The sequence below is a fragment of the Spermophilus citellus genome, assembly GCF_964194105.1.
Source record: "Spermophilus citellus genome assembly, chromosome: 1".
Lineage (NCBI taxonomy): Eukaryota > Metazoa > Chordata > Mammalia > Rodentia > Sciuridae > Spermophilus > Spermophilus citellus.
The window spans coordinates 42,470,574-42,584,850 of NC_138182.1; the positions used below are offsets into that span (position 1 = coordinate 42,470,574).

General features: G+C 44.4%; 1 protein-coding gene across 1 annotated transcript; it reads left to right on the plus strand.

Moving 5' to 3' along the window:
• Positions 1–286: 286 nt before the first annotated feature.
• Positions 287–65,962, plus strand: SIAH3 (siah E3 ubiquitin protein ligase family member 3; the record flags this gene model as incomplete). The annotated part of the gene is made up of 2 exons (XM_081288090.1): positions 287–529; positions 65,294–65,962. Exons 1-2 carry the CDS (start codon positions 395–397, stop codon positions 65,960–65,962), a joined length of 804 nt encoding a protein of 267 aa, XP_081144216.1. The 5' UTR covers positions 287–394.
• Positions 65,963–114,277: the final 48,315 nt, after the last annotated feature.

Here is a 114,277-nt window from a genome sequence, read left to right on the forward strand (position 1 = left end):
AATAAATGGAGACACATTAAGCAATCAATTTTGTCAGCCTATCTCCCCAGCATTATGTATGGTTGGCTGTAATCACAAGATAAATGCAATGTGCTGATCTATGGTAATGTTCAATAATACATTCTCCGCCAGGCTCAATTCATCAGGGAGTTTCGGTAGGGGAGGCATTTGTTATTGGCTGTCTCTGCACCTCAAGGATAACATTTCTGTCCTTTTGATTGGCTGCCCCACTGCTGCAAGATTCTAACCGTCTTATTTTGATGATGAATATGAAGGCACGCTAAGCCGGGCTGGAGCGGAGTGTCTCAGAGGCTGCGCTCCCTTCCAGAGCCCAAGGACTCACAGCTCCCTCCTCTGCCTTCCTGTGCCAACACCCCCCCCCCCAAAAGTTGTGATGCTTTTCTTTACCCAGTGCTTTGGGGCTGTGTTAGATCTCATTCACCTCCGGTTTCAGCACTACAAAGCCAAACGGGTTTTCTCCGCTGCTGGGCAACTTGTCTGCGTTGTCAATCCCACGCACAACCTAAAGGTGAGTCGCTGTCTCCCAGCATTGTGCATGCATTCTGCTCGGGGACTCGTCCCTCCTCTTGGCGGCCCCGAGCCTCCCGCGGGCCCGGAGCCCCTTCCAAATACCGGTTCTCGGGTGCTGGGACCCTGTGGTCCTCGGAGGTGATTGCCTGGGCTCATTCTCGCTCTCTAGCTGGCTGGGTGCTCTTGCTGACGGTGTGCTGTTTCCCTAAAACACTGGAACGATGGTCTGGTATCTTCCCCACGCTGGCAACAGGAGCAGGATGGCGGGGGAGGGGGGGCGTGGATGAAGGTGGTGGAGAGAGTGTGTGTGTTGAGCAGGGCGTGGGTGGGTGGGGGTGTACCCACCACTCTTTCAAATGTTTGTGGGCAAGTGCTCAGAAGATAGGATTTGAAAAGTTACCATGTCGCTGTCTGTCCCATGAGCTGGGAAAGACAGTTAAGTACAGGGATTTTGGAAGCCCCTACTGGCTAGGGGGCTACAGATCCAGCAAAAAGAACCTACAGGACTGAGCAGCTCCGAGACAGGGAATTGGCGAGGGGGCTCCTTCTGCAAAGTATTGGCCCTTGTCCTTGGGCTTGGTGTGTTCCTGAGAGCACCTTTCTCCTGAGTACAGGAGGAGGGGGAGGAGGGCTTTGCTTCAGTTGTGTAATAATGAAACTAGCTTGGAGCCTCTGCTGCCTCAAGCTCTGCTGGCAGCTGGGTGCTGAGCTGCTGGTGGCTGCCTGGCTACTCCTCTGACGTCCTTGCCTCTGCATTTGTGCCTTCTGTCAAGGCCCTTTAAGAGAGAGTCAAAACATGGGCTCTAGAAGGATCACTACACATCACAGCCAGGGCTGAGGGGAAAATGAATCAAGAGCCACTGGCCAGGGGTGATGGAGAGGAGGGGCAGAAAATGGGGTGAGGCATGGTGGGAGGACTCAGGGGAACTCCCCACATGAGAAACTCTGAGCCACTTTGGCTCTGTCCTGAAGTAAAAGGTGGGACTCTTTCTTTGAGAGTTGCTTTTGGGTGCTCCCCACTGTACTGGAGGATTGAGGGCAGGGGGAGGGGCCAGTCTGTAGCAGGAATGCGGACAGTGTCCACCAGGACAGATCTGTCCTTCTGACCACTGCTGCTGGGTAGAGTGTTGGATGTTGCCTATCACTTTATGAACTCTCACCTGGCAGCTGTCCTTAGCTGCCACCCTACAAGCCTGTGCTGATCATCCCTCCAAACCCCATTCCTGGAAGTCCCTAGGAAGGACAGCTGCCTGGAGAGCCTGAGGCCACATGCCAAGGCCAGCCCCAAGTGCAGGAGCCATGGACTGCACTGGAACCAGCACACTTGACCCGACCTAGGAACCGACTTCCTGGGACCTTAGCTGTGACTAATACCATCTCACTCAACGTTTCCCGCTCTCTCTCCCTCTCTCCCTCTCTCCCTCTCTCCCTCTGGGTCTGGCTCATGTGCGCTCCCTCGCTCTCTCTCCTCTCATTCCTTTCTTCCTTTATAGCTTAGTTTTATAAATGAGAACTCTCTACCAGTCATCCCTGACAAAGCAAGTGTATAGCATGCATATTAAAATATAATTCTGAATTCCATATTATGGTCGCTTTTGAGACCACATTCGAACTCCCATTATTTTGTCACTTTACATTAGTTAGTTCCCTGTGGCAAGAAATTTTGTTTACTCCTGTTTTGCATTTTAATACCTTTAAAAATTGTTTACGAGACTTAGCATTTCTGAGGTTTGAATTTATATGGTTCATTGACCTAGCTGATGATGGAGGAGAGAGGGGTGCGGAGGTCTTGGTGTGGGGTGAGGGGAAGCCATCTGTGGATATTTTGGGGTGATATCTGCTTGGATATTGACACTTATTCTTGCTGCAAAACCCAGGGGTTCAGAGTCAGGACTGGAAACCTTGAGTTAGCTCTGACCAACTGTGTGACCTTGAATGACTGAACCTCTCTGAGACTCCCCTTCGTCACCTTCAACAGGAGCATAAGAATAATTGTCCTGGCTCCTCCACAGCATTGTGAAGCTGCCAAGAGATATGAGGGGCAAATGTGCTTTGTAATACTCTCCTCTAAAAAATAAAAGTATGTTTTTGCATACAATTTGTAGGAACTTCAAAAGTTGTCACCTGGAGCCTTCAGGCAACTTGGAAATCCTATAAGCAGGAACATAAAAATAGGTGACATATGCTTTGAGGGGCTATTTTGCACGGCTCACTTTTTCACATACACTCTCATTTGATTTTTCATTTCCCATTTTAAAAAATCCACTTAGGGAGTTTGCTTATAAAAGAATCACCACTGGTTGAGGGGGGGGGGGAAGCATGTGGAGTGTAAGAATGCTGTCAGGCATGGGGCACAGCATAGAGTTCAGAGGAGTCTCCATAAGCACCCCATGCTCATCCAGGGTCTGGGTGGCCCAGCATTTAAGTTTACCTACTCCTCACACCTGAGGCCTAACAGTCATTTGCAGAGTTTCTAAAGGAACAACCCTCTAGAAGTATTACCGCTCCACTGCTTAGATTAAAAAGTGCACAAAGGCTGAATAAAAGGTTCTCTTTGTAAACGTTAATTTCCATAAATAGACCACAGGAGTATGCCTTCAATGTAATAAGCTGTGGTCTACATAAATAAATATCCCTCTTTCTTAAAGGGGGAGAGAGAGAGAGAGGGAGAGAGAGAGAGAGAGAGAGAGAGAGAGAGAGAGAGAGAGAACAAACTGTGGCAATATAACCCAGAATAGCTATTGATCTGTGGTGCTTCCCCACACTTTGTATGACAGGCTGGAACATGAAATTGTGACCAAGGACAGAGAGTCTGCAACCTTGTTTTCAATGTTGTATGTAGCTACAAAGAAGGCTGGGAAGCCTGCGTTTTTCTTTGTAGAAGTACTTTTACACTATCTTTTTCTGGGTTTTCCTGGGAATTCTCACAACATCCAAGAACCTGAGGCAAATGCTGGGTTATAATCCAAATTCACTTACTGAGAAGAGCAACTCGTGTATTTACTGTGCTTTTATAGGTCACCTTCATTCTCAATCTTATTATGGTGATTACTCAGTAACCTGGGATTCCTTCAAGCCTCATGCCTCTTCTTTTAAGTGGAAGGCAGAGTCTTCTTGGGGCCTGCAGATACCATGGTTAGAGACATTACACCACTAAGCCTACCCTAATTAAAAGGGTCCTTTGGAGTAAGTGGCATTGTGCTAGAGAGATTTCATCTCAAAGAGAATGCCAGGAAATACAGCAAATAAGATTGTGTCCCTGTGTCTGTCTCTGTCTGTAGGGATGACTTCTTGCAAAGATAAGGGTTTCAAATGATACCCCCACTTTTCCAGGAGCCAGCTTTCTTGGCTCGCTGCCCTCTGCTTCCCAGGTCACAGAGTTATTGCAATGCGGCGAGAAAGCTGCAGGCGGCGCTCTTGAGGCTGCCGCGCCTGAGTCTGATTCAGCATTCCTTCCTTCCGCGCGTCCTTTGCTTGTTTCCGACCCAAGAAGCCTTTCTCCCCTGGCTCCTCTTCCATTGGCACTGGCTGCCCTGCGCAGCACTGCCTTCTGCCCCGCCTGCAGACGGTACCCTTTGAGGGTGGGCGGGATGGCCAGTTCCTGCAGCCAGGTTTCTCCCAGGGAAGGGTCTGCAGCCGCAGCCAGAGCCCTTCTGCGGTCTGTCTTCAGCACTCCGCCAGCGGACAGTGACTGAGAAGAGATGTCTGTGCGACTTCCTCCTTTTAACCACAGGCTTTGAAAACAAGTTCCTGAAAAAAAGAAATGCTTTCTGCAAAAATACCCAAAATGCAAAATGCTTTCTGGCAAACTTCCAAAAGGCCCTCTCTGATACCTCCACGCAGTGCCCTCCTCTGCGTCCTGACCTGGGAACATAAGTCTTCCCACCTCCCTGGGAGGGAAGGCTATTCTTGCCTCCAGCCAGCCAGATCCCTGCTGCTCTTGTCTGTGGTAACCCATTAACCTTGGGCTTACAGACAGAAACACGGAATGGGACAAAGATGGGTTTAAGTGCCTGGCAGATTTGAGACCTATAACTGGGGCATTTCAGTACCATTCCTGTAGTATCCCTGTGCCTTTCATTCTAAGACCAGCCTATGGGGGAAAATGTATTCTGAGTGGTGGGGCAGGGGAGGGAAGAGGAGGTGATCCTCCAAGGAGAGAAACAGGAGAGATGTGAGATGTATGGCAAAGCCAAACATCACCTCTGTTTATTGGGGTAATCTTTGGAAATCCCTGGCTGCCCTAGGGCTTTGCTAACTGCCTGACACAGCACAGCAGGGAGCAGCAGGGATGTGAGCTGAAGACCTGAGCAAAACCTGAGCTTTGTTTTTAGAGATTTAGAAATGGCCTTTGGAGCGTGCAGTGTGAATACCTACTGTAAAGCAGCTAAGGGTTTCTGACAGGATTGTTTAAGAGCTGGGATGTGGGTTACCCAGTTCTTATTTATTCACACAGCTACCTCTGAGGGCTCTGTTCCCAGTCCTCTGACCAATTTTCCCATCTTTTTTCTCTGCCTAGACTGGAGCCACCTCCTGCTCATTAGCACTTGACAGGGGTTGGGGAAAGGTAAGCCAGGGAGTGGGTCAAGGCTGGTGGTCTGCACTCTCTGAGCTTTATCCTAGAGGCTCTCTGCAGCCTCTTCCAGCCCCTTGGTATTGTATGACACTCGACTCGATGGGCACGGAGCAGTCGAGCAGCTTTTCTGGTTAATGGTGATTGCAAATGAGGCTCCCGAGTCACATAACAGGAGGCCCAGAGCCCTGAGCAGTAATTTGGTTAGCTGTGTGCTAGTGATTGAGTTGCAGGGAAGGCTGAAGCAGGTGACTTGCAGAGGGGAGCAGATTACCTCTGTACTGCGTTTATCCACCAGCCCCCAAGCAAATTTTGTGGTATCCCTTAACCATGGTCCCTCCATCTATAGAGACTATTAGGGAAAATTAGAAAACTGAGACTGAGCTCTTTCTTTGAAATCCACAGAGAGGTCAGAGTTATTTGAATGGCATCCCTGGGATAAGACAGAATATTTTTTGAGGAATTAACAATATGGAGAAAGGGCACAGGGGCGCACACCTATAATCTCGGTGACTCGGGAGCTGAGGCAGGAGGGTCATAAGTATAAGGCCAGCCTCAGCAACTTAGTGAGGCCCTAAGCAACTTAGGGAGACCCTGTCTCAATAAATAAATAGGGCTGGGGTGTGGTTCAGTGGTTAAGCACCCCTGGGTTCAATCCTGGTATAAAAGAAATTATAAGGGAAAAATGTAACTCTAGGTAAAGGTATTTTACCCTTAAAAAGTCAGCTTCACTCCATCAGCTCTGCTCCCCAAGGGATCAGTGAACCTGTTTAGATGTGAAATGACTCAGAAGAGGGGTCAACCTGGAGAATGGAGACCCATCCTCCCATGGGGTCTGTGGCTCAGGAAATGTGGGTGGAATGTCAAAGTTAGGAGATTAAACCTTATTTTAAAATCAAGGACACTACTTAGCTGGTTTCCTGTGGCTGCAGTAACAAATTGCTACAAACTGGGCAGCTTAAAAACACAATAAAGCACAGAAATGCATTGTCTGTCTCACAGTCCTGGAGACCAGGCACTGGCAGGGCCAGGCTCCCTCAGAACTTGCTAGGGCAGAATCCCTGAACGCTCCATGCACCCCTTGGCTTGTGGCTACATCTCTCCTATCTCTGCTTCCACACGCCTCCTTCTCTGCTCTGTGTTGTCTCCTCTGTGTGTTTATCTTTTGAGGACACAGGTGACTGCACTTTGGGCTTGCCTGGATAACACCGGTTGAGCTTCCCCTCTCATTATCCTCAGTTTATTCACACCTTTGACAATATGATAGTCACTCTTTTGGTGTATGAGATAATATTCACAGGTTCGGGGCATTAGGATGTGGACATATCTTTGAAGACTACCATTTGACCTCCTGCACGACTTTTGCAAAGTCTGCCTATTTAGGGACAGAAGTTAGGTCTCCTTTTGCCAGATCTGTATCACTAAACTGCTTCAAGCTGCCTTCAAGTTACCCAAGCTAAATGTCCCAGGTACATACTATAGGGGCAGAAACTTGCCCTTATTGTACCTTATCACTTCACTTGGGGCCAGCAACCTGGCCTCATGGGCTACACCACACACCCTACCATCCCCCTTCACCAAACCCATATTTCTTAGCAAATCACAGCCTCTACATCCTCCTGCTCCTTTATTCCTCCATCCTTCTTCAAATTTTCTGTCTTTCTTTATTTCAAATTCCTTTGGGGGGGGGCAGTGAGGGTGGGGATCAGTACTGAGGATTGAATCCAAGGCCTTGTGCATGCTAGGCAAGTGCTCTATCACTGAGCTATATCCCCAGCTCTTTTAAAATTTTATTGGGGACAGGGTCTCATTTAGTTGCTCAGGCTGGCCTTGAACTTGTGATCCTCCTGCCTCGGCCTCCTGAGTAGCTGGAATTATAGGCGTGTGTCACCGCACCTTTCTTCTTTTTCAAATTCTTTTACAAATAGTATAATTCATACACATGCATACATACCATATTTGAAAAATAAGATGCCAATAAGGTACACAGTAAAAGGGTAGAGCTTTCTATTTTATCCTTGGTGCCTATGTTATAAGTCCACAAGATCAATATGGGGAGAAGGAGTGAATTTGAGGGGGGGAGATCATGAACACTGGGCAAGTGAGTTCAAATCCCAAATGTGTGCCACTTGCTGACACCTGGCCTTGAACTTAGCCTCTTAGAGGCTCCAGGTCCTCATCTATAAAGAAGAGAAAACAATGTTCCCCTTCTCTGTTGGCTATGAGAACCGAAGGAGCTCACATCCGGCAAATGCCCACTGTGGAGGAGAGTCCCAGCAGCAGCTTCTGTCAACATGCTTATTAGAGTAACAGTGGCTCCCCACACCCCCAACCTGGCAGTCGCCCTTGGCCTTCCCTCTCTCTCTGCCAGGCAGTACTCACGATTTCTTTCTAGTATTTATTTGCAAATTGCCTTTAGCCTTGAAGGGAATTTTAATAAAATAATTTCTTGCCATACACAGATTTAATGTTTAGCTTCAAAGTGCTGAGCCCTATTGGGTTCTGAGTCTAGAAGTCCAGCGGGAGAGGAGCTGGGTCTTGGCAGGACATATGTGCCCACCATGGGACAGGGATTGAGTGAGCGGGGTGCCCTGTCATTCACAGAGCCAGGAGCCGTGCAGTGCAGATAAATCTCCTTCTCCACCCATCCTGAAAATTTGCCCCTTATGACTTATTCATGGCTTCTTTCCATTAGCAGCAGCTGGGGGAAGCACACGGGTAGGCGGCTCTGGGAGGGGCATCTGACTCCACCCCCCAAACATGCACACTCACATGCACACTCACACTCTCGCACACACAAATGATGGCCACCCTGAGATGTCCACGTGGGTGGACCCTGAGTGTCCTCTGAATAGCAGTGATATTCAGGTCACAGGTGCTGATCCCAGTCGGTGGGATCAGTGTAATAGAAGGAAAAATGGAGATGAACAGGATCCTCCCCCCACCCACCTGTGACTGATCACTCCAGGCTGGGGAGAGAGGAGGGGGGACAGAGTAGTGCCGAGAAAGAATGAGTAATGTTTCAGCTAAGTATGGGTTTGGGAGTCAGACAGATCCGGGTTTAAACCGAATCCTGCTTTTCTTTTCTTTTTTATTTATATGTGACAGTAGAATGTATTTTGACATATCATATATACATGGAGTATAACTTCCCATTCTTGCGGTTGTACATGATGTGGAGTTACACTGGTCATGTATTCATATATGAACATAGGAAAGGTATGTCCGATTCATTCTACTATCTTTCCTATGTTCAGCCCCCCTTTTGTTCCCCTTTGGCTAACCCCACCATGTTATTTTTATTTTTAAATTTTATCTAATAATATCTTTTAAATAATACATATTAAATTTTATCTAATAATATCTTTCAAACTCTTTATTTTTAATTGACACAGCAAATGTACAAATATACAGGGTACAATATGATAATTCAACACAAGTACATAATCAAATCAGGGTAATCCGAATTTCCACGTCATTGAGCATTTATCATTCCTATGTGTCCAGAACCTTTGACATCTTTGACCTCCTTGAGTCTTGCTTCCTCACCTGTAAAAGGGTTGGTGTAGAGAATAAATAATATGATACTCAACGTGCTCAGGACCTGTCACATTATAATTACTCCATCAACAGTAGCATTGCTATTTTTTTATTTTTTTATTAGCTACACATGACATTACAATGATCTTGGCAATTCATTCATTTGAATCAATTGGGGTATAATTTCTCATTTTTCTGATTGTACAGATTACAGAGTCACATTGGTCATATAGTCACCTATATACATACAGCAATCGTAATGTTGAATCTACGTCCTCAGACATATTACCTGGTGCACAGGGTGTGACTCAGTTTGCCTAACTTGAATGGGTGAGCAAACTTCTACAACTGGATGTTGGGAACGACTGGGCAGGGACAGAGGTAGAAGGTCCCACCTGTTGAGGGACCAAGTTTCAAACTATTGTGTGTTCAAGCAAAGAAAACCAGGATAATATTCTATGCAAGGTTTGAGTCTCACAAATGAGGCTCAAAGGGATAAGGAGACATGTCCAAGGTCACAGCTGGATGGGCTGCAGTGGGGCCAGACCAACCCCTCATGCTCTGCGTTCAGCCACTGCTCTGCCTCTACCACTACCCCATGGGAGTAGTGACCATGAGGTCACTGCCTCTGTGATGTGTCCCCACAGCTGTGCTGGACATCTTCCCAGAGGCCCTCATTCTCAGGACATGGCTAAGGTATGAACCTGCTGGGCAGCTGTGGGGCAATAAATCGGCAAATATTCCTTGTGTCTCTAGTGCTGGGTTATAATCAGGGCTAGGGGCAAGACTCCATGGGATATCACCAGAGCCACACAGCTATAACCCCCAGACATAGCCTGATGGATCAAGTTCTACCAGCAAAGGTTACATTTTCATCTTGACCATGGGCCCAGTATGAAAGGACCATCAGAAAACAGGTCAGAAAGCAGCCTAGTGTTTTCAACCAAAGAACAGGGTCTTTGTGGCTAATTTAGAATTGTGGTCTAACTGGAAATGTCAGTTGTATTTGCACAACACTGTATCTCTTAATAATTTCTTAGACCTTTAATGTATTTTTAATCATGAATCCACAACGAGGCGGGAGCTGTGTGCTGCAGGGCTGCCTGCAGCTGCCTGTGGTTGGACTCCACAAGGAGAGAATGGCCTGAGAAAGGAGGGGATGGCCTGGCAGGAGAGCAGGGCCCTCTGCAGAAGAGCTCTGCAAACCACAGCTGAGGAGGGAAGATGGGGATAGGTTGGCCTCAGAGATGGAACCAAAGTCAGATCAATAAGTGCAGATTTTACAAGAGACTGGTGAGCAAGCCCGGCCACCTCTGGCTTTGTAGCCAGACTTCGTGGCGACCTCAGATCTGACTCACAGAACTTGGCCAAGATGTGCCGAGAAATCTAAGGTTAGTAGCCACTCAGAACCTCTTCTGCCAGTTAGGATTATATTGTGGTTTTAACCTAGGCTGAGCCGGGACACATCCTCAACCCTTCAGATGATAGTTTTCTACTATCTCAGTTATGCACAGGATAATAACAATAACGACAATAGCAATCAGAAATAGCTGCCGTATATTGAAAGTGTGCTACATCCAGGAACTCTGTTAAATCCTTATGCATCTGCCACTGGGAAATAGTATTTTGTAAATTCATATCCTGTGCTTTTAAGAGTTAACTTTTCACAATAAACAACGGGGCCAACTTACTGGATCCTAGGACTAATATTGAATATACTATTTTTCATTTTAAAAACTTAGCAGGGACCTCATCTCACTCATCCTCATGTATAAATTCAGGCACAGACGCTCCAGCTCTTGGTGGTGATCCTGGGCAGTGTTCTCTGTGTTTCTGTAGACTGCCCCATGGAATTGAGCCCCTGTGGCCTGTAGTAGTGACTTTGTGCTCTTCTTCTGCTTGCTGGAATCACCTTCCAAATAAACTATACAAACTATCACATCCACGGCCTTATCTCAGGCTCTGCTTTAACTCAGATTAAGACTCTGTGTGTGTGTGTATGTGTGTGTGTGTGTGTGTGTGTGTGTTACTGCATAACATTTATTGAGCACTTACTAAATGCCAAGCACTTCAATAAGTGATTTGCTTGAATTTCTTTTTATTAAGAAAAGCCTCAAGATAATGCCCCAAGAGTATGCCAAATCACACAAGAGGAAGCTGAGGCCCAGGCACCGAGAGACAAAGTGACTTGACCAAGGCCCCATCCCATGCATGAAAAAGTCTAGTGGATGCTTTCAACCTCTGTGTTATTTCCTTCTCTCTCTTTCCTGATTTCAGAACAGATTGTCTCGAAGCTTCTGCAAACAGCACAGTATTCCAAATTCAAGCTCTCTAGAAATGATGATTTGCTTAAATACCTTTAGGGACATCTTTGCCACAGCTTTACCTAAATGCCCAACTCAAAATTATCCTGTAGAAAAGGAAGTTTATGCTCCAGGACCTTTTTTTTTTTTTTAAAATGGGTTACCTGGTTTGACAGGTGGACAGACTGACCCCTGATCCGGGAGGTGTGGTTGCCTTGTCAACATCTGACTTGCTGTTCAGTGACATGGGAGCTAGGGACACATTAGAAATGCACATGCTCTCTAAGCATTGGGAAACATTACCAAGATAACATTTCTCTTTTCTCTGAGAAAGAAAGAGATCTTTTTATGCAAAAAGAAAAAGGCCCTTTAAGAGAACATGGCTCTTCCCATGCAGCACCTGTTCTGTAAGAACCACAGGCCTTTGAAACATCCTTTCTCATTAGCAACCCCATTCTATTACTGAATCTTTTTTTTCCCTGAAATCAAAGAAGAACGAAATTTTAATGACCAGCTCTTACCTAATTTATCTCAGCTTTTACCTTGGTTTCTGGTGAGGCCTTCCCCTAATATTCTACAAACATTTTTTCTTTGCAAAAGTGCCAGGAGAAGAACTGAGCTAAGAGGCGCCAGGGTGGGAGTGGGGATGCCATCCCAGGGACAAGGAGTGAGGCTGGCAGGCTGCTGCAGGGCCCGTGCTGGGGGAAGGATGGTCAGTGCTCCTGCTCCCGTTAGTGGCTGGAGGAAATGCTCAGGCAAGAGCCAAGCAGGGGAATCACCAGAAGATCAGCAGGACACATAGAAGCTACCAAGGACTGCAGAAGGTTCACAGGTGACACAGAAGAGGGAAGAATGACCAGGACACCTGAGGAAGGCGGCTGAGACCTGAGTGATATGCCTTCACTCCCCTGCGGGTCCCCCAGGGTGCCTGTTGATGACAGTACCACCCTTCAGGGTGGTGGCATAGGGGCGAGAGGGCTGGCGCTGGCACCGTGAGGGCCAGACTGTCCCCCACCCGTGTCTTGCACAAGAACTCCTTGTAGGCAGACGGGCTACTGAGCACATCAAGAAGTTGTCTCCCTGAAGCCAAAGTGATACATCTGTTTATGGTAATTAAATAAATGCCAGTTGGACCCCTCTCAGCATGCTTACTGAAGGAAGAGCCAGAAACACCGGGCTCTCCAAGAATCCGAGAGGGATTGGAAACAGAGAGGCGAGCTCCCAGGCACTTCCGCCCACTCTTGAAAGTACTTGGCCAAGGAAGTCTACTTTGGATCCCCAGGCAAAGACGTATTTGTGTCCTGGCTTAGTCTCCTGTGTCAAGTCACTCAGCCTCAGCCTCTCCATCTGCCAGACCAGAGGGTGACACTTGCTCTCAGCCTCCCTCTAAGGTGACCTTGATGTGCAGAGATGGGTATTCACAATTAGATTTATTTACATGCAGCTTTTCAAAACAAGCCTCTTTTCAAAATAAGCTTGAGATGGTCAGGAGTGATGGCTCACACCTATAATCCCAGTGACTCAGGAGGCTGAGGCAGGAGGATCACATGATGGAGGTCAGCCTTAGCAATTTATCCAGACTAAAAAGTCCCAGAGTCATAGCTCAGTGGTACAGCGACTCTGGGTTCAAATCCCCACAGCCACGAAAAGAGAAAAATAAGGAGGAGGAGGAGGAGGAGGAGGAGGAGGTTTGAAGAAATTTGTGACGAGGTGAATGAATCGGGAACAAAAGGGAAGTAAGGTAATTGCACAAGCTTAGCCCATTCATGGTGGATGAAAGAAATTTAGTAGAAAAGTGAAAGCCCAAGACTGTATTCTTTTTTTATTATTTTTATTTTTTTATTGGTTGTTCAAAACATTACATAACTCATGACATATCATCTTTCATACATTTGATTCAAGTGGGTTATGAATTCCCATTTTTTACCCCAAATACAAGTTGCAGAATCACATCAGTTACACATTCACATTTTTCCATAATGCCATATTAGTGACTGTTGTATTCTGCTACCTTTCCTATCCCCTACTATCCCCCCTCCCCTTCCCTCCCATCTTCCCTCTCTATCCTATCAGCTGTTGTTCAATTCTCTCCCTTGTTTTTTTCCCCTTTCCCCTCACCATCTCTTATATGTAATTATGTGTAATAATGAGGGTCTCCTTCCATTTCTTTACAGTTTCCCTTCTCTCTCCCTTTCCCTCCCACCACTCGTCTCTGTATAATGTTAGTCTTTTCCTCATGCTCTTCCTCCTTCTAAACACTTCCATTTACTAGAAAGAGCATGGACCTTAGACACAGATGTGACCTCAGATTTAGTTCTAATATGCAAAACAGTATGACCCTTGGCAAGTTTTTTAACCACCTTGAGCTTCATTTTTCTTGTCTATAACAAAATATATAACATGAAGTGAATGAAGGATTAATGAGATAAATATATATGAAAGCACCTAGGCCACCGGCTAGCACATGATAGTGCTTTCATAAATGTTCATTCATCCCTCCATCCTCCCATCCCTTCTTCTTTCTTCCCTTCATTCTTATTTCATGTGGATTAAGGTAATCTCCAGGAAAACGTCTCACAATATTTGACTAGTGAGGTCAGGAAGAATCTCTGGAGGATTAGGGTGTAGCTCAGACACTTCAAAAAGAACCTCTAGAAGGAGAACATTTGAAATTATGAAAGGAAGGAAACCTTGCACTGTAAGCAAGGGACAAATTTTCATTATAGGTGTGACTCAGTGAACCAATCCAAAGCCACCAGATGAGTCTCTTAAATTCTGAGTCTCATTTTTGTCATCTGAGTGTAGAATTAATATGATGGGTCCCCTTGTATGTCCCCAGATCTCCCAAAGACATCTGGGAGTACAAAAGAGAATTCTGGGAAAATTTCCCCCCAACACAAGAACCTGGGAAGACCAGGAACCGACCAGGGGGACACAAGTTCAGGAGATGTGGGATTCACACTGGACTTTCCAGAGGATGTTAGAACCTGCTGTTCCCCACACCCAGAGCAGGCACCAGGCCAGCAGATATCTGCACATTTACCACTCACCAATTACAAAATAAGGACGATGAATCCAATTCTTTTTATTCTCTGAGATGATGTGGGTATGTCCAGGCAGATGGAATGTGGTATTTGCAAAGTGACCACCGTAAGAGTTCTAGGCAACTAGGGACTTCCAAGGCAGTATCCAGCAGCAGGACATGGGGCCATAGCCTCCAGAGTAGAGATCAGGACCAGATTTTTCCAGACTCAGCCATGCCCTCTCCTCCTCCATGTGCCTGTCTTGATAACCTCTGGTCCCAGGGAAAATCAAATGCCTCCCTTCCGACTCACGGATCCCTGGATTGCTAAACGTAGCGCTCAGACTCTGCTGGTTCATTAGTTTATGTGTGCATCTGTGTCCATCTCAGGTGGAGACTTCCTCAAGGGCCCTGTATTCCCAGGCCTAGCATAAATTAATGACCTGCACATAGTAGGTGCTTGCTAAATGATAATTAATAAATGGAGGCTTAGGACTTCATGAACAAGACAGGCAAATGGGCGCCCTGAGCAGGAAGCTCAGGAGCAGGAGCCTGTGCCCCAGGTGTGTTCTAAGGCAGGAATGTGGGGAGGGCCTCCAGGTGCAAGGCCAGAGCCAGGTGAGCAGTGAGACTTAGTCCTAAGCCCAGATCCCTCCTGCCTGAGCATAGAGTTGGGCCTCTGCACTCGGACAGGGTGTGAGGTTGTGGATGGATAAACAATACAGTCAGTGCAGTGTGATCACAAGGGCTGGACTTTGGAGACACATTACCTGGGATCCCTGTGTGGGTTTGGACTTACAACAGAGCTTTTCTGGGTATGTGTAAGATGGCCATAACAATAGTACCCACCCACTAGCATCGCACCAAGGATTGAATGAGTTCATGTAATAAAGTGCTTAGAACAGTGCTTGGCCAAGAGTCAGCTCTGTATGGGTTTATTATTAGTTATTATTGCTGTTATTATCTTGCCAGATGTGAGGAGGGTCTTCAGTTGCCGTGCTTGGTCCATGGTTTCTAAGGGTGATTCAGTAAAAGGAGAGAAAAAAAATCCAGGGCGTCTGGCTCCCATCTGCTGAATTATAGTTGTTTTGACCTCAGGTCAAATGATCTGAAGACTGGTTCTCTCTCTCTACTGGTTCTCTGAAGCTCACTTTTTAATAGCCGGGGGAAGAGGCCCTGTCACTATGGTGCCAAAGGTGGTCTGCAGGTTCTCTAATAAATGAGGGGCATTTGGGGCTTTGTGGGTGGGGGGATCAGTTTTTCTCTTTCTGCCCTTCTAATCTTTCTTGTGGGATCTCAGATCCCATGAGGACGAGAGAACATTAAAAGGATCCTTCAAGGGCTGGGGATGTGGCTCAAGTGGTAGCGCGCTCGCCTGGCATGCGTGCGGCCCGGGTTCGATCCTCAGCACCACATACCAACAAAGATGTTGTGTCCCCCAAGAACTAAAAAATAAATATTAAAAATTCTCTCTCTCTCTCTCTCTCTCTCTCTCCTCTCTCACTCTCTCTTTAAAAAAAAAAAAGGATCCTTCAATTGTGAAAGCAAAGTTCTTTTTTCACTTAGTTTTAAACACACTCACTTATAAAGTACAAACTATGTGCCAGACACACTGTTCTAATTATGCATATTGCCTCATTTAATCGTCAAAATAACCCTGTGGAGTAGAGCTATTATTACCACATCATAAATGAGGAAACTAGGTACAGAGAGGGAAAGCAATATGTCCAAGGCCACAGAGCAGCGAGTGATGGGGCCAGAATCATGAAATCAGGAGCCTGCCTGTGTCTTCTACCCTGCCATCCTTCAGAAGGCCTACATTTGGGTAAATGCATGAGGAGGTGAGTGAGCCTCATGTAACCCAGGGTGGGTTGGGCTGCTGACTGTTTCCTGAGTGCCCTGCTTGAAGCCTCCTGCCTCTCTTGCTGGAAGGAAGGGTAATCTCCAGGGATAATTCCGAGTCTCCCATTTTTGGACCTGAGCTCACTAAAAGCTGTCCAATAACCCGAGAATCCTCTGATACATGCTCCCTTTGGTTTTGGTCTCAAAATATGCTAAATCCTGATTTTCAGTGGGATTTGAGGCCCAGGAGATTTTTCTCTCTCTCCTCCCAGCAAGCAGAGGAAGCCCAGGAGCAGGCTACTTGATTATGGGGCCTTCACAATTGAATGGCCTTTTCTTTCCCCTGATAGAGATAGATGCTGATAACTCAATGATGACGAAAACACTGTAAAGTGTCAAGCGCAGCATGTTTAGTTACAAAAGCTAGGAATAATTGCTTCAGCCTTGCTGCTAAGAAAACCAGTCGTTGAGTCCAGGATAATTCTAGTAAGAAATTGGCATTCTGGGATTAATTGTTTAGAATGTAATGACTGCTACAACCCAAACTAATGAGAACAGAAGGCTGTTTCCAATTTGAATTTCCAGGCTGACTGATCCAGAATGGAAGGGTAGCTATTGCTGGTTTGTTGTTGTTGTTGTCTGTTTGTTTGTTTTGTTTTTGACCTCAGCATTGGTTGGACAAAAAAATAAGAAAGCATTTTGCAACAGCAGCTTCTGAGACCACTAGGTAAAAGTTTGTGCAAAGACCTCAGGAACATTCTTGATTGATTGCTAAAAATCAGGCTGAGCTCTTCCCAAGGCTCTGAGCGGCTTGGGGCCAACAAGACTGCAGGGAGTCACCTTGCTAGGGAAGGAGCTGGCGACTCTGAGCATCAGTCAGATCCATCCCTGAACTTACATCTCTGACCTTCAGTAGGTTACCACTTGCTGGATCTGTTCCCTCCTATAAAAGTGGGGTGCCTTGCCGGCCTCCATGGCTCATCCTGAGGATCAAATGAGGAAGTATCTGACAAAGTGCTCAGCAGTCTTCATCTCACAACGTGGTAGAGGGGAACATTTGGAGAAATTCCCCCCTTTCTGGTTCTTAGCCTTGATTATTCTAAAAAGGACTCCTCATTTCTTCCCCCCCCCCCGCCCACCCCCTCTTTTTCCTTTCTTGTAACTTTTTGCAAAGCTATGAGAGCCATGTGAAATAACTGTCATGGCAAACAGTAGTAGCTCAGTACCTAAAAGGACTCAGGGTGGTTTGCTGAGTCCAGATGTACAATAGCCTGAGAACCCTTCAAGGGACTTGACCTGTTCCAAAGGAGCTAGGGAAGTGGGCCTGAAGCTCTGCCCTTGCCAGGTCTTCAGAGAGCTGAAAGTGCTCTGGATTGTGAACCATGGAGGAGACGTGGAAGAATAAAGATGGAATAGCTCACTAGTTTACTGAGCACCTGCTATGAACATATATTTATATGTTGGGCTCCTACCATGGGGTGGTGATGCTATAATGGAGAGACATTAGAGTCCTTGGAAGATACCCACGGTATCAGCATTCTCATGGGAAAGTCCTAAATTCTTCTCTGTTTTCCTAATTCTTAACCTCCCATCTCCATCTCTATTTTCTAGCTGTTCATTGGTAATTAGATTCCCCTGAATTTTTTCAACCAAACAGAAGACACACTCATTAAAGTCCCACCAAGACTTGAGGATTCTTCTGACATATACATCTCAATCTCTACATATCTGTATCTCTCTATATAGATAGAGATATAGATGTACATATGCTACATCCCCAACTCTCTCTCTTTCTCTGTGTATAATATGTGCATGTATGGCATACACAAAAATCCATAAGAGATATTTTGTATATCTCATATATACATAACTATATACATGAAATTTATTAGCAAGTATGAGAGAAAAACCACCTCTTAGTTTTCTTTGAGGAAAAATGATTATAGAAAGGGAAACAAGCAAGACTGTTTTATCTCAAATGAATTGCTGGGGATAATGTCAGAAGTGGAGTGAGCACTGGTCATGAGAACGTTCCAGAATGTAGCAAGTTCCTGACGCTGTGATCTGGCTGGCAGCTGCTGGGACTCGTGTGTGTTAAAATTCACCGAGCTGCACACTCGAGATTCATGCACTTCACGCACAGGCAGTTTTGGTGTCAGTCAGCTTGGGCTTGCCAGCTACCTGCCCTTGAGCAAGTTACTGATCCTTGGAAACCTCAATTTACTCCATTGCAAAGCAAGTGAGACCAACACATCCACCTTGCGGCTCTGCGGCGGCGCTGAAGGAGTTAGCATCCATCATTGGGAGTTCCACATTAACTACTATCAAATTAGCTCTGTAAGCCATTGCTTATTAAAATGCTTTGAAGTGGACAAGGGGGGGATATTTCTTTTTGTGCACTTTTTCTAAATATTAAAAAATGAGTTAGTTCTGTCCAAAACTCTCCTCCCTTCTAACCACTCTATCAATACCACTCATTTCACAGACTGATTCCTTTTAAGCCACACTTGAGGATAGATGCTGCCTCTTCTGCCTGGTAAACAGGTTTCAGTTCCCCCTCAGACATCACAATGCAACCAGAATTCAGTCCTCAAGGAGGCTAGAGTTGCTACTGAAAGTGGCCCACTGAAAAAGACTTTTGTAGCCAGATGCCGTGGTGCAAACCTGTAATCCCAGTGCTTCAAGAGGCTGAGGTAGGAGGATCACAAGTTCAAGGTCAGCCTAGGCAGTTTAGCAAGACCCTCTTTCAAAATAAAACATTAAAAGGATCTAGGGTTATAGCTCAGGGATAGGGTGCCCCCCTGTTCAAAACCCAGTACCCCAAATAAAAAAGAAAAGTCTTTGTTGCTCCCATCATGGACCTTGCCTTCTGCCCTGAAAAGGGGTGAATCCTGGCTGCATTTGATTCCTTATGGTAATGTTCTGGCTCTAATCTAATTCCATATGGAGGCTGAGATGAGAGGAAATTTTGACTGCTCTTCTATTGGTAAATAGGAATAGCAATTTTTGAACTTCAGAATCCTGAATATACCATTTTTATCATACTGCTGTTAAATTATGCTATTCCCCGATGGAATCTTCAGAAGGAGAAGTGGGCTTTGATGCAGATTCTCAGGAACCATTACGGGCATCACAAGGGGAAGATGAGCACAACTCTCAAAGAGCTTGACTGCCACTATTTTAGACCAGGCCTAAGGGCCATGGACTTTGGCTATGAAGACGGACTCCTAACCTCACACAGTATTAGTCCATCATGGACAGACAGACACTCCAGGGGAGAGGAGCAGGAGAAGGAAGCTGTTCAGAGCAGGCCAGGTGCAGTGGGGAATGCCATGCCTCTATCTCATTTAGTCCTCCCCTGAAGAGCAAAGGAATTAGTTATTCTTATTTTACAGATGAGTAAACTGAGGTTTAGAGAAGCTAAGACATGGCCCAAAGTCACAAAACCTGTAAGTGGGAACTGCACTGACTACATACTTTTTGGAGTGCAGTACAAAAGAAAAACATGGGGCCGCTAGTTAAAAATTAACAATTTCACAGTGACAGTAGCACATTACATCAAGAGGAGGGTCCTTGTCAGCTCAGGGACCCATGGGACCACACAGGTCGGATGTCTATAAAGCCACATCAAGTGCAGACAGTACCAAGAGCTGTGGAAATAGAGGGAGGGAAGGACTCCCTCTGGTTGGAAATACTGATAAAATGAAAGCTTTATATAGAAGTAGCAGTAAATTAGGAGGAAAACGTCACTCGTTTTCCTATAGTCTGATCACAAGGCCACCCTGGTAACTGTTTTTACTGACATAATCAGGGCAAGCTGTACCCAGGAGCTTAGAAGTCTCCTGAGCCAATGGGATTAATGAGTCTGTCCTGAGAGTGAGCCACCTAGACTGATGCTGGGAAGAAATCCAGTTCTGGGTTTATTCTCTGCCATCTAGAACTTTTCCAATCCCTCTGAGGACTGTAACTAACTTGCCCAGAATCGACATGTCTGTATAATTTCATATCCATTAAGAATAAGATCACCTGTAAATAACAACATCAAGCAATGGTGGCTTGAACAAATAAAGGTATATTTTTCTTGCAAAACAGGCTAGGAGTAAATGCTTTTTACCATTATTAGCTCAGGTGCTCAAAACGTCAGTATGGGTCCCTCTGAGATTCTCTTGCTCTTTCCCTCAAATTATTACCATATGGTTACAATATACTTGCTGCAGCTCTAACCCTTGTGACTGCACTCAAGACAAATACAAGGGGAAAGGATGATATAGTTCCCTTTAATGAAGAAACAAAAGCTTTCTCAGAATTCCCTCCTCCAAAACATAGCCTCTCAGTTCACACACAGAACTAGGTCACATGGCCACCAGAACTGCCAAGATCTTCTGAGAGAACAAAGAACAGTGATTGGCTCAAACATGGGAGTGGCCACTAAATTGCCATCAACCAAACTGAAGCATTGTTAACCACAAATAAAGGGAGGACAATTTACGCTGTTGGTTACTCTGTAGACTACTCTAGTTCTTGTATTCATCCCCATGGATCCCAAGGTCGTGGCTTGTCTGGGTTCAATTTGAGGACATCTGTTACCCAAGAATTGTAGGAAGCTGGCATCCTCTGCATCACGCGGCCTGCTGGCCCCATGTCACTTTTCCTCTTCCTTCTAGGGTATTTATAACTCAAAGAGTTTAGGTCTCTCTAAATATGCCTTATCTTTCCTTCAGTTCCATAAACTCCTAAAGAGCAAATTTGTATTCAATTTGAAAAAAATATATATTTAACAATGTCCATTGTGCTAGGAGTTGTGATTATGTGACTGCCCATTAAACATGGTAAAAGCAGCAACATGGAGGAGGGGCAAGCTGGGAAGATCAAGGAGCACTTGCAGAGAAGGCTACTTATTCATCCATCCCATCCATCCTTCCATCCATCCACCCCCCCATCCATCCATCCATCTACCATCTACCTATCATCTATCCATTCATCCATCCAAATAGTTATTTAGTACCTAATGTGTGCCCAGCACTGTCCTGGGCTTTGGGGATGTATTTGTGAAAGACAGAAACAGGTTCCTGATCTCATAGCATTTATTGTCCAGTCCAAGAAGGAACTGAAATAAATAAATAAATAAATATATTTAAATGTTTTACAAAGAATGAAAACAAGCAAGGTTCTACAGACTGGCTCCTCCAGGAAACCCTTCTCTAGAACAGTGACACATTAGCTTGAATCGGAATGAAAAGAATTATCCCTGGAAGAACCTAGCTGAGGCCCAGTGGGAAACACCTTCTAGGCACAGTCTAAGGAGAAACTAAGAAACAAAGACATGGGGTGAGTGTTGGCGTCAGGGGAGGAAGACAGAGTCCTCTAGGTGCTGGGGGACCTGGGTGGAGTCTACCAAGGTCTGGAGAAAAGCTGGATCTTGGAGGATGCAGCCAGGAAACACAGGAGCAGGGAGTAGAGTTGTCCACGGGACAGGGCAGGGCCAGACACAAAGATCTTTGAGAAGGGACCTTGCCTTGGACGCTCCTCAACTCCCTGGTGGGGAAGTGAGCAGGGAGAAGAGCTCCCTGGCAGCCAGGACATCTTGGCGGGAAGGTGGCGGGAGACCTGTTAGAGGTTGCAACAACATCCAGAAAAGAAAGTACTTGGGCCCACACCATAGAGAAAGTGGGACACACGGCTGAGTGAAAGAGACATGGGAAGCAGAAGTGTAATTGAATTGTCATCTCTGGGTGCTTCCTTCCTGGGACCCGACCTATGACAGGTGTGCACTGATGCTCCGAAGCTCAGAAAAGCAGCAGAGGACAGAGTTGCAGCAGAGAAAGTACTGCCTCCTAAGTCACCTCTTACTTAGAGATGTCCCCTAAAAGACACTGACTTGTTCATTTTTCCTACCTTTAGCAGGGGAGGGAGATGGGAGAGGTGGGTCCCTGGAGGATGATTGTACAGAGAAGCAGAAGGGTCAGCTCAAATGGGCCCCAGGCTGGACTGGGAGCTGTGCTCCTGGATGGGCTGAAATTGATTTCCCTCCCCTCTATGGAGAGGAGTGCGGGGTGAAGCTGTGGCGTCGTGGTCGCCAACGCATCTGCCCATAGTTCCCTGCCTTGTCTCTATAATCCACATTCCCATTTATTAACATGATGCTCCCAGAGTTGAGATAATGATTTAAAAGCTCTAATTTTGTTACATTCTGAAGCCTGACTGCCATCAAGGCTGATTGTAATGAGATTTGGGAAGGAGCCTGGCTCTTAGCTGGGGTCAATTCATCTTTGGGAGAAAGTGCTACCATCAAAATGCCCAGGAATTATTAGCACTTAGAGGAAAGCTGCAGAGACCTATTAATGCAAGATGTCTAGGGAGTCCTGAAGTGTGAGGTGCAATTATATTTCTTATTTATTTCCCCCAGCTTCATATTTAAGGGTGAAGAAAAGATGGGTAGGTAAGACCTCGTGAAGATCAATAAATATTTATTAAGCACCTATAATACTGTCACACTGCCTTCCCTCTGCATAATGTGTCACTTCACGAGCATGGACGCGTGAGCACATCACGTTGGTCCCTGTCGCTTCTTAGCACAGCCCTGGAGATAGTAGAGGACAAACATTTTGTTTTGTTTTTATTTTTTGATAAATGAGGGCTCTGAGGCTCAAAGAGATTAAGTTCTTTTCTCTAATAAGTGGTAAAGCTGGATTTTAACCTGGATTTTTTTTTTTTCAACTCTGGTGCATCATTTTTCTAAGGATATTCTTTATGTGCCAGCCTGATTGAGTCTGGGGCTTCAAACACACATGGTCTCTTTCCAACAGTGTTTTTCAATCTGTGTGAATAATAGACTCATGTAGGAAGCTTTAAACAAAGACAAAATGCTGAAGTCTGGATCCCACCCTCTTGAGGTTCTGCTTTAATTAGATGAGATCGGGTTCAGATGCTTTGAGCTCATAGAATCTAGGAGAGGGAAAAATTTCATGACAGGTCATGGAGTGGAATGTATCCTACTCCACTTTGGTCATTCTTTGCTCTTATTTTTGGTATCAATAAAACAATGCTTTATTGATAGCCACAGCAGATAGGTCCCCTGCCTGCAACAGGGCCTCATCACAGTAAGTCTTTCCAACAGCCCTTTGATGCAGGGAACATGGTCGACACTTATAGAAAGAACCTCATATGGCACAGAGGGACAAAGGGCTTGGAACAAACAGGAACTGACTTCAAACCAAGTTTGGCCAGTTACTACTCTTGTGATTTTGAAACTTAAGTTCACTTAAACCTCTAAATCTAAATTGTATGTAAAATGGGATGTAAAAATTCCCCCTAAGTTATTAGCATTGTGAAGACCAAAGAGCTGAAACACATAGTTGAGCTTTGTAGAACTTACTCTAGAGATTATTATGATTATTTATTTTTTTTTGGTACCAAGAATTGATCCCAGTGGTGCTTAAACACTGAGCCACATCCTCAGTCTAGTTTTGATTTTGAGACAGGGTCTTGATAAGTTGCTTAGGGCCTCCCTAAAGTTGCTCAGTTTGGCCTTGAACTTGTGATCTTCCTGCCTCAGCCTCCGGAGCCACTGGGATTACAGGGTGCACCACTGCACCTAGCTACTATGGAGAGTATTAAAAATGTGATTTCAATGGTACTACGGAGGTGAGAGCTGGTAGGTAATTTGCCCAAGGTCACAGTCACAGCTCAGGCCTTTGATCCACACCCTCATGATTGCACTGGATTGAATCATTGGATTCATACTTTCACAAAAGCATTTAATGCTGGCTCTAAAGAGGAAGGAAAGGCTTCCCGATGTCATGGGACAGCAAAAGTCCAGACCAAAATGCTTCCAGTGCTTGGGGAATCACAGACTAGATGGAGCTCTCAAGGGCTGAGAGTTTATGTTCGGGTACCTGGAGAATTTTCAAGCTGGAAGGCATATCCATTGTAGATTTCACGAAAGAAAAAGAAATTGGAAAAAAAAAAACTCCAGAAGTGGAATGTGACTTAAGGTTTTAAAGTAGTAGCTATAAAAAGACCTGCCTGGGGAAATAGGGCAGACTCGCCTTGCCTATAGCAGTTCCAAGGATCAGCAGAAATCGTGGACAAGTGCTCTAAACACGAAGTGGCAGTTGTTGGCACCAGCTGCATATTAGAATCGCCTGGGGACTTCTCACAGGGCTTCGGCTACAGGGGCTCTGATCCACACTCTGGGGTGTGCCAGGCAGTGGCTTTGGTAAAAGCTCCCCAGGCAGTTGAATTGAGCAACCAGAGTTAAGAGGCCACAACGGTGCAGCAACATGTAAATATTAGTTGTAATAATTTACTGTGCAAATCGACCCAGGACTATCGTGGAATGGGTATCCTCCTTCTACTGAGGTATAAATAAGAGCCAGTAGCTTTAATCTCTAGCAGAAGGGACGGGTTTAACTGAAGGAGGAGCATTGTGTCTGGCAGGGGATTAAGAGTCCCTAAATTGGTGGTGCACGCTTGTAATCCCAGCAGCTCAGGAGGCTGAGGCAGGAGGATTGCAAGTTCAAAGCCAGCCCCAGCAAAAGTGAGGCGCTAAGCAACTCAGTGAGACAGTCTCTAAATAACATACCTAAAGTAGGGCTGGGGATGTGGCTCAGTGGTCGAGTGTCCCCAAGTTCAATCCCCAGTACCAAAAAAATATTTTAAAAAAATTTTTTTAAAAAATAGAAGAGTCCCTGAGTGTTTGTTTCTCTGTAGAGTGACCCAAGGAGAATCGACCTCTGTGGATATCTTGGTGGCCTCTGGACTTCATTTGCTCTTTAATAAAGGAAATAAAGAGAGCCTCATGGAGATATATCTAAGGCAGGGGCTGCAGGTTATGGGGGTTGGAGGAGGGGTACGAGAACACAGCAACTTTAAAATCTGCTTCAGAATGAGGATGAGGCTCTGACTGTGTACCCAGTTTCCATGCAGTAAACAGCTGTCATCTATACTGAGGATATTCACTGTTGGAAAAGGAACATCCCTGCCCTCCACATGTATGTATGTACATTTTCAAAATTAAAAAATTAGAAATATAAACAATTAAAATCACCAAACATCCTACTGCCCAGAGGTGATCATTATTAATATCATTTTTTTTTGCTTTTTCCCTGCTCTGTATGTTTATTTGATAATGAAAACTGTAGCTCACTTATTCAGAGTATTGATCACTCTTGAGTAATAATTTGGAGCTGAGATGAAATCAGAAAAGATTCAAATTCAAATGCAGTTTATTTAGCTGCAAAATAAGTACTCTTAGCTCAGTCTGTTTTCAAATGGTAATATGCTGCCTACTATACTTGGAAATGAATGATAACTGGGGAGATATGTTCACCTCTAAGAAAATTATATCAGAGCTGAATAACAAGTCCCCAAATCACATACCAGAAAGACTGCAATTTTTCTGCTCATTATTCCTGAATTATGGAAGCAGGATATTATGCAGGTCACAGTTGAGACCTGGTGTCTTTAGAAAAGTGTCAAATCTCAGCAACTGGTCAGATCTCAGGGTTAGTGCTGGGGAGCTGGGACCCATAACATAACTCCAGAAGCCTAGTTTCTGGGTACACATGTCACTTGCAGCAGGGGACATGTGACATAAGAGCAAAGGCATGTAGTCCCAGCTAGGAACACACAGATGTGAGCAGTCCCCGTGCTGGCCGCAGATGACCCTCATAAATCATGCCCAGCTGGTATCCAGTCCCTCATTTGTGCTCCACAAAAGGTGGTTCTGAAAGATAAGAACCAGAAATCAATTCAGCATGAGAAAAAGAACCTCCAGATAGTTCTGAGTGAACACCCATTCTCGTTTCTCCCTGCCTCATTGCTGGGCAACAAACCATCTCTTCACTGCTTTTTTGTCCCACGCTCATTGATTATCAACTCAATAATTGAGAACAGTTATTAGTATTTTCCTGGGGGGATGCACATCTATGTGATGATAATAATTAAGAGGAGCACAGAATCATTTTCATAATATTTGCTCATAATTAGTACCTTTTTGTAGTTAATGAGGACAATGGTTAAAATTCTTCCTGGTGATTTTCCACCTTGAAGTCTGATTCTTGTTATGGCACCAACATTTTTTTAACTGTGTCAGGTGTTGTACTAGGTCCTGGGCCAATATGGTCCAGGCCTTTAAGAAACTGATGATTTCGTTGTGGAGACAAAGTTTCAGATAAATATAACATACTCTAATGCAGCTGTTAGTACAGCCATGTGTTCCTTAATAAGATACAGAGCTATGTTCTGAGAGATGCATTGCTAGGTGATTTCATTATGTGACCATCACAGCATGTGTTCACGCAGACCTAGACGGAACAGGTAAGTCACTCAGTGTGGTCTCCTGATGCATGAAGAGACTTGGTAAACAAGAAATATGAGACTGCTGCCAGCAGAATACAGCATACAATTTACAGTAAACTTTTTTTTTAATCAATAAACATTAACTTTATATGATAAAAATTATCTAGATTCATTATTCAGCACAATGACTATAATATATTTAATCTGAGTTTTCTTCATAGACTATTTCAGATTCTCTGTACTTGTTGAATCATATATCTTTCACCAAATTTTAGAATTTTTGAGTCATTATTTCTTCCTATAGGTTTTCTGGCCTGTTCTCTCTCCTATCTTTCCAAAACTCCAATTTCTTTCTCCATTACTATGAGTATCTAACACTTTTTATATTTTAGATTTTTCCCCTGTTATTTAGATGGAACACCTTTTAGATATTCAACTTATCTTTAGCTTAACTTTTACCTTATCATAATCATGCAGCTATTTAACCCATTAATTTTAAAATTTCAAATGTTACATTTTTAATTCTAAAATTTTCACTTGAAACTTTGTCATAGTTTCTTGGCTACTTTCCAACATTTTTTGAAAAGCATATTTTCATATGTCATCATAGTTTTAAAGCTGCTTTAAAGTCTTTGCCTCAGAAATAACCATCCTAGAGTTTGTTTCTATTCAGTAAACTTGTTTTTATAAGTAGAAGGAGTGTACTTTAACAATAATAAAAAATATAGGATGATAAGTACATAAACCATTAACACTGTCATCTATGATCATTGTTGGGTATTTTTTGCCGTACATAGTTATATGTGCTGTATTTTCCTGTTACCATAGCTACTGCATCACTAGGTGATAGCAAGTTTTCAGCTCCGGTATAACCCTGGGGGACCACTGTCCTGCCAACGTGTATGTGATGGGCCTTTGATTTAAATGCTACATGGGCAAGAGGTACCTATACTAGTGGCCCTAGGGCTGATGTGTATCAAAATGCTACAGATTGGGCTGGGGTTGTGGCTCAGAGGTAAAACGCTTGCCTAACATGTGTGAGGCACTGAATTAGATTCTCAGCACCCCATAAAAGTAAATATATTAAATAAAGGTCCATCAACAACTAAAACACAATTTTTTAAAAATACTACAAATTAAGACACTAAACAGAAATGTATTAGGGTTCTGGAGGCTGGTGGTCTGTAATCAAGTTGACGGCAGGGTTAGTTCCCTTTAAGGGCTGTGAGGGAAAGTCTGTGCATGCCGCTCTCCCAGCTTCTGGTGGCCTCAGAGTTCTCAGCTGATAGATGGCATTCTCCCTCTGTCCTCACATCACCTTCCTATGCATGTGTGTCTGTCCCTGTGTCTGAATTTTCCTATTCTGTAGGGACACCGGTCCTATTGGATCTAGGCCCACCCAGTTGTCTTCAGGTACAATGGATCATTGGCAAGGACCCTGTCTCCAAGTAGGGTTACAACTAGGGGGTTAGGACCTGAACATCTTTGGGGGGATATAATCCACCCCATAATGGCATGGATCATATGTACAAAGTGCAGAGGGGAAAACAGAGAGCTTGGTAAGAAAGTCTGGGGAGGAGGGGAGGAGAGAACGTTACCTGCAGAGGACCAGTGGAGGGATCAGCCTCCTAGACAAGGGGAAAGGCCGGGACTCAACAGAAACGGCCCAGCTGCCGCCTGGCTCCCTGCTATTCCAGTCCATTCTATGGGATCAATATCAGAGTATCTCAGACTGGGTAAGTGATAAAGCAAAGAGGTTTGGGCTCATAAGTCCAAGGACTTCTTCCTGGCAGAATTCCAGGGTGACGCAGGGTATCACATGATAGAGACAAGGAGTCTGAGACCCAGCCAAACTACCTTTTATAGCAGATCCTTTCTCTAAATAACCCATTAAAAAAAGGCTATCAATCTACTAATCTCATGAATTGGTCAATTCATTCAGAGAGCTGAGTGAGCTCCAATCACCACCTCTTCATATTTCACAAGGGGATTGTGTTTCAATGTGAGTTTTGGAGAGGACACACCATATTCGAACTGCAGCACCTGGTAAGGCTAACTAAGTTCCCTGGTAAAACCTGGAGCTCTGAGAGCCCCAGAACCTGAAGCAAAAGGGAGAGGGAAGCCCCAGGTAACCCAGAGACACCTGCAGAAGCAGTTCAGGGCAGACAGGGGATGGGTGTGGGAGCTTGGTGAAGGGGAGTGGGGTGGTGGGAAGGGGGCTAGCACTCTGGAGTTGCTGTCACTGCCACTCATTCCGTTCCAGTCGTCTCACACTTCAGTTATAGATCAAGCTAAGAAACACAAAATACACTCCCTTCTACCTTTTATAAGCACAGCCTTGTGACAACCTGGAAGACCAAGTTCAAATCACAATTCCTAGATTCTGAGTTGCTCCTCAGCAGATGTGGTTGTGTAAGGACAGCAAGCCCCTTGCCCATAGCCCACCCTTCTCAGCCAACTCCTGGCTCCATGCCACACCCTGAGAGACTCCCCAACATGGGGGTGAGCATCCCAGACCACACTTCAAAGCTTCCTGCATCCCCTCAATATAGCCTCTTGACTTCTCCTGGCTCAGGGGCGGCACAGTGGGGTATAACCCATCCTCAAGAGGTGCTATGGTTGAACGTGTCTTTCCAAATTCAAGTGTTGAAACTTAATGACCAATGGGATGGGATTAAGAGGCAAGACCTTTAAGAAGGAAATATGTGGTAAATGTCCCTCCTTTAGTGAAGGCCTTTATAAAAGAGGTTTCACCCAATGACGTGTGGCTTGCTTGCCCTTCTGTGGTGTGAGGATGTACCATGCCCACCCCTCTGAGGGGTGCAGCCATCTCAGAAGCAATGAGCAGCCCTCACCAGACAACTGAACCTGCAGGCACCATTATCTTGGACTTCTCAGCCTCTCGTGTTGAGATAAAATACATTTCTGATCTTTATAGATTACTCAGTCTATGATATCATGAATACGGCAGCACAAACAAGCTAACACAGGAGGGTAGAGGCCCTGCCAGCTCCGGAAGTGGGTTTGGGGCTTTGGGAGCAAGGACTAGGTCTGTGCAGCAAGATCTAGAAGGTCACAGTGGGCCGTGCCCCTGAGGTGGACACAGTAAAGGCAGGCCAGAGCAGGTCCTCTGACGTGTAGGGTCTGTGACAACAGAGCAGCTGAAAAACTATTTCCATACCACATTGCTTGGTCACCCAGTTAATATGTTTCTCCTAAATCCCAGCTTTTTCTAATTCCTTTGTCTACTCCTCCAAAGTCTGACTTCCTCTTTGCAATAGATCTCTATATTTTTAAATGTGGAGTTACTGGTTTCCCGCAGAGGCCCTTGATGATCTTCTGAGTACTCCAGTGACCCCCGCTCTGCCTGCAGGCCATCTACCCCGTCAGACCATCCACCCAGTCAGGCCCAACGGTGTGCAGCTCCCAGGCACACTGTGGCCTCCCGCGTCTGTGAACTGGTGCACACGGTTCTTTTTTTCATACTCGAATGTTCTTCCCATCTTGTATTTGCTGGAAGTGAAGCCCAGCAGCAAACACGACCCAACAGAACCATCCAAGCAATGGCCTATGGGAGGTTTACTGGGCTGCCATGTTAAAACAACCTGGTGCAAGCAGTCCCCGGAGAGTATGATGACCACAGAGGGCCCCTGGGGCTCATGGTCCTTTGACTTTCTACACTGGCCTTTCTAGCACAGGGATTCCTTGCTCCGTGTCTTTGAGTCAAATGCTGACCTGACAATGCAAATCAGCAGGTCCATGATGCAGCAGGAGGAAGGAGGAAGGGCAAAGGCTAAAGGGCATGTGGCCTGAGGCTGCTGCCCATTGAAGAGCTTTCTAGAAATTTCATCCAGTGACTTCCACTACCTCTCCATGGCCACCCCCTCTGAATGGAAGGCAGGGCCATGTAGTGTCTAGCCCCGCTCAGATCCCCAACCGACTCAGGCTGTCTTCTGGAGAAAGTGGGGAAAATGGATGCAGAGTGGTCACTGGCAGTGTCTGCTGTGTTGAATATTAACTTCTGTCACATTCTCCATCAGGGTTGGCATGAGGTCACTTCCTCCAAGAAGCCCTCCATGCCTTGCCCAGGCTCAGTCATGTGCCCTTCAATTGCTCAGCACCTTCCTCATGGCTCTGGTTCAGCCTTTAGCCAGAACCTTGTAGAGGTGGTGTTTCTTGCCCATCTCTCCATTAGAGTATGAGCAGCTGGGGGACAAGGACTGTGTTTCATGAGCTCACATGTCCCTAGCACCCTAGTACATGTCCAGGAAGCAAGATTGAAGCAATGAGGCCATAGGCCAAGGAATGCTGGCAGCCCCCAGCAGCTGGGAAAGGCAAGGAATGGAGTGTCCCCTAGAACCTCCAGAGGGAGTGCAGTCTGCCAGCACCTTGATTTTGGCCCAATGATACTGAAACCAGATTTCTGGCCTCCAGAAATGTGAGTATACATTTCTGTTGTTTTAAGCCATCAACCTTGTAAAAATTTGTTATAGTACCATAGGAAACAAATGCACTTAATTATCTCTTTAAGTCATTATCTAACCTAACTACATGCAAAAACATAGCAAATGCATAAGTTTGCGTGTCTTAATTTGGGTTCGCCCAGAAGTAGACCCTGAGATGAGGACATGAACGCAAATAGGTTACTTGGCAAGAGATTTCAGGAAATGTTGGTAGGGAAATGGAAACCTGAGACAGAGACACAAAGGAAGCCACATAAGGTACATGCACAAGAGGGTACCACTGTGGGCAACTGGGATGAAGACACCTGAGACCCATGGGAAAGGATGTCAGGCATGCTTCAGAGTTGTCTCACCCCTGGGCATCCGGGGATTTCCCTAATTTCTGCCATCATTTGTCAGTACCTGTTCCTGGAGAGAGTTGTGGGAATTTGCTGAAGGAAAACATTGGAGTGTTGGGGGATGGAGTGACCAGGGATGCAGGTAGGAACCTGCAGCCTCCACTGAACACACCATCTCCTCACACACAGCAAACTGGAGCCCCTGGGTGAGTGGATGGGTGCCCAGCTCCAACAGACTCAGATTCTATTCTCACTTCTAAAATGGGAGTAATGATGATATCCACTTCGTAGGACTATCGGGAGGAGCAAAAACACATACATAAATATAAACTTGTCACACATGTATACAATTGTCCATCAGTATCCCCCAAGAATTGGTTCCAAGACCCTCCTACAGATACCGAAATACCCGTAAGCCCAAGTCTCTTACATAAAATGATTTGTACTTGCATATAATCTCTATATATTCTCTCATATACTTTAAATCATCTCTAGATTATGTAAAATACCTAATTCAATGTAAATGCTATGGAAATAGTCACAATATTGCATTGTGAGAGAATGACAAGAATTAATATGTGTTTAGCATGGACAATTTTTTTTTCAGTATTTTTGACTTATGATTGAATGTGGAAGCCACAGATATGGAGGGCCAACTACATATGTGTGCATGTGCAAATGTGCACTTACAAGGATCTAGATGCTATTGTAAATGCTTTTGATAAATTAACTCACTTAATCCTTACCATAATACTGAAAGGCCACTATTTTACTCATGAGGAAATTAAGTAGATAGTAGATAGTAAGTAGTAGCAATGGGATTTCGGTGGCCTCGTTTGGATTCCTAGTCATTGCATAGGATTGCCCCTTTCCAATTAAATGACGTTGCCAGATCCAACAGAATAATTATCTGATTGGTAATAAGCACTCAGCATATTGTTGTCGCTGTCACCACTGTAACTGCTGCTACCTGAAGGCACATGCATTACAGTAGTACTCTCCTCCACAGCTGTTGCACTCTGAGCGTCACACTGGCCCGGCTGTCCCCGGGAAGGTGAGAAGCAGTTAAATGCTGCCTGTGTGAAGAGAAGCCCTCGCTGAACATCCCTGATGTCAGGGTGGGTGGAGCTCCGTGACATTCTACCTAGAGGAAGCATAATTATAGGCTGCGGCCTGCGAGGGCTGCTGTCGAGAGGGTTATGCTGACATTTACATTCGGATGAATGCCCTTCCTCAAGGGCTTTAAAACTCAGCTGTTCTAATTTATAACAGGATTTTTAAAAATAGATGCACATTATTTTCAGTCTACATGTTAGCCGAAATACACAGTGGGTTGTACGCACCTTTTCTTCTTTGGTTGGGATTTACCGTATTTCACCCAATAAATCATCCATCATTGTCTTGATTTCAGTCCAATCCTTCTCTGTGGTCTTTGTGAAGAGAGGAGAGGATCCCTAGAACAGGGTGACAGAGTGGCATGGGACAGAAACCCCAGTTAGACTGCTGCTGTGAATTTAGCTTGTCTGGTCTCCATCAAGGTGCAGGAGAGCCATGAAGTAGAGAAGGGCCTGACCTAGCTGTCCTGGTTTCAGTCCTGCCTCCAACTACCTGTGTGAGCCAGGGCATGGCAGCTAAGCGTCCCTGTGACTCAGTTCCCTCACCTCTAGAATGGACTGATGATGCCTGCTTCACTCATGGCTTTGCTGTGAGAATAAATGAGATTGTGCCTGAATGTGGGGCGTGGCTCCTGGCAAATACTTCATAAATGATATCTGCTGTCATTCTTATTAAATGGAACCCCCACCACTGCCATGTCACCTGAAGCTCTGTCAACTGTGTGACCAAAGAAGACACCAATCCCAGAAAACTGATGGACTTGTGTGCATTCTGGAGTCTCATTATGAGGCTGAGGCAAGAATCCAGTTCAGGTTTTTTATTTGTCTGTTTATTTGTTTGTTTGTTTTGTTTTCCCACAAAGCCTTCTTGGATCATAGTGTGAACACTTGTCGTCATCAGGAAAAGCCAAACAGTGTGGCCTTTCCCAGGGGTGAGATGGAGTCATTTCAACCTGGAGTGCTTAGCCTTGTGCAGAGTTCTCCAGAGAACAGTCTGTGGGCAGGTGCAATCAACTGCCCCTCTGCAGTTGAAGGCCGTGGTTCCAGAACCTCTGTGGATACTAAACTCTGAAGATGCCCAAGTCCCTCACTTAAAATGGCATAGTATTTGCATAGAAATGACACACATCTTCCCTGTACTTTAAATCATCTCCTAATTACTTACATATGACATGATGTTAATACTTAGTTGATATACTGTGGTATTGAGGGAATTAACGACAAGAAAATGTCTCTTTGTGTTCAATACAGTCACCGATGTTGTTGTCCTGTAGTAACTACAGTTCCAGCCTATGGCTGGCTGGAGCCATGGATATGAAACTCATAGATATGGAGGACTGACTGGACATACGTACACATGTATACACACACACGGTTATGGTCTGAATGCTGGTGTCCCCATAGATTCATATGTTGAGACCCAATTCACAGTGTGACAGTATTAAGATGTGGGTCTGGTGGAAAGTGATTAAGACAGGGGTGTTCTGCCCTCATGAATGGGATTCATGTTCTTAGGGATGGAAGGAAGTTGCCTGGCCCTAGTCTACTGATGTCTTGATCATGGAATTGCCAGACTACAGAATTATGAGAAAAGATGTCTGTGATTTATAAATTTCTTCATCTAAGATATTTTGTTATAGCAGCAGGAAGGAACTAAGACCCACACACATATACACATACATACTGTAAATATATATGAGGGAGAAGATTGATTGACTGATGTTAAGAATTAGCTCATGCAATTATGAAGGCTGGTCAGTTCAAATCTGTAAGGGGGCAGGGAGGGAGGGACACTGCAGACCCTGGAAAGAATTATTGCCACAGTTTGACTCTGAAGACAAGCTGGAGGAGGAATTCCCATTTCCTTGATGGACTTCAATCTGTCTTTCTTCTCTTGAGGCCCTCAACTGGACCTCACCTTGTAAAGGGTAATCTACTTCCATCAAAGCCTACTGATTTAAATGCTTATCTCATCTAAGAATTATGTTCACAGCATCATTTAGATCAGTCTTTGAACAAATATCTGGTATGGTAGCCTAGCCAAGTTGACACATAAAATTCTCTATCAATCACTTCGAGGAAGTTGAAATGCCCCTCCCCAGAAAGAACCCACAATGATCAATTTTTTCATTTCGGCTGGATCTTTGGAGACAAACTTGTGAATCCCCCAGCATCCAAGGAGGCTCCGAGCAGTGTGGGGTTGTGGGAAGGGACTGAGAATCTGGTTAGAGAGATGAAGCCTATACAGGTGGCGTCACCTTTTTGCAGGGGTTATCACTACTCTTTCAAGCCTGCTCCCCTTCCTTATCTTTGCTAATCCTCCCAGAAGCCTTCATGATGCCCCGAGATGATGTTGGTTTTTCTGTTAAATGTCCCCTGGCACCAGTGCCTGTCCCTTGATCTGGCACTTCTACATAATTGCCAGTTTACCTATCAATGAAGTGAACTGTAGCTCCTTGGGGACTGTGCTCCCAAAACGCTTCTTGAACAGATGCACGAGGGTCATGGGGCACATGTCCGCATTTCTTCAAAATTCAGACATTGAAACCCTAACCTTCAGTGAGATTGGGCTTTGGGGGTGATAGGTAGGTAGGTGTGAATAAAAGTATGGGGATGGAGTCCTCATGGTGATATGGTGTCCTGAAAAGAAGAGAAACAGAGTAGAGCTCTCTTTCCACCATGTGAAGATGCAGCAATGAGATGCCATCTGCAAACCAGGGCGCAGGTCCTAACCAGATTCTGTCCACACCTTGATCTTGGAGTTCCAGTCACCGGAACTGAGTAAAATAAAAGTCTAGTGAGGACCTGACCCCAACAGCTCTGCCATCATCTCAGGAACACAGAAGGCGCCCCCGCCCCGCTAGGCTTCCATGTGCTGGCTTCTTTCCCTCTCCTGGGAAGGGATCCACCTCACATTTCCAGCCCAGGGGATACTCCCAACCTCTATTTCTGTCTGCACTGGAGCCTGTGAAGACATCCCAGCCTTGCCCTAGCTGGGTTAATTCTTCCCGTGTGTGTCATCTGCAAGACTTCTGTGCCACAGGCACAGCAGAAAATCCTAGGAAATTTTTCTTGTGGGAAAGAGGCTGTGGTTTCCACAGCCCAGGAAGCAAAACGAGAAATCCAGGAAACAAATTTTCTGTTTGCTCCTCCTGGGTCTCAGGTCCCATCCTCAACATTGAGTAAGAGTATCCTCATCTGGTTGTCGTTGTTGGTTGTTGTTGTTGGTGGTGGTGGTGGTGGTAGTGGTGATGGTGGTGTGTGTGTGTGTGTGCGCGCGTGTGTGTGTGTATACACATATATGTGAACCCCATATACATCACAGGAAAGCACGGCATTAAGGCAGCTGTACCCCAGGCCCCTAGTGATTCCACGTCATGATAATGATCATTATAATCATTATAATGTTAGCCACCTGCTGCTCCCCAGTGATCGTGAGGATTAATGGGATATCTTTAATATAGTGTCTCGAGTCTTTGGGAGAAAGCTCTTTAGCAGGCACTATTTTTAGCCTCTTCCTGTTGGAAATTTTTTAAAAAAGGATACACTAGGAATCGGGCCACATCTGTTCCCTGCCTGTCAAGTCCTAGCCTTGGGACCATGGGCCTGTCATGTAACCTCTCTGTTTCCTTGTCTAAATGGGCTCAGAGGGCTTTTCTGTCCTCTCTTGGGGTCTGGGTGAGAGCAAGATGAGATGTGAAAACCAGAAAGCTTGGTGTGTGTTCCCAAGCTTGGTCCTGCATTGCCAACCTCAGGCCAAGTGTCTGTATCGAAGAGCCTGGGGACCCCCTGGTAGCTCTTTTTCAGAGTCCCTGGGTCTGCTCCCAGTGTGACTGGCTTGTTTCTTCCTCATGTTCATTGCTTCCTGGAGGTGCCCTTTTGGTGATGGCTTTAGGCGAGAAGGAATGTGTCAGGGAGAGTCCAGTGGGACCCTCTGAGAGTTCAGACAGCACCTTCCCACCCGATTGAAGGACAGGGCCCTGCTCAGGCAGACCCCTTCTCATAACTGGAGCAGGCCAGAGGCTTTGCGGTTCCCCAGAGACAGAACAGCCTTCCCTTCACAAGACCGTTTCTCTAAATGACCTCAGATCCCTAGATCAGCAGAGGTGATAGGGGTGGCCCTCAAAGCCCAGAACAGCAAACTCCTGGTGCTTGGAAAGAGAAATTGGAGGGATTAAGAGTGGAAGCCGTCACCTCCAGGCCTATGCCATGACATCATTGTACCAGGATCCAAAAACGGCCTCCTGAGTTGCAAAGAAATTGTCACCCTTTTTCATTTAGAAGTCGTTAAAAGTTCGTTTTCAGAACAGCCTATTCCCTATCAATGAAGCCTAATTACAGAGCTTTCAAAACCTAGTTAGGCTGAATACATTCATTTCTCTTGGGAAATGTTCTCTTTCCCCGCTGTGGCCTGAGTCCCAATTATCATCACCTTTCATCCCAACCAACCCATCCTACCTGGTTAAGAAAAGAATCCTCATCACTACCAACAACAGCTACGCCAACTCTTATGTCCCAGGTAGTGTCCTTGGGTTTTATATGAAGCTTTTTTAATTCTTGAAATCACCCTGTGACAGAAGTTCTACCTTTGTTCTAACTTTGCAGATGAAACCCAGAGAGGGTAAACACCTTTCCCCAGGCTGCACAGTGAATGAATGACTAACTAGGGACTCAAATCCAGCCTTCCTAACTCATTCTCTTACCTGCTTCCTTATTTCGCCTCTCTCAGGTCTATTAGAACAATTCTTCAACCATATTTTCATGGAATCCAACAAATAGATATGAGCATGCAAGCTGTATATGCTCTTTTTTTCTCTCTATCTTGATTTCTGAAAAGTCCATACCAGGCCCTTTCTGGAAAGGCACACTGTGAGCCAGAGGACCAGGGGAAGTTTACTTATTCGTTTCTCCATAGTTGTCAGTACCTGATTGGCAGCAACAAAAGAGCAAGATTTTATCTGTAGAATTTGTTCAAATTGATCATTTTTTTTGTAGAATATCAATTCTAGGTTCCCACTGGTTACATAGTATAGCAGCATATTATTTCTCTAAGGCTATGTCCCTGACTGCAAGCCCAGCAGTGGAAAAGCCAACCAGTCTCAGGCAAATGCACTTGGCTAAAATTCCAGTCCAAAATTGGTCCCTGACTCAGCATTTTTTTTTTTTTTTTACCTCCCAGAGTGTGATTTGCTCTGATTCCAGGACACATCGATACCCCCATGCCTAAGTCACCCAACACCAGCTCTAGTTACAGAGTTTGAAAAATGCCTCCTGGATTTTAAGTATCCAGAGTGGTTTGCAGGGGCACTATATCAGCCAGTGGACACACACAAAAGTCAAGATATATGGAGGCTCCTGATACAAACAATTCCTCACCCAGGCCTGATGCTAAGCAGAAGCTCATCCATCCATTCAGCTGACTAGCCTGGGTTGGAATGTCCAGGTAGGGCTGAGCATCCAGAGGAATCTCTCAGGGGACGGCAGAGAGCTCAGGGTCCAGGATGTTGGTTATGCTATTGTCTGAGCTCAGCTACCCTTGTAGAGTGTCCCAGCACTCTGGGATGGGGAGTGAGGGGTTCTGGGTCAGAGTTAACTTCAACAAGGAGCCCATGGCAAAGTGACAGTCCTCATCATGAACGGCTGAGGATTTCTTTTGTTTTGATTTTGTTTTGCTTTGTTTTACATCTACACTCAACTACATTATTTTAAAAATAATGTTTTGTGTTTTTAAAAAAATTATTAAAGTAGTAATATGGTCTGTACAGACACTTGTGAAACATAGAAATACACTAAGAAAAAAATTGCCTAGAAGCATTCCCAGAGTTAGTTACCAAGATCTGTTGTTGTTGCGTTCAATAATTTTTATTGCAATAAGTTTGATGATTTTTTATAAGTGTGTTCACATCATGCATGTACAGTTTTATCCTGATTTTTTAAAAAAGCAATTCATTGTAAACATTTAGGGTCAGTATAAAGGTAGGGCTTGTTGGGTAAGCAGTTTGGGAATTTCAGCACAGTATTCCCTGATTTGAGTGTTGGCCAGAGTAGAAGATGGTCCAAATTACTGATACCCTCAACTGAAACTTTCCTTATAGCAGCAAAGCAAATGATTCTGCCTGTTATCAGGGGCCATCCCTCCATGAGACACAGCTTCTTGGTGTCTAGTGGGCACACACAATTTATCTGGGGCATCTGTTGCAACGTCCAGATATTCTTATTTCATTGTTCTGTGGACACAAAAAAAGCACATCTAGTACTTGTAATGATTTCCAACCCGTAGTCTATAAATTCTGGTGTAGCCATAAGTGTGGAGCAAAAATTATGGAGTCTATTTAAAGGTCTCAGTTCTATGGAGCCCCCAACATCCTCATTCCCCCCACCCTAACTCCCAGCAGCTCAGCCAATTACCTTAAGGCAGCAATTGCTAAAAGGTCAGAGGTTAGGCAAGGCAGCCCGGGATTTACGTCCACCTCAGGACTCATTGACCCACATCGGCTTCTTTTATGAGTTAGGACTGGGCAGGGATCATCAATACTGTTACAACAGGATTGGAAGCCTGCTCATTCCCAGGTGAGTAATTCTGCCTAAAGCATAAACACTGGCCTCAGGGTCTCCTTGCCCAATTCAGCTCTTTCAGATGTAAAATGGGTACAAATTCTGTACATATTCATAATTGAAGATGGGCAATAAAAGTAGCATTCTTTTCTCTAAAACGGAATTGAATATGTATTTTGAGTTCCCATTCCATCAAGAGTGGAAACAATCTTACCCAAGTTGGAGATTCCCTACTTTTCCCAGAGTTGGATCCAAGTCTTGGAAGCCTATGAACAGATGATTGGCACATGCTTAGCAATTGGCTGTTTGAGAGAAAGGTATGCATGCATACATGTACATAAGTTATTACAAATTTTACTGATACAAAGGATGTGCAACACAATTTACTAATAATAATCAAATATATTATACTCTTTATTTTAAATTCCACATACCCACACAGAATGTCTTCAATTAGGTTTGCCGAACTCTTGTATCCATAACCAACTTAGAGTTGCAATTCAATCATCATTTGACAAAATCAGACAGCGATGACTGTCCAGGGCATTAAAGAAGTCACCAATTGCCAATGAACACGTGTGACTTCGATATGTGTTGGTTGATATTCTCTTTTTAACAAAATGAAAGTGAAACATCAAAGATTCATGTCAACTTATTTTTATTACTGAAAAATATGATTTTTTGCCAAATCAAATGACAGATTTAGAATATTTTCTCAAATTTCTGTGTTGTTCAACAACAACACATACAGCACACTTTGAAGTTTATTTTGCCTTATTAACATTTTCCCCATCACTTTTTTTTTCATTCTACTCAAGGTAATCAAAACAGAAAATCATGCTCTAATTTGTAGCAGTTGCCAATTTCCACGGTATAAATTCTCCTGCCACGGCTAACTCCAAGCTACCCATGTGACATCATTGAACATGAAACTGGGAGTCAATGCTTATCATTATTTAGTATTTCCACCATACAGATACAGATACAGACTTATACATATGTGAAAAAAAATCTCAAGATCATATGTAATGGCAAAATGTAGCAAGCTGATTAAAAAGTGTAGCAAGGTGATTAAAAAGTAAAGAATATTGTGTATTTGCTGTATTCTTAACTTACAATTAATAAGTTATTTGACTAAATAAATTCACAATTTAATTGTAAGTCCACATCATTAATTTTAATGAATAATGGGTGTGTTTAGCAGTTGGACTCACAAAATCCCTGAACAATAGCTCTTGTGAGCTGAAACAGTACTGGGCATATGCATTGTCAATGGTTGGATTTGGTGGGCATTCTTTCTAGCTTTTGTCCATATTGACACCAACTCAGAATGCCATTGTCATTGGATCCCGCAGGTTAGAGCTGTGTCCTGACTTAAACTTTATGCACTCTGAGTCTTCTCTAGGTCCCTAAATTGTCTCCATTCACTTCTCTGTCACTCTCAATGCAGATTTTTAGCTGGTGGGAGGGTCAGGAGATTCTCTTCTCTAATAATATTCATTGCTAATTATACTCTGCTTCACCTACTGAATAGACTCATGCACTTTTGCATCTGTTTTTGGACTCTGCTATTCTATCAATTTTCTTTTGTTTTTCATGTACCAGAACCACACTGTTTTAAATCTGGTAGCTTTAGTCTATATTTTACAGTTTGAATAGTTTCCTTCACTATTTTTCAATAACATTATGACTACATTTGTTTTTCATTTAAACTTTTAAAGTCAATTTAATTGAGTTTTTAAAATCTTTTGGTATGTTTATTATAATTTTATTAAATTTAGTGAATGTCAACATATTTATAGTGAACCATCCATCCTATTGAATAGGTTACACTTTTATTTACTCAATTTGTTCTTTGTGTTTATCAGTAGCATTTTAAACATTTTTTTTCTTGTAGACTTCAACTGTTTCCTGTAAAATTTATCCTTAGGTATGTTTTTTTTTAATTTGCATAACTAGTTTTTATTTAACTACATAAAATTATTGATTTATAAATATTAAATTTGTGCTCCATTGAATTCTTCCATATTTATAATAATTTTCTCAGTAGATTCTCTCTTTTCCAAATTCCTATGTCTTTCTTTTTTCCTATCAAATTGCTTTGGTTACTTTTTGTAGAATGGTAAATTTAGTATAGTGAACATTCTTGATTTGTTCCAGATTTCAGTAATGTTTCCAGAATTTTCCCACTAAACATGATGCCAGACTATTATTAAGGAAGTTTCTGTCTGATACTATCTTTTATAACACTTTTATAAGATATAATTCACATATCTTCTAAAGTGTGTAATTCTGTTTTTTTTAGTGTATTCAGAGTTTTACAAACATCACCACTCTCTAATTTTAAAACATTTTCATCACTCCAGAAGAAACCCATATTCATTAGCAACTAATTTCATTCTTCCCTCGTCCCAGCCCCTGTCAATCAATCTACTTTGTGTCTGTATGGTTTTTGGTATTCTGGACATTTCATATACCATTGTAGGCTGTGTGACATTTTACTCAACAAACCACATTGTGCACATCAATGGTCCATAAAATCATGTAGCCTCATGATAGCATAGCATCTCAGTTAATCCAGGCGCCCTCTGTGATAATCTCACAATGGTAAAATTGCCTAGTGACGCATTTCTCAGAATATATCTGGTCATTAAGTGATTCAGGACAGTATATGGTCTTTTGTAACTCTCTTCTTTTACTTAGCATATTGTTTTTAAGGTTTATCCCTGTGGTTTCTAATCATACTACTGCATTAATATTAATACTCAATAGTAATTCATCTCAATAATAAACTCACAAAATATAGAGCAGTTATATTTTAAAATGATATGTAAAATCATTCTATTTGTAAAATTTCCAACCACAGTTTACTGTTTAGGAACCATTCTGTTTTCAGTGTAGAGCCATCTGTATCTCTACAAAGGGGTTATAATGGGATAAAAATATGCATTTTTTGCAACTGCTATTGCCTTAAATCTATCTTGTCTCACTCCACTTATTTGGCATTTTTTATATAAAAAAATCTGTTCTTATCAAATTCCTCTCCACCCTCCTTAAAATCCTTGAGTGGCCCATCAAAGCCTTCATGTTAAGACCTAAACTCCTGATCAGGACATACTTAGTTCAGTGGCCTCTTCTCTGCCGTTTCTTATCACTCCCTCCCACCTTGACCTTGAACACATGGACCCAGGATTGCGAGCTGTTTGTAGTTTTCAATAGTGCTGATTTGTATGGGTCCTTGCTTGATGTCTACCTGAATAACCTTTTCTTCCACCTGCAACCTGCTCTTTGTCAAGACAATCCCATTCATCTTTGAAGGCCCAGCTCAGTTGGCACCTAATCTGTGAGATTTTTTCTCTTTCTGCATCCACAGCCTGGCAGGCTTATGTCTCCCATAGAACTGATCACATGTGTCTTATAGTTGTCTATTTTCCAGCCTACCCTCCCTTAGACAGTGTACTCTTTAGGGGACAGACATTGGGTCTTATTTATCATTTAATCACCAGGATTTCAGTTTCTGCCACATGGAAGGTGATTGATAAAGTGATGAATGAATGAATAAAATTAAATCCATACACTCCAACTTGAAGCATATCAGTAGATACTACTGGACAACTTGCCATGTACCCACCAGTGACCTGAGAAAGACAATGTACAAAATGCAGCCCTCTCTTTTAAATTGCTTAGAGATAAGTCACTCTTTCTTACACCCTATCAAGCAGGATTTATGGTCCTTGACTGATTCAATACAGACTCCTTGTTCTGCCTTCTTGAGCTTGTCTAATGCATATTAATTTGGGATGGCGACATGCTGAATGCAGATCTGGAACTAGCCGAGGGGTTCATGAGCCACACCCAGGCCTCTGATCTCTGTTTTGGAATCCTGCATTACCCTACTGTACTGCTCTATCACTGTTTATCCCAAGACACAAGCTGTAGTTCTTAGACACAGCAAATGTGCTACCCAGTCTGGTGCATGAATACCTGCGCTGGGAATTTGTTCCAATAAATCCAAAAGTTTTTCTCACTCTCTTTCTTCCCAGAGACCATATCCCATAATCCAAAGGAAGGACTAACTCAATTGTTCCTTCTTTGCCTCAACCAACCTCACCCCATAATATCACCTCCCTCAGCGTTAAGTCAGGGCCCCATGACTGGAAAAAACTTATTGTCATCCTGTCATTTCATTGAATTGTCTTACTCTGTTAGAATTTTCTAGTCCATTCTTTTGTGGAATGTCACAATTTCTGTGAGAAACATTTGCCATGCCTGTTGCTTATATCTTCCCATGTGTGAGCATGGATTGGAGAGCCTCCATCAAAACTAAGTCTCCAACAAAACTAAGTATCTTCACCTGCTGGCCTAGACATAAGGAATGCCAGTTAGCAAAATTTCCCACCTGAATAACCAAGGTACTTGACCTTGCTTGTATTTGAGATCACATAAGACCCTAGGTATAAAAACAATTTAAATTGGTGAAATGATGGTTTGAAGTAATAGTCTCTGACTACAGAGGTGGCATAGAAGTAAATAATGTAAAGAGTCATTAAATATAGGTTGAGCCTCAGCTCTGTACACATGTTTCCATGGTGATTTTTAGTCACTAGGCATATCGTCTTCAATGTATCCTGAGTATCACAGCCATACATCTAGAATATGGAAGCAATCAAAAGGACTATAAAATCCCCTTCCAACATTACCCCCTTCCTCTTGCTTCCAAAGTTCTCTGGGCAGATGGTACCCAACTTATGATTCCTTACTTGTACAGTGCTGTGAAAGCAAGATACGTTCAGTAGAACCTGTTCATTCAGTTTTGAAATCTGGTCTTTCTCTGGGCTACCAACATGCAGGATGATGCTGGGCAGCAGCAGCAGCCACAGGTCCCAGGCAGCCCCAAGATCACGAGGGAGTAAGTCCCCTACAGATAGAGGAGGACTCTGTGCTGAGCTATGATGTTTGGTAAGTGAGGCGTGTCAAATGAATTTTTGACTTAGGATATTTTCAACTCATGATGGGTGTATCAGGGTGGAGTTCCATTGTGAATTAAGGAGCATCTATAACCTGCCCACACCTTTTCTACTCTAAGAAAAACTTATTTCTCCTTGTTTTCCTGGGGTCTCCCCAGACCATGAAAGACCAGCTCCTTTCTGTGTTCGAGATGTTCTCCATCCTTTGGAAGAGCTTTTCTCTCCTCCCAGATCTCCTCCATTGTTTCTGGCCCATTTCAAGAGTCAGGTTCTACAAGTCAAGCCATTTGATCCTGAAGAGAATGCAGGCTGCATCTCTCCATGCATTGGACATTACAGAAACAAATGGCATCACAGTCAGGAACAGGTGAGTTTCTGGTGGCCAAAATAACAATGTCAATAATGGTCTGTGTAGTGTCCAACATATTCCAGTCACTCTATAAGCATATGCTGATTGATAAGGACCTTGGGGGAAAGGACCCAGAACGTAACATCTAGACGGACCCAGACAGTCTGTCCTTCCCCGGGGATAGTTGTTGAGGTGAGGCTCCATCCCTCTCTCCACCGTCAGTGTGGCTCCAGGAGAGGTCACCCACAAAGACAGCAATGTTCTGTCTCATTACCGATTCTGTTCCCATGGAAGTCCTTGCCGGGGCCCTTAATTTCTTGTGTTAAAACAACAAACGAGGTGACCCCGGCACCATCTCTAATAGGTAGCATGGGTCAACAATTATTCATTTGTACTAGTGCTTTTCGCATGACGGGCTGAGATTAAAATTTGTCCTCTTCCTGGCAAGAGCTATAAATTAGTTTTATGCCACTGTTAAACCCAGAGGCGAAAAATAAAAAGGGGGAAGGGATTGGAAGTGGGGGAGGGCCAATGAGCACGGCCTGGCTGCCTCCAACAACAAAGCAAGCTCCTTTTTGGACCATGGGGACAAGGGAGGAGGGGGCAACAGAGGTCAGTGAGATTGAGCCCAAGAGAAACTGACACAGTTCCTCTGAGACAAGACCATAGCTTCTTTGAGGATCTGAGTTAAATCTTATATTTTTTAATCTTTATTTTGTTTATTTATTTTTATGGAGTGCTGAGGATGGAATTCAGGGCCTCGCACGCACTAGGCGAGCGCTCTGCCGCTGAGCCACAACCCCAGCAGCTTGGTTTTCTTTTTATGACTGATGTCTGGCAGGTTTTGCCAAATGAATGAAAAAATACACAATCGGATGCAAGCAGCAGTTGTGTTTCTGATCCAGCTTTGAATAAAACTAATTATGCCACCTCCATATGAGTTCTCCATGGCCAAAAGAACCACTGAAAGGAGAGTACTCATCTACATTTTTTGACATGTATTGTCCCACAAGCTATCAAGCAGGGGGAAAGTGGCTCATAAGGCTGTACATGCAACATTTAGGCATTTATGTCAACAAGGCACTAAAAAAAAAATACACACCCAAATGTCAACCATGATACTGTCAGGATGGGGGCATCCAGAGGGTCTTCTATTCTCTTCTTTGCACAATTCAGAGTTTTCTAAAATTCTTGTGATGAGCGTACATTATCTCCCGATCAGAAAAAAATTAAAATTAAATTTAAAAACCATCCACCATCCACCCCGAGTTATCTGAGGTAGAAAAAGAGAAGGTTGATGTAGATCATCAAGAGGATGCAGAAAATCACCCATGCTTGACTTTGGAATGTGTTACATACATTTTCTCCCTCAGAAGATTTATCTTCCTAATTATGCTTTGCTCTTTACTTAATATTAGGATTAGTTCTAAGTCCCTGAGCTCCCCTGCCAACTAATGAGCTAAGCTGAATGGGAGGAAGAATCAGCTCAGAAGGAAATGAAATATGAGCTGCACATAATCCACACGGCGACAATTGAGCGTTGGCGACTGGCACGGAGAGGGGCAGGAGGCACCCACGCTCTGCAGTCAGACACTGCCACTAACCCCCAGGCCTTGGGAAGGACCCTTTTCTATTCTACAGTGTTCCTGTCTGCAAGCTGCTGTGGTAACAGTCTCCACTTCCTGGAGGGGTCAGCAGGCATCTGTGAGATGACACTGGCGACTCACTTAGCATGTAGGACTCAGCAGGGGTCAGCCTGGTCAGTGTGTGTTCCAGGCATGTCCTTCCGTGATTGGCATCATATAATTTTTTCCTCCCAACTGGATTGTACCCTTTAAGACCCAAGTTAACATATTTGTTCTTGTCATCCAGGAGGGAAGCAGGTGTCATTCAAAATAGCGACTGCCTAGGGAAATGAGAGGAGCCACCCTTCTATTTACTAAGGAGTGGAGGAACCCATCACCCAGTTCTCCACACATCCTTCTCACTTGTGTCGCTGTCCCCCACCCCATCGGCCACTGCTGGATTCTCTTCTCCATGACTTCATTCCCTTTCTGAGTCAACACAGGGAAATTTAAGCTTCAACCTGAGGCCTACCCATACAGACCTGTGAAATTTAGACAGTGAATTACTGTTAAGTGCTTGGGCTCAGATCAAATGTCGTAGTAACACAGAGTTCCAGAAAGGGGGACATTGTAGAGGCTGAGGTTCATTCTGACTCCTTGTCACAAGGCTGGTGCATTAGCAGAGCTGGACTGAAGACATGTCACTCCTGTTTTATGGAGGAAGGCTTGAGTGCGATTATCAACTTGCCCTCTGTCAGAAATAGTCTCCAATATGTGCATCATTGGAAGAATTTGGGGGCAGCAGTGGAATGGGGGGAGGGACAGAGGAGGAATAAAATCCTTCTAAATCCCTTCTCCTTCGTGCATAATTTATACACAGGTCAATTGTTTCAAGATGACTTAAAGTGGATCCTAGTCCCTTCTTCCTCTGCCATCTGGGGCAACCAAGCAAGGTTCTATCTTCTCCCCCTCCATTCCCCCTGGGTCCAGCATTAAGAGAGGAGGGAGAAAGCAGAAAAGAGGAGACAGTCTGCACTCGGGATAGAAGATAAAGTTTGAACTATTCAATTTTGTTAAAGAGTTTATTTGACCAGACAGAGAATAAGGCAGCTCCAAACCTAAAGTGGCTCAGGGCTCCTCTGGAGGTGGTAGAAGGATAAGCCTTTGCAGAGTAAATACAGAAATGGAACAAAGAAATTATGTGATGGGTTAAAGTTTGAACCATTGCCTTCTTTGAATGATTCCAGTGGGACGTTCAGGACTGTGTTAACTAATGCCCAGGGGGACCATCTGTGATTGGCTGAGCTTCAGTTTCATTTTGCTTATGTAGGAATCCAGGGTGTCAGAGCCACCTCGGTCTAAATGGCCTCCTATTTAATTATTATTTTTTATTTATTTTATTTTATTGGTGCTAGAGATTGAACCCAGGGGTGCTTAACCACTGAGCCACATCCCCAGCCTCTTTTTTATTTATTTAGAGACAGGGTCTCACTGAGTCACTAAGTGCTTCACTGGCTTGCTGAGGCTGGCTTTGAACTCCTGATCCTCCTGCCCCAGCCTCCCGGTTGGTTGCTGGGATTATAGGCATGTGCCACTGTGCCCAGACTATTTAATTATTTTGACAGACCTCTACAAGAAACTGGGCAGGATCCTACCCTAGCCATTCCACAAATATCTTCCTGACCTGAAAGCATGTTTTCTCCCTCCTGGAAAAGTAAGTTCTCTGAGGAGAGGGACCATGTTCCTGTATTCACACTTGCATCCCCAGCACCTCCCCCAGCATGTGCCAAATGCTCAATACACGATTGATTGATTGAATGAATGAATGAATTCAGCCAAAGGGTGTGGAAATCAGTGGTCCCTGCAGAAAAGCATATTTTTGTATACATTATTATTTAAAAGGAGGAGGCTGCTTCTAAACCCTGAATGAGAATACCCCAATTAAACTAAATAGTAGGAAATTACAGGCAACCATAAAATATGGTGAATTTACTAATTAAAATTAAATTATCTCCTAAAACATGACTCTAAATACTGTGCTAAGAACTATGACAAAGGAACTCTCCATTCTCTGCTTAAGAATTACAGCCAAGCTTCCCCTCCACCCCCCTGTGAAGTCTGCCTCCAGGACTGTGTGTGACTAACAAATCACAGTTATCTGCCCCAACAGGGCGGCCCTATTATCTCCATTGTGAAGGTAACAATGGAACCTGAGGGGACTTGGAGGTTGCTAAAGATTCAAAGACTTTGAGAGGAGGGTCTGAGGTCATTAAGAAGCTTCTATTTGATTCCCAAAGGAAACAGGGATGCCAGCCTGATGCTCCATGAACCAGCAAGAGTGAGTCCAGCCTCTAGCTCTTCAAAGTGTGGTCTGTGATCCCACAGCTTTGACATCCCTGGGAATGTCATCCCTTTGACCCAACCCTGCAGAACTAGAGTCTGCATGTTAATAAGATGCCCAGTGCATGCAAACCGGGGGGGAGATGGAAGATCCTTGGTTTAACTCACTTTCAGCAGAGTAGTGAAAGGAGAGTTTTGCTGTCTGTGAAACTGCTGGGAAAGTTATAGATGTATACAAGTGCAGGCCGTAAAGCCAGGGGCTTTGCATTGGTAGAACTTCCCATGTTCCCTCTCTTCTGTGACATTCCTTTGGATAGGGAGGAGCAGGGAGAGGAAGAGAGCCAGCCTCCCACGATGGTCCAGGAGATGACCCGAGCTGCAGGATTACACAGGCTGAAGCTACCCTTGCCTGCAGGAAGACTGAGCTAAAGACTGGAGACTTAATCTTCAATTCAGAGACTGGGTCAATTGGAGAGTTTTAGAACTCTTGTACAAAGTGAGCACTCTCCAGTGGGGAAAATGTGACTAAAATTTAACCAATGCTGAATGGTAGCCATGGTGAATTCTGGGAAGAAATATATTTATGGGGGCAACTGAATTGCCTTGAAGTAGAATAGGCTAATTATCTTAGCAACACTAATAAACTTGTTCCTTAGAGACACACGGTGCCTGTAATAACTGAAAGATGAATATTAGATGAATGAATGGCTTGGCCGGTCTGTAACCTCCCAAGCCCAGGGGGCACCAATTCTCCCTTCTGCCTTCTCATGCCTCTCCCCCAAGCCTAAGAATTTTTATTAAATATGTACCCAGCTACCGGCAAAGATTTAGAGTCAATAAGACACCTGCCCCCTCCTCGCTTATGGGGATTTACTTGGAGCCGTCAGTGGGTTTTCGTGACTGTACGGTCCCTCAGATTGGGGTGAGGGCGGTCACACCACTGAGAGGAATGGAGCCTTTTGTTTGGAGAGACATTTGCTCAGTCAGGGGTGAGCCTGTCCCCCTGACAACCATGCTGAGGCCCTGGTTTCAGTGCTTAAGTCCTGTGTCTAAGAGTCTCAGAAAAAAAGTCTGCTGTCCCTAGAACCGAAGGCCAAGTTCTGTACCTCTCCAGACATGCTGGGGACACCTTCAGTGCCTTTCCTCTGGTTTCCAGGCCCTTTGTCTCCCTGGGACACAAAGGTCAGGAGCCTGCTTTTCTTACTCTCCCTTTTCCCATCTCTGGCATGATTCTTATCCTTATCCTCCAATCCCCTGAGCTGTTAGCATCAAGGGAAACCAGATGCGGCCTCCAGCAGACGGTCCAAAGGAGCAAATGAGAAGGTGAAAGAAAAGACCCTAGAAGGTTCACAGCCCTGTGAGATGTGCCCAGTTATCAGTGACCTGGAGACAATGACCAGACACACCCATCCTCTTTCTCTCTCTCCTTCCGTTACCATAGTCCTAGGCCAGAGGCCTGGGGGGTCCCCATAAATCAGGTCCAGCCACAACCCCAAAAGCCAAATGGAAAAACAATGGCAAAAGCAGGAAAGGAACTTTAATCCATATAGCTCTATTGGAAAGGCAAAGCTAGGCTGGTATCTCAGCCTATCTCTCGGGAACTGACGTGAACTCTAGGTTTAAATGAAGGAAGATTAGGGGCAGGAGTGAGAGGTCTGTTTAGTCAAGCAGTCTTAGTCAAGATGGTCTGGGTGATCAGTATCTGAGTTCTGGTTCTGGGAAGTCCTTATCACTAGAGGGGGGCAATCTCCATTGCTCCTCAGGATGTTTATCCATCAGACCTGTGATCTTGGAAGGAGGCAACTTGGGTTCCCATGAGATGATCACTCTTGCTTAGAGCTGGTAGCTCATCATGGGGGTGATCTGCCTGCCAGGCTATGCTATTCCTGAAAGGTGCAGAGCAAAGACTAGAGACTTGTAGGTATCTATCTATGGGATCTGAAACAGGATGTTGTAAACGCTGGAAGTTAAATGTCTTTGAAAATACCTTAGTTACACTTACAGTGGTGTCCTCAGTCTTGAAGCGGGCACATGGCCAGTTTTACACGAACATTCCTGAAATGATTAAAATGCCCCTGTGCAGAGTTGAACAAGAATCTGACCCAAAGTTTAAAGAAAAAAGGAGACAGATACAAAATGAAGGCAGAGATGCTGAGCATTTATCCTGCTTTTAGTTACCCACTGGGCATCTGCAGACCCAAGAGTCAGTACTTTTAGCAAAGGCAGACTTCATCCCCGCTATCCATTCTTCCTTCCTCCCTCCCTCCAGACCTTTCTCCTTCCTCCTTCTCTCCTTCCCTTCCTGTCTCCCTCCAATCTTTCATTTTCTGTTCTTTGATGTATAGCACACAGTGAAGTACACAGGTGTTAAGTATATATTTTAATGGCTCTTAACATATGTCCCCACATAAGATAACCACTGTTCAAACATTTATCACCACAGAGTGGCTTTGTACATTTTTAAACTTCATACAAATGGAATTCTTAAATACGTACTCTTCAGTGACTACTTTTTTATTCATCATGTCTTTGAAATCTACCCCTGTTGTTGCAGGTAGCAGCCATTCATTCTTTTGTCGTAGTTGTGCGGTAGTGTGTCATGTGAGTATATCACAATTTATTCATTTAAAGGACATTTAGGTGTTTTGAGATTTAGGCTAGGATGTATTAATGCTGCTATAAACATTCACGTGCATGGTTTTTGATCACATAACACTCATATCTATCAGGTGTTGAATGCAACAGTGAAGTCCAGCCACAACCCCAACAGATTTTACACTACTTTCAGGCTCACAAGCTTGCAAGTCACAACTTGATGGATGTGGGTAGGAGACATGAGATTCCTGGGTCAGAGATGAAAGACAGTCTCTGACTAACAGCAATTGCAGTGGCCAGAGTATTCATACTTTTGCACCAGGTCCCTAAGACCTGGTTCCCATGATGTAATACAATTATAGCCAAACGATGCCTGCATCCACAAGTAGATTGCCCTACAAAAACTTAGAAAACCTGATCTTCAACAGTGGACTGTGAGCTTTCCTGCCCTTAGCTTCTAAGACAGATACCATCTGTTTCTCCTAAGGCTGTAAGCAAATTTGTCCTTTGCTCCCAGAAGAGATGCTACCTTTTTTAGGTTGTTCAGTATCCAAATATCTTTGAAACAATAGTTTGGGATAAGAGACAATTAAGTTCTTACATAATAAGAACTTAATTGTCTCTTATCCCAAACTATTGGGAATTTTTCCCTATGCCCTATGCCCTTTGAAGTTTCACTGTAAAAACTTGACAAAGACAGATAGAAGTTATACAAATGTATTAACATAAAAGGGGAAAAATCCTGGGATGAGCAAAGATAACACAAGGTGACTACCTACCAGCCTAGTATCATTCAGAAATCCATACACCTTTTTTCCATAGGGAAGTATGAGAGAGGGAAATGTAGACAAACCCGAAGGGTCATAATTGAACCTGGGGGTGCTTAACCACTGAGCCCCATTCTCAGCCCACTTATTTTCTATTTTGAAACAGGATCTCTCTAAGTTGCTTAGCATCTTGCTGAGTAAGTTGATTAGGGTCTTGCTAAGTTGCTGAAGCTGGTGTTAAACTCAGATCCTCCTGCCTCAGCCTCCCAAGCCTATGGGCTTACAGGCATGAGCTACTGCACCTAGCTTTTATAAGTGATTTTGAAGGGAGCTCAAAATCACTTATAAAAGCTAGGTAGAATATAGGGTGGCCTGGGACAAACTCTGTCTAGTTGGCAAAGGAGACTGTGATTTGTAAAAGTTTCCCTTTAGTCTTGAAATAGAAGACAATGGTGTGTGACAAAAGTCTGTCCAGGTGTGTTAACAGAGTTTTATCTCTTGCTGGCAATATAAATTTAGTTAATGGAAACTTGGGGAAGGGGTCAGAGGTACTGTTTCTTCTTTATGGGTCCAGATGTTAGGCTGATAAGGAAACTTTGCAGAAAGCCTCTCCATGAGCTGGGAGGGGGAGAAATAGGGACGGTCAGAGGAAACCAGATTCTGGGGTGAGTTCTAAGGTCTCTCCACATGTCAAAGTACCAGATGTGCAGAAATGCATGAGAATGGAGAACGGTCTTCCAACAGGTTCATGCCTGGGAGTGGAACTGCCGGGTCTAAGGTCTGGCTTTTGTAGATATTGAGTTTCCCAAAGTGATTATTCCATCAGAAGTGCCCAGGAGTTTCGAGTGTTCCACATCCTTGTCAACCCTTGGTACTGTCATTGGTTTCACTGTAGCCATCTTGCTGTGGTCATGTCTCCTTCCCACCTCAGGGTCTCTTCCACATAGAACTGCTTAGATGTCCTTTATAATTATGGTTCAAGTCAACATGAATATTATTTTCATTACATGTTCTAAGAAACACATTTCATGATACAGAAAGTAGGTGCCGTGTCCTCAGCAGCAATCAGTTAGCTGTTCAATAATAATAATAGTTATGTGATGATGATGATGATGATGATAGCATCTACCACTTACTGCTTTCTTACTCTGGGCTAGAGGGTATTAGATAGTGTTCTTTTTGTCTCATTCAATTCTTACTTCAACCCCTAGGAGATATTATTATACTTGCTTTATAAATGAAGAAACTAAAGCATAAAGAGGTTAATTAATGACTACAGGATTCGTACCCAAGTGGGTCTGACTTCAAACTATAGTTTTTTTCATTTTTTTCTACTGTGCAATTCTGTCTTTCTATCTCCCTCGGTTAGATGACACATGCCCTATTTTAAGGGCAGACTTATATGAAGGCCTAATTTTCTAAAGATGATTCTGCGGTTGGAAGACAGCCCTTTGTGTGAAATAGTTTGTCTCCGTGCTCCAGATTTGCATGTCTTTGATATTAGCACATGGGTGTCTTTGATATTAGCACATGGGTGGGAAAGACCTATGGACTACATCCACACTTGGGTGTAAGCACTATGTCTCCTGCCATCCAGAACATTCCTAGTCTGAGTTATTCAGGCAAGAGGCAAGTTTTAAGGAAACCAAAATTTTCAGTGGAGAGAGTGAACCCCTGCTTCTCCCACAGTCCTACTGTCAGAGTCTGGAAGACTTGAATACAGATGTGGAGGTATGAATCCATCCGTGTGAGAGATTTGGAGAGTCTGGAGCCAGCAGGGATCCGGCCTGAAATTATACTCCAGGAGGCTACACTTGACCCCAACCACTGGCCCAGTTTTAAAGCCTGGTGAGAACATGAGCATTGCCTCAGCTTCAGTTGAATCCACAAAGTAGAATTCAAAGATACACCCAGGAATGGGCATGTATGTGAGCAAATGTTGGGCTCTAGTGACCCTCTAGGTCCCCTACAGACAGGAACTTCCTGGTCTCAGCAGTCAGCAGCTATGAGAATCCATCAGGTCAGAGTTGCATGGAGCTGAGATTTTCTAACTTTAGAGATCCAGGAATGGGAGAAAGCAGGAGCAGGAACAAGTCCACCCTCCAGGGACATGTGCCCTTACTTGAGTCTTCTAAGATGGAAAAGGTTAAAAGATGCAAAGGAGTTTGTCCATTCATTTAAAAATACATTAAGCCCCTTCAGTTTCCAATTAATCTTCCAGAGATACATCAATGAATAGAACCAGGTTGTTATTCCCAAGAAACTTAATGTTGCAGTAGGGAAGACAAAGAGTACACAGATAAATATATGACCTACAGTCTCTTTGTCCTCTAATATACCTTATCATGGTATTGATAAGTGCTGTGAAGTGAAATAGGGGGATTCAAGTGGGTTTTTAACAGGTAAGAAAAGGACAGCCTCAGAGTAGACGTAACTGTGAATGAAGTGGAGGAGTGAGCCACATGGGTATCTGGTAGTGTTCCAGGCAGAGGGAATGGAGAGTACAAAGGCCCAGTGGCAGGCATGTGGCCAGCATGTCCAAACAACTGCAAGAGGCCAGTGTGCTTCAAGTTGAGGGAGTGAGGTAGGTATGGGAGAAAGGATCATGAGACCAGAGAGTTAGGTAGGTGGCAGAGTATGTTGGTTCTTGATGACCCTTCCTGGAAACCATTAGAATATTTAGTGAGAAAAGTTATAGTCAGTAAGGGGGCAAGAGTGGATGCAGGAAGACTCATGTATTCATTTTCTAAGACTGCCATAACAAATTACTACAAACCTGGTGGCTTAAAGCAATACACACTTATTCTGTCACAGCCTGGACACCAGAAATCGGAAATCAAAGTGTCACCAGGGTCACGCTCCTTCTGAGCTCTAAGGGAGCACCTACCCTTGCCTCTTCCAGTCCTGATGGCCCAGGCCTTCCTTGGCTTGTGGCCACATCAGTCCATCTCTACCTCCCTCTTCCCATGGCCATCTCCTCTGCTTCTGGGTCTTCGATGTCTCTTCTAAGAATATTTGTCCCTGGACGCCGGGCTCACTTGGATGATCCAAGAGGACCTCATCTCAAGTCTTAATCACATCTAAATCCCATGTGCAAAGAGCCTTTTTTTTTTTTTTTGAAGAAGGTCTCTTTCACAGCTTCCAGGTCAGTGTGTGAGCACATCTTTGTGGGAGGAGCCTTCCAACTCCCTCCAAGTAGGAGGCTCCTGAGAGGCAAAGTGGGTGACTTGCCTTTGAGTGGTGATGGGCAGATGGTGAACGTGGTTAGATGGTGATGGAGTCAGAGGGAGGAGTCATTCATCCTCTCCACTAAGAGTTCTGGGGCACCTCCCGTTTCCCAGCACTCTGCTGGTCCTGGACAAACAATGGGGAAGAAACAGACCATGTTCCCCACCTGGAGCTCACCTCATGGTCCAGCAGGAAGATCAGATGTTAAATAAGTTTGTTGCATGTTAGAAAGGAGCACATGTCAGATAGACCTGACCTAATCAGAATAAGGAACCCCTTAAGGATGGATAAAAGTTAACTGAATAAAGCAGGTAGGGAATGGAGAGGGTGGAGAGCTCAGACAGAGTGAGCTGAATTTGTGGAGTTTCTGGACAAGATGCCTTTGAATAATTGAGGAAAACAACTTTGATATGTGGCCTAAGGACATCCTAGCCATCAAATTTTCTCAGATCACTCAGGACACGCCTCTGCCCACACATGACTTAATATATTTGCTTCCAAAATTTGCATTTGCTGTTTCTAGTTTCTAACCTCCTCTGTAAGGTTAGTACATTAGTCAGGTTTCCATGACTGTGACAAAATACCTGAGATAATCAACTTAAAGGATGAAAGATTTTTTTAATGTTTTTTTTTTAGTTGTTGATGGACCTTTACTTTATTCATTTATTTATATGTGGTGCTGAGAATCAAACTCAGTGCCTCACACATGTGAGGCAAGTGCTCAACCTCTGAGCCACAACCCCAGCCATGAAAGAGTTATTTTGACTGATGGATTCAGAGGTTTTGGTCCATGGTTACTTGGCTCTGCTGCTTTTGGCCTGTGGGGACACAGTACATTATGGGGACAGGAGTGGTAGAGCTGATCACTTCCTGGTGGTTGGGAAGCAAAAAGAAAGAGAGAAGGAGTTGGGGGTCTCAATATCTCAGGACTTCCAGGGCACATTTCCAACCACCTAACTTCCTTCTACTAGGTCCCTCCTCCTGAAGATTCCACCATCTCCCAATAGCACCATCAAGTGGGGACCAAAACTTGAACATATGGGCCTTTGGGAGACATTCCAGATCCAAACCATAATAGTTAGGAGACTAACTTGGGCCACAGCAACCTGTTATGTTGTGACTGTTGTCAACAAGCTAAGGGTAGGTTAGGACACTAGGGGTGTCCAGATGGGCGGAGGTTGTACTGTCAGCAAACCCATCACACCTCCCTTGTTACCTTGTGGTCCTGATGTCAATCTACAGAGATGCTTCCAGTAAATGGAGCTTAAGGTATTTAAATTTTAACCTTTAAATTCCTCATGCAGGCTCAGGTTTCCCTTTCCAATTGCAGATACAAAAATCTGACTATATGAAAAGGTGCTTTCAAGACAAAGTCTTTCATCTACAGGACTCATTAGCAAGCTCCAAGCCTAGCAGTTGAAAAGCAGAACCAAAGAATAAATGGAAAGGGAGCTGCCTTCCTCAACTATTTGCTTTGACTACAGGCTTGCTCCAAATGTTTGCAGGCTCCAAGCAAAAGTACGAGTGAAGGCCCACACTCTGTAAACCTAAATACTTAAAAGTAAAAATCAAGGCATGAGACTCTTCAAACATGTTCTATCCTCTTGCCTTCATAATTACACCTTCATAACGAGCTGTGTACACAGCCAGCCACCTGTCTCACTTTCTCCCGTTTCTGGCTTCCTCCTATCCTATGATGGGCCTCATGCAAAAGCAAATGAACACCCCAATTCACACACCCAAGCTCTGTGCATACCCCCTAGGATAGCCGCTCATTGGCCACACCTCCCATCCTATGATGATGATTTCCTGGGCCACTGGGAACTGATGTGGGCCATTGAGAGGAGATTCCCAGTTATCTGGATGGGGTGTAGAAGTGTGGATTGTATAGCTCCAGGTGGACATAACCCAGCGGGAGGGGCCAGGATATTCTTTGGTTGGGTTGAAATTGCCTCCTGGTGATTGATAACAGAAAATGAGTAAGGAGATTGACTGGGAGGCCTCCGGGCTTTTTTAAAGGCCTCAGCCCTGCTGAGGCGTGGGAGGGGAGAGTGGTCTGGATCCATCCAGGAGGCAGACAGACTTCCTGGGTCAAGCCAGCAGACTATGCCTCCCAATCCAATGTGAGAAGCAATTCATGATCCATAAAGGAATGCCTGAGACTTTGAGTCAACTCTGTAAAAAGTAGAGGCAAAGAAAGTGCCTCTCTGACTTGAGAAGTTTCTTCTTTGAAGTTTTTATTTCACGTCCGTGCTGGCAACTGGGCCGCCTCTCAGTCAGCTTTCAAATGCAGCTTCTGGGTCCCATCCCTGTCAGTTTTAGGGTGAGGAACTGCCAGGACACCATCCTGATGAGCTCACAGCTGTGGACTCCTTGTACACACACACACACACACACACACACACACACACACACACACACTTGTCCAGCAGCTGAGAAACCAAGGTAGAGGATAGAGCCTCCACTGCAGGTGGTCCCCAGGGTTCTGTTTATGAATCATCCACTCATTCATACATTCAAGCAGAAATATACTTACCAAGAGTCTGTCAGATGCCAGGCACTGTAAAGTGCTGGATTTGCCCATTACTGGACCAGACACTGTCCCCCCTAAATGACTTCCAGCTCAAGAAGAGAAGCCACCAGCTAGTGATTTTCAGTGCAGGTTGAAATGAGTAGTGAGTTGAATGTGAAGATCTTTTCTCTTTTCTTTTTCTTTTGGTTCCAGGGATCAAACTCAGGGGCACTCAACCACTGAGCCACCTCCCCTGGCTTATTTTGTATTTTATTTAGAAACGGGGTCTCACTGAGCTGCTCAGCATCTCTCTGTTGCTGAGACTGGCTTTGAACTCAGATCCTCCTGCCTCAGCTTCCCGAGCTGCTGGGATTACAGGTGTGTGCCACCGTGCTCCGTGTATGTGAAGATCTTAACTGCTGCACGGCTGCTCCAGAGGCCAGGGAGGGAGACAGCATCGCCATCTTAGAGCAGTTGATGGTCTCAAATAGACAACCCCAGTTAGATGGATGCTGACACACTTCAATGATATAAAGGACAGAACCAGGGTGAGCCTCATGGAGGAAGCTACGATTAATGCATCCATGTGTGCTACAAAGAGGGGTCAAGCATCTGACTGTTGCATACTGGCGCTGTGCTAGCCTGAGCAAAGAGTCCCTGTCCTGAAGGCACCCAACAAACAGGAAATATTCTGGTCAGCCAAGAGCTGAGATCTAGAAAGACGGGCCCTGCAATCCTAGCTTGGGGACTCAGAGAAGTGGGTTCAGTTTTCACAGTGTAACCCCCATTTCCTTACCAGACCCTCATGTAGCCAGGACGGCATTAATAAGAGGGCTGGCACGGGAGGCTTTTGAGAACACAGACCAATGTTTGTGAGGACATCTGTATGGACCTCTTCTCTATTTTTCACCTGTGGGTCTTGGTTTTAAATAGATTTGTCCTCCAAGTTGTCATTTTCCTCTATTCAAAGTAATGTCCCATATCCCTCTTATCTAAAGAGTCAATGACTTAGAGGCTCCTGTGTGTGCTCATCAGTCTCCACACTCAATTAACATAATTTTGGTCACTAAGAAAGAAATTTTGCATGTAATGATATTTCAGAGTGAGATCCCAATACTCCAATACTCCTGAGAGATGGCATCAGACGGTCAGAAGCCCTGACCCAGGGGTTGGACATAGAGCAATTAGGGAACAAGCTTTTAAACCCTTTTGTAAAGTAAGAAATCTCCCTGAACGATGTTACCCGGTCCTCACTCCCTTCCTCGCCATCCATTATGCTGATTGACAAACCACTAACGTCGCCAACGAAGACCCAGGCGGAAGTGTTAATTAGCAGCATCTGGTGTGAATCAGAAATATGGCTAGGAATTGAAGCAATTGTACTCATTATTTCTGGGGTGTGGGCTTTTCCAATAAAATGTTAGGTGATAACCTTGAAGTGAGAATTCCTGATCCAGGAATTGGCAGTCCCTGGAGTATGGTTTTTTAAAGATTATATATTATAAATATATAAGTATTATACATCTATATATCTTATGTATGTATATCTCATATTATTTATACGAAAGTATTTTGAAGAAAGGTGCAGACATGATATAACCTAGGCCCCCAATATGACCGAAGTCTGACTCTGGTATGGGGGAAAGGATCATGAGATACATTCATTAAGAAGTCCTACCCTGGGGCTGCATTTTTTTTAGCTCACTTTGTGTTATTCCTTCACTGTTTTGAAGCATTCCAATGTCCTCCTGGGTTCTGTGTACACATACAGAGTTGCACTAGGTTCTGAGGGAGAGAATGGAGAGCCAGGAAAACCAAATGGACAACATTCAGCCTCCACCTCTGACTATCCTTCCCAGAAACAAAATACCATGTCATGTAGGCACGAGTACACTCCCCTTCTTAGCAGACCTGACTTTGAACTTGGCTCAGGCCTTGACTTTATCCCCATACTCTAATGCCTATTTTTTAACTCAGCTTTGCATTTCTGAGACCCAAAGACTCAACCAGAACAACTTAGAGGAGGAAAAGTTTGTGTTGGCTCACAGTTTCAGAGGTTCAGTGTGTGGTCACCGTGACTCCATTGATCTGGGACTGGGGTGAGACAGAACATCATGTGACAGAGGGAGGAATAGTGTGATGAAGGAAGCTAACAGTTCATGACAGCCAGGAAGAGGAGAGAGAGGAAGAGAGAGAGAGAGAGAGAGTGTGTGTGTGTGTTTCACCCACCAGGGACAAAACGTAAACCTCGAAGCCACACCCCACCTGCCTAGAGTCACCACCCAGTACAGTACTCTTTTCAAATTATTAATCCATCAAATGGATTAATATACTGATTAGGTTCCAGCTCTCATAATGTAATCATCTCACTTCTGAACATTTCTGTCTTGGCTCACACCTGAGCTTTGGGGAACATCTCATATCCAAACCCTAACCCTGCCCTGGTGTTATGTTACCCCATCCTCTCTCCACCTGCTCTTCCTTCCTCTGTGTGAAATGCATTCATAGAATCACTTCCTTTTCCCTCTTCACCCAGGTTGAAAAAGCCTCCATTAATTAATACAAATAAGAGCATGGACAAACTCAAAGCAAGAGCCTGTCATTTAAAATTGGGTGCAGAATCCTCTTTCTGCCGAAATGCATTAGCATGGCCGTGTTCTGGAAGCAAGTGGAAAGGAAAATCAATCCTGTAAGTGAGCTTGCTGACCACAGGGAGTTCAGGCTGGAGAAAGGGTCATGTCATAATTCCAAGGGCAGGTTTTCCCTTCGAAAGCCAGGATTTGGAGGTATAGCCATTACCAACCATGGGAGTGTGGCTGATCAAATTAAAGAATGCGTTTTTAAATTCAATTACACCCTCAGTGGAAATAGCCTCACAAATGCTTGGGGGGAAAGAATTATACCCAGTCTATAAAGCCTAACATTTCTAAACCCAATTCTGCACATTATTCTAAAGGTTAATTCAAAATCTCTCTTCCAAATGGGAAGTTAAATACAGCCAATGGAAGGAAGGCATCCTCTGACTGACTGAGGGGTTTATCAGTCTGTAAGAGTTCATTAGTTTTAATTAGTGTAATCACTAATGTTGCATTAACAGTTTAGTGAAGGAAAGTAATTACTCACACATCCACTGTATTAGATTGGAAGATTGGAATTCATTTTCCAAAAACGATTAGCATTTTGCCAATTAAAAACATCCCTTCTCCCTGCCAGCAGACCTGTGACCTCCATCACCCAAGGATCGTTTAAATGAAACATATTTTGCATCAGAAGATGGAGTAGGAAGACATGAGGAATTAAGACTGCATTTATTCTTAGCGCCTTCTTGGAGCACAGCAAGTGCCCCGGTCTCCGTGAGTTCATAATGTCCCACTCTATTTGCATAGTCATTCAATTCGGTCTCTTTGGATTATATCCTTGGCTGCTTTGTGATACAGCAGCAATTAAAAAACAAGACATAAAAAGGCTGGCAGATGAAGAAGCCCAAAGGAAGCAACAGGAGCGCTTAGGTAGAAGAGCACTGTTGGTTCCACTGGATGGACAGGGTGGGGACTGGCTGCTGGCCCCACTCTGAGTGCTAGTTTGTAGCAGGCTCTGCTTGTGGGCCTGGGCACATGGTGCCACCCTCAAGAACACTTTAAAGTGCACAGCTGAGTCCTGGGCCTTCCTGCTGGTTTCCCACTGGGCACTGAAGACCATCTCAGCCTCCCCTTGATTTGGCAATAAGGCCCAACCCCTCTCCATCTCCACCAGATGGTCCATCTGCTAGGTCTGTTGGAAACTTCTTGTCGCTTCTTAAACATCTTGCCTTCTATCGCATCTGGCCCTTTCAAACTTGTTATTCTCCCTGTCAGCAAGACCTTTACCTAATTTGTTAGAGAACTCACCCTTCATGCTTCACACAGAATAAATGTCCCTCACGCTCGCTAGAATAGCCTCCCCTACTTTCTGCTATGAGAGCCCTTCTTGCCTGAAATCCTCCCTCAGTGTCTGCTGGGATTGGTTCCGGAAACTTCTGTGGTACTCAAATCCATGGATATTCAAGCCCCTCATATAAAATGACCTAGTGTTTACATATAACTCATGGATATCCTCCCAAATCCTTTAAACCATCAGTAGATTATTTATAAAACCTACTACAATGCAAATGCTATACATTTTGTTTAGAACATAGTGTCAAGAAAAAAAGTCTGTACATGTTCTGTACAGATATGATTTTTGAAAATATTTTCAATCTGTGGTTGACAGAAAGCACAGATACAGAGGACCTGCTACACTGCATTTTTGCATTGTGTTATAACATATATGATCCTAGGGGCCAGTGAGCCAGGAACAAGGATGCTCTTCTGTATTCTCAACCCTTTGCACTGTTAGGTGACTACCTTGAGTTGTGGTCATGTTTCTCTCTCCTCCCCACCTGAAGCCTCATCAGAGCTCACCTACCACATCACATAGGAGGGAACAGAGATATTTGCATACAGATAGGCATCCTCCTCCTCCGCCGCCTACCTGCCTCGCTCAGTACCATTTCCAAAGGGAGTCAACACTTGCTTGGTGCACTCGAGACTCCCTTTGCTGACAGGTTCCTGGTTGCATTGTCTCATGGGGGGCACTGGCAGATTGGAGAGAGGGATAAGGGAACTCAGGGTATCCCCCCTCCTTCCCTACTGTGACTTCACGTGTCTGACATTGGCTGCACAGCACAACACAGAAGAAGGAGAGAAGGCTGGGGAAGGGCTTTTGGAGGTTAACTAGCCCAGAGGCCACTTCTGAGATGGGAATCCCAGGACATTCTGTCATCATGCGTTAGACCAAGGGCAAAATCAGGTTCTCCAGGCTCTTGTGGTAGTCTGTGTTCAACCAAATTGCCACCCATGTGTGAAGGTCAGGTGACCAGGTTGGAGAGAGGAAGGCATGGACCAAGGCAGAAGGTCACCAAAGTCTTCACCCCCAACCCCATCTAAATGGAAAGATCATCTTCGTATGAACACTTGACTTCCTTTTTAATGCCATCTTAAGGCATTATTTTATTGCTTCTTAAACATCTTGCCTTCTTTCGCATCTGGCCCTTTCAAACTTGTTGTTCTCCCAGTCAGCAAGACCTTTGGGGTTTTTTATTTTTGCCAGTAAGAAAACTTCCTTCATTTACTTGCTGGACAAGTAAACAGGGAAGTAGACAAAAGTCTTTTGAGATCCAGACTGTGTTCTTCCCAGACTATGATCCTTGTCCCCTTTAGCTATTCTGGGCTCCATTTCCAGCCTCATCTTTTATGTGCTGTGTGACTTTGAGCAAGTGACTCAGTCCCTCTGTGTCTTAGTTTCTTCATCAATAAGACAAGCATAACTTATTTCTCTCATGATTATTGTAAAGCTCATGTGAGAAAGGGGTCTTCTCAGAGACTGGGTAGGGGCAGCATTTGGGGCTTCCCATCAGAGCACAAGACTAGGCTTTCTTGGGCACAGCTGAAGAGGCAGACCACCTTTCAGGAAGGTGCAGACTTCTGGAAAGACCTAGCTGGTGTTGGGGACCGCATATCAAGTCAAGATGGCGCCTGGCAGTTTGCCAGGAGGAGTGGTTTGTAAGGCAACGCCACCAAGCCACTTAGATGGTAGGGATTCCTTATTGGCTGCTTGCTGTAACTGGATGATGCTAATTGAGTCAAGCTGTGTGTAACCAGTTAGGTATATATACCTCTGCTGTTTTGCAATAAGGCGGCTCCTGATACCTTGGGTGCCCGCTACCTTGAGTTCCCGCTCAGTTCCTGCTGAGTTTCCCCGAAATAAAGCAGTTCCCGCTTCAACCTTCAATGTTGAGAGCCACAACCAAGTCAAGATGGCGCCTGGCATTTTGCCAGAAGGAGTGGTTGAGGGGTAATGCCAGCGAGCCATTAAGATGATGATAATTAAGTTAAGCTGTGTGTAATTATTAAGATAATGACTGATTGCTGTAACTGGATGACGCTGGATTGGGGCAGGCTGTATATTCAGTTGTGTATATGGACCTCTGCTGTCCGGCAATAAGGCGGCTCCTGCTACCTCGGGTGCCCGCTACTTTTGAGTTCTCACGGAGTTCCCGTTGAGTTCCCATTGAGTTCTCGCAGAGTTGCCATGGAGTTCCCGTTGAGTTCTCGCGCAGTTCCCGTTGAGTTCCGTGGAGTTCGCGTGGGTTCTCGAATAAAGTTCGTTCCTGCTTGAATCTACAAGTGGCTCGTGACCTCCCGGTTATTGTGCCCAGCCAGACTGCGGCAAGCTGGAGCCTAGCTGATGGAGATACAGCCCTGGATTTCTTGGGAGGAACCCTCCCTTTACCCAGTGAGTAAATGGTCCAGGCTGCCGGCAGGGTTTAAACAAGGTTTAATTTATCTGTAAACAAACAAAAAACCCCAAACTGATCTTTACTGTGGGAGAATTAATGAAATAATTATTTTCTAAAATCTACTTTTCCTAGTGCCGAACACTTAGTAGATGCTACATACTAGGTAACTCCCTTCTCTGTGTTTAATACTAAAGGGTAACTGATCACTAGCAGAATTCTGGAACATAGTCTGTTGCCTCGCGGCTGAAGGCGCGATGTCTCCCTTAGAGGTGAGGAAGGGTGACAGCAGGCGGCCCAGTAGCTACCATCAGAGGCAGGAAGGCGCTGCTGGAGGGACTTCCATAGCTTACACTGCTTCTGCAAGAACCCAGACCCCGGAAGCTAGAGCTAACAACTCCAGAGCAGACCTCATCTATGCCCACCTGCCTCTAGGTCACCTCCACCACCAGGTGGCCGTCTCTGCATACCACGTGTATGAATGTGTGCGTGTGCTCATGCTCTAAAGAGGGGATGCCAGTCGGCCCCTAGCAATTAGCCACAGTGAGCTAGAAGAGAGAAAAATTCTTGTAACCATGGTGGTGAGTGTAAAAGGCAGACTTTGACCCTATTTTCTATACTTTGGGAACAAACTGAAGCAAGGAGAAAAGGCAGGTGCCCAGAGGCACTTCAAGTCTGGAAAGCATTTGGAGAACTAGGGCAGATGGGACTTTCACAACCTGAGGGTAGCCTAGGAAACCACTACCAGGTGAGGGCCCCGTGCCTGGGGGGGGGGGCGCTATAAGGCTGCCACCTCCACCCAATGGCCCAGATCCTTCAGTAGCTAATTAAAGACAAGAGAAACTCGGGAGTGAGAGTGGGGAGCTGAAGGCAGGCAGAACTGGGGTGGGGTACGTGCTGTGTGTTCTGAGTCAGGAGGTGTGAAAATGAATCCCTGTCTGCGGCTTTCCCGCTTGGTAACCTCAGGCACATTGCAACTGAAGCCTGTATCTTCAACTGAAAAATATGAATCATAGTCCTCATGTCACAAGGAGGACCCCTGTCAAATGTGTAATTAATTATAAGCATATTAATGTCTGTACCACCCACACCAAGAGACACGGTGTCCATTGCTAAAGCCTTCAGGGCCTGGCCATAGCAGGTGCTCCATACATGCTTACAGATGCCTGATCAGAAGGTGCCATCACAGGTCTGACTGTTATTAAGGACATTTGTGGGCACACTGCCCTGAGGAACAAAAGGTCAGGAGACTGTCACAATGGAAGTGCCTGGAAGTGAGCCCCTGAGAAGTTGCTCTGGAGCAGAGAGCGAGGCATAGGGTAGAAGCTTCCATGGTGGGGGACAGTACCCGGAGTCAAGGGTGGGGCTTCCTCCCTGGTGACTGGGGTCAACTGCACACAATTGCCTCTGTGTCCCAATGGTTGCCTTAGGACCTGGGAGAAGGATACACAAAAACTGTATGACCCCTGATAACCCTGGAAGGACAAATAGGTATTATTGAGTTTTTATTCTAAAAATAACAGCAATAATAAAATAGAAAAAAAAAATCCATTGACTTCTATTGTCTGCACAAAAAAATCAACAGTATCAAGTAAGCAAAAACAAAAACATCCAGGGTCGGGGGTGTTCTTCATGATGGATGACGATTACAGTACAATGTTATTTGAGGGGGAAATTGGCTATTTGCTATTTGCTTGGATATATTATTAAAGAATCACAAAGACATAAATATTGCATTTTCTTGGCCCAAGTTTCCAGAATCTTAACCCCCCATCTACCCAGGTACTCACAATGTCCCTCATTTTTAAAAGAAATGAACCTTTCTCTGTTGGCACTAAATAATCTGCTTTAAAATTTTTTTTAATTGTAATTAATCCCTTAATTTTATTTATTTAGTTTTATGTGGTGCTGAGGATCAAACCCAGTGACTCATACTTAGTAGGCAAGTGCTCCGCCATGGAGCTACAACCCCAGCCCGACAATCAGCTTTTAACGTTTTGGTCACCAGGGGAGTCGCAGCCAGGGACAGACACAGGTCTCATGCCCCACTAATACTACTCTCTTTCCTTCTAGTATGTGTCCAGTAGACGCGCCATCACTCAGAGCACTGCAGAGCAAGGCAGCTTCCACCCTCACCATCTCCCCCACCACCACCGCCACCACTGCCACCACCACCACCTGCGCCACCACGCCCACCCCCACCACCTCCACCACCAGGAGGCAGGGCTGCACGCTGCCCAGGTGACGCCCTGCCTGTGCCCCTTGTTCTCCTGCCAGTGGGAAGGCCACCTGGAGGTGGTTGTGCCCCATCTGCGTCAGACCCACAGGGTTGACATCCTTCAGGGAGCGGAAATAGTCTTCCTGGCCACAGACATGCACCTGCCGGCGCCGGCCGACTGGATCATCATGCACTCCTGCCTCGGCCACCACTTTCTGCTGGTGCTCAGGAAGCAGGAGAGGCACGAAGGGCACCCTCAGTTCTTTGCCACCATGATGCTGATCGGGACCCCCACCCAGGCCGACTGTTTCACCTATCGCCTGGAGCTCAACAGAAACCATCGGCGTCTCAAATGGGAGGCCACCCCCCGGTCTGTCCTCGAGTGCGTGGACTCGGTCATCACAGATGGGGACTGCCTCGTCCTCAACACCTCCCTGGCCCAGCTCTTCTCTGACAATGGCAGCCTTGCCATCGGAATTGCTATCACTGCGACGGAAGTCCACTCCGCAGAAGCTGAGATGTGAGGCCAGGAGCCACCAGAAGCCCACACACAGCCTGTGAGCCCCGGACCTCTGGATGTCAGGACACTAGACTCCTTTTTATTCTTCTCCTTCTTTCCTTCTTTTTTTTTCTTTTAATTTTGTCTCAGGTACTTTGTGGTATTTAGTATTTGTCAGCCGCGGGCATTAATATCATGTAAACATCCTGTGATTCCAGATCTTGGTGTGATGTCTGTCCTGCTTTGTTGACATAGTTTTATAGAATGTTTGTAAGATTCGATCAGAGTAGTTATTTCCTGCCACCCTCAGTTCCTTTCTCCACTATTTCCAAAAGGAAAAGACTGTTGGAGTCGAAAGATGTACTGTCCAAATCGTTTCTTCTTTCTTTTTTCAGTCTATTTCAGAGGGATTCCTGCCTCTTTAGGTTGAGTCTGCTTCTCCCCTCTGCCACACTTCAGGCACTGGGGAAGCATTACACCCAAACCCCAAGAAGTGCTCACTGGGGCCCAGTGGGCCTTTCGCCAACCCATTCTGTCACCTCAGCTGGATCCTGGCAGGCCTCCAAGTGAGTACTTAATTTCAGGCAGATTGCCCTGGGTGCCCATCAGCAATCTTTTCTTCATCAAAAATAATTCATCCTGAAACACGACACCGTCCCCCTAAACAACCTGAGTAATTCTCCAGCCACTTTTGCTGCCACCTCACACCCCAAGTACCAGAAAGAGGTCCTTGGAAGATTTGACAGCACAATCCTCTTGATTCACACAATAATTGCTAGAGCCCTGGGACTAGGGCTTCATTTTTTCAGAGCCCTGAGTGGGTGACAAACTTTAGGTTGCATCCTGCTTGCTCTCAGAGCTATGGGACATGCTCCCCCGGGGCACTGGAACTAGCTTCCCACCTCCACCCACAAGAATGGTCCAGGAATGACTTGAGGCTAGTTGGTCAGTGCCAGAAAAAAAAATAGGCTTGTCTGACTCCCTACTTAGTCCCCAGTCCCTTTCTGTAATCCAAGACCTGCTTGGCTGTAAGTCTGATAACCGTAGAAACCGCAGTTCCTCTCCTGACTTCTGATACTCAACCATTCTGAAAACATCCCAGGTGCCCCAGATAAACAAAGGAACCTCATGAAGAATACAACTAACATTCACAGGGCTGATAACCGTAGAAACCGCAGTTCCTCTCCTGACTTCTGATACTCAACCATTCTGAAAACATCCCAGGTGCCCCAGATAAACAAAGGAACCTCATGAAGAATACAACTAACATTCACAGGGCCTCGGGGCTCCTGAAGACATCACCTTTGCCTTCTTGTGCCAAGTCACCTGAGCCAACCTGGGAATAACTTCAGGTCATTGTTATTGCAAACAAGACTGTGTTATGAGTAAGTGATCTTGGATAGGATCTTCTTGCATGTTGGTTTCTAGAAATCCTTAGAATAAGGAGGAGGACATGTGCTATTTTCTTCCATCTATGGTACTTCCAAGGAGACCTTTCTCTCCATATCCACATGTAAGGAATTAAAGAAAAAGGAGCAAACTAACAACAAATAAGAAAGAGAAAATAATATCCAAAAAGTGTGTTTGAGCTTTAGTGCTCTTCAAGGGCTCTCTCTCTCTCATTTGAGTCTCAGGTTAATCCTCAACAGTATCCTCAATATACTAAAAACAATAAAAATGCCCAGGCAGGACATTACCTTCTCCAGGTCACACATGGAATGATCAGACCACAGGTAGAACTCAAGATTAACCAACTTCACACTTAGGGTTCTCAAAATAAGAAGACTGCCCAAAATATTTAGCAATGTTCCCATATCAGCAGTGGATCAACTGGGTCTTTACCTTAGGACAGTTGAGAGAACAAGAAGAGGAAGATTGGAGTGGAGTTGCTTTTAGGGGCATCTGGTCAACCTGGGAATAGGCCAGCCCCAGGGAGATGATGTGGGGACAGTTATGTGGAGGTCTCAATGCCCTTTCTTGTCTCTCTTCACCCACTGCCAGGCTTCTTAGATTCCCAAGAACCCCTGCACAGCCCTGGGTTCTGGTTGTCTCATTCACACTGAGGTGCTAGACTTACTGACATCCTCTGAGGAACATGTACATTCTAAGAAGACCTAGAGAGACAGCAGCACTTAATGGTGAGAAAGGAGTTTACCCATATTTGAATCACAGCTTTTTCTGTAGGTATGGAGAAAGAACCATCCCTCTCCTTGAGCCAACATGAATGATTATTGGTGAAATGGATGTCAGGCCATACAAGGAAGGTTGTTTTTAACAATCAGTATTCACATGAATCACTTTATCTTCAGATAGAAGTCATAATAGCACACATGGCTACCATTTATTGAGAGTCTACTACATGACCCAGTGGACTAAGTATTTGAATATACTATCTCATATAATCTCCCTAACAACTTTATGAAATGGATACTGTTTATTATACCCACTTTATAGGTGAGAAACACCTACATGTCTGCCTCCACAGTCCAGGCCTCTGACCAACATCAACCACGTTATTCCTATGAACTCAAGACCCAAGGCTCAGAAGGACCTAGCCTTGAAGTCCGAATGGCTTAGGAGCCTTTTAGTACTGTGGTACTAAATGTGCTCTTTCATTTCTCCTTTTTCTTCCTTTTTTTTGCCAACTTAAAACCCAGTGGTACCCTAGAGCTGCCATGTGTTCTGGTTGTTAAATTCTTAGCAATTTTGCAAGCTGATTATTAAGTACAGCCATTATTAAAAATTAAATTGTATAAATTTTCAATTAAATAAATTATATTTAATGCACAGGTAATAAGTATGCAACCTAATCACTTCTTAATTATTTCATCACTCTTTGCTTTCTGGGCTCCTGACATTATTTGTATCAGTCAGATCCAAAAGATGAACTTGCTACACAAGGATGTTCTACAGCTCATCTTCCAACTCCACATTTAGTGACTTCATGGTGATAACTCAAAATTGGCCATGGTGGGAGAATTTGCACCATGGAAATTAGCAAACACAAGCCAGGGGTTCCCCTTCTCTCCCTAAGAAACCAGTTGTTAAACATTTACCTGTAGAGCATTACCTTGATGTTGCTAATGCACACAGTAAGGTAGGACTATTGCAGACAGTGGACTTTGGGAGAAAGCAAGTCCTTGATGGCCATATTGATAGGGGTAGAGATGACAGTCAAAGAGCAAATTCTCAGAAAACCCAAACCATCCTGGAAAAGAGATTCTGAGGCTTATAAGCAGCTACAAGAGCATTCCCTGCCAGAGGATACTCTTCTCCTCCCCATCAGCATCCCTCTCTATCTCTGTGAGTACACAGAGTTGTATTTGATGGCTTTCATGGAGAATCATGGCCCATAACTAGTCTGTTGGCAATTCCAACCCAAAAGCAAAACCAAGCTCTATAAATAGAGCTTGAATCTCCTATCACTTACGTGCCCCTCCCTAGTTCTAGATCCTGACACATAGGTCAAAACCTAATCTAAAGAAATGTTCTATTTTGAAATTAGAGATTTAAAATATCCAAAATCTGAGAAGTCACAGTAAGCAGTAGTTTCAGACATCACATAAAATGAGTTCCCACGAAACTGGGACCCTCGGCGGGAATCTAAGGGACAGAAAAGGTAGTCAGTCAAGAGATGTCACACGAAGAACAGAGCTTAGCATTTTCCTTTCCTGCTTTGGCTACTTCACTTCATTGCAACCCAACAAGGACCCTGCAAGCATATATGGTTTCTCCTAGGGCAAAACTCATGGGACAGAACAGGCTAAGTCCCTGGAAAATGGCAGAATCTCCAAAGTCAACTGTGAATCAATGACTCTGATCCCAGTGATTTCCATGTAAGGGAAGGCAGAAGTGAGGTTCTCTGAGGTTCCACCTGGAGCCAGGTTCTGGTGGGGGGGGGGGGTATCACAACTGGGCATCAAAGAGTTAGGCTTTGATTGACATTCAGCTCCAAATTGCATCAAGTGGAGTCTCCTAGTCAGATTGTCAAATTTGTTCTGAAGATTTCCTTTAAGAATTGGTTTGCTGTCCATTTTGTTAACCTGGAGGATGGCCAGCTGAAGAAAACCTCCACTGAAGAAAGATCCCAGAGATCTACGCAGATAAGCATTGATTTCCTCCAATATCAGGTCATCATATGAGTTATCTACAGGGGTTAGAGTTTGTTTTTTCCAATACTGTGAAAAAATTTCACCTTGATTATACTATAAACGTTCCTTATCCTTTTTTAACCTTGGTTTAAGGTATGGAGATAAGAAAGAGAAAGGAAATTGAGAGGCATTTTACTTATCCTGAAACTGATGTGTATATAGAATTTTCTAGGCTTTCTAATGTTAAAGAAGAAGTAGCAAACGTAGAATGCTACTTTATCTCTACCCTGTCTCAAATGGAAAATGTCATTAAATCACATTTGATATTGTTTCCTGGAACCCTTTGGAGTTGTTTTGTTGATGGTGGTGGTCCCCCCCCACCCCACACACACACACACTCACTCATACACTAGTAAGCAACATGAAGGAAGTGCTATTATCAGAGATTCGCCAGCTGTCACATTTGACTTATTATCTTCCCCTCTCATTTCATATTTAAAAGTCATAATTAGATGCACAGAATAAAGCACTACCAGAGGTAAATAGAAGCCCTGGCAACTAACTTGCCCCCAATCCTATTTCAGTCTAGTGCTGCCCTGAGAAGAGAGACCAAAGCCCTTCTCCCCACCTGGTAAAGAAAGACTTGATTCACTCCCCTTCTCTGGTCTCCCAAGTCCCTTATCTTAGCTGTCCCCTGCCTCTGCCTAACAACACTGTCCCTGAAATTTACTTCTGGGCCTATCAGATCAGTTGTCAAAGAAGCCTTCATGGTTTAATTCTTTAATTTCAGGCCACTGTTAGTTACTCGAAAGATCAGAATTGAGCAAGAGTTCTAATCCTATTGCCTGTCAATTCACTTTAACCTCAATCTTCTTCCCTTCCTCCTTATTCCCTGAACCTGTTTCCTGCTCTCACAAAGGCTTAGAGACAGTGCCTTGAATGGATCTGAGTGATCAAAACTGACCGCATGACCATTATGAATATTCATGAGCTGGGGCACTTTTCAGGCCCTGTCCTCTCTGGGGACCACTCTGTACCCCACAGTGGCCAGGTTATTTGCCCTTTGCCTCATAATTCCACACTAATGCTGCTTACGTTAATGCTGGAGAAAGACTCCCCTGAGAGAGAACGTGGTCCTCCAGAAACCCAGCAGAGGGAGGAAGCCCCAGCCTGATCCCGCCTTGACATCCGGAATTTTGGTTCTTAAACTTCAGTGGGCTTAAGAGTTACCCGTAGAACCCAGTTTTTGAATCCTAGAACCAGACATTCTGATTCAGGGGTCTAGAGTGGAGCCCAGGATTCTGATTTTTAACTCTCTTCTCCCATGGGATTCTGCTGAGGCTATTTGGCTGAACATTAGGTTCTCAAATCCAGAGCCAGAGGTCTGGTGAGAAAACAGGTCACCGAAAACAAAGAAGCAGGTGAAGTCACCTGGGGAAGATAGCTGGTAGTTCTTTAAAAGAGGCAGGAAAGCAGGAAAGAGGTGACTGGAAACGGTCATACTTGCATTCAATGGAGAAGCAAGAAAAAACTAAACAGAGTCTAAAAAGAGCACAGAGGAGTATTAGGCAGGAGTCCTCTGCAACCCAGTGTGAGAGGGAACACAGTTCTGTCATCTGGGGCTGGAAAGAGAAGGCAGAGAGGACAGAGGAGCAAGAAAGGGGGGTTGGCAGGCAGATGAGGATGTGGGAGCTCCTCAGCCATGACGGATGAACCAGCCCAGCGTGGAACAGTCCCCAGTACCGAGTGCCACACAGTGCAAATCCCCACCGCCTGGTGCTGATAAAGGGACTACAACCCTATGAATCTTCCTTTGAGCACTGAAGTAAACCCCTGTCTGGTCCTAATTTATATTTAAATCTCTGCCCCCAGCCCTGACACGGAGTCACATCACAAATCCCTAGAGAGGCTTTTATTCATCGTGCAGGTCTCCCCTGGCTGCCTGGGTAGGGGTTACCATTTCACGACCTTCCGACCTTCCTGGGGAATGTGAAATATCAGATCTTATTCTCCTGCAGTTCTGAACTAAGCCCCCTGTAAGCTTCGCCTGCCGGGTGAGAAAGAAGGAAAGCATTGAACTGGTTCCCTATTGGCTCGGGGTAGACAAGGCAGACTTTGCATTTGCTGTGTAAGGGCCAGTGGGAAAAGCATCTATTAAGTATCAAAGTTGGGGGCTTTGATTGCCACCCAGCTAGAAGGTAATTGAATCTTCCATTCTGCCTCTTCCTGGGTTTCAATTCTATTTCCAGTAATACACAAGGAGTAGACACATCTTGATTTTTAGATCAGACTTTACAGTGTTAACTTTAAAAAAGATTGACACAGAGGTCAAAGGAAATAGCATTTATTTGAGAAACAGAGAATTGCAATTCTAGTACACAGAATCAGGGTACTCAGAGCAGTGTCCCACGGGGCATGCACGGGGAGGTTTCTTTAACAATATTTCCACAAAAGTTGTTTTCAGAGGCAATTCGTTAGCTGGACAGAAATTCTAAATCACAAACCTATTCTGATTGGTTTGTTAATTAGGTTACTTCCGGCTGAGAGATGTTGAAGGTCAGGGGCTGCCCGATTTCACCTGTTGAAGTGTATTGGAGCAGGTTTGAATACAATCTTCTTGAGGTCTCCCTCTTCCATTTAAGAAAGACTTAGCCTCAGTGACTTCATTTTCTTTCCCGACAGGCAATTCTGGGAATTATAGATTTAAAAAATAAAACACAATCAAACCAGAAATCAAGTGCCTCAAAATGTCACAGAGTGTCCCAGTTACTCAAACGCAAACCACTGCCTACCTCAAGGTCCCCATGGTCCCCGTTTCCTGCAAACAAAATCTAGGTTAATCAGGGAAACGCAATGGAATTCTCCTGAAAGGTGTGTGCATTCCCTAACATCCAGCTCCACAGCATCACCATCCCAGGAAGGGTGCTTTAAGGAAAGAAGAATAAAAAACCCATTTCTGGAGGGAATTTAGAGAGGATAGAGCTCAGGTGGGAAATGGGCTTAGAGGAGAAAGGGCAAAGAATAGTCCTGCTTAATAAGATCCTGGACACCCAGTTAAATTTTAATTTCAAATGAGCGACCAAAACAAAATTTGGCAAACATATATCCTTTGTAATCTTTGGGACTTATTTATACTAAAATAATATTTATATCTGATTCAAGTTTAACTGGGTATCCTGTGCTTTTTATTTGTTAAATCTGGCAAAAGTAGGAAGGAAGAATCCATCAAATGCATTCACTGTTCTGAGAGAACAGGTTGCTGTCTGAAGCAAGCACGCAGGAGGGAGAACTCCTCTGGGCAAACTCATTCTCTAGGGAGCCTGCTGTGTGGCCTGTTGCCTCTGGCCACAAGTCTATTAGGTCAGGGGCCTGTTCACTGGTTGAACAGTCTTGGGCTGGAGCTTGTCTCTGCATCTTAACAAGATCAGTGTGGCTGTGGACCCGAGTCTCAGATAACATCAGCACTTGGGCAGAAGCCATCAATTTAGAAAATAATCCAAAGTTTTTGTGCTCCATGAAGAAAAGCATTAAAGAACAGAAGGTATGACTGAATGACTAAACATTATTGAATGCCTATTGTATGTTGGGAAGGAAAGATCTAGTCTCAGCCCTCAAGGAACTTCTCGGTGTGCTTGAAACTAAACAAATGCACTTAGACCTGCATCAGGCAACTATGGAGTGGGCCAGACGTTCCCAGTATCAGCTATTGGTTTGGTTGATTGCTTCTGCAGATTTGACCCATAAGTAGACAATAAGCCCAAATGTAATTGGCACTAACTATTTACAGCAATAGGAACATTTTTGTGCAGGTTCCCTGAGCCCCATTTCCAATAGGATAACAAAGCACCAAGGGCTAGGTGTTGCCTGCACACACAGAAGATGTGTGTTTGTAGAGAGCCATTTTGCTGTGCTGCCTTGTGTGGGCGTGAGCCTAATTCTTGGGCTGAGACCCAGTTCTTTGTTTTCAGCCACTCCCTAGAATACAATGTATCAATTGTCCAGCTCCTGGAACAAACTGTTTTCAAGAAGTGCTTGTTGCTTTGCACAAGCTGGAGCTGGGTGTCTCTTGCATTATGTGCAAGTGCTGGGTCTATCATTCTATTGGCTGCTGCTGTGTTGCTATGCACTCTTTGTCCAATGGTGTACGAGCAGGGCTGCAGCTGAAGTATATAAGGGGTGGTTTTTTCGGGCCCGGGGCCTTTTCTCTCTCATCTATACCTCATGGAAGCTTCCAATAAAGTGTGTTAAAGAAGAATCCTGCTGTTGTCGTCTTTCCTGCCGGCGGGTAGACGCGACATGTGTTAAAGGAAAAGAACCTGGGATTAGGACAAGAACTCTCATTTTATATAAGACTACAAGCAAACATACCTATCCTCTCCTCTGGAGAGAGGGAAAATATTTTATTACCCTGAAATGTAAGCAAATCTCTCTGAGGATGGATCTATCTTCACCATCCAGCAATGTAATTTGGTCCAGAAGAGTCACTGTTGCCATGTTTATATACACATTTCAGAAGAGAATTCAGGAACAATTGGCCATTCATGCCTAGACATGTAGAAACACGAGTGATCTGTGTACATTTTTGTGCCAACAGCAAAATGTGGCCCAACACAATGAAAGTTAATGGAAGACTTTAACCAGTATGGTTTCAAGGGGAGCTTGGTAGCAGCTCTTTTGGTTAAAGAATGATGTATCCACCACGAAGAATTTGAGGTGGCCCCTGAAGACCATGTAAATAATGTCCCCAGACTACCAGCCCATTTTACCCCCTAGAGCAGGGGTCCACAATTTTTTTCTGTAAAGGGTCTGAAGATAAACATTCCAGATTTTGCTGACTACCTGGCCTCCATCACAACTCTTGTTTCTGCCATTGTGATATGAAAGCTTGACAATATGTAAATGAATAGTTGTAGCTGTGTTCCAATAAAACTTTATTTATAAAGAATAAGAAGTAGGCTGAATTTGTCCCAGGAGATAAATTTTGTCAACTCCTGCTCTAGAACACGACAGCGAACATCCTAACAGATACAATAAGGTGGTCTATTATTAGAAGTGGTAGAAGGAATTTATTCAAGTGAAAGAAACCTAGATGGAAAAACAGTGAAAAGAGTGAGAAGAAAAAGAGAGGAAATATTTTCATGAGGTAATGCTTGGGGTCTTTTACCACTCAACAATTTCAGAATTGTTTAGGATCTTGGTAAAGTAACCATAAACTGTTCAGGTATTCTGAGATTTCCCTCCTAAACGTAAGAATGAAGTCATAACCCTGTTGGAATCTTCAGGTTAGTCCATGCATTCACCTCGAAGATTCTGTGGGAACAGAGCAGGGCCACAGAGAGCCTTTACTGTATGATAGGTCCTGAAATAAATGATGAATGGGACCTGGAGTCTGAGGGTCAGGGACCCGGCCCTAACACCAAGATGACACTGTAACAGGGAAGGGGATTCATCGAGGGGGAGTCCTGCATGTACGTTCCTGAGGCAGAAGACATTTAAACTCCAGGGCTCTGTCTTGGGAAATCCAGCTCATTACAGGAGACCATCTTTGGAACAAGACACTGCGTGAAGCTGCTCAACTCTTTTCTTTCCCGGTGTTTTAAGATGTGCCCAGGATTTGTTTGAATTGGGTTCAGTAAGACATCAAGCCTGGACACAACTGCCTTTAGAGAAAGGCTTATTCCTTAGTTCCCAAGAGGAGGGCACACACACACCATCCAGGACCACACATGGAAGTACCAGGGTCCCTCAGGAGGCAGAGGGATGGGGGGAAGCCTGGGCAAAAGCTTTCATTTTTACTTTCATGGAAGGACTCGGGGAGGCAGAGTAAGCAGCTGAGTAGGTGTAGGATTGGCTAGTTTGAACAGTTCTGGGGGGAATCTAAGTTATAGGACTGACCTCTAGTTGTACCTGGAGGGATTTAGGACAGAGGGAAATGGCTAGTCTATAAGAACTTAATTAAAGGGGTAAGGTATGGACTTAGGTTTGGTTAGATGGCATATCAAAGGTATGTTCTCATATAAATTGTCTGGTATGTCTAGAAATTAGATAACTCTAGAAGAGACAGTATGTCCCCCAGGTCTGCAAAGCCCAAAGATGGCAAAACTTTATCATTTATTTTTCATTTATGGAAAAATGAAAGCCATGACTACTACACCCCACCTGTGGAAAATTTTATTATAAGTGCTTGGACCAAAGAAACAATCGCCTAAATAAAAGAGTTCTAATCTCTTGGAGAAGGCTCTGAGGTCTGAAAGAATGGTAATGTTTATAGAAGATTGCGCCTTCACACTTGGCTGCCAGACAGCACAGGCTGTAGAGTGAGGCCCAAACTGCGGCAGTGGGAGCAGCAGAGCTTAGAGAGAACAACACAGCCGTTCACAAAGCAAGGCTGGTCAGCCTGTGTGGATGGTGTACTCTGGGTTGTACAGTGTAGTAGCTGCACAGCTGTACACAGGAGCCCAAATTCCCCAAGACACACAGGGAGAGGATGGCATACCAGTCAAGGTTTTTGGTTGAAGACAACAAAATCTATATTAGCGAGTTCAATCAGACCACAATTGGTCATCTCTAGGAAGGTTAGAGAGTCACACAGCTAGGGACAGAGCAAATAGAAAAAACACCCAGCTACCTCACAGAGCTCTTCTAACAAGAATTCCATTGCTGTTGGCTTCTGGTGCATGGCACTGTGGTGCCAGGGATAGGACACTAGGGTCAGAAGCTCTGCCCCCTGCTGCCCCAGAGAAGCCAGTGATGCCTGCCATCATGCTTGACAGAAGGTTAAATTCCTAAATCGTTTGAGAAGTCCCAGATGCCAAGTAAACCTGGGAATATAGGTCTTCACTTTCCAGTTGTATCGCTCAGAAAAGCAAACTCAAAGGGGATCAGAATCCAGGTAAAATGAGCCAATGTGCTCAGTACTCGGGATCCCAGTAAAGAGCCAGAGACGTGGAGCTCCAGAAGCAGTACCAGGGCTTAGAGGTGACTACCCCCGAGATAAACCTACTTTCTTCATTGTCCCCATGTCCCTGTGAGCAGGGGAAAAACGGCTGGCTAATCAGAAGACAGAAGCACCAAAGCCCTTTAAGTAGGCAGCCTTCTGCCCACAGACACAACAAACTAAATCACACGCTAAGTGCCGCATATAATATTTATCACTTTAAGAATCCCACCATGAATCCTTTTGCAAAGTGAATAACCATCCTTCTGTGTTTCTTTCATGTGAAACTGGATTTAATATATTGAACTTTCTTAAATGAAGGCACTATCCCATAGGAGCCTTTTAAAGGAACCGAACGTCACAAATCTCATGAAAGGAGGCCATAAAAAAATCAGTTTTGATGTAACAGGGCATCACATAAGTGCGAATGGAAGCTGGCACCTGTCCAAGCCTTCCTTCAATCTCTACCTTCCAGATTAAGAGCTGGAACCCGTATGTCTGGACATGGAAGAAAGCAAGCTAAGTGATTCCCATACCTGGCTATGGCCACTTACTTAGTAGCTAATGCCCCTGGGGTATTGAGTGGACCACTGTAGCCCATGGGCTCCGGCATCCACACATGTGGCTGGATGGGAGGAACAGGTAATCAATGCTCTCATGAAAAGTAGCACAGATGGTAATTAACACCTCACACCATCCCCAACACGCAGAGCAGAACTGCTCAGGCCGCACAGAGTGGGGGTGGACTTCCTGTCCAAGCTTGGCCTCTTATTTTTTACTATTTAAAAAAAATTTTGCCCTGAGAGCTGGAGACCAAAAGCTGAATATTATGAAAGATTTCTCTGCCAGCTCACTCAAATCTCAGCTCATAATGGAGATGGGTTCTCGTTAATAGATTCATGTACTCCTTCCCCCGTGCCTTGTCAAATAATAGCAGTCAAAGCAATAACAGAGGAGTCCACACTCCACATCTTCCACATCAAATAGGAGGAGGGGGCTTGTTTATTGCACTGTCTGGAGCAGAATCAAATTATTTATGGACCATTTAGATGCAAATGTATCATTCATTTAGCAAACAGGCTGCATATGCGGGCAATTTAGCCAAACAATGGATCTATAAGGACATCCCCCTTAATCTCCAAGTATCAACTGTGTGTTTTCAGAGGGGATTTGGATTTTTCTCTGAATTGATCAAACTTGACAAGTAATTTCTACCTAATGTTTAGGCTAGCCTCTTCTCTATTCTCCATCTGTAGGTGAGAAATCCTATTTTCTGCTAGTGCAGAGATAATGCGAAAGGCTACAAATGCAGGTTCAGGAAGAGGAGGAGATATTATGCCCAAGACTACATTTGCCACAGAAAAGTAAAACCATTCTGAAGGATCTATTTTGTTGGGTTGCTCTGAAATTACAAAACATTTCCATTCGACACACACCCCCACCCCCCAACCAACCCATTCATTTGTGCTTCCTGGGCTGTGGCTGAAGACACCTAACCCGTCTTTGCACAGAGAGCCTGAGCTTCCCCACCCACCCAGGAGAATGTTTAAATTTCTTCCAGGAATTGTAAAAGAGCCACCAGATGTTCCAACCACTCTCAGAATCAATGAAAACTACATTAGGGAGAAAGACACCAAATTTGAAAACTGGGCTCCTTCGCCTGGAGTTCATTATCAAAATGTCAGCTTGATTCAGTTGTTCTAAACAATTGGGTGAATGGGAGACAGGGAACTAATAAGCACAGCAGGTTGGAGAGGTAAAATGGAATTAGGTAGATTTTTCTGCTGTGGCCGGGAGGGAGCAGCTGAGGGGCTGAGGGGTGGTACTGCTTCTGAGATCCCCCTGTGAGCACGTACTCTGCTCTCACCACTGAAGCCTAGTGGATTTTTGTCCTGGTGCCAGGCAGGAGGTGACTTTTAAAGAAAAAAAATCACAGTGTCCTTTGTCCCTATCCAGATGAAGAAGGGATAACCTGGCATCCGCCCATGGCCTCCTCTAAGAGTCTTAGTCCAATAGAAGCTTCCAGACACTGACCTGGTCATTGGGAAGCACTCATTGTATCCCAAAACTGTATCCCAAGTTGCCTGCTGTTTTACTGGAATGACAACCAACATCTGGTTTCAACTCATAGTAATCGAGCTCCAGGACTAGGTTCCAAGAACAATAGGTTACTACGCTACTCCGTGCCTTTTAAATTTCTCAAGGAAAAAAAAAATTCTTAATAGTGTCATCCAAAGAAGTTCAGGTGACCTGTGATGCAAAAATTTTTTTAAAAAATTAAAAAAATAAAGGTAAAAGCATTTATTTGGGGGTCTTAGAATTGCTTCTCGGGGATCACAGACTTCAAATAGAAACTAGAATGAATCCTGTTAGGGAAGAGTTTACAGGGTCATTTTAAGGGGGGTAAGAAAAATAAGGCTGTGTAAGTGGGGCCTAATTCTCAGAATGACCAGTGGCTAAATTTACTTCTGTAGCTCCTAGATCCGGCACAGCTCAGCTCAGACCAGCTCCTTGATCTTGGAAAGTTGAATATGATCCTCTGGACATTCCTCCTCTGCAAGTAACTTTCCTCTGGCCTGTCAGTTCACAGAATGGTCACCACATCCCAAGGTGGAGTCATTGTTGTAGACTCTCTTAGTCACAACCACTTTTTCTTAGTTCAACAAACTTTGTAAATGGAACTCATGTCAAATGAATAGCAATTCATCCTCATCTACCTCAGCACTACCTTACCCAGCCACCTACACACACACACACACACACACACACACACACACACACACACACTACTCAGTGTCTCACTCTGCTCTTTCCAACTGTTAGAAAAAAAAAAAAAAAAACAGAGCCTGACACCAGTTAAAATGGTTAAAAGCGGGTTTTACTGGGGAACTATTGTAATGGGGGAAAGAGACCTCAGTATAGAGCTGAACTCAATTCAGAATACAGGGGAAGGAGCAAGTTGGGGAGGGCACCAGTGGGTGGAAATTTACTAAAAAAAAAAAAAAAAAAAGACGTGAAGGGTAGGGGGTTCTTGCTAAGCTGACCTGACAGGATTCTTGCTCACAGCTGGCCAGCTTGATCAGGTTATCAGCTGGAGGACGAGAAATTGGACTGGATACTGAGAGTGATCAGATGTCAAGGACGAGGGATTCTCTCTACACTGACTTGGTTTTAGCAGGACTCTTGCTAAGGTTGGGTGGTGCAGACCCGACAAGGACAGCATGAAAACCCCAGGCGGGAGCCTCTTGAGAAGACCCCTAGCGAGGTCCAGAAAAGGGTGGACCTTTAAGCAATCCAGATACCAGAACCCTTTGAAAAACCAGCCTCTATCTCAGAGCAAAGCCTGTCCAAGGAAGGGGCATAACCCTTGACCCACAGAGCACTCCTAGGCACATACCCACCCTGCTGAATTATTTATCTACAAATAACAGGAGAGATCTGCAGCGCCAGGTGTCCCTGACTCAGTCAGGCTAGATGAGGACCCATAGCAACCCCCTAGCAGCCACCAATCAGCATGAGACAGGGAAAATACCTGGGATGCCAGGTGACCCTCCCAGTAGTTTATGGTGGTTGATAACAGGTTGGGAAACCATGTAGTTCAGCACGTACACCTCTCCCTCTTGTGGCTTAAACCAATCAGTTCAAAGGAATCCCCCTCTTGTACTAACCAATCACCCTTACCCAACTTGTTCCCTCCAGTGAATGTGCTAATCATGTTTTAGAGTTGTTTTATGATTTTCCCGCGGTGCGTGATGATTTGCTAAGAGATGCTATGATGTATGTGAAGTCCCTGCCTTCCCCAAAGAGTGTATAAAACTGCTGCAAACCCTGGGCTCAGGGCCTCTCAGCATCACCAGTTGCTGTGTGCACGTGGAGGACCAAGCTAGCTCTCAATAAACACCTCTTTGCTGCTTACATCGATATTGGTCTCTGGTGGTCTTTTGGGGGTCCCGAATTCGAGCATAACACCTTCTGCTTCATTAGCCTCTAATGTTCTAGCTTTCTGAGTTCCAGCTTCATCCCTCGCAACTCCACTGCCTCAGCCCATTTCAAGGTCACGGCAGGACTGAGGGTGAAGCTCAGTGTAAGAGCACATGCTTAGTGTGCACGAGGGCCCAGGTTCGATCCCCAGCCCCATGGAGTGAGGAGGAATAAAAAGAGCATGAGCTACTGCCTTATCCTACATTCAGTGGCTCAGTCTTCGTTTTACTCAGTCTCTGCCACACCTGATGATGCAGATGCTCACAGATTTCCAGGGAAGCCTGAGCACTACACAGAGAGGCCCTCTGGGCTCGCAAACTCCACAGACCTGAAGTTGACATTTGCCTGCATCTGGCATCCCCAGGGACTCTCCCATCTTGAGCTTCCCGCCTCTGGTAAGGCAGCACTTTCCTCTCTGTGAGGAGCTAGAACCCCAGAGGTATCCTAATCCCTCCCTTTTCCCCACCTCTCCTTTCCAGACACCTGGGCATCCCCTTGATTCTTCCTCCTCATCTCTGCTCCTCCAAGATTCATCCTTCAGAAGAAATCACATCACAGACGGAAAAACGTCTCCAGGTTCTCGAGTGGCCACATGAGACCCCCCTGCAGTCCTCCCCTTCATGATGATTTTCGGGTGGATGACAATACCTGACCGCCTCAGTGCATTGTAATTTCTGGAACCATGAGAGTACATTGGTTGTTATGATCACTTTTTATTTTTGTAAACTTCATTTCAGATGGGGTTGATAAGCGTTGCTCTCTCTTATAAGTCGCATTTAATCTTTCCTTCCAGGCCTGCTGTTGCCTTACACATTCTTACCAAATCATCTCTGCTCCCTGACACTAATCCCTGTATCCTCAACTTCTTGCCTCGTCAATCCTCCCTTTGTACAGTTGAGATTATCTTTATACAGCACACAACACACCAGTCACTCCCTTCCTACAGAAATCTTCAGTGGCTCCCCACCGCCTCATGAGGCAACTCTTGAGTGTGATGTGTGAAGCCCCTGCAATGGTCCCCTATTGTCCCCCAGGGCTCTATGGGTCTACCACACACTCTGTGCTTCCATAGGAAGCCAGAATATGCTTCCCCAAATAGGAAGGATGGCTGAGCTGAAGGCAATTAAGAGGAAGCAGAGGCAGGAAAGCTCGCTGCCCTCCAGCCAGTTTGCCTAAAAGCAGGGCATTGATTTATAAAGACAGAGCCACTCCTCCCCCATTTCTATTGCTGAAGATGACCTTGGACCCTTATTGGCCTTGAGATGGTGCAGAGGAATCTACTTTAACAAGCTCTACCAACTAGCCTTTATCTGCCTACACTTTGCCACTCCTGGAGAATCAAGTCCTTTTCCTGTCTGGTGGCTCCTCTAAAAATGGACTACTCTCTTGTTGAAGGTGCTACATAAGCTGGAATGCAAACCACCTCTTTAAGAACTGCTCATCTCTGGGTGTCTCCTACGTATATATGAAATGCATGGGTTAATAAGCTCATTTGTTTCTCTCTTGTTGATCTGTCGTTTGTTACAGGGGTTCCTTCCAGCCAAGAACTTACGAACGCTGAAGAAAAGAGGGTTTTCTTCCCCTACCCTTCAGTAACTGGGACTCACTGCTCTGGACTTTGGCTTGCATTGCTCCCTGAACTTGGGCTCCTTTTCTCTCCTAGCAGATTGATGCTAGCCTTCAAGTCTCTGTTTGTGCAGAGGCCAGTTCACAGAGAAAGCTTCCTGACCCCGGTTTCTTCCCTGCATGCCCCCTGAGTGCCTTACTGAGCCCCATTGGAGTTCCAGTCCCTCCTCCTTGCACAGGAACACTGCTGTCTGTCTACATACCTCTGTCCCTATCAGGTGCCAGTCCCCCAAGCTGGGACTGTCTAGCCTTTCTTTGCATCCCTCTTACTAGCTAGCCCTTTGATATGGTGGGTGCTCAAGAACTGCTGACTTCGTTGAGAGGCTAAGAGTCAACACATTTCTGGAAAAAGGCGAGGGAAGACAATGGAGGGCAGACAAAGCTTCTGTCTGACAGCCCTCTTAATGGAACTAAATTCAGGGATTAGGGCTCCCCCAGGAAAGGTCTCAGACATTTCCATCCCATTATTTTAATTGAAATTAAAAACACACATCGATAAAACAATGAGAAGTAAATGCAGTGCTTTCTTAAAAGGCTATAGTACAATGCCCACTTGTGGAGACTTCTGGAACTCTGCCCCAAGTGGCCCCTCCACCCCCCTCTCCACCCTGGGAGTTCTTCCCACTGGCACAGTTAGGGAACACTACTGCCAGAGTCCTTCCAGCTGCTTACTCAGTGGAGGCTTGCAGCCTTTTTCAGCCCTAGCCACCGTGACACTAGAGCTCTGCACAGCCATCAGCCCCTTTGGGGGCCTCTTTGGTCCCCTGGATCCTGCCCTGTGCACATCCCAGCCTCCTCTCTCCTCCATGTTCATGGCGCTGTCTGCCCACTCCACTCCTCCCTTCCCCTCACCCTCTGTTCTTTTCCAACTCTGACCATCCTGCAGGCCCTGGGACCTGCCTGGCATCCTCTCTCTTCAGAAATTCATGCTCTTTCTCTAAGTCTGCGCACTAGCTGCCATTGGTCTGGATAATCCCCTCTCCTCTTCCTGCCTCAGGGAGGCCTTTCCTGACATGGCAGAGTCTAAGGCTCCTGCTCAGTTAATCCTTCTGTGAGCTGTCTGCATCCTAGGCCATGCTGAGTAGCTCTGTTTTGGTGGTTGCTGCTTGTTTGTTTGGGGTGCTTGTTTGGCTATACCATAATTTCATTGATTATATTTATTTGGTGCGATGGTTTTGAGACAGGAGAGAAGAAATAAAAGATACGTTAGAAAAGAGGTAAGAGGAATGCTTTCGTCAGCTCTTACGCTGCTGTGACTAAAAGGACTGGACCAGCGCAACTGTAGAGGAGGAAGAGTTTATTTGAGGGCTCTTGGTTTCCGAGGTCTCATTGGCTCCATTCTTTGGGGCTCAAGGTGAGGCTGAGCATCAAGGCAGAAGAGTGTGGCAGAGGGAAGCAGCTCACATGATGATCAGAAAACACACATACAGAGAGAGAGAGAGAGAGAGAGAGAGAGAGAGACTCCACATTCCAGGTATAAAATATGCACCCCAAAGGCACTCCCCAATTCCCACCTGCTCCAGCCACACCCCACCACTTCAGTTACCACTCAGTTAATCCCTATCAGGGGATTAATCAATGATTGGGTTAAGACTCTCACAGCCCAATCATTTCTCCTCTGAACCTTCTTGCATTGTCTCACATTTGAGCTTTTCGGGGGACACCTCACATCCAAACCATAACAAGGGAAACTAGAACTTCAACCTAAAGGCCTTCTGTTAAAATTCCGCATACCTTCCCTCCCCAGGACAGTTCTCTCTCCCAGGCCTGTCACTCCTAACTTTCTGGGAAATCTACAAATCTTCCCTCATAATCTTAAAGTTACTGGAAATTCACTCACTGGTGGAAATTGCTCTGTGCACTGTTAGCACACTCGCTTGTGTTGTTGTAACAAAACACTTGAGCTGTGCATGCAGCTGGCTCCCTTTCCATTTTTCTGCCATTGTGGAGCAGTCAGGAGGCCCTTGTCAAGATGCCAGCCCCATGCTGCTCAGACCCTCTAGTCACTGAACCTGAGACAAATAAACCTCTGGATATTATAAAGTACTTCTATGGTATGATATGAAGCATCCCTCAAAAGCTCATGTGTTATAGATTTGGTCCCTCCTACAGCTACATGCAGAGGTGACACTTTGGGAAAGTGATTGGGTCATGAGGGCTTTAACCTTCGCAGTGGATTAATACACTGATGGAGTCATAGTGTGGTAGCATTATTGGGAGATGGTAGAAGTTTTAGGGGGTGGGGCCTAGTTGGAGGAAGTGGGCATGACCTTGGGGACTATGTCTTGTCCCCAGCACCTTCCCCCCTCCCCTGCTTCCTAGCTACCATGAGCTGAGCAGCTTTCTTCTATCACACCCTCCTGCTATGATGTTCTGCCACACCTCAGGCCCAGCGCAATGGAGACAGTTGAGCATGGACTGAAACTTCCGAAATCATGAACCAAAATAAATCTTTTCTCCTTTAAATTGCTTTACTCGGGTATTTTGTCACAGCAATGAAAAACTGACTAATATAAGCACCCAGCTTCAAGTATTTTGTTATAACCACCACCCAAGATAGACTAAGATTGGGCTATAATTATTTAAATGAAAATAACTAAAGGTAATTATAATCCATGAGGTCCAGATTGCAAATTTCTGTAGCTTCACTACTGTGTGAATAAATTATATATTCCTTAAAAGACAGCTGTACCACAGAATGGCAAAGATTTTTATTGTCAAACAAACTGTGTTAGTTTCTTGACTTTAGTCATTTTCTTGGTGTTGGTCAGTTTTCTGTCAATGTGACCAAAATACCTGACAAAAACAACTTAGAAGAGGAAAAGTTTATTGCAGCTCATGGTTTCAGAAATGTAAGTCCATAGTTGGCCAACTCCATTGCTCTGAGCCCAAGGTGAGGCAGGACATCATGGCAGAAGGGTGTGGCAGAGGAAGCTGCTCAGCTCATGGTAGCTAGGAATCAGGGGAGGGAGGAAAGTGCTGGGGACAAGATATTGTCACCAAGGTCATGCCCACTTCCTCCAACTAGGTGGCCAAGAAACACAGAGGGGGGGAAGGGGCCACAGGGAATGTGACTACTTTCAGGGTACACCCCCAGTGACCCATCCCCTGCAGCCATGCCCCCACCTGCCTATAGTCACCACCCAATTAATCCATTCAAACTGGAATGGATTTATTAGGTTACAACTCTTGTACTCTAACTGCTCCGCTTCTGAGCATTCCTGAATTACAAAGGAGATTTTGAGGGACACCTCATATCTAGACCATAATATTCCTTAATTCTGTTTATAGCAGAAAAGGCAGAAGTTTTACTTTCTGTTCAGCTTTGCATTTTTGCTATAAAACTTGCTGTGGCAGTGAATTTTGAGAGGATGATAAAATTTAAATCAGATCGATTTTATTGACATAAAATTTTATCAGTTTGTTGTTCAAATAAAAAGACACTGGGAAAAAAATGATTAAAAGATATTTACAACTTGGTTTTGAAAGATCAGTTTTAGTGCCAGTGGAAATTCAGTGATCTCCATGTAAATTCTCTAGATATTGCTACTGGCAATATCTACTCCAACAAGCTTTTAAAATTTTAATATTCTAGGTCTTAAACATATCGAAAAACATTTTTATGAATCATATAAAATGTGGAAATTTATTTGGAAATAAGTGCATTTCTGAAAAGTAATCAGTACTTGAAAAAATATACCTTTTTAATGTTATTAAAGTAACCATACCGGTAATAAGCATCCACGGAACTCAGGATCAGTCAGACGGAAGACGCACGGGGCAAGGCATGAGGAGCACGCGGAGGGCACCCTCTCTCTGCACATTACCTTTCTGACACCTTGATGTGCTCGGCAACCCTGAAGCTCCTGTGGTAACTTGTTTCGTGTTTGTCATCCCAAATCTGTATCACTGTACCATAGGGTCCTCAGGGCCCAGCACTGGGTCTGGAATGCCACGGAAAATCAATAACTATTTGCTGGATCTAAATGAGTGGCCTGGTTGGTCTGCATATTTCATGTGAGAGTCTACCACATGTCAGACATTGTTCCCAAAGGGGTGGGGGAACAGCCCTGACCAAGGTGGACAGAATCCCGGCTGTCAAGGATCTTGGAGGCTAATGGGAAGAGACACATTTCTAAAAGGCATGAATATATATATATGTAAAAGAATAGTGATGTTGAAATCTTTCCTTCTTCCTTAACCAGTTCGGGTTGCCAAAGTTATACAAGATCCAACTCCCTCAAAGCCAAGATCAAAGTAAGGATGATTTTAGTGGGGAAGAAGGGACACCAATGGACTTTAGGTTGACATGTGGTATCTGCCACTTCTTCTCTCTCTCTGGTCATTCCTGTGTCTACACCACACTTCCATCTCAGGTTCTCTCAGATTAGAGTTATTCACAAATGGCTCACTTTCCTTTGGGGAACAGGAAGGCAGGAACCCTGAGCACAGCTCAGCACACAGAGGAGCTCAATAAACACTTGCCACTTTCAATAAAGGTGAATTTTAAGGTGAACTACAGAGAAATAGAGCAAAGAGCAACTTGACTTCTACATACTCGGAAAACAGACAATTCCACGTGATTCGGCTCTGGGTCTTTCCATTAGTAACCATTAGTATCCTAAATCTGAGTCCCTGTCAGCAGATTTAGGGACTAGCTACAGTGACACCAGTCAAAGGCCCATTCATCTATCCTACCTCTTTGGTTCACTGAACCTCCTTTCCATGCCTAACCCCCATTGTCAATATTGGTAACAGCCTCTTCTGGGCATCACCAGGAGCATGGCCCCTCCTCTAGCAGAATTTGGCTCCCACAAGCCATCACCATTTCTATCCATGTCAGAGCTAAGCCAGGTGAACTAGGGGATGCACAGAATATTAGTCAAGGCAGGAATGTCTTGAAAGCCTGGGTTAAAAGTAGGACGTTTCAAAGGTGTGGCATCAAGGGGTCCTATTCCTCTGCCCAGGAAGTGCCAGAGAGAAAGAGAGAGAGAGAAAAGAGATAAAATGGCAGCATCATAAGTCGTTGGGGGAAGATGGGAGAGGAGGAGAACAGCAGATTAAGGAGGAGCAGAATTAGGCCAGCAGAGAATAAGGCCAGATCTGTGCTTCTCCAGCTTCAGGGTGCCCAGAATCGTCTGGAATCTTATTTAAATGCAGGTTCTGATTCTGTGGGGATGGCTAAGGCCTCAGGTCCTGCATTTCTGACAATCCCCCAGGTGATGCCTGTGCCTCTGGGCCTCAAACGATACACTGTGCAATAAAGAAAGAGATGCCAAGGTCGCTTCTGTTCTGGTATGGGAAGAAGGTAGTCACACTGACTTGTAGGTGCAGGAAAAGGAAATCTTGATTTGGGTTAGCCATTTGCCTGGATAAAATGGAAGATTCTAGTATCATGTAATACAGAACAAATAACCACACCAACACCACCACACGAACACTGAATCCTCGTTTGCTACTGCTGAGCACCAAGTTGCTATTTTATTTGCAAAGCACTATCTGTGAGTACTGTCACTACTCCCACTTTACAACTAAGAAAACTGAGGAGAAGGGAGGCCTCTGTGTTTTGACCAAAGTCCCTTAGCCTGAAATGGCCAAATTAGATTTTGAATGCAGTAGGCCCAACCAAGGACTGTGGTTTTGTTGTCATTCTGTCGTGGCCAGGTGACTTGAGTTTTAAATGAAAACCATATCACTTCCTGGCTGTGTTCTCTTGAGTCTGCAAGTGAGCACTCAGAAATAGTGTCTATGATTATTATTATCATAATTAGTAGCACTAAATGAAAATTTCAAGCATTGAGACCATGAGGGAGGATGCCTGTAGGGTTTAGAAAGAGGAAGGAGGAAAGGGCAATGGGATGCTACTGATCTCCTGGCCAGAATTTAACCTTTGCCCACTCGAAGTCCTGAACCAAGAAGCATCATCCCATTTTTGCCCTCCATCAGTTCACCCCTCCACCCAAAGCATCAGATACTCAATAGGGAAGGAGCATGAGGGCAAAAGTTGAACTAGACCTTGGAGTCATCATTTCTATCACCAGCATCTGCAAGACGGGACACATTTCTGTTGTAGAAAGAGGACCAGAGATGCATGGTCAACAACTTGGTTGCTGCTCAGCTCACCCAGGACAACACAGGCAAGATCCTGGATCTCAGGTGGCAGAGGACTAGGAAGGACCTTGAAGCTGCCACAGGACTAGGAAAAGGGTGAGGAGAGTAAGGTTTTGGGTACAAATGCAAGGTGGTACTGAAAACTCAGTAATCAAGATGAGTAATATTTTGGTACAAAATTTCACTAAGCCCTCTCTAAAATTAATCGATTGAAATCCTAACCCTTGAGGTGATGGTGTCAGGAGGTGGGAATTTAAGAGATGAAATCATTAAGGTGGTGCCCTCATGAGTAGTATGAGTGACCTTAGAAAAGAAACAAGGAGTCCTCCTTTGCCCCCATCTGCCATATGTAGACAAAGTGAGAAGACGGCAGTCAATGAGAAATGGGCTCTCAGCAAACATCAAATTCACCATCACCTTGACCTTAGACTTCTTAGCCTCAGAACCATAAGAAATAAATTCTTGCTGTTTATAAACCACCAGTCTAAGGTATTTTGTTATAGCAGCCCAAACACACTGGCATAATATCTTTTAAAAATGAAAATTGATGCAAAATCTTAAAAACCAACAATGAAAAAAAAATATCAAAACTTTACATTTTAAAGAACACACCTGATCCAGCACTTTTCACAATCCTGGGTGTAAGTTTTTCATTCACTTTACCTAGTCCCAACCTTGATTAGCCAAGAATGAACAAGAGATTTTGTCTCCAATTTGCATGTGCAGGGAAGTAAAGAGGAAGTGCAGTTTCAACCCTTCAGGAACTTGAAGGTTTACCCTAGGGAGAGGTCACAAGAATATAATTGCTTGCTGAGCCATGGGGCATCAGAACAGTATTTATGGAGGTTAAAATGGAAGTATGAATCCAAACATGCATGCACTTTAACTCAGCAATTCAGTGACTGAATGCAATGGGTTTGTCTGAGTGCAGGAGCTAAAGGAGTAAAGAGAAGTTTATTACTTGCAGCAAATAAGGTGGAGTTAATTTGCAAAGCAAAGTCTCCCCAAAGAAAGCAAGCTTTCACTGGGAAGATTTATATAAATAAAGAAATATAAGTATAAAAATAATTTTATTTATATAAATTTATATCATTTTTAAAAAATATTTTATTTATATAATTTTTTTACATAAAAATACATATGTGTCTCCATCTGTATAGGGAAGATCATCACATGTAGAGGTCAGCACATTTCTGAGCATGGTCAGTTAGAGGTCTTAATCACTTGTTCAAAAAAATGGCAGACAGAAACATAGGTGGGCAGAAAATTTAGTGTGATCTTGAGCAAAATATAATACAGGGCACCTAAAAATAGAGAATTAGAGTGACTTGATGATTTTGCCTGGTTCTTGTTTTTCCAAAGAACCTTAGTTGAAACAAAAAGAAAAACAACTTTGAAGGTGCATTAACAATTGTTTAAAAGGATAGCAGCTTTCCCTCCATAAGTATAAGGTGCTAACCTTTAAAAGTGCCTGTCTCGCCCAGCAGTGGACAATTCCACTTCCAAGAATTTATCTTAAGGAAATAATAATAGATACATGCAAAGGTATTTAATATTGCATAGTTCATATGAGAGGAATATTGGAAGGCACTTAAATGACTAAAAGTAATTGCTTTTTAAAACAATAACAAAATACCCTTGTGTGTTAGTCAGCTTTGTGCCCCAGTGACCAAAATACCTGTAAGAACTTAGAGGTAGGAAAGTTTATTTGAGCTCATGGTTTCAGAAGTCTCAGTCCATACAGACCCTTGCTGTGGGCCCAAGGTAAGGGAGAACACCATGGCCAAAGGAGAGTGTTGAGGAAAACAGTCTACCTGGTGGTGGCCAGGAAGCACAAAGAGGAAGAGAGGGGGAAGGGGCCGCAGGGAAGATGCACCCTTCCAGGGCAAGCCCACAGTGACCCACCTTCTCCAGCCTCTGCCTACAGTCACCACCCAGCCAGCCCACTCAAACTAGGATGGACTGATTATGTGCAACTCTCACCATCCAGCCATCTCACCTCTGAACATTTCTGCATTAGCCAGGACCTTTCAGGGGACTCCCCATATTCAAACCATGACACCATGTGTAACGTTCTGTTCTGTCATTCAAAACTGTGCTGTCGACAAATTGTTAATAACACGAGAAAAAGCTCATGACACATTGTAAAGTGAAGAGAGTGACAATATCTATCTGAAACTATGGCTGAAGGGTGAAAAACGATTATCTTGGGGTCAATGGCATTATTATGGGGGTTTTATGTCATATTGTACCACCGACATCTTCTAAAATCAATGGCTTGTGAAATCAGATGTTAGCAGGCTGTAATGTTTAAGAAACAAGGGAAGGTCCTGTTTACAGACCTTTTGTGTTCTGAGAGGACAGAGGTGTAGCAAGTGTGGTCCTAGAAGAGGGACAGAAGAACAGCCTGCTGGGAAAGGCAAGGGGCACGAACAGTGGGGGTGGCCAGGGTGGCTGGAGCTGAAGGACAGAGGGTCCCAGGGGCAGAGAAAAGGTTCTTGGAGCTCAAAGTGAGAAACAGCTGATCATGCAACTGCCAATTCCCGACAACCCTGATAATCCTGAATCCTGTAAGAAGGATCCGGTGACCTGTTCCTTCAGGGAGTGGAAGGAGCAACGGGCATAATTTAGAGGCCATGATGAAAGTTCCAGCAGCTCCTCTGATTAAAACCGCAAATCCACAGTTCTCTACCTAATCCCTTGGTGAAAAGGGAAGATTAGCACAAGTCGCAGCCCTGATAACTCCTTCCATCTCTTTAAGTTGCATGTAAAATTTCAGGCATCTCCCTGGAGACTCCACACTGGGCTATCGCCATTGCTCTCCCACTAATTGGAAAACTATAATAAGAAAGTAAACATCGCTGATTCTGTAATAACCTGAATAATGGAGCAGCCTGCCTTGTGCTCCTGATTACTCTATCCGTTTACTAAATATACTTGCAGGGTTTGAAAGGATGAATGATGGGGGCTATTGTAAGCCCTTGATGTCACTGCATTTTTCATTATATTAAAACAATAACATCTGCATTGAGAGAGATCATTTGTCCTGAAAAAACTTTGGACTCCTGTGGGCTGGGATAGAGGCTTTGCAAATTTGAATGACTCCCTTTGGGGACATAAAGACATCCAGCTTGCTTTGCCCACAATGGAATCATTAAACCACAGCAGGAGAAAGAGGCTGCAGGAACACAGGTGCCTGGGTAGGGCTATTGCTTCTTCCTCGCTTTTGTTCCACACCATTTCACATCTGGCATTCGCTGGATCTTAGGAGGCCATCGCTGTGTGGGGTAGAGGAGGCCAGGCAGAGTTCACGGGGGAGGGAAGGCCTGGAGCCCTTCTATGCAGAATGAACGAGGTGGAGCCCAGCTCTGCTCTGCCCAGCCACTGCCTCCCTGGCTTCCAAACTGGCCCTGGGGTCTGGAGAAGAGTGCTGCTGGCCGCAGACTGCCCTGCAGCATCTGGGGAAGACTCAGCCACTCACCACCATGCCACAAAAAAACTTGCAGAGAAGATGAAATAAAAGAGATGTCATATATGCCCAGCCCTGGGTAGCCCTTATCAGTCAAATCACAGTGGGATCCAAAGACTTCTAATACAGAATCCATTGATTTCCTAACTGATGCTTTCCCAGGATTTTTTATTTTCTAAGCCTCTCCGGTTTTTATTGCTGGTTTCTGTAGTGTTAGTGAGGCATGGGCATGAGACAGGCGTTGCAAAATACTGTATTGGGATGTGTCCCCAGTTCCATCATTATATCTTGTTTTTGTTTTTTTTTCTTGCATTAACTGAAAAGATATTAAAACATTCCAGGGTATTAAAAGAATGGACAGCATTAGTGGAAATATAAGAGGGTGATATGTTTTTTAACGGATCAGATATAACATACTCAGGGAAGGCATTAATGAAATTTTAATGAGAAGTCAGCTTACAATAATTTTATAAGTAATGATTCTCTTCATTCCAAAAACTGTCCAAACAAGTGTTACCACGGTGACGCACATGGTTAGCAGAGGCATATATTACTAGGAAAAGCAGTCCACAAATAGACCCAGATGGCTATTTTTGCACGAGAGTATCAGGAATACTAACTGGTGAAGCTGTCTACACTTTACACAAAGGAATTAAATTTTTCTTAATGGGCTTCTAGTTTGGGATAAACTTACAGGTGAAGCAAAAAAGAACACTTCTGATAAATGCAGAGCAACTTTCCTTGGCATGGCACAGGATACTGTGGATGGCACCTTTATCTGGAGTAAGCCCTGGGCAACACTTGACAGCAGAGAGTCTTGGGGCCCTGGGGTTAACTAGGTGCCACCTGGGAAGAAAGGTGGGGGAGGGTATGACAAGGCACAAGAGAGGGAGTGCTGAAGGACAAAGCATAACAGGGAGGGAAGAAAAGGAGCTACTGGATACATTGTATGGTGGCCCTTGACATTATTTTTCCTTTGGCTTAATCTCCATGATCATACCGTTTTGTAAAACCCTGTACACAAAATTTCTAGGAAGATATTTTCCAAATGTATCTCAATTCTCTTTTATATCATAAGAATATCCCAGACTTATTAGAACAGTCTCTCTCAATTATTCATTTATTTTTATGTGGTGCTGAGAACCAAACCCAATGCCTCACACATGCTAGGCAGGTACTCTACCACTGAGCCAAAACCCCGGCCGCATCCTGCATCTCTTAACAAGTTCATCTATCAGCGTTGTAGTCCCCTGGCCCACAGACAACACTTTGAAGAGCAGTGCTGCACAGGGTGAGTTTTTATAGGTGCATGGTGTATAGTGCTTACCCCTCATCACAAACTGCTCAGGTATTGTCACTTTCTCCCCTTTAGTAGGAAAGGAGACACAGGGGTTCTGTAATTAGCTTGGTATCATAGCCAATGAGGGATAGATAGAGCCAGGATTTGATCTCAGGCAGTTGGGTGCCAGAGTGTGGGTCTCTTTGATAGCTGACTTTAAAAATTCAGGTTTAATTCTCACAAATACAATTGCTCATGCGCCCCTATCCCACTATGAAGTCATGTACACAGGCTCAACTTTCTGCTTACAGACATTTCTTAGCAAAATTTACCAAGCAACTATATTCAAAGAACAGACCCTATTGGAAATGTTACCGAAAGCTGGGTCCTTATCCCTGATGCCAATTTAACAAGGAGGACTCGGTTTTGAGAAAGTAAAAAAAAAGGAAAAAGAAGCTTTATTGCTTTGCTAACAAAGGAGAAGGGGACTCCTGTCCCAAAGGCTGTGATTCTCCTCATCCTGGGAGAACCCAGGGCTTTTAAAGAAGCTATTCAAAGGCTACAGCCCAGGTGTTCCCTGTGCTGGGGGTTGTGATTCACTTGTTAATTTGGAGCCGGGAATCCCTTAGATCTTCTGACAGCATCCCCTTCCTGCGATAGGTGTGTGTTCAAGGACAGAGAACAGGCCTAAAATGGGGAAAAAATAATCTTGTCTCCCTAAACCTGTTAGGGAGGGGGAGAGGGAGAAGAGAGAGAAAAAACATGTCCCTTTTAAAATCAGCCTCAGAGCAGAGCCGCAAGGGCTATGTACTCAAAGCACCAGGTAGATCACTGTGAGAGAAGGAGCTCACAGGTCTGGGGAGAGGGGTGCAGAAGAATAGAAATACAGGTAAACCAACAGTTCTACTGAAATGTGTCCCACCCTGGGACCACAGTATGCATTAGATACACTTGTATTTCAAACACAGACAGGGTTAGGTGAATCTTCCTTAAGTGGAAGGAAAGGGAAGACAAGAAGAGCTAAGCCTCCCCCCACCCCATCTCCCACTACATGTTTGACTTTGGACACATGTGGCCTCATTGAATCCTCAAGTCAACCGGAAATGCAGTAACATTATCCCTACTTTAAAGCTAGATCAGACTCTGTCCAAGGTCGCAGAGCTAGCCAGGTAGAAGTTGGCCTAACTTTCTCCAAGGCTGTTTTTTTCTCATACATCACTGTTCCAGCAATCGATTGCTTCAAAACTGCCCCCAAAACCTAGCAGCATAAGATGACACCCATTTATACTCAAGATTCTTAGGTCAGGCATTCAGGCCACAGTGGGGTATGTTTCTGCTTCATGATGTCTAGGACATTGGCTAGGATGACTCGAAGATGGATAGGGATGAGGGATGGCTGAGGGATGGGGACATGAGAGTTGAGGTAGGAGGATCCACTCCCCAGGGGGCTTCCTCACTCAGTCTGGTGACTGGGTTGGGAAAGTTTAAGGATGAATTAGTTCAACTAGGTCTGTCACTTGGAGTGCCTTCATGTGGCCTCTCTTGCAGGGAGTCTCAGATAGCCAGACTTTACCTATAGTGTCCAAGGAACTACACAAGTGAGATGAAGATGACTGACACATAGCTTCATTTCACCTCACTCTACTGATATATTGCTGGTCACAGAGCACCCTCAGATTCAAGGTTGGAACATAAACCCTGTCAGTGAGATACGTGCCAAAGAACTTGTGACCATGTTTTAAAGCACAAGCACCTTCGCCCAGATGAACCAACCTCATTGCCTCTTGGAGCCACACAGAAGCCTTTGAATAACTCAGCCCAGGGTAATGAGGACATCAAACAGCACAGCATGTGTCTCCTTGGACCCCATCCAAGAGTGAGTTACGGAGTGACTGGGAGATGAGCTCACCTCTAATCCACCCTGTGGGAGGACCACGTTCACAACAAATCACAAAACTGACACTGACTGATTCTCCCATTAACACCCAGCGCTCCAGTGGAATGTTAATGCAGGAGATATTGCCAATGATCAAAGATTGCTTCTGACCCATTCACCTCCGTTTGTTGTTTGGTACTGGAGACTGAACCCAGGATCCCACACTTGCTAAGCACACACCATCCCTGAGCTACATCCCCAGTCCCTTTTCACATCTCTCTTGGATCTAACCCCACACTACAGGCGGCAGCTGAACCTAGATCAGGAAGTGTGGGAGGCTGCCATGTCATGTGACCAGTGTTTTCCCTCTCCTGATCTGTTGAGGCTCTGTTGGCCATCTCCCTGATGATCTGGCTACTCTTAAGTTGCTGAAGACGGTAGCTCTAATCTTGAGGGTAGAAATAATGCAACCAAATGTGTCTTTGAGCTACTCTCACCTGTTCCTTTGTGATATTACCCCTTGCCCTGTTTGGGATAGAATGTTCCATGGAAACGCCCTTTGAGTGTCCCCTTCTCTTACTCTGCCCTTGAGTGTGGCCTTCCTAGATGTCAGTCAACCTGATGACAGCAGACATCATGAAGCTAGACTCAGCCCCTTGAAACCTGCCCCTTGCCTCATTTGAATGGCTTTTCCTCAATAAAAGGGGTCAACATGCACTTGCTCTCTCTTTCTTTCTGTGGACCCTTAAGGTCAGAGGAACCGTCACAGCACCCCAAAAGAAAAAGGTATTTCTGTCTCTTGTGTGGTTACTTCTCGCAGCCCAGTTCCCCTGAAGTGACCCCTGGGTGTTTTAGTGGCATGCAATGCAACAAGGAAGGATGGAATGGCAGCTTCCACATCAGGCCACTTAAGCCAGTACCCCAAAGAAGGCCTTGGTTTCCAGGGTACACCTTCCGTGGGGACCTGGCCTCCAATAAGGAGTCTCTCTCAACCTGCACTTAGGTTAGAGTCTCTTTCCACCCTACCTCAGGACTTCATGTCACAAACCTCTTACCTTCCAGAGCCTGACAAGGAGCCAGAGGAAACCATTCACCATTCAATGTGGCTGACAGGTGAGAACGCAGATAATAACTGATGGAGAATTGATTAGGCAGGAAACCATTTAATCAATGTGAGCAGGCGCTGCAGACCACTCATATTGAGCTCAATCAGAAACAATCAGTGTGTGAGAAATGCCTCCTGTACTAGTTCTCAAAAATTTGCAGCTTCCCCCAACCCCCGCCACTCAGCATGGATTTATTTGGGTTTCAATTTAACAATGTCTCTTCTATTGTTCAGGGCTTCCAACCCACGGACTGATGGACTGACTTCTTTCCTTCCTTTCTTACCTGCCAATATTTACTTGACAATCTAGGTTCTAGGGAAATTCAGTGAACAAAACAGACAAGAAACCCCTGTCCAGCTTTCATTCCAGTTGGGCAAAGACAAGACCAGTAAGTATAATAAACGAGTAATTTTCAAAGTAGTTAAATGTGGCAAATGTTTTGGGAAAAACTAGGACTGGGTGAGATTACAAGCGTTGGTGGGATGGTGAAGTTTTAAATTGAGTGATGAGGGAGGAAATCACTGTGAAGATGGTATTTGGGCAAAGAAGTGAAGCAAGTGAGGGGGTTATCTGTGGAGCTGTTTAAGAAAAATGCATGGTGGGCAGAGACAGCACAGCCATCTCCTGGGAGGAGGTACCCAGCAGGATGGTTGAATAGCAAGGAGACCAGTGTCACCAGGGCAGATGGAGCCAGGAGAGGAGTCAAAGATGAGGTCACACGGGTATGAAGGACCTCATTATGGATTTTGACTTTTATCTTAGGATGAATGGTGTGTGTGTGTGTGTGTGTGTGTGTGCGTGTGTGTGTGTTGGGGGGGATGGATTTATACTTTTCAGCAATGTAGTGACATAATCTAACTTAAATTCTAAGAGGATAACCTTGGCTGACATAGTGAGAACAAACTAAAGAAGAAGGGACAGAAGATGGAATAAAGGAGACCACTTATGGGGTCAGAGACAGGAGAGAGAAAATAATGGACAACACAGTGCTATCTCAGAGCAGGTACAGAGGTGCAGTCAGATTCTGGGTATGTTTTAGAGACTGAGTGACCAGAATTTACTATAGGAATTTACAGGAAGAAGAATAGCATCAAATGTTACCCCCAAATTTTGGACCTGAGCATCTGGAAGCCTGGAATTCTGCTGTCCCAAATGGACCACGGAAGACAAGGAGTTCTGTTTGGGACAGTTAAGTCAGAGTCATCTCCAGACAAGCCTGGCATGGTGGCACATGCCTATAATCCCAGTGCCTTGGGAGGCTGAGACAGGAGGATTGCAAGCTCAGGGTAGCTTGAGCAACTCAGTGAAACCCTGTCTCAAAATAAAAGTAAAAAGTACTGGGAATGTAGCTCAGTGGTAGAGCACCCCTGTACTAGGAGGGGCGGGAGAGACAAAGAAAAACAGAGAAAGATCCCTCAGATGTTCCAGAGGAGATGTCAAGTAGGCAACTCAACAGCAGTGGCATTATATCCCAGGAAAACCATCTGGTTTTGCCTAAAGATATGAAGACTTTTAATAAAATAAGATAGCGAGTCAGAGGACAACTGATGTACCAGCATGTGACTTCTGGCACCTGCTCTGTGACATACAGTAGGGGCATGTGAGAGATGGAAGAGAAGGCTGTGGTGTGGCTATCTGCTTCAAGGCACCTTTGAGTCCCCAGCTGAACTGGCTGACCACACCAGACACTAGATGAAACAAAAAGAAGTGCCAAGACACAGCCCAGGGGTATCTACATTTAGAGAGAAAGACAGAAGCCAAAGAAAGTTCAAAGGTAATTGGTGAAAAGTTATAAGAAAAAGAAAAGTAAGGAAAACCCCAGAAAATGACCTCTTGTTCAGGATGCTGACTGGGGATTGGAGTACGGAGTCAGTGGGTGTGGACACCTGCTTGGGTTTTAGGCAGTTCTTTGTCTACAGTCCAGGCAGGTCTAGAACATTCACCACTGGTTTTCATAAGCCTTCCAAGAGGTGAGGATTCTCTTTGCTGATAATGGACCTTAGAAATCATTTCAAACATGAACACTCAATTAATGGTTTCCAAACTTTAGTGTAGTTAGGAACTTGTAAAAACTCAGAATCCTGGACCACATCTCCAGGGGTTTTGATTTTGCTGAGTGATATTTCGGTCAGGAGATCCTAGGACTATACATTCTGAGCAATCTTTCTCTAGACATGATAGCCATCACTTTCATGGTGGTAAACAAACAATCAAAAAATCCTACAGAATACAGGCTCCATGGAAAATAACTTAGCTTCCAGGATGAGGAGTGTGGCTCTAATAATCCATGGCTGCAACCATAGATTGGAATGAGCCAGCGGCTGCCAGGTCCCTAAGGATTAGACTATGTGGGGAGAAAACAGCAAACAGAATTTAAGAGGCCTTTTGCTTTGGTATCAATCTGATTCTTGGTCATTTACTGATTTACTCAGAACTCATAAGTCTACTTCAACTGAATATCATTGTCATACTTAATAAAACAGAAAATGAGAAATATGGTTAAAGTTCATTTTTTGGGGAAATGCAGTGGAGTGTATTTATCCCACACTGATGTGTATTTCTCTTCAATAACAGAAGAGTAATAAGGGTACCAGTTGGGTCAGCCCTGTTCCCTTCCTGCTTTTGATGCATTTATGGGTTGTAATTTTTTCAATCAAGGGCTAAGGAATGTAGCTCAATGGCAGAGCATTTGCTAAGCATGCATGAGGCTTTGGATTTGATCCCCAACTCCACAAAAATAAAAAGTAAAACAAAGGCATTTACAATTCAATAGCATAACAATATCATTTCTAATCCTGGGCTACTTGGACATTTCTTTCCTTGAAAGTTCTTTGTTATAGTGACCTCTATTTGTTTATTGATCCCCCTAAACTTGTAACACATGTTGAAATAAGTTAAGTAAGTTTCTTTGAAAGAGAAAGTGACAAATCCATGTAAACATGTGTCTCCTGCGCTCTGTTATTTGACCTAAGCAGAATGTTATATTGGATAAGGGGTGCCCCCTGCCCCCGGCAAAGCTCATGGGTTAGGCAGAACGGGAATGTTCAGAGGTGAAATGGTTAGATGATTAGAGCTATACCCTCATCAGTGGATTAATCCATTTGATGGATTAATAATTTGAAAGGACTATTCTACTGGGTAATAACTATTGGCAGATGGGATGTGGCTGGAATTAGGTCACTGGGTGTGTGCCCTTTGGGATTGTATTTTGTCCCTGGCCATCTTCATGCATTTTCTTCTCTCTCTGTCTCTCCCATCTTCATGCATTTTCTTCTCTCTCTCTCTCTCTCTCTCTCTCTCTCTCTCTCTCTCTCTCTCTCTCTCTATCTCTCCCCCTCCCTCCCTCCCTCCCTCCCTGGCCTTCCTGGTTGCTGTGAGCTGACATGAGCTGAGCAGCTGAGCAGCTTCCCTGCACCATGCCCTTATGCCATGATGTTCTGTCTCACTTCAAGTCCAGAGGAAAGGAGTCATGTGGTTGACCATGGACTGAACCTCGGAAACTATGAGCCAAAGTAAACCTTTCCTTCTCTAAGGTGTTCTTGTCAGGTGTTTTGGTCACAGCAATAAAAAGCTGACTGACACACAGAGTCTCCAGTTCATTGCCATAACATACTGGATTCTATAGTCCATGACATGTCAGAATCAAAGAAAAGGTCATGGCAGACTGGTGCTTTTCTTATTTTAGGCTGATTTAAAGAGATCAACTTCTTGAGCATTTGTTGACATCAAAGATAAAGAAATGGATCTGCTCAAGACTCCAAGTTAAAAAGTTGTGCCTTTAGAATTTGAACTGAGATCCGTATGACTCCATAATCAATTGCTTTTCCTCTTTCCCTATGGAAAACACAGCAAGATCAACCAGGTTGGGGCCTTTTCCACCCAGTCAGTGGCATGGAGAAGTGACAGTCTCTTACCTCTGCTGTGCTAGGTCAGTTCAGAATCACCCTTGATGGAGAGTCCCTATTTGGTGGGAGCAGCATCTTGTACACACCAAAAACAGTACAGACAAAATTTAAGAATTGCTTGAGGGGTAGGGAAGGAGCCCCATGAAGCCTCCTTTTGTAAAAGCAAATCCAGAGGGTGCATCACACATGAAATGTTTATAAATATATTTTTGTTCTTCATACCTTGTAACCATGGCTTCACTCAACCTTTTAAATCACTGCAAATGAAAACTGCCCTGAAGACTCACCTTGTGCCAACATAACAGCATCACTATTACAATCCCCGGACCTGGCAGGTGGATGGAGGGTGTGGGAGGGAGGGAAGCACAGGAAACTGGATGGAGCAGCCACTGAAATCAGGAAAACCTCAGCCAAATTGAGTGCTTTCTAATCTAATGCATTAAAGTCTGACTCAATAAAGCTTGGCACTGATCCCTGTTTACTGTGTGACCGGGATCTCAGCAGATTCTGATTGGTACTTTGGGTGCTTTCTGAAACCCTCTTTCTCAAGCTTAGCAATGTAGAGATTTTTAATGCTATATACAAACTCCTGCTTCCTTTTCCCTACTCTGGGATCATGCTAAGGTTGCACTTACTGCCTTCCTGTGATTGGGTGGTCTCTGCAGCCAGTTGGGGCCCATGAATTATTCACTTCTTCCAGGTGGAACCTTAATTGCAGGTACAAGAACTTCCTGGGCATTCTTTTCTTTTGGCATGGCCACTTGGAGTTGATGGCTGCTCTGTCATTCTGGGTCCTTGAATTATTACTATAAGTCAAGACCACTTGACCCATGGTGAGGTGCCCCATGGTGCAGTATCACACCAAAGTCTGAGCAGGTAGTGCTTCAGCCTGAAAAAGTCAAGTGTAGTTGGCATCCATAAGAAAGTGGCCCAAACCACTGGCATCTCTGTGGACCCAAGGAGGCAGAATGTCCACCAGGTCCCTGCAGGTCAACATGCAGGGATAACTCCAAGCTCCTCCTCCTCCTCCCCAGGAAGCCCTGGGTCCCAACAGGGGAGACTCTTCTGCTAAAGAACAAGACCAGTGATGCCCATTCGGAACGTCTACAAGAAGGAGAAAGCCAGAGTCATCAACAATGAGAAGAACTTCAAGCCATTGGCTGGAGGCACTAGGGAAGAATATCGTTAACTTAGATTAGGTAGAGGGAAGTGATGGGAGGGGAGCGGAGGGGATGTGGGGATAGGAAAGATAGTAGAATGAAACAGATATTATTACTGTATGTATATAGGTATATATGTGACTACATGACCAATATGATTCTCCAACAGGTACACTCAGAAAAATGAGAAATTATATCCCATCTATGTATGATATATCAAGTACATAAATACATTCTACTATCATGTATAACTAATTAAAATACATTTTAAAAATTTAAAAAAGCATATTGAGAAAATTTAAGAGGAAAAAACATAAATAAATAAAATTGGGGGGTGCTGTGGGTAACTCAGTAGTAGAACACCTTCCTGGCACGTGCAAGGCCCTGGATGCAATCCTTAACACTGCAAAACAACAACAAAAATCCACATAACATGTGAGTGTCTATCTATTTGTCATGACTAATAGGCTTATAACATGCATGTAAAATAAAACTTTGAGTTTGAAATCACTGAGATTAGGGAGTTTTTCTGCCAGTATCCCCTCTGAGGAATTACAGATCCCTAAGTCTTCTGGTGTTCCATGAGGACCTCTGGTTCTGGAGAACTGCAATATAAAGATTCTAAAGCCTTTTGAGTTTAAGGGTCATCTGTGATTCTGGAGGGTAGGAATTTTGTACTTGATATGCCACAACTCTCTGCAGAGAGAGTGGATGTCAATGCAGACTAAGAAATAAGTAACTAGCTTGTGCAGGGAAAGTGTTGCCCTTCCAACTGGGTTCCCTGCTTTCTCAGGGTTGGAATTATGACCATGTACCTGAAGCTAGACTGATTCGGTTCGAATCTCAACTCTATCATTTACCAGTTCCATGACCTCTGGGCAAATTGTTTAATATCAGTTGCTTTCATCTGTGCAGAGGAAATAAAACTGTTACCTACGTTGGAGGATTGTTATAGGAATAAACAAATCAGAAGTAGTAAAGGGCTTGGATCCATGCCTGGCACACATTAAGCATCATATAAATAGTTATCAATATTATTGACTTGTTAATATTATCATAATCCTCTTTCCCCTTTATCAGTGAATATCTTTTTTTCTCTTTTTTTTTCCTTCCTTCCTTCCTTCCTTTCTTTCTATACCAGGAATTGAACACAAGGTTGCTTAACCACTGAGCCATATCCCCATCCCTTTTTATTTTTATTTTTTAAAAATATTTATATTTTAGTTGTAGGCGGACACCCAATATCTTTTTTTTTTAAAGAGAGAGTGAGAGAGGAGAGAGAGAGAGAGAGAGAGAGAGAGAGAGAGAGAGAGAGAGAATTTTTTTTTTAATATTTATTTTTTAGTTCTCGGCGGACACAACATCTTTGTTGGTATGTGGTGCTGAGGATCGAACCCGGGCAGCACGCATGCCAGGCGAGCGCGCTACCGCTTGAGCCACATCTCCAGCCCCAATATCTTTATTTCATTTTTATGTAGTGCTGAGAATCGAACCCAGTGCCTCACACATGCTAGGCAACGCGTTCTACCACTGAGCCACAACCCCATCCCTTACTTTTTATTTTGAGATGAGGTCTCACTAAATTGCTGAGGCTGGTTTTCAGTCTGTAATCCTCATGCCTTGTCCTCCCAAGCTTCTGAGATTACAGGCATGCACCACGATGCCTGGCTTGAATATATTTTTCTTATTAGACTGGTAAATTTACATAGGCACAGAAAGGATTTTTATTGACAGTAAAAAAAATTTTTTTTCAAGTGGAAATGCAGATTTTAGGAATGTTATTTCCAGTCCTAAAGTCTTGAGCCATCTTGCTGCAGGGACGCAGATGACCTTGCCTTGGCTGCACTGTGCTGCCCCCAGTGGCACACACATATCAGCCCAGTCCTCTAGGACTCAGGAAGAATCAAGTGACGTTGTTCTTGGCTCTGGATGTCGTTATTTTAAGAATTCTGTTTGCTGTGTAATATTCACAAGCCCCCCCTCTGTAGGACATATTGAGACTTTTTGAGCTAGAGACCTAATTTTCAACTTCTGGTTGAACCCCGTGCTCCATTTTATTGAATAACCCACGTGTTGAAACATTATGTTAGAAATATTATAGTTTAGGTGAAAGTTAATGTAAATTCATTCATTTGGATATTTATTTGTAGAAAAGCAAAAGGGACAATCAGGTTGTACATCAGCATTTTTTCAGGTAACACTAAATACTATCGTTTGGGTCTGGAGTATCCCCTAAAAGTTCATGTGTTGAAGGCTTGCTCCTCAGGCTGTGGGGCTATGGAGAGGTGTAAGACCTTTAAGAGGCGGGGTCTACTGGGAGGTCTTGGTCACAGGCAGCATGCCTGCAAAGAGGACTGTGGGGCCCTCATCTCTTCCTCTCTTTCCTTCATCTCCAGCCATGGGGTAAAAGGTTCTTTGCTCTTCAATGTGCTCCCTATCATGATACCCTTCTTCTCCACAGCCCCAAAGTAAAGGGGCCCACAGAACATGGGCTGAAACCTCCAAAACAGTAAGCCAAAATAAATCTTTTTTATATATAAGTTGATTTATCACAGGCATTTGTCATAGTAACAGAAAGCTGATTAACACAACTAGGTCCCACTTGACTTTCAGAGTATCTGTCACCGAGGGATCTAATATCCTTTGGAAGGATTCCTGAAGCTCAGTGAACTCACAAACACTCTATGCTTCAAAAACATCAAGCCTCCCTTGCTAGCTAAGCTCCGAGGTGCTAGGGACCTGTCACATGGTACTTAAAATGTGAAGCACTGACAGTCTGACTTGTGGTAGGATGTCTGGGCATTTGTCCATCCCTGCATCTTTGTTCCCACCCAAATCCCCCTTGCTTCATCTATCACCCAAATGTGAGTCTGCTGTATGGTTCCTGTAAAAAGAAAGGAAGAAAATATCAGCCTTGGAAAGTTTGGGACATCTCTGTGTACTTATTTATTTTTAAATCCAATTTATAGAGATCAAATGTATATGCAATAACTCTCCTTGCAGTGCCAAGTTCTCCAAGCTTTGACAAAGTACACGACTATATATTGCCGCAGCTGTGCTATTCATAGTGAAAAGACTCAGAAACTTCTTGTGGAGTTCTCACGCAGATGCCAGGATATCTGCTTAGGGTCACAAATGCATCTCAGGTTTCTGACTTACGGGTTTGCATTCTCACCCTTCCATCCCCCAAACAAATGATAAAAAATACTTTGAACACTTAGAAGTGAAGGGCCTATAAGCCCCACTTTTCTTAGGCCCTGAGAGACTGAATTGGTTCCTTTTAGCCCAGCAATCATTTACTCATGGCTCAATCATGCTTTTTTACCACCTGCCTGTTTTATTTTCTGTATTTCTGATAACTGGACATCTGGGGCCTCACTGACCCTGGAGAGACATCCACCCCCAGAGCCAACCGATTCCTAGAGATAGCAAAGGTCACCTGCAAGCATACCTTCCGTCTGCAAACCAGCACCAAAGCCCACATCTCCTTACCTCCTCTATCTGATTCTGACAGGGCTTTCACACTCTTAAGTCATGCGTTCCCTGACCTAATGATCCGAGGGTGAAGTACCAGATAACTAGACAGAGCCTCTGGAAATTATTCATAGTCCAATCCTAAGCCTTCCTAGCCTATCCCATGGAAACCACAATCAAGGCTCAGTCCCATCTTCTAGGTCTCACTTGACTGTTGTCCACTGTTGCTCAGTCCCTCCTGCTCCTTCTGACTCCTACCTGACCCTTGTGTCTCCCCATGAGGCCCTGTACAGCACGGGTGCCCCTCCACTTGGGAACTGTGAGTAATAAACTATTTGAATGGCAGACATCTCCCCTCCGATGACCTCACCACACCTGATTAATAACAAATTTACCGTTTGAAACAAGGGACATCCACATGTTCTGGAAACTTTATAAAGTATAAGTCTGACTAACCACGCGGAGAGCTCTCACCAAGAGGCATGTCAATGTCGCCTCCATGCTCTTCAACAGCAGCTGCACGGCTGGCAGGTGGGTTAATTCTGACTCTCACTCAAAGCACCATTAGAAATATTACAGTTTAGGTGAAAGTGAATGTAAATTCATTCATTTGGATATTTGCTGAGTATCTGTAACCTAGCAGGTAGTACCTACTGTTCATAGGTATCCAAGGAAGAATAAGTCATGGCCCAGTCCACCAATACAAGTGAGTCCAGTACAAAACATATGCACATTTATAGTAACTGTGGCCTATAAAATGTGAAAGTAGCAATTTTTCCTCTTTCTTCCTAATTAGGGTTTCATAAATGGTAGGGTAGGAGCCCAGAAGGTTCCAGCCACAAGACAGCCAGAAAGGATGCTGAAGGCATTGACAATCATAGAAACTTAATGAAAAAATCCTTCCTCTCCATGAATACCTCCCCTTGCTTCCTGAGTCCGCAGCCTTTGGCTGACCCAGTCACCTCTATTTGTTAATATTTACCTCACACTTGCACAGAATTTTTGTTTCTGTTTTTCTAAAAGAGACTATGGCACTAATGTCTTCTGGGTTATCTACTACAAGATCTGGAGTATGTGCCACCCACTCCTAATGACCAAGCGGGAATGAGTCCAGTCAAAACAAACTGCTGGCCCAGAAGATTTTCATGCCCATGAAGGGACCATCCAGTGGGATGTCCCACTGAAGGGCAGTGTGGGCCAAGGAAGTCCTGTTGGTTGTGACTGTTGTCCACTGACTCTTCTCACCTCTCTGTCAAGAAACAAGGAAGAAGTACTCTTGCTGGTTCCCAATGTTTGGATAGAGCCTTGTGACCAATTTTATCCAATAAGTTGTAAGCACAGAGATATGTTAGTCATTTCTAGGCTGGGGACATAATTGGATAGAATACCCCGGAGCTGCAGTGCCTGGTATAGCAGCCATGAACCACATGTGACTATTGAGCCCTTGACAAGTGGCTAGTCCCAATTGAGGTGCACTCTATTAACTACACTGAACTGCAAAGACTTAGTTCTGAAAATATGTGCACATGTATAAAATCATTAATATTTTAATTGATTATATGTTAAAATTATATTAGGTAAAATAAAAAACATTATTAAAGTTATTTCACCTTTTACATTGTACCTTTCTATTGCAGCTAGAAAATTTACACTTGCATATACATTTGTGGCTCACATGATATTTTCATTACGCAGGAGGCGTTTTTCCCTTCTGCTACAGTGACTAGGTAATGTGCCAGAAAAGGTCACCTATGACAGCCCGGGTCTTGGGTGAAGATAATAATGAGGTAGAGAGAGTCTCCCAGTCATCCTCAAAGGATTTGTAGCATAAGCAAGAAGCAACTCTCATTAGTCTAAGCAACTGAGAGTTGGGTTTGTCTACTACCCAGTCTATTCTAACTGGATGAAGGATGAGGAGCCAGTCTGGATAGAGATGGAGCAAGACACACAGCAGAAAATGAACAGAAGAGAAGACATTATCTAAATCATAATCTTGCCTATGATCATTCCTGCATGTATGTGTACACACACACACACACACACACACACACACACACACACACTGCTGTTTATTTCATCTAGAGGAGGATCCAAGACATGAAATACTGTTTCTCTCCTGTGACACTTCAGAATACCAATGTCGCTGAGCATTCACAGGTCTCATAAAGAACTCAGTTTGCAGGCATGGTAGATGGGGGTTTTAGCTTGGCTGTGTAAAATAATTATTGTGCATGCTGTCATGTTTTTGACTCATTTCTTCCTGTATGACCATTTCTGATATTTGACTTTTAGGGCTGACAGTCAGGATCATTAAACCCAGATCCTTAATGCACTCAGACTCATGATGATGGTGCAGAAAAAAACAATCCTGGAAATGGATAGCTGAAGAAAATTTTGTAAAAGTACACAATACCAGGTCATTTGGTCTTCAGTGAACATTGAGAACGGTGGATCATGAAGTCCAACGGTGTGAGGGAGGTGTGAGCAGTGTCTCTGAAGATGAGCTGGACAAGAACCAGAAATCCAGACTCCATCACCAGTCGTCTGTCCTGGAGCTACTTCCTCCATTCCCTGTTTCAATTGGGGCTATTTGGCTGTCAGTAATAGAACTCTTAAAATAGGAATTTATTTTTCTCATATAACAAGAAGTTCAGGGATGGTCCAGTCCAGGGTAGCTGTATTGCTGTACAGGACTGACTACCCCAGGTTCTACCCAGCTTTCTTTCCACCTCCTAAGCAGGTTCAGGTGCTTCTTCTTGGTGATAAGATGGCAGGCTTGTCTCCAGGCATTATACCCATCTTTAAGACAGGAAGAAAAGGGAAAGGGGCCTATCCCTGCTTTAGGAACAGTGGGACAGATGCCCAGGCATCAAACTTGGAGAAATACCATATTGTACAGAAAAAGGTATCAGGGGACTGATATACCTTCTTCTTCACAATACATGGGCCTTGATTCAGAGCTCCATCAGCTTGGAAGATAGAGTAGCTTTCTGAGATTTTTTTCCTGCCCAAAGGGATCTCCTTTTTTTGCCACAAACATGAAAGCATTTTTCATACTCGTGGTATGGACCTAGTTAACCATGGGTGAAGGTAGCTTCCTACTCTTCCAGGGATATCCTCAGCCAGATGTAATGATCACTTTTACCAGGTAAAGTGATGGAGAGTTTGGAAAACAGTGTCTCAAGGGCTAGAGCACATGGCTCACAGTGGATCTCCCGATCTGTCTCCAGTCCCATGCTAATCCCACTCCTCATCTCTCCCCTACTCCCTCACCACCAGCAGCAGCAACACCCAGAAACACAACAAGCTCACACCTATGCTGGGGCAGCTGATTGACATTCAGCCTTATCAAAAACTGGGCAGATAATGACAAGCATTCTGCTCCTGGAAGCACCTGCTATTATTAATAGGCTATATGGAAATCTCCTATATTTTCCTAGAGCTTGCAGGCCAGCAGTAGTTATAGGCTTGAAACTGAGAGAGGGCAGCTGTGGAGGAAGCCCATCTCACTCCTGGTTACTCCACTTCCAGTTCTAGAGGCAGGGGGATTTTCCACCACCCTCTACTCGGAGAGGGAAGCTGTGCCCGCCCATTCAGCAAAGACGACTCTCACAAGTGGCATTTCTGGCTGGGTAAATTGCCCGGCAGCAAAAAGAACTGGTGTTAATTTAGTGTTCAGTTCTCATCAGTTGAAATGTTTTTATTTTTGGAGGGAATTGGTGAGCTATAATTATTATTGATCTCTGTGACAGCAATCAGAGAAAGCCTTCGTGTGTCCTCCAACAAGCAGAGCCAGAAATAGATGCAGTGTCTTTCTCGGCCTATCCTAGCTCGTTCTTGCTCTGAATTGATTTTATAGCTGACATGCCATTTAAAGAAAAAAATTAAGTTCTATATAGTGAATTTGGGTGTCCTAATCCTTCCCCTGTCAGTATTTATGAAGCATTCGCTGGGGCCCTAGCCCTATAGTCTTAGAGAATGCCTTACCTGACTTTCAACAGATGGATGTTAATGGGATATTTATTTACAGAGTAAAATTAAATCGGAGCTGCATCTTAATGCACAATTTACATAATCAGCTTTGTTCTGAACTGATGAGCTGTTTTCAGTGGCACTTGGGACCTTTCTGTCACAGCTGCCTCAAAGCAGCAGCCACTGAGAATGGAGATTAAACAATTTCCTAAAGCTAGAAGTCTTGATGAGAATCCATCATCCCATCCTGGAGACCTCACAATTTCTCTAGACACTGGCACGGGATCAAAGATTCATGTTAGTTTCTTGCCATGGTTCAGGATCAAAAGAATGATGTTCCCTTTGCATGTGGAAACCATTGCAGTCCTAGGTAATCTCCATGCTGATCCTTACTTCTGTAAAGTACCCAGCATTTCTGTTTTTATAATGCCCCCACACGACACACACATTTACCAACCAGCCACACTATGTGCATGGGGACCCTGGAGGGAATCTTTCATTGTTATACCTGTGCACCTAGCACTGGTCTGCAGGGAGGACAGATCCTAGGTGAGGTTAATCCAGAGGCTGGAGAGAGAGAGGTAGCTAATGTTCAAGGGGAGAGCAGAGTTAGCAAAACTGGCTTCTTAATCTTTAAAGAAAAAAAAAGTTACATTTTTATTTCTGCCTCAGTTAGAGGGCAGTGCAATGACCAAATGCTATTTGTCTCTCCAATCCCTCTGATTTTGACCAACTCACTGGTGAACAGCTGTTCTCCTGGGAGCGGACCTAACAAGAAACACTTGTTCTGTGCCTGTGCTTTGTTTCATCCTCCTTATAGTTTTAAGAGACAGCACCATTATTATTTCCCCTCATTTTTAAATTAGTGGCTCTCCCTCTTTTACAAATAAGAAAACTGAGTCTTAGAGAAGTTGAATATTTTGTCCCGAATCTCCTAGTTAATTAAATGGAAATAACCAGGACTTGAACCTGGTTCCAGAATGCAAAGTGCTTGCCCTCCAAGACACATGCAATCTCACGGAGCAAACAGCATAGGCAGTTCTGTTAATCGACCTGAGGTTCCCATTTATTAATAGAAAGGGGGGGGAAAAGGATGTTTAAAATCAGACTTCTATTCCTCAGGGCTATATTTGCTAACCTTGAGCATTGGGCAAACACATAAAATCCTTAAAAGGAAAGCTGATCTAAATTATTTATGTATTCATTCCTTCATTCGTTTATTCATTACAAAATGGCTTATCCCAAAGTCAGCTATAGTTAAAATATAATAGAGAGGTCAAATCCATACCCCCTGGGGAGGAAGCTATGTATATAATTGGGATCTCAACAAATTTGGGAGTTTGTGATATCAACTGGTTGTTTAAATAAACCCGAATCCTAACAAAGTTGTTTCTATATATAAGTACCATGTTTCCAAAATCCACTGAGATCACAAGAGACAACCGAATGCAGTAGGAGAAACCTTCACCTAGTAAAGATTAAGTGGCCTAATGACCTCAGCTTGTTGGTCTGTTTTGTGATGGGCTAAAGGCTATTGACATCCTGTTCAGGCTTAAAAGCTCAGCTGTTTCATCCACTTGCTCTGGGAGATCCACAGACTAATAGATAAGGGCAGGATAGGGGTCACTCTTCCCTATGGGCTTCAAGAAGGTGAGCCTTACATAAAAAATATGAGGCAAAATTAGGAACAGTCGCTCTACCTTTTGACATCCTCACATCTCACTCAGACTGCCTTTCCACAGGTTCAGGCAGCTAGAGGCCCAAGGTCTTCAACTAAGACCATCCAATCCTTTACCTAGTAGAGCCTTTTTGCTCTACTAAAATCGTCCTCATCAGTTTAATTCCCCCAGGAGCCTCTTCTCTGCCCACTGTCAGAGATATTCTGCTTTTTCTTGGGGCCCTCTAGAGGTACAATGCTTGCATTTCAGTTGTGGCTCTAAACAGTCTCCAAAGATACGTCCACATTCTAACCTGTAGAATCCGTGAAGGTGACTCTATTTGAAAAAGTTTCTTTGTTGATATAATTAACTTAGAATTTCAAAATAAGATCATCCTCGATCAAGCAGGAAGGCCCTAAATCCAATGACAAATGTCCTTAAAATAACAGAAGAGAAGACACAGACTCAAGAGCCATGTAAAGATGGAGAGCCTGCAGTGATACAGCCACAAGCCAAGGAACGCCTGAAGCCACCAGGAGCTGGGAAAGGAAGGAGGAAAGGAATCTCCCCTTGGATTTGGAGAGAGAACACAGCCCCGGGACAGTGGATTTCAGACTTCTGGACCCTATAATTGTGAGAGAATAAATTACCATTGTTTTAAGCCACCAAGTTTGTGGTAATTAATTAGAGTAGCCATGGGATACTAATACAGTCACCTTTAGGAGAAGCCTTCTATAACCATGCTCGTGTCTTCTTGTTTTAATCAACTTTTGTGTCTCTGTGGCCAAAATACCTGACAAGAACAATTTAGAGGAGGGAAAGTTTATTTGGGGCCCACATTTTAGAGGTTCAGTCCATAGATGGCAGAGTTCATTGCTCTCAGCCCAAGATGAGGCAGGACATCGTGGCCAATGGGTGTGGTGGAGGAAAGCTGATTACCTCATGGTGGTCAGGAAGCAGAGGCAGGGAGAGCAGCCTTAGAGAAGATGAAACGCTTCCAGGGCATGCCTCACCCCGTGACCCACCTCCTCCAGCCATGCCTCACCTGCCCACAGTTAACACCCAGTCAGGCCATTCAAGCTAGGATGGAGGGGTCAGGTTACAATATCATAATCCAATCGTTTCAACTCCATTTATTTCTGCACAAACACAGGAGCTTTGCGGGGGACACTTCATATTCAAACCGTAACACTGCCTTCTGCACTAACAGGAAGAAGCAGTCTGAACCAGTCCCCTGCCTTCTGACCACCACCTCTTCGTGGCTTTTCAGAAAAAGGACCCATTGGCCTGTGAAGCCCTGATCCTCTTGTGTGCCTGAGAGCTGACTGTCTCCCGGGTGGCATCCCTGTATTCTTCATGGCAGTTCCCTACCAGCCCCAAGTGCCTACCTGGGAAATAAAGTGGAGAACAAACTCTTGAGGCCCTCAAACTGGGAGAGCAGGTCATGAGAAAAACCAAAGGAATAAAATCTGTGGCACCAGGACATGCTTGAGAGACAGAATGACAGTTGCCTAAAATATTAGAAAGAGGTTTAACCTAGCGAAGGGAGGTAATAGAATAAAATATGGTGGAATTAAAATGAGAAAAGAGATACTTAGGTACATATGGGACTGCAAGAACTAAAAAAGCAGTCTGCAAGATGGTTTCTATAGGTAGAGGATGAGAGACATCACTCAGGACGGTCAAGCTAAATTGGTCTGCAGGATGCACACAGGAGAAGCAAAACACATCATCAGGGCCATTAATTAGTGAAATAACTCAGAAAGGGGGAAAAAATCTAGTCTTTAGGAGTAAAACAATCCTCTCATCTAAACTAAACAAAACAAAAAAGATCTTTGTGTGGGTGGAATTTGCCTGGCATTGCTTAATTATCTATCAGATTTTTAAATGCATTCAATTTTCCTAGGGATACCTAGTCAGGGTTAGGAAAACATCCTCTGAAAGCAGGAAAATTACCCTAGAGATGATGTTTTAGTCAGCTTTTTCGTCACTGTGACCTAAAGACCTGCCAAGAAAAACGTGGAGGAGGAAAAGTTTATTTTGGCTCACAGTTTTAGAGGTTTGGTCCATGGTTGGCCAACTCCATAGCTCTAGGCCCAGCTGAGGCAGAACTTCAAGATGGAAGGGCATGCAGAGGTAAAGCAGCTCAGGACATTAACAACCAGGAACCAGAGAGAGAGAGAGCTCCGCTCACCAAGGACAAAATACAAACTCCAAAGGCACACCCCCAGTGACCTATCTCCCCAGCCACACCCCACCTGCCCACAGTTACTGCCCAGTTAATTCATACCAGTGGATTAATCCATTGGTTAGGTTACACCTGTTATAATCTGATCATTTCACCTCTGAAAATTCTTTCATTGCCTCACATATGAGCTTTTGGGGACCACCTCATGTCTAAACCATTACAGTTGATTTCGGTAGACTCCAGTGACTAATTCCTGAAGCTCAGAGTCCCTCCCTCTAGGTGGTTCTGAAGGCCAAATACAAATGGAGTTTGGTGCCACCCCTAGCCCTAGCCCTCAGCTTCATTTCCCCCTCCCCACCATGCCCACCCAGGGGCAACATGTTCTGAGGGCCACCAGGAGTCACCTGGATAAGCCCACCTCTGTGGAGCTGCCTGTCAATCTCCTCAGAGTTCACTGTGCCTGTGCTCTTCTCTAAATAGGGAGGCAGGTAAGGCCTTCTGTCCCTCCAGCACCCAGTGAAGGCTTTGCCAGCGCATGTGCTTCACCCTCCTCAGGAATCAGGCTGTCCCCAGGTTTGCACAGGTTCCTTTACTGGGATAAGCAAACTCCATCAGCAGACTGGGTCCTCTTCTGTTCTGCTTGCCCATGCCATCTGGGTTGGTAGTGTGATAGGAGACTTCCAAAAAGGAAATAACAGGCGACAGTTAACACGATAATGTTTCTCTCTTTTTAATAAAATGTAGAGGTAATCAGGAGGGTGCTTTTTAATCTTTTTTGATTTTATCTTCAGGATGAGTAACTTGTTTCATGCAGAGGATGAAACTTCTAGTCTTCCCACTGGGGCCTTGAGATCCACCTGAAGGATGTGGAAAACAACAACCCCCAGGGAAAAGGGGAACAGAACAACAACCCCCAGGGAGAAAGGAGGACAATGGATCCTGTCTTTCACCATTTCCCAGCAAATGTGAGCTTTGAACTTTCACACTGCTTCCCCTGACTTGGGCTTTGAACTTGTTCAACTAACTGTTCCCCCTAACTGTTCCCATTCTGACACATTCTGCTATGATTAAGTGTATCTAACTAATTCTCACTACACATTCTGCTGTCATTCAAAATCTCACTTGTTATGATTCAAATCTCACTTAAACCCTATAAAAATCAGACCCTTGTTATAACCAGTTGCCATTTTCTCTCTTGAAAATGTGACCCTTGATGCTTAACTCCGCTGTTTAATAACAAAAGGCATCCTTGATCCGCCAAGGTCTGTCCCCATTTGGTTATTTTTGCTTTCACTACCCTCATCTCATCCCAAAATCATCTCCTCTTACCCTGTCCTCACCAATTGGCTCTGCCACCCCAAGGTCTTCAAATGTGCCACTCTTCTACCTAGAAAGATCTTGCCCCACTCCTTACATGACAGCTCTTCCTCTCCATTTAAATCTCAGCTCTAACATCTTGTGATGGTCTTGGGACTTCCAGTTTCCAGTCTAGCATGTGAGGAGGTTG